We start from the raw sequence: 144,179 nt of genomic DNA, 5'->3' as shown, positions 1-144,179 counted from the left end.
TCCTTATGCTTCCAAAATGTATGGTCGCTCTCAAGGCTAACACACATATGTGGCAGCGTGTTCCCAGTTAAGAAAAGAAGTTAGAAGAAGGACGGACTCTAGGCTGCTTGGATACTCTGAGTTAAGTGCATGACACGGTGCTAATGCTTTCAAAACATATAAATGCTACTAAGGCGAATACTCATGAATGGCAAAGTTTTCCCAGTTGAGAATAGAAGTTAGAACAAAGACAGAAGCGAGGCTGGTTGGAAACTCTGAGATAAGTGATAACCAAGGCCCTTATGCTTCCAAAACTTATGGTGGCTCTCAAGGCTAACGGACATATGTGGCAGAGTGTTCCCAGTTCAGAAAAGAAGTGAGAAGAAGGAGGGACTCTAGGCTGCTTGGATACTCTGAGTTAAGTGCACGACAAGGCCCTAAGCTTCAAAAACCTATAAACGCTAGTAAGACGAATACTCATAAATGGCAATATTGTCCCAGTTGAGGAAAGAAGTTAGAACCAGGCCAAACGCCAGGCCGGTTGGATATTCTGAGTTAAGTGCTCACCAAGCCATTTATGCTTCCAAAACATATAAACGCTCTTAAGGCAAATACTCATAAATGGCAATCTTTTCCCAATTGAGGATAGAAGTTAGAACAAAAACAGCGAGGCCAGTTGGATACTCTGAGATAAGTGATAGCCAAGGCCCTTATGCTTCCAAAACGTATGGTCGCTCTCAAGGCTAACGGACATATGTGGCAGAGTGTTCCCAGTTCAGAAAAGAAGTGAGAGGAAGGACGGACTCTAGGCTGCTTGGTTACTCTGAGTTAAGTGCACGACAAGTCCCTTATGCTTCCAAACCGAATAAACGCTACTAAGACGAATACTCATAAATGGCAATGTTGTCCCAGTTGAGGAAAGAAGTTAGAACAAGGAAAGACGCTAGTCCGGTTGGATATTCTGAGTTAAGTGCTCACCAAGCCATTATGCTTCCAAAACGTATAAACGCTCTTAAGGAGAATATTCATCAATGGCAGTGTATTCGCAGTGGAGGAAAGAAGTTAGAACAAGGACTGACTCCAGGCTGGTTGGAAACTCTGAGTAGAGTGCACTCCAGGGCTCTTATGTTTCCCAAACATATAATCGCACTTAAGGTTAACACTCATATGTGGGAGAGTGTTCCCTGTTGAGGAAAGAAGTTAGAATCAGGATGGACTTAAGGCCGGTTGGATACTCTGAGTTAAGTTCAGGCCAAGGACCTTATGCTTCCAAAATGTATAAACGCTCTTAAGGCAAACACTCATAAATGGCACCGTTTTGCCTGTAAGGAAAGAAGTTAGAACAAGGACAGGCACTAGACAGGTTGGATACTCTCAGTTCAGTGCACTCCAAGGCCCTAATGCTTCCAAAACATATGGTCTCTCTCAAGGATAACACACATATGTGGCAGAGTGTTCCTAGTTAAGAAAGAAGTTAGAAGAAGGAGGGACTCTAGAGTGCTTGGCTACTCTGAGTTAAGTTCAGGCGAAAGCCCTAATGCTTCCAAAACGTATAAAGGCTATTTAGGCGAACACTCATAAATGGCAATGTTTTCCCAGTGAGGAAAGAAGTTAGAACAAGGACAGACGCTAGGCTGTTTGGATACTCTCAGTTCAGTGCACTCCAAGGCCCTAATGCTTCCAAAACATATACTTCCGCTTTATTCGAAAATCCGTCAATGGCAGTGTTTTCCCAGTGGAGGTAAGCAGTGAGAACGAGGAAGGAGGCTAGGCAGGTTGATATTCTGGTTAAGCGTTCACCAAGCACCTTATGCTTCCAATCCCTATAAAAGCTCTTAAGGCGAATGCTCATCAATGGCAGTGTTTTCACATTTGAAGAAAAAGTTAGAACAAGGACAGACTCCAGGCAGGTTGGAACTCTGAGTTAAGTGCACACCAAGGCCCTTATGCTTCCATAACGTATAAACGCTCTTAAGGCGAATACTCCTCAATGGCAGTGTTTTCCCAGTTGAGGAAAGAAGTTACAACAAGGACGGAACCTAGGCAGTTTGGATACTCTGAGTGAAGTGCAAACCTGGGACCCTATGCTTCCAAAACATAGAATCGCGCTTAAGGTGAACGCTCATATGTGGGAGACTGTTCCCAGTTGAGGAAAGAAGTTACAACCAGGACAGAACTTAGGCAGTTTGGATATTCTGAGTTAAGTGCACTCCTAGGCCCTTATCCTTCCAAAATATATAATCGCACTTAAGGTTAACAGTCATATGTGGGAGCGTGTTCCCAGTTGAGGAAAGAAGTTATAAAGAGGACAAACTTAAGGCACGTTGGATACTCTGAGTTAAGTGCAGGCCAAGGCCCTTAGGCTTCCAAAACTTATTAACGCTCTGAAGGCGAATATTCATCAATGGCAGTGTATTCGCACTGGAGGAAAGAAGTTAAAACAAGCACAGACTCTAGACAGGTTGGAAACTCTGAGTTAAGTGCACTCCTAGGCGCTTATGATTCCCACACATATAATCGCTCTTAAGGCTAACACTCATGTGGGAGAGTATTCCCAGTGGAGGAGAGAAGTTAGAACCAGGACGGTCTTAAGGCAGGTTGGATACTCTGAGTTACAGGCAGGCCAAGGCCCTTCTGATTCCAAAACCTATAAACGCTCTTCAGGCAAACACTCATAAATGGCACTGTTTTCCCAGTGAGGAAAGAAGTTAGAACAACGACAGACGTTAGGCAGGTTGAATACTCTGAGATAAGTGCATGCCTAGGCCCTTATGCTTCCAAAATGTAAAACGCTACTAAGGCGAATACTCATAAATGGCCCTGTTTTCCCAGTTCAGAAAAGAAGTGAAAAGAAGGACGTACTCTAGGCTGCTTGGATACTCTGAGTTAAGGGCAAACCAGTCCCTTATGCTTCCAAAACTTATAAACGCGACTAAGGCAAATACTCATAAATGGCAATGCTGTTCCAGTGGAGGAAAGAAGTTAGAACGAGGACGGACTTAAGACAGGTTGGATACTCTGAGTTACAGGCAAGCCAAGGCCCTTCTGCTTCCAAAACGTATAAACGCTCTTCAGGCAAACACTCATCCATGGCACTGTTTTCCCAGAGTGGAAAGAAGACAGAACTAGGACAGACGCGAGGCAGGTTGAAGACTCTGAGATAACTCTACACCTAGGTCCTTATGCTTCCAAAACGTAAAACGCTACTAAGGCGAATACGCATAAATGGCCCTGTTTTCCCAGTTCAGAAAAGAAGTGAGAAGAAGGACGAACTCTAGGCTGCTTGGATACTCTGAGTTATGTGTATGCCAAGTCCCATATGCTTCCAAAACCTGGGAACGCTACTAAGGCGAATACTCATAAATAGCAATGTTGTCCCAGTGGAGGAAAGAAGTTAGATCGAGGACACACTTAAGGTAGGTTGGAGACTCTGAGTTAAGTGCAGGCCAAGTCCCTTAGGCTTCCAAAACGTGTAAATGCGACTAAGGCAAATACTCATAAAGGGCAATGTTGTCCCATTGGAGGAAAGATGTTAGAACGAGGACGGACTTAAGGCAGGTTGGATACTCTGAGTTACAGGCAAGCCAAGGCCCTTCTGCTTCCAAAACGTATAAACGCTCTTCAGGCAAACACTCATCCATGGCACTGTTTTCCCAGAGTGGAAAGAAGATAGAACTAGGACAGACGCGAGGCAAGTTGAAGACTCTGAGATAACTCTACACCTAGGTCCTTATGCTTCCAAAACGTAAAACGCTACTAAGGCGAATACTCATAAATGGCCCTGTTTTCCCAGTTCAGAAAAGAAGTGAGAAGAAGGACGAACTCTAGGCTGCTTGGATACTCTGAGTTATGTGTATGCCAAGTCCCATATGCTTCCAAAACCTGGGAACGCTACTAAGGCGAATACTCATAAATAGCAATGTTGTCCAGTGGAGGAAAGAAGTTAGATCGAGGACACACTTAAGGTAGGTTGGAGACTCTGAGTTAAGTGCAGGCCAAGTCCCTTATGCTTCCAAAACATATCAACGCTCTTCAGGCAAACACTCATAAATGGCATTGTTTTCGCAGTGAGGAATGAAGTTAGAACAAGGAAAGACGCTAGGCCGGTTGAATACTCTCAGATATGTGGAAGCCTAGGCCCTTATGCTTCCTAAACTGAAAAACGCTACTAAGGCGAATCCTCATAAGAGGGAGAGTTTTCCTATTTCAGAAAATAATTGAGAAGAAGAACGGACTCTAGGCTGCTTGGACACTCTGAGTTAAGTGCACGTCAGTCCCTTATGCTTCCCAAACGTATAAACGCTACTAAGGCCAATACTCATAAATGGCAGTGTTGTCCCAGTGGAGGAAAGAAGTTAGAACGAGGACGGACGTAAGGCAGGTTGGATACTCTGAGTTACAGGCAGGCCCAGTCCCTTCTACTTCCAAAACGTATAAATGCTCTTCAGGCAAACACTCATAAATGACACTGTGATCCCAGGGAGGAAAGAAATTAGAACTCGGACAGAGGCTAGGCAGGTTGAATACTCTGAGATAACTGCACGCCTAGGCACTTATGCTTCCAAAACGTAAAACGCTATTAAGTTGAATACTCATAATAGGCAATGTTTTCCCAGTTCAGAAAAGAAGGGAAAAGAAGGACGTACTCTAGGCTGCTTGGATACTCTGAGTTAAGTGCATGCCAAGTCCCTTGTGCTTCCAAAACCTATAAACGCGACTAAGGCAAATACTCATAAATGGCAATGCTGTCCCAGTGGAGGAAAGAAGTTAGAACGAGGACGGACGTAAGGCAGGTTGGATACTCTGAGTTACAGGCAGGCCAAGTCCCTTCTACTTCCAAAACGTATAAACGCTCTTCAGGCAAACACTCATAAATGACACTGTTATCCCAGGGAGGAAAGAAATTAGAACTCGGACAGAGGCTAGGCAGGTTGAATAATCTGAGATAACTGCACGCCTAGGCACTTATGGCTCCAAAACGTAAAACGCTATTAAGTTGAATACTCATAGTAGGCAATGTTTTCCCAGTTCAGAAAAGAAGTGAAAAGAAGGACGTACTCTAGGCTGCTTGGATACTCTGAGTTAAGGGCAACCCAGTCCCTTATGCTTCGAAAACTTATAAACGCGACTAAGGCAAATACTCATAAATGGCAATGTTGTCCCATTGGAGGAAAGAAGTTAGAACGAGGACGGACTTAAGGCAGGTTGGATACTCTGAGTTACAGGCAAGCCAAGGCCCTTCTGCTTCCAAAACGTATAAACGCTCTTCAGGCAAACACTCATCCATGGCACTGTTTTCCCAGAGTGGAAAGAAGATAGAACTAGGACAGACGCGAGGCAAGTTGAAGACTCTGAGATAACTCTACACCTAGGTCCTTATGCTTCCAAAACGTAAAACGCTACTAAGGCGAATACTCATAAATGGCCCTGTTTTCCCAGTTCAGAAAAGAAGTGAGAAGAAGGACGAACTCTAGGCTGCTTGGATACTCTGAGTTATGTGTATGCCAAGTCCCATATGCTTCCAAAACCTGGGAACGCTACTAAGGCGAATACTCATAAAGAGCAATGTTGTCCCAGTGGAGGAAAGAAGTTAGATCGAGGACACACTTCAGGTAGGTTGGAGACTCTGAGTTAAGTGCAGGCCGAGTCCCTTATGCTTCCAAAACATATCAACGCTCTTCAGGCAAACACTCATAAATGGCATTGTTTTCGCAGTGAGGAATGAAGTTAGAACAAGGAAAGACGCTAGGCCGGTTGAATACTCTCAGATATGTGGAAGCCTAGGCCCGTATGCTTCCTGAACTGAAAAACGCTACTAAGGCGAATCCTCATAAGAGGGAGAGTTTTCCTATTTCAGAAAATAATTGAGAAGAAGAACGGACTCTAGGCTGCTTGGACATTCTGAGTTAAGTGCACGTCAGTCCCTTATGCTTCCCAAACGTATAAACGCTTCTAAGGCCAATACTCATTAATGGCCATGTTGTCTCAGTTGAGGAAAGAACTTAGAACTAGGACGGACTTAAGGAAGGTTGGATACTCTGAGTTATGTGTATGCCAAGTCCCATATGCTTCCAAAACCTGTGAATGCTCCTAAGGCAAATACTCATAAATGGCAATGTGGTCCCAGTGGAGGAAAGAAGTTAGATCGAGGATGCACTTAAGGCAGGTTGTAAACTCTGAGTTAAGTGCAGGCCAAGTCCCTTATGCTTCCAAAACATATCAACGCTCTTCAGGCAAACACTCATAAATGGCATTGTTTTCGCAGTGAGGAATGAAGTTAGAACAAGGAGAGATGCTAGGCCGGTTGAATACTCTGAGATAAGTGGAAGACTACGCCCTTATGCTTCCTAAACTGAAAAACGCTACTAAGGCGAATCCTCATAAATGCCAAAGTTTTCCTATTTCAGAAAATAATTGAGAAGAAGGACGGACTCTAGGCTGCTTGGACACTCTGAGTTAAGTGCACGTCAGTCCCTTATGCTTCCCAAACGTATAAACGCTACTAAGGCCAATACTCATAAATGGCAGTGTTGTCCCAGTGGAGGAAAGAAGTTAGAACGAGGACGGACGTAAGGCAGGTTGGATACTCTGAGTTACAGGCAGGCCCAGTCCCTTCTACTTCCAAAACGTATAAACGCTCTTCAGGCAAACACTCATAAATGACACTGTGATCCCAGGGAGGAAAGAAATTAGAACTCGGACAGAGGCTAGGCAGGTTGAATACTCTGAGATAACTGCACGCCTAGGCACTTATGCTTCCAAAACGTAAAACGCTATTAAGTTGAATACTCATAATAGGCAATGTTTTCCCAGTTCAGAAAAGAAGGGAAAAGAAGGACGTACTCTAGGCTGCTTGGATACTCTGAGTTAAGTGCATGCCAAGTCCCTTGTGCTTCCAAAACCTATAAACGCGACTAAGGCAAATACTCATAAATGGCAATGCTGTCCCAGTGGAGGAAAGAAGTTAGAACGAGGACGGACGTAAGGCAGGTTGGATACTCTGAGTTACAGGCAGGCCAAGTCCCTTCTACTTCCAAAACGTATAAACGCTCTTCAGGCAAACACTCATAAATGACACTGTTATCCCAGGGAGGAAAGAAATTAGAACTCGGACAGAGGCTAGGCAGGTTGAATAATCTGAGATAACTGCACGCCTAGGCACTTATGGCTCCAAAACGTAAAACGCTATTAAGTTGAATACTCATAGTAGGCAATGTTTTCCCAGTTCAGAAAAGAAGTGAAAAGAAGGACGTACTCTAGGCTGCTTGGATACTCTGAGTTAAGGGCAACCCAGTCCCTTATGCTTCGAAAACTTATAAACGCGACTAAGGCAAATACTCATAAATGGCAATGCTGTCCCAGTGGAGGAAAGAAGTTAGAATGAGGACGGACTTAAGGCAGGTTGGATACTCTGAGTTACAGGCAAGCCAAGGCCCTTCTGCTTCCAAAACGTATAAACGCTCTTCAGGCAAACACTCATCCATGGCACTGTTTTCCCAGAGTGGAAAGAAGACAGAACTAGGACAGACGCGAGGCAGGTTGAAGACTCTGAGATAACTCTACACCTAGGTCCTTATGCTTCCAAAACGTAAAACGCTACTAAGGCGAATACTCATAAATGGCCCTGTTTTCCCAGTTCAGAAAAGAAGTGAGAAGAAGGACGAACTCTAGGCTGCTTGGATACTCTGAGTTATGTGTATGCCAAGTCCCATATGCTTCTAAAACCTGGGAACGCTACTAAGGCGAATACTCATAAAGAGCAATGTTGTCCCAGTGGAGGAAAGAAGTTAGATCGAGGACACACTTCAGGTAGGTTGGAGACTCTGAGTTAAGTGCAGGCCGAGTCCCTTATGCTTCCAAAACATATCAACGCTCTTCAGGCAAACACTCATAAATGGCATTGTTTTCGCAGTGAGGAATGAAGTTAGAACAAGGAAAGACGCTAGGCCGGTTTAATACTCTCAGATATGTGGAAGCCTAGGCCCTTATGCTTCCTAAATTGAAAAACGCTACTAAGGCGAATCCTCATAAGAGGGAGAGTTTTCCTATTTCAGAAAATAATTGAGAAGATGAACGGAATCTAGGCTGCTTGGACACTCTGAGTTAAGTGCACGTCAGTCCCTTATGCTTCCCAAACGTATAAACGCTTCTAAGGCCAATACTCGTAAATGGCCATGTTGTCTCAGTTGAGGAAAGAAGTTAGAACTAGGACGGACTTAAGGAAGGTTGGATACTCTGAGTTACAGGCAGGCCAAGTCCCTTATGCTTCCAAAACCTGTGAATGCTCCTAAGGCGAATACTCATAAATGGCAATGTTGTCCCAGTGGAGGAAAGAAGTAAGATCGAAGACACACTTAGGGTCGGTTGGAAACTGAGTTAAGTGCAGGCCAAGTCCCTTATGCTTCCAAAAGGTGTAAATGGGACTAAGGCAAATACTCATAAATGGAAATGTTGTCCCAGTTGAGGAAAGAAGTTAGAACGAGGTCGGATTTAACGCAGGTTGGATAATCTGAGTTACAGGCAGGCCAAGTCCCTTATGCTTCCAAAACCTGTGAACGCTACTAAGGCGAATACTCATAAATGGCAATGTTTGCCCAGTTCAGAAAAGAAGTGAGAAGGAGGACAGACGCTAGGCAGGTTGAATACTCTGACATAAGTGCACGCCTAGGCCCTTATGCTTCCAAAACGTAAAAACGCTACGAAGGCGAATACTCATAAATGGCAATGTTTTCCCAGTTCAGAAAAGAAATGAGAAGAAGGACGGGTTCTAGGCTGCTTGGATACTCTGAGTTAGTGCAAGCCAAGTCCCTTATGCTTCCAAAACAAATAAATGCTACTAAGGCGAATACTCATAAATGGCAATGTTGTCCCAGTTGAGGAAAGAAGTTAGAATGAGGACGGACTTAAAGCAAGTTGGATACACTGAGTTAAGTGCACGCCAAGGCCCTTATGCTTCCAAAACCTGTAAACCCTCTTAAGGCAAACACTCATAAATGGCACTGTTTTCACAGGGAAGAATGAAGTTAGAACAAGGACAGACGTTAGGCAAGTTGAATACTCTGAGGTAAGTGCACGCCTAGGGCCTTATGCTTCAGAAACGTAAAAACGCTGCTAAGGCTTTTACGCATAAATGGCAATGATTTCCCAGTTCAGAAAAGAAGTGAGAAGAAGGAAGGACTCTGGGCTGCTTGGATAATCTGAGTTAAGTGCACGCCAAGTCCCTTATGCTTCCAAAACGTATAAACGCGACTAAGGAGAATACTCATAAATGGCAATGTTATCCCAGTTGAGGATAGAAGTAAGAACAGAGACTGACGCTAGGCCAGTTGGATTCTCTGAGTTAACTGCTTACAAAGCCCCTTATGCTTCCAAAACTTATGAACGCTCTTAAGGCCAATATTCATCAATGGCAGTGTAATCGCACCGGACGAAAGAAGTTAAAACAAGGACAGACTCTAGGCCGGTTGGAAACTCTGAGTTAAGTGCACTCCTAGGCTCTGATGATTCCCACACATATAATCGCTCTTAAGGTTAACACTCATATGTGCGAAAGTGTTCCCAGTGGAGGAAAAAAGTTAAAAAGAGTACGGACTTAAGGCAGGTTGGATACTCTGAGTTAGAGGCAGGCCAAGTCCCTTATAGTTCCAAAACTTATAAACGCTCTTCCAAAACTTATTAACGCTCTTAAGGCGAATACGCATCAATGGCAGTGTATTCGCACCGGACGAAAGAAGTTAAAACAAGGAGAGACTCTAGGCAGGTTGGAAACTCTGAGGTGCACTCCTAGGCTCTTATGATTCCCACACATAACTGAGACTGATAGTCTCAGTTAACTGCTTACCAAGACCCTTATGCTTCCAAAACATAGTCCAAAACATGTCCAAAAGAGGACAGACTCTAGGCAGGTTGGAAACTCTGAGTTAAGTGCACTCCTATGCTCTGATGATTCCCAAACATATAATCGCTCTTAAGGTCAACACTCATATGTGGGAGAGTGTTCCCATTGGAGGAAAGAAGTTAGACCGAGGACGGACTTAAGGCAGGTTGGATACTCTGTGTTACGTGCAGCCCAAGGCCCATATGCTTCCAAAACGTATAAACGCTCTTCAGGCAAACACTCATAAATGGCACTGTTTTCGCCTTGAGTAATGAAGTTAGAACAAGGACAGATGCTAGGCAGTTTGAATACTCTGAGATAAGTGTACGTCTAGGCACTTATGCTTCCACAACGTAAAAACGCTACTAAAGCGAATACTCATATACGGCAATGTTTTCCCAGTTCAGAAAAGAAGTGAGAATAAGGAAGAACTCTAAGCTGCTTGGATACTCTGATTTAAGTGCAGCCAAGTCCTTTATGCTACCAAAACTTTTAAACGCTATTAAGGCGAATACTCATAAATGGCAACGTTGTCCCAGTTGAGGAAAGAAGTTAGAACATGGACCCATGCTAGGCCGGTTGGGTATTCTGAGTTAACTGCTCACCAAGACCCTTATTCTTCCAAAACTTATTAATGCTCTTAAGGCGAATACTCATCAATGGCAGTGTATTCGCACCGGACGAAAGAAGTTAAAACAAGGACAGAATCTAGGCAGGTTTGAAACTCTGAGTTAGGTGCACTCCTAGGCTGTTATGATTCCCACACATATAATCCCTCTTAAGGTTATCACTCATGTGGGAGAGTGTTCCCAGTGGAGTAAAGAAGTTAGAATGAGGATGGACTTAAAGCAGGTTGGATACTCTGAGTTAAGTGCAGGACAAGGCCCTTATGCTTCCAAAACGTATAAACCCTCTTCAGGCAAACACTCATAAATGACACTGTTTTCCCAGTGAGGAAATAAGTTAGAACAAGGACAGATGCTAGGCAGGTTGAATACTCTGCGATAAGTACACGCCCAGGCCCTTATGCTTCCAAAACGTAAAAACGCTACTAAGGCGAATACTCATAAATGGCAATGTTTTCCCAGTTCAACAAAGAAGTGAGAAGAAGGACGAACTCTAGGCTGCTTGGATACTCTAAGTTAAGTGCATGCCAAGTCCCTTATGCTTCCAAAACCTATAAACGCTACGAAGGCGTATACTCATAAATGGTAATGTTGTCCCAGTTGAGGAAAGAAGTTCGAACGAGGGCGGACTTAAGGCAGGTTGGATACTCTGAGTTAAGTGCAGACCAAGGCCCTTATGCTTCCAAAACGTATAAACGCTCTTAAGGCAAACTCTCATAAATGACACTGTTTTCGCAGTGAGGAATGAAGTTAGAACAAGGACAGACCCTAGGCAGGTTGAAAACACCGAGATAAGTGCACGCCTAGGCCCTTATGCTTCCACAACGTAAAAACGCTACTAAGGCGAATAATCATAAATGGCAACGTTTTCCCAGTTGAGGATAGAAGTTAGAAGAAAGACAGACGCTAGGCCAGTTGGATATTCTGAGTTAACTGCTCACTAAGCCCCTTATGCTTCCAAAAGTTATTAACGCTCTTAAGGCGAATATTCATCAATGGCAGTGTATTCGCACCGGACGAAAGAAGTTAAAACAAGGACAGACTCTAGGCAGGTTGGAAACTCTGAGTTAAGTGCACTCCTAGGCTCTTATGATTCCCACACATATAATCGCTCTTAAGGTTAACACTCATATGTGGGAAAGTGTTCCCAGTGGAGGAAAGAAGTTAGAACGAGGACGGACTTAAGGCAGGGTGGATACTCTGAGTTAAGTGCAGCCCAAGGACCTTATGCTTCCAAAACGTATAAACGCTCTTCAGGCAAACACTCATAAATGGCACTGTTTTCCCAGTGAGGAAAGAAGTTAGAAGAAGGACAGACGCTAGGCAAGTTGAATACTCTGAGATAAATGCACGCCTAGGCCCTTATGCTTCCAAAACGTAAAAACACTACTAAGGTGCATACTCATAAATGGCAATGTTTTCCCAGTTCAGAAAAGAAGTGAGAAGAAGGACAAACTATAGGCTTCTTGGATACTCTGAGTTAAGTGCACGCCAAGTCCCTTATGATTCCAAAACTTATAAACGCTACCAATCCCTATAAAAGCTCTTAAGGCGAATACTCATCAATGGCAATGTTTTCGCATTTGAAGAAAAAGTTAGAACAAGGACAGACTCCAGGCTGGTTGGAACTCTGAGTTAAGTGCACACCAAGGCCCTTATGCTTCCATAACGTATAAACGCTCTTAAGGCGAATGTTCCTCAATGGCAGTGTTTTCCCAGTTGAAGAAAGAAGTTACAACAAGGACGGAACCTAGGCAGTTTGGATACTCTCAGTGAAGTGCATACCTGGGCCCCTATGCTTCCAAAACATAGAATCGGGCTTAAGGTGAACGCTCATATGTGGGAGAGTGTTCCCAGTTGAGGAAAGAAGTTAGAACGAGGACGGACTTAAGGCACGCTGGATACTCTGAATTAAGGTCATGCTAAGTCCCTTATGCCTCCAAAATGTATGGTCGCTCTCAAGGCTAACACACATATGGGCAGAGTGTTCCCAATTCAGAAAATAAGTTAGAAGATGGTGGACTCTAGGCTGCTTGGATACTCTGAGTTAAGTGCATGACAAAGCGCTAATGCTTCCAAAACATATAAACGCTACTAAGGCGAATACTCATGAATGGCAATGTTTTCCCAGTTGAGGATAGAAGGTAGAACAAAGACAGAAGAGAGGCCGGTTGGAAACTCTGACATAAGTGATACCCAAGGCCCTTATGCTTCCAAAACTTATGGTCGCTCTCAGGGCTAACGGACATATGTGGCAGAGTGTTCCCAGTTCAGAAAAGAAGTGAGAAGAAGGAGGGACTCTAGGCTGCTTGGATACTCTGAGTTAAGTGCGCGACAAGGCCCTATGCTTCAAAAACCTATAAACGCTACTAAGACGAATACTCATAAATGGCAATGTTGTCCCAGTTGAGGAAAGAAGTTACAACAAGGACAGACGCCAGGCCGGTTGGATATTCTGAGTTAAGTGCTCACCAAGCCATTTATGCTTCCAAAACATATAAACGCTCTTAAGGCAAATACTCATAAATGGCAATCTTTTCCCAGTTGAGGATAGAAGTTAGAACAAAAACAGCGAGGCCAGTTGGATACTCTGAGATAAGTGATAGCCAAGGCCCTTACGCTTCCAAAATGTATGGTCGCTCTCAAGGTTAACGGACATATGTGGCAGAGTGTTCCCAGTTCAGAAAAGAAGTGAGAAGAAGGACGGACTCTAGGCTGCTTGGTTACTCTGAGTTAAGTGCACGACAAGTCCCTTATGCTTCCAAACCGTATAAACACTACTAAGGCGAATACTCATAAATGGCAATGTTGTCCCAGTTGAGGAAAGAAGTTAGAACAAGGAAAGACACTAGTCCTGTTGGATATTCTGAGTTAAGTGCTCACCAAGCCCATTATGCTTCCAAAACGTATAAACGCTCTTAAGGCAAATATTCATCAATGGCAGTGTATTCGCATTTGAAGAAAAAGTTAGAACAAGAAAAAGTTAGAACAAGGACAGACTCCAGGCAGGTTGGAACTCTGAGTTAAGTGCACACCAAGGCCCTTATGCTTCCATAACGTATAAACGCTCTTAAGGTGAATACTCCTCAATGGCAGTGTTTTCCCAGTTGAGGAAAGAAGTTACAACAAGGACGGAACCTAGGCAGTTTGGATACTCTGAGTGAAGTGCACACCTGGGACCCTATGCTTCCAAAACATAGAATCGGGCTTAAGGTGAACGCTCATATGTGGGAGAGTGTTCCCAGTTGAGGAAAGAAGTTAGAACGAGGACGGACTTAAGGCACGCTGGATACTCTGAGGTAAGTGATAGCCAAGGTCCTTATGCTTCCAAAATGTATGGTCGCTCTCAAGGCTAACACACATATGTGGCAGCGTGTTCCCAGTTAAGAAAAGAAGTTAGAAGAAGGACGGACTCTAGGCTGCTTGGATACTCTGAGTTAAGTGCATGACACGGTGCTAATGCTTTCAAAACATATAAATGCTACTAAGGTGAATACTCATGAATGGCAAAGTTTTCCCAGTTGAGGATAGAAGTTAGAACAAAGACAGAAGCGAGGCTGGTTGGAAACTCTGAGATAAGTGATAGCCAAGGCCCTTATGCTTCCAAAACTTATGGTGGCTCTCAAGGCTAACGGACATATGTGGCAGAGTGTTCCCAGTTCAGAAAAGAAGTGAGAAGAAGGAGGGACTCTAGGCTGCTTGGATACTCTGAGTTAAGTGCACGACAAGGCCCTAAGCTTCAAAAACCTATAAACGCTACTAAGACGAATACTCATAAATGGCAATATTGTCCCAGTTGAGGAAAGAAGTTAGAACCAGGCCAAACGCCAGGCCGGTTGGATATTCTGAGTTAAGTGCTCACCAAGCCATTTATGCTTCCAAAACATATAAACGCTCTTAAGGCAAATACTCATAAATGGCAATCTTTTCCCAGTTGAGGATAGAAGTTAGAACAAAAACAGCGAGGCCAGTTGGATACTCTGAGATAAGTGATAGCCAAGGCCCTTATGCTTCCAAAACGTATGGTCGCTCTCAAGGCTAACGGACATATGTGGCAGAGTGTTCCCAGTTCAGAAAAGAAGTGAGAGGAAGGACGGACTCTAGGCTGCTTGGTTACTCTGAGTTAAGTGCACGACAAGTCCCTTATGCTTCCAAACCGAATAAACGCTACTAAGACGAATACTCATAAATGGCAATGTTGTCCCAGTTGAGGAAAGAAGTTAGAACAAGGAAAGACGCTAGTCCTGTTGGATATTCTGAGTTAAGTGCTCACCAAGCCCATTATGCTTCCAAAACGTATAAACGCTCTTAAGGAGAATATTCATCAATGGCAGTGTATTCGCAGTGGAGGAAAGAAGTTAGAACAAGGACTGACTCCAGGCTGGTTGGAAACTCTGAGTAGAGTGCACTCCAGGGCTCTTATGTTTCCCAAACATATAATCGCACTTAAGGTTAACACTCATATGTGGGAGAGTGTTCCCTGTTGAGGAAAGAAGTTAGAATCAGGATGGACTTAAGGCCGGTTGGATACTCTGAGTTAAGTTCAGGCCAAGGACCTTATGCTTCCAAAATGTATAAACGCTCTTAAGGCAAACACTCATAAATGGCACCGTTTTGCCTGTAAGGAAAGAAGTTAGAACAAGGACAGGCACTAGGCAGGTTGGATACTCTCAGTTCAGTGCACTCCAAGGCCCTAATGCTTCCAAAACATATGGTCTCTCTCAAGGATAACACACATATGTGGCAGAGTGTTCCTAGTTAAGAAAGAAGTTAGAAGAAGGAGGGACTCTAGAGTGCTTGGCTACTCTGAGTTAAGTTCAGGCGAAAGCCCTAATGCTTCCAAAACGTATAAAGGCTATTTAGGCGAACACTCATAAATGGCAATGTTTTCCCAGTGAGGAAAGAAGTTAGAACAAGGACAGACGCTAGGCTGTTTGGATACTCTCAGTTCAGTGCACTCCAAGGCCCTAATGCTTCCAAAACATATACTTCCGCTTTATTCGAAAATCCGTCAATGGCAGTGTTTTCCCAGTGGAGGTAAGCAGTGAGAACGGGGAAGGAGGCTAGGCAGGTTGATATTCTGGTTAAGCGTTCACCAAGCACCTTATGCTTCCAATCCCTATAAAAGCTCTTAAGGCGAATGCTCATCAATGGCAGTGTTTTCACATTTGAAGAAAAAGTTAGAACAAGGACAGACTCCAGGCAGGTTGGAACTCTGAGTTAAGTGCACACCAAGGCCCTTATGCTTCCATAACGTATAAACGCTCTTAAGGCGAATACTCCTCAATGGCAGTGTTTTCCCAGTTGAGGAAAGAAGTTACAACAAGGACGGAACCTAGGCAGTTTGGATACCCTGAGTGAAGTGCACACCTGGGACCCTATGCTTCCAAAACATAGAATCGCGCTTAAGGTGAACGCTCATATGTGGGAGACTGTTCCCAGTTGAGGAAAGAAGTTACAACCAGGACAGAACTTAGGCAGTTTGGATATTCTGAGTTAAGTGCACTCCTAGGCCCTTATCCTTCCAAAATATATAATCGCACTTAAGGTTAACAGTCATATGTGGGAGCGTGTTCCCAGTTGAGGAAAGAAGTTATAAAGAGGACAAACTTAAGGCACGTTGGATACTCTGAGTTAAGTGCAGGCCAAGGCCCTTAGGCTTCCAAAACTTATTAACGCTCTGAAGGCGAATATTCATCAATGGCAGTGTATTCGCACTGGAGGAAAGAAGTTAAAACAAGCACAGACTCTAGACAGGTTGGAAACTCTGAGTTAAGTGCACTCCTAGGCGCTTATGATTCCCACACATATAATCGCTCTTAAGGCTAACACTCATGTGGGAGAGTATTCCCAGTGGAGGAGAGAAGTTAGAACCAGGACGGTCTTAAGGCAGGTTGGATACTCTGAGTTACAGGCAGGCCAAGGCCCTTCTGATTCCAAAACCTATAAACGCTCTTCAGGCAAACACTCATAAATGGCACTGTTTTCCCAGTGAGGAAAGAAGTTAGAACAAGGACAGACGTTAGGCAGGTTGAATACTCTGAGATAAGTGCATGCCTAGGCCCTTATGCTTCCAAAATGTAAAACGCTACTAAGGCGAATACTCATAAATGGCAATGTTTTCCCAGTTCAGAAAATAAGTGAGAAGAAGGACGAACTCTAGGCTGCTTGGATACTCTAATTTAAGTGCATGCCAAGTCCCTTATGCTTCCAAAACGTATAAACACTACTAAGATGAATACTCATAAATGGCAATGTTGTCCCAGTTGAGGAAAGAAGTTAGAACGAGGACAGACTTAAGGCAGGTTGGATACTCTGAGTTACAGGCAGGCCAAGGCCCTTATGATTCCAAAACGTATAAACGTTCTTCAGGCAAACACTCATAAATTGCACTGTTTTCCCAGTGAGGAAAGAAGTTAGAACAAGGACAGACGTTAGGCAGGTTGAATACTCTGAGATAAGTGCATGCCTAGGCCCTTATGCTTCCAAAAGGTAAAATGCTACTAAGGCCAATACTCATAAATGGCAATGTTTTCCCAGTTCAGAAAAGATGTGAGAAGAAGTACGAACTCCAGGCTGCTTGGATACTCTGAGTTAAGTGCATGCCAAGTCCCTTATACTTCCAAAACTTATAAACGCTACTAAGGTGAATACTCATAAATGGCAATGTTGTCCCAGTTGAGGAAAGAAGTTAGAACGAGGACGGACTTAAGGCAGGTTGGATACTCTGAGTTACAGGCAGGCCAAGGCCCTTATGCTTTCAAAACTTCTAAACGCTCTTAAGGAGAATATTCATCAATGGCAATGTATCCGCACCGGAGAAAAGTAGTTAAAACAAGGACAGACTCTAGACAGGTTGGAAACTCTGAGTTAAGTTCACTCCTAGGCTCTTATGATTTCCACACATATAATCGCTCTTAAGGTTAACACTCATATGTGGGAGAGTGTTCCCAGTGGAGGAAAGAAGTTAGAATGAGGATGGACTTAAGGCAGGTTGGATACTCTGAGTTACAGGCAGGCCAAGGCCCTTATGCTTCCAAAACGTATAAACACTCTTCAGGCAAACACTCATAAATGGCACTGTTTTCCCAGTGAGGAAAGAAGTTAGAAGAAGGACGGACTCTAGGCTGGTTGGATATTCTGAGTTAAGTGCAGGCGAAGGCCCTTATGCTTCAAAAACGTATAGTTGCTTCAAGGCTAACACACATATGTGGCAGAGTGTTCCCAGTTAAGAAAATAAGTTAGAAGGATGGACTCTAGGCTGCTTGGATACTCTGAGTAAAGTGCACACCACAGTGCTTACGCTTTCACAACATGGAATGGCAATTCAGGCGGACAGCCATAAGAGACAGAGTGTTCCCAGTTGATGAAAGAAGGTAGTACAAAGACGGATCCTACTCCGGTTTGATTCTCTGAGTTAAGTGCAGGTATCGGTTCTTATGCTTCCAAAACTTGGAATAGCTCTTCAGGTGGACACCCATTTGTGAACATTGTGTTCCAAGTTTAGGATGGAAGTTAGATCGAGGACAGAACTCTAGGAAGTTTGGATACTCTGAGTTAAGTGCACGTCAGTCCCCTTATGCCTCCAAAGCATAAATGGCTCTTATGGCAGACACTCATAAGTGGTAGTGTGCTCCCTGTTGAGGAAAGAAGTTAGAACTAGGATGGTCTCTAGGCACGTTGCATACTCTGAGTTAAGTGCACGCCACGGCCCTTATGCTTCCACAACGTGGACTGGCAATTCAGATGGACACCCAAAATGGCAGTGTGTTCCCAGCTGAGGAAAGATGGTAGAACAAGGATGGACGCTAGACACGTTTGATACACTGAATTAAGTGCATGCCGCGGACCTTATGCTTCCAAAACATGGAATAGCTCTTCAGGCAGCCACCCATTCTCCAATGTGTGTTCCTGGTTGAGGAAAGGAGATAGAACAAGGACGGACTCTAGGCATTGTGTTTCCAGTTGAGTAAAGAAGGTAGAACAGGGAGGGAGACAAGATGGCGGGGAAGGAGGAGGACGCGCCGTTTCAACCTGTACCGTAAAGTGAGCTGATTACCTACCAAAGAACTCTGATCACCCATGAAATCAGCCTGAGATCAGAATTATACACGTCTGGATCTCTACAGGAGTAGAAGACGCCAGTGGGCAGGGAACATGGAGTGGGAACGTGGGATTGATATCAGAAGATAAACAAAAGGGGGAGGGAGCCACCAGAGGCGACCGAATGGAAAGTAATACCCCAATACGAGAGTGCCCTGCATCTGGGGGCCAGCATTAACTAGGAGTCTGTTTGAAAGCACTCAAAAAGAGCATAGGATCACAGAAGGGCATTGTGGGAATTGGGGTGGTTGGGGACAGGGGCTTAAGTCCCCGGACCCAGGACAGCCTCCCCTCGCGCTGAGCGAGAGAGAGTGCAGTGGAGGAACCAGGTCTTGGTCCCTGAGCTGCCAGCATGCCTTAGCCACCAGCACGCCTGAGAACGCATGGAATCCAGCTCTTGTTGAGGGGCTGGGAGTCTCACCAGAGGGCAGAACTCCAGGCCCCAACAGCAGAGCCTGAGACGCGAGCACCCCAACCCTCCCTTGAGAGAGGTATGGGCAGGCACCAGCCCGATGCTCACTCTTAGACCCTTGCCACACAATGCCATTAGAGCCTGAGAAGTGTGGGCTCCACGCCCTCACCTGAGAGAGGTGCAGGGAGGACCCCGCCCGGTGCTCGCTCTTAGACCCGCGCCACGCCGCGCCATTAGAGCCTGAGAAGCGGATGCTCCACACCCTCCCCTGAGAGAGTGCACACAGGCGCCAGCCCAGAGCTCTTGGACCTGGAAAGACCAGGATTCCCACCGGGCCAGCAGGAAAATCTCAGTGTGCGATCCCTGCTAGGAATCTCTCTGGCAATCTGGAGCTGCCCAGACAGCTGCTGCTGCCTTGGTTTTGGATACAAGTAGGAGATCCGCATCCCCAGGGACCTCAACTCAGAACCTTCTCTGAGGCTTCTCTCTGAGAGGGAGGTCTGGGTGCAGTTTGCTTTCCTCTAAACCTCCAAAAGCCATCAAAAGCTGTCAAGGCGAGAGAAAAACAAAAACAAAAATGAACAAACAAGCCTGAACGAGCCTGAAAAACTGCTTTCCTCAGAGCCCACCCCCTTTAGGGGGGCAGGAGGACTTAACTCAGGAAACATCATTGACTGAAAACCCACCTGGCAGGACCCTCCCCCAGAAAACCAACCAGGAAAGAAGAAAAAAAAAAAAAGACAACAAGAGAACAACCAGCACTACTTCATAGATACAACTTTTATTTTAACTTGTTCCCACTATTCTGGTTCATTTTTTTTCTTTAATATAGATCATTTTTTTAACCTATTTACCATCACAGTGAGATATCCAGTACATCAAATTCCTTAATAACCTTCTAACCTGAACTTTTTGATACATACACCTGTGTTTTTCTTTTGCTTTTCTATTTTTTAAACTTTTTTTTAATTTTTAGTTTAGTTTAGTCGTTTTTCTTTTTTTATTTTTATTTTCTAATATACATATAGAGTTAAACTTCAAGGTATTCCCCTTTCCTCAATCAACGCTACCCCTATAGGTAAACCAATTTTTAATCCCCCTTTATCTTAGGAAAGTTGAGTCCTTTAACAAAGATATCAAGATACATCCAGGAAGAATCAAAATAACCTTCCTCGCCCACACTGAGAACTTATAACCACTCTCCCATCTTTTTCTTCCGCCAGTGTTTCTGTGTATTTCTGTTTGTCCTGATAATATATAAATCTTACACTTGGGGTTCCTTTTGACGAGGCTCTACCCTTTTTTTTTTTCTTCTATATATGTACATATATATTTTTTTTCCTCTTCTCATATACTTTTATCAGTCTTTTTGTTTGTCTGTTTTTGTCTGTATACCTCATAAATCATACCTTGGGGCCCATTTGGTCTGAGCCTTCTCTTTTATCTTTCCTTTTTTTCCTGTCTCTCCTTCTCTCTCTCTCTCTCTCCTTTTTTTTTACCTTCTCTTCTTTTCTTTTTATTTTCTTTTTCTCTCATTTGGGTGGGGAATCATGTTTCTCAGAAGCGTTCCAGGGTGCACCTTGACTGCACCAAGGTCGATACATCCAACTACATCCGATCAGTCATCTCTCACCAAAATGACTAGGAGGAGGAATGCCCAACAGAAGAAAAATACAGAGGATGGGCCTTCTACAACAGAGCTATGGCTATTGACATAGACAATATGTTGGAAAGGGAATTCAGATTAACAATTATCCAGGCAATAGCTAGGTTGGAGAAAGCCATGGATGACCAAATGGAATTGATTAGGACAGAACTGAAAGCCACCAGGGATGATGTTCAAAATGCTCTCAATGAGTTCCATCTAATCTAAATTCTCTAAAAGCTAGGGTAACTGAGACAGAAGATAGAAGTAGTGATCTCAAGGACAAACAGATAGAGAGAAAGGATCAGGTGGAAGCCTGGAACAAACAACTCAGAAGCCACAAAAACAGAATCAGGGAAATAAATGATGCCACGAAACGTTCCAATGTCACAATTATTGGAATCCCTGAAGGGGAGTAGAAAGAAAGAAAGAAGTCTAGAAGATATAGTGGAAGAAGTCGTCTATGAAAATTTTCCCAATCTCACGAAAGGAAACAGCATTCATGTACTAGAGGCAGAATGGTTTCTCCCCAAGATTTTAGATTCTCAAATGTCCTTGGGACACCTGATAGTTAAAATGAGGAATTATAATTCTAGGCAGACCCTCGTGAAAGCAGCTAGGACAAAGAAGCTCCTTACCTACAGAGGAAAGCCCATTAGAATAACGTCAGACCTGTCCACAGAGACCTGGCAAGCCAGAAAGGTCTGGCAAAATATATTCAGAGTACTAAATGAGAAGAACATGCAGCCAAGAACACTTTATCCAGCAGGACTGACATTCAAAATGGATGGAAAGATAAAGAGTTTCCAAGACCGGCAAGGCTTAAAAGACTATGCAACCACCAAGCCCACACTGCAGGAAATATTAAGGGGGGTCCTATAAGAGAGAAAAAATCCTAAGAATATCATTGAACAGAAATATAGAGACAATCTACAGACAGAAAGACTTCAAAGGTAACACGATGTCAATCAAAACGTATCTATCAATAATCACTCTCAATGTGAATGGCCTAAATGCAGCCATAAAATGCCACAAGGTTGCAGATGGGATAAGAGGACAGGACCCATCCATATGTTGTCTACAAGAGACCCAATTTGAACCTAAAGATACACCCAGACTGAAAATGAAGGGATGGAGAAGCATCTTTCATGCCACTGGGCCTCAAAAGAAGGCTAGGGTAGAGATTCTCATATCAGATAAACTAGATTTTTTTTGTTTTTTTTTTATTTGTTTATTTACAGCATAACAGTGTTCATTGTTTTGGCATCACACCCAGTGCTCCAGGCAGTACGTGCCCTCCCTATTACCCACCACCTGGTTCCTCAACCTCCCACCCCCACCCCCGCCCCTTCAAAACCCTCTGGTTGTTTTTCAGAGTCCATAGTCTCTCATGGTTCATCTCCCCTTCCAGTTTCCCTCAACTCCCTCTCCTCTCCATCTCCCCATGTCCTCCATGTTCTTTGTTATGCTCCACAAATAAGTGAGACCATAAGATACTTGACTCTCTCTGCTTGACTTATTTCGCTCAGCATAATTTCTTCCAGTCCCGTCCATGTTGCTACAAAAGTTGGGTATTCATCCTTTCTGATGCAGGAATAATACTCCATTGTGTATATGTACCACATCTTCCTTATCCATTCATCCGTTGAAGGGCACCTTGGTTCTTTCCACAGTTTGGCGACCGAAGCCATTGCTGCAATAAACATTGGGGTACAGATGGCCCTTCTTTTCACTACATCTGTATCTTTGGGGTAAATACCCAGCAGTGCAATTGCAGGGTCATAGGGAAGCTCTATTCTTAATTTCTTCAGGAATCTCCACACTGTTCTCCAAAGTGGCTGCACTAACTTGCATTCCCACCAACAGTGTAAGAGGGTGATAAACCAGATTTTAAACTAAAGACTATAGTCAGAGATACAGAATGACACTACATAATTCTTAAAGGGACTATCCACCAAGATGATCTAACAATTGTAAATATCTATGCCCCCAATATGGGAGCACCAAATTATGTAAGAAAACTATTAAACAGATAATGAGTCATATTGATATGAATAAAATAATAGTAGGAGATATTAACATGCCTCTCTCAGTAATAGACAGATCATCCAAGCAGAAAATTAATAAAGAAACAAGAGCATTGGATGACACATTGGACGAGAAGGACCTCATATATATATACAGAACATTCCACCCTAAAAAACAAAATACTCATTCTTCTCAAGTGCACATGGAACCTTCTCCAGAATAGACCACATGCTGGGTCACAAAGCAGGACTCAACCGATACCAAAAGACTGACATCATTCCCTTCATATTCTCAGATCACAATGCTTTGAAACTGGAGCTCAATCAGAAAGAAAAGTTTGAAAGGAACTCAAACACCTGGAAGCTAAAGACCACCTTGCTTAAGAAGGTTTGAATCAACCAGGAGATCAAAGAGGAACTTAAACAATTCATGGAAACCAATGAGAATGAAGACACTTCAGTCCAAAACCTATGGGATACAGCAAAGGTGGTTCTAAGGGGGAAATACATAGCCATCCAAGCCTCCCTCAAAAACATTGAAAAATCCAGAATGCACCAGCTGTCTCTACACCTTAAAGAACTGGAGAATCAACAACAAATCAAACCAACTCCACATGCAAGAAGGGAAATAATCAAGATTAGAGCAGAGATCAATGAGGTAGAAACGAGAGATACAGTAGAACGTATCAAGGAAACTAGAAGCTCGTTTTTTGAAAGAAGCAAAAAGATCGATAAACCGTTGGCCACACTAATCCAAAAGAAAAGAGAGAAAGCCCAAATTAATAAAATTATGAATGAAAATGGAGAGATCACAACTAACACCAAGGAAGTAGAAACAATGATCAGAAATTATTACCAACAGTTATATGCCAATAGCTAAGCAACTTAGATGAAATGGATGCATCCCTGGAAAACTATAAACTCCCAAAACTGAACCAGGAAGAAATTGAAAACCTGAATAGACCGATATCCAGCAACGAGACTGAAGCAGTGATCAAAAACCTCCCAAAAAACAAGAGCCCAGTGGCGCCTGGGTTGCTCAGTGGGTTAAAGCCTCTGACTTCAGCTCAGGTCATGATCCCAGCGTCCTGGGATCGAGCCCCGCATCGGACTCTCTGCTCAGCAGGGAGCCTGATTCCTCCTCTCTCTCTGCCTGCCTCTCTGCCTACTTGTGATACCTGTCTATCAAATAAATAAATAAAATCTTTAAAAAAAAAAAAAAAGAGGGGAGTCAAGATGGCGGGGAAGTAGGAGGAGGCACCATTTCAACCTGTACCCTAAAGTGAGCTGATTACCTACCAAAGAACTCCGACCACCCATGAAATCAGCCTGAGATCAGAATTATACACGTCTGGATCTCTACAGGAGCAGAAGACGCCAGTGGCAGGTAAAGCAGACTGGGAACGTCCGACTGATATCGGAAGATAAACAAAAGGGGGAGGGAGCCACCAGAGGTGACTGATGGGAAAGTAACACCCCAACACCAGAGTGCTCTGCGTCTGGGGACCAGCATTAACTTGGAGTCTGGTTGAAAGCACTCAAAAAACAAACAGCAAAGGATCGCGGGGGGTAATAGTGGGAACCTGGGCAGTTAGGGTCAGGGACCTAAGTCCCCGGACCCAGGACAGCCTCCCCTGGCGCAGAGCCACAGAGAGTGCGGCGGAGAAATCGGGTCTCCGGCCCTGAGCCGCCAGTGCACCTGACCCGCCAGCACGCCCGAGAATGAGTGGGGTCTGGCTCCCGTGAGGGGCTGGGAGCCTGGCCAGATGGCAATCCTGAAACGCGCGCGTCCCACACCCTCCCTTGGGATAGGTGCTCATAGGCGCTAGCCTGGAGCTCTGGCAGCCGGAAAAACCAGACATTCCCAGCCCGGGACAGCGGGAAAATCTCAGTGTGCGATCTCTGCTCGGATCCTCTCTGGCGGTCTGGAGCTGCCTAGACAGCCACCGCTGCCCTGGTTTTGGGTACAACGAGGAGCTCCTACATCCCCAGGGACAGTGACTCAGAACCGACTCTGCCAGCAGCTTTTGCAAAACAGTCTGAGGCTTCTCTCTGAGAGGGAGGTTGGGGTGCTGTTTGCTCTCCTCTAAACCTCCAAAAACCATCAAAAGCTGTCAAGGCAAGAGAAAGCAGATGAAAGAACATAAAAACCCCCAGAGAACAAAAGGCTGAAAAAAACAGTTTCCTGAAAAAAAAAAAAAAAAAAGAGCTCACCCCCTTGAGGGGAGTGGGAGGACCTAACTCAGAGAACATCATTGTCTGAAAACCCACGTGGCAGGCCCCTCCCCCAGAAAACCAACCAGGAAGGAAGAAAAAAAAAAAAGACTACAAGAGAACAATCACCACTTCTTCATAAACACAACTTTTATTTTTAACTCTTTACCAATATTATGGTTCTTTTTTTTTATACATACAGATAATTTTTTAACCTATTTACCATCACACTGAGATGTCCAGTGCATCAAATTCTTTAATAACCTTCTAACCTGAACTTTTTGATACATACACCTGTGTTTTTCTTTTGTTTTTCTATTTTTTAATTCTTTTTTAATTTTAACTTAGTTTAGTCTAGTTTATTCTTTTTTAATTTTTATTTTCTACTATACATATAGAGTTAAACTTCAAGGTAATCCCCTTTCCCCAATCAATGCTACCCCTATAGGCAAACCAGTTTCTAATCCCCCTGTAACTTAGGAAAGTTGAGTCCCTTAACAAAAACAACAAGATACCTTCAGGAAGAATCAAAATAACTTTCCTCACCCACACTAAGAATATATAACCATTCTCCCAATTTTTCCTTCTGTCAGTGTTTCTGTGAATTTGTGTTTGTCCTGATAATATATAAACCTTCTACTTGGGGTTCTTTCTGATGAGGTTCTTCCCTTTTTTTTTTTTTGCTTATATATACATATTTTTTTCTCTTGTCGTATACTTTTATCACTCTTTTTGTTTGTCTGTTTTTGTTTGTATACTCCACAAATCTTACCTTGTGGCCCATTTGGGCTGAGCCTTCTCTTTTATCTTCCCTTTTTTTCCCTGTCTCTCTCTCTCTTTTTTTTTCCTTTTTTCATTCCCCTTTTTTTTTCTTTCTTCTTCTCTATTTCTTTTTCTTTTCGTTTTTCTCTCATTTGGGTGGGGAATCCTGATTGCACAGAAGCGTTCCAGGGTGCACATTGACTGCACCACAATCGATAAGTCCAGCTGCATCTGTTTAGTCATCTCTTACCAAAATGACTAGGAGGAGGAATACCCAACAGAAGAAAAATACAGAGGATGGGCCTTCTGCAACAGAGCTAATGGCTATCGACATAGACAATATGTCAGAAAAGGAATTCAGACTAACAATTATCCAGGCAATAGCTAGGTTGGAGAAAGCCATGGATGACCAAACAGAATTGATTAGGGCAGAACTGAAAGCCACCAGGGATGATGTTCACAATGTTAGGGCAGAACTGAAAGCCACCAGGGATGATGTTCAAAATGCTCTCAATGAGTTCCAATCCAATCTAAATTCTCTAACAGCTAGGGTAACTGAGACAGAAGATAGAATTAGTGATCTGGAGGACAAACAGATAGAGAGAAAGGATCAGGAGGAAGCCTGGAACAAACAGCTCAGAAGCCACGAAAACAGAATCAGGGAAATAAACGATGCCATGAAACGTTCCAACGTCAGAATTATTGGAATCCCTGAAGGGGAAGAAAAAGAAAGAAGTCTAGAAGATATAGTGGAAGAAGTTGTCTATGAAAATTTTCCCAATCTCACGAATGGAAACAACGTTCATGTACTAGAGGCAGAAAGATTTCCTCCCAAGATTTTAGATTCTCGAAAGTCCTCACGGCACCTTATCGTTAGAATGGGGAATTTTGTTTCAAGAGAGACCCTCTTAAAAGCAGCTAGGACAAAGAAGCTTCTTACATACAGAGGAAAGCCCATTAGAATAACGTCAGACCACCAGGTGGTGGGTAATAGGGAGGGCACGTACTGCATGGAGCACTGGGTGTGATGCCAAAATAATGAACACTGTTATGCTGTAAATAAACAAATAAAAATAAATATAAAAAAAAAGAATAACGTCAGACCTTTCCACAGAGACCTGGAAAGCCAGGAAGGGCTGGCAAAATATATTCAGAGTACTAAATGAGAAGAACATGCAACCAAGAATACTCTATCCAGCAAGACTGACATTTAAAATGGATGGAGAGATCAAGAGTTTCCAAGACCGGCAAGGCTTAAAAGACTATGCAACCACCAAGCCGACACTGCAGGAAATACTAAGGGGGGTCCTATAAAAGAGAAAAAATCCTAAGAATATCATTGAACAGAAATATAGAAACAATCTATAGACAGAAAGACTTCAAAGGCAACACGATGTCAATAAAAACCTATCTCTCAATAATCACTCTCAATGTGAATGGCCTAAATGCGCCCATAAAACGACACAGGGTTACAGATTGGATAAAACGACAGGACCCATCCATATGTTGTCTACAAGAGATCCATTTTGAAACTAAGGATACACCCAGACTGAAAGTGAAGGGATGGAGAAGAATCTTTCATGCCAATGGGCCTCAAAAGAAGGCTGGGGTAGCGATTCTCATATCAGATAAATTAGATTTTAAACTAAAGACTGTAGTCACAGATACAGAAGGACACTACATAATTCTTAAATGGACTATCCGCCAAGACGATCTAACAATTGTGAATATCTATGCCCCCAATATGGGAGCACCCAATTACATAAGAAAACTATTAATCAAGATAAAGAGTCATATTGATATGAATACAATAATAGTAGGAGATCTTAATACGCCTCTCTCAGAAATAGACAGATCATCGAAGCAGAAAATTAATAAAGAAATAAGAGCATTGAATGAAACATTGGACCAGATGGACCTCATCGACGTATACAGAACATTCCACCCTAAAACAACAGAATACTCATTCTTCTCAAGTGCACATGGAACCTTCTCCAGAATAGACCACATGCTGGGTCACAAAGCAGGACTCAACCAATACCAAAAGACTGACATCATTCCCTGCATATTCTCCGATCACAATGCTTTGAAACTGGAGCTCAATCACAAGGAAAAGTTCAGAAGGAACTCAAACACCTGAAAGCTAAAGACCACCTTGCTTAAGAATGCTTGGATCAACCAGGAGATCAAAGATGAACTTAAACAATTCATGGAAACCAATGAGAATGAAGACACCTCGGTCCAAAACCTATGGGATACAGCAAAGGTGGTTCTAAGGGGGAAATACATAGCCATCCAAGCCTCCCTCAAAAACATTGAAAAATCCAGACTACACCAGCTGTCTCTACACCTTAAAGAACTGGAGAATCAACAACAAATCAAACCAACTCCACATGCAAGAACCGAAATAATCAAGATTAGAGCAGAGATCAATGAGGTAGAAACGAGAGATAAAGTAGAACGTATCAAGGAAACTAGAAGCTGGTTTTTTGAAAGAATCAATAAGATCGATAAACAATTGGCCACATTAATCCAAAAGAAAAGAGAGAAAGCCCAAATTAATAAAATTATGAATGAAAAGGGAGAGATCACAACTAACACCAAGGAAATAGAAACAATCCTCAGAAATTACTACCAACAGTTATATGCCAATAAGCTAAGCAACCTAGATGAAATGGATGCATTCCTGGAAAGGTACAAACTCCCAAAATTGAACCAGGAAGAAATTGACAACCTGAATAGACCGATATCTAGTAATGAGATTGAAGCAGTGATGAAACACCTTGCAAAACACAAGAGCCCAGGACCTGACGGATTCCCTGGGGAATTCTACCAAACTTTCAAAGAAGAAATAACACCAATTCTCCTGAAGCTGTTCCAAAAAATTGAAGCACAATGAAAACTTCCAGACTGTTTTCATGAAGCCAGCATTACCCTGATCCCCAAACCAGGCAAAGACCCTACCCAAAAGGAGAATTTCAGACCAATATCACTGATGAATATGGATGCAAAGATTCTCAACAAGATCCTAGCAAACAGGATCCAGCAGCACATTCAAAAGATTATCCACCATGACCAGGTGGGATTCATCCCTGGGTTGCAAGGTTGGTTCAACATTCGCAAATCAATCAGTGTGATAGAACACATCAATAAGAGAAGAGAGAAGAACCACATGGTCCTCTCAAGTGATGCAGAAAAAGCATTTGACAAAACCCAGCATCCGTTCCTGATGAAAACGCTTCAAATTATAAGGATAGAGGGAACATTCCTGAACTTCATAAAATCTATCTATGAAAGACCCACAGCAAATATCATCCTCCATGGGAAAAAGCTTGCAGCCTTCCCGTTGAGATCAGGAACACGACAAGGATGCCCACTCTCACCACTCTTGTTCAACATAGTATTAGAAGTTCTAGCAATGGCAATCAGACAACAAAGAGAAATAAAAGGTATCCAAATTGGCAAGGAAGAAGTCAAACTCTCTCTCTTCGCAGATGACATGATTCTTTATATGGAAAACCCCAAAGACTCCACCCCCAAACTACTAGAACTCATACAGCAATTCAGTAACGTGGCAGGATACAAAGTCAATGTACAGAAATCAGTGGCTTTCTTATACACTAACAGTGAAAATACAGAAAGGGAAATTAGAGAATCGATTCCATTTACTATAGCACCAAGAACCATAAGATACCTGGGCATAAACCTAACCAAAGAAGTAAAGGACCTGTACTTGAGGAACTACAGAACACTCATGAAAGAAATTGAAGAAGACACAAAAAGATGGAAGACTGTTCCATGCTCTTGGATTGGAAGAATAAACATTGTTAAAATGTCTATACTGCCTAGAGCAATCTATACTTTAATGCCATTCCGATCAAAATTCCACCGATATTTTTCAAAGAGCTGGAGCAAATAATCCTAAAATTTGTATGGAGTCAGAAGAGACCCCGAATTGCTAAGGAAATGTTGAAAAACAAAAACAAAACTGGCGGCATCACGTTACCCAATTTCAAGCTTTACTACAAAGGTGTGATCACCAAGACAGCGTGGTACTGGCATAAAAACAGACACATAGACCAGTGGAACAGAGTGGAGAGCCCAGATATGGACCCTCAACTCTATGGCCAAATAATCTTCGACAAAACAGGAAAAAATATTCAATGGAAAAAAGACAGTCTCTTCAATAAATGGTGCTGGGAAAACTGGACAGCGATATGTAGAAGAATGAAACTCGACCATTCTCTTACACCATACACAAAGATAAACTCAAAATGGATAAAAGACCTCAACATGAGACAGGAATCTATCAGAATCCTAGAGGAGAACATAGGCAGTAACCTCTTCGATATCAGCTACAGCAACTTCTTTCAAGATATGTCTCCAAAGGCCAAGGAAACAAAAGCAAAAATGAACTTTTGGGACTTCATCAAGATCAAAAGCTTCTGCACAGCAAAGGAAACAGTCAACAAAACAAAGAGGCAACCCACGGAATGGGAGAAGATATTTGCAAATGACAGTACAGACAAAAGGTTGATATCCAGGATCTATAAAGAACTTCTCAAACTCAACATGCACAAAACAGATAATCATATCAAAAAATGGGCAGAAGATATGAACAGACACTTCTCCAACGAAGACATACAAATGGCTATCAGACACATGAAAAAATGTTCATCATCACTAGCCATCAGGGAGATTCAAATTAAAACAACATTGAGATACCACCTAACACCAGTTAGAATGGCAAAATTAGCAAGACAGGAAACAACGTGTGTTGGAGAGGATGTGGAGAAAGGGGAACCCTCTTACACTGTTTGTGGGAATGCAAGTTAGTGCAGCCACAAGAAATTAAGAATAGAGCTTCCCTATGACCCTGCAATTGCACTGCTGGGTATTTACCCCAAAGATACAGATGTAATGAAAAGAAGGGCCATTTGTACCCCAATGTTTATTGCAGCAATGGCTACGGTCGCCAAACTGTGGAAAGAACCAAGATGCCCTTCAACGGATGAATGGATAAGGAAGATGTGGTCCATATACACAATGGAGTATTATGCCTCCATCAGAAAGGACGAATACCCAACTTTTGTAGCAACATGGACGGGACTGGAAGAAATTATGCTGAGCGAAATAAGTCAAGCAGAGAGAGTCAAGTATCATATGGTCTCACTTATTTGTGGAGCATAACAAATAACATGGTGGACATGGGGAGATGGAGAGGAGAGGGAGTTGAGGGTAACTGGAAGGGGAGATGAACCATGAGAGACTATGGACTCTGAAAAACAACCAGAGGGTTATGAAGGGGTGGCGGGGGGGGTGGGAGGGTGGTGTGTGAGTTTGAGGAACCAGGTGATGGGTAATGGGGAGGGCACGTACTGCATGGAGCACTGGGTGTGATGCCAAAACAATGAACACTGTTATGCTGTAAATAAACAAATAAAAACAAACAAACAAATAAATAAATAAATAAATAAATAAATAAATAAAGACAGCATGGTACTGGCACAAAAACAGACACATAGATCAATGGAACAGAATAGTGAGCCCAGAAATAGACCCTCAACTCTATGGTCAACTAATCTTCGACAAAGCAGGGAAGAATGTCCAATGGAAAAAAGACAGCCTCTTCAATAAATGGTGCTGGGAAAATTGGACAGCCACATTCAGAAAAATGAAATTGGACCACTTCCTTACACCACACACGAAAATAGACTCCAAATGGATGAAGGACCTCAATGTGAGAAAGGAATCCATCAAAATCATTGAGGAGAACACAGGCAGAAACCTCTTCAACCTCAGCTGCAGCAACATCTTCCTAGGAACATAGCCAAAGACAAGGGAAGCAAGGGCAAAAATGAACTATTGGGATTCAATCAAGATCAAAAGCTTTTTCACAGTAAAGGAAACAGTTAACAAAACCAAAAGACAACTGACAGAATGGGAGAAGATATTGGCAAATGACATATCAGATAAAGGGCTAGTATCCAAAATCTATAAGGAACTTAGCAAACTCAACACCCAAAGAACAAACAATCCAATCAAGAAATGGGCAGAGGACATGAACAGACATTTCTGCAAAGAAGACATCTAGATGGCCAACAGACACATGAAAAAGTGCTCCACGTCACTCAGCATCAGGGAAATGCAAATTAAAACCACAATGAGATATCACCTCACACCAGTCAGAATGGCTAAAATTAACAAGTCAGGAAATGACAGATGCTGGCGAGGATGCAGAGAAAGGGGAACCCTCCTACACTGTTGGTGAGAATGCAAGCTGGTGCAACCACTCTGGAAAGCAGCATGGAGGTTCCTCAAAATGTTGAAAATAGAACGACCCTATGACCCAGCAATCTCACTACTGGGTATTTACCCTAAAGATACAAACATAGTGATCCGAAGGGGCACGTGTACCCGAATGTTTATAGCAGTAATGTCTACAATAGCCAAACTATGGAAAGAACCTAGATGTCCATCAAGAGATGGATGGATAAAGATGTGGTACATGTACACAATGGAATACTATGCAGCCATCAAAAGAAATGAAATCTTCCCATTTGCAACAATGTGGATGGAACTAGAAGATATCATACTTAGTGAAATAAGTCAATCGGAGAAAGACAACTATCATATGATCTCCCTGATATGAGGACATGGAGATGCAACATGGGGTGTTAGGGGGATAGGAGAAGAATAAATGAAACAAGATGGGATTGGGAGGGAGACAAACCATAAATGACTCTTAATCTCACAAAACAAACTCTGGGTTGCTGGGGGGAGGTGGGATTGGGAGAGGGGAAGGGGGTTATGGATATTGGGAGGGTATGTGCTATTGTGAGTGCTGTGAAATGTGTAAACCTGGCGATTCACAGACCTGTACCCCTGGGGATAAAAATACATTATATGTTTATTTAAAAAAAAATAAAACATTGTTGACCAAAAACAAAAAAAAAAAGAATTATGTAATGTCCTTCTGTATCTCTGACTACAGTCTTTAGTTTAAAATCTAATTTATCTGATATGAGAATCGCTACCCCCGGCCTTCTTTTGAGGCCCATTGGCATGAAAGATGCTTCTCCATCCCTTCACTTTCAGTCTGGGTGTATCTTTAGGTTCAAATTGGGTCTCTTGTAGACAACATATGGATGGGTCCTGTCCTCTTATCCCATCTGCAACCCTGTGCCGTTTTATGGCCGCATTTAGGCCATTCACATTGAGAGTGATTATTGACAGATACGTTTTGATTGACATCGTGTTACCTTTGAAGTCTTTCTGTCTGTAGATTGTCTCTATATTTCTGTTCAATGATATTCTTAGGATTTTTTCTCTCTTATAGGACCCCCCTTAATATTTCCTGCAGTGTGGGCTTGGTGGTTGCATAGTCTTTTAAGCCTTGCCGATCTTGGAAACTCTTTATCTCTCCATCCATTTTGAATGTCAGTCTTGCTGGATAGAGTATTCTTGGTTGCATGTTCTTCTCATTTAGTACTCTGAATATATTTTGCCAGACCTTCCTGGCTTGCCAGGTCTCTGTGGACAGGTCTGACGTTATTCTAATGGGCTTTCCTCTGTATTGTAAGGAGGTTCTTTGTCTTAGCTGCTTTTAAGAGGGTCTGTCTTGAAACATAATTCCTCATTATAACTATAAGGTGTCACAAGGACATTCAAGAATCTAAAATCTTGGAGGGAAACCCCTCTGCCTTCTAGTACATGAACGTTGTTTCCATTCGTGAGATTGGGAAATTTTTGATAGACAACATCTTCCACTATATCTTCTAGACTTCTTTCTTTCTCCTCCCCTTCAGGGATTCCAATAATTCTGATGTTGGAACGTTTCATGGCATCCTTTATTTCCCTGATTCTGTTTTCGTGGCTTCTGAGCTGTTTGTTCCAGGCTTCCTCCTGATCCTTCCTCTTTATCTGTTTGTCCTCCAGATCACTAATTCTATCTTCTGTCTCAGTTACCCTAGCTGTTAGAGAATTTAGATTAGATTGGAACTCATTGAGAGCATTTTGAACATCATCCCTGGTGGCTTTCAGTTCTGCCCTAACATTGTGAACATCATCCCTGGTGGCTTTCAGTTCTGTCCTAATCAATTCCATTTGGTCATCCATGACTTTCTCCAACCTAGCTATTGCCTGGATAATTGTTAGTCTGAATTCCTTTTCTGACATACTGTCTATGTCGATAGCCATTAGCTCTGTTGCAGAAGGTCCATCCTCTGTATTTTTCTTCTGTTGGGTATTCCTCCTCCTAGTCATTTTGGTAAGAGATGACTGAACGGATGCAGTTGGATGTATCGATTTTGGTGCAGTCAAGGTGCACCCTGGAATGCTTCTGTGCAATCAGGGTTCCCCACCCAAATGAGAGAAAAAGAAAAGAAAAAGAAATAGAGAAGAAGAAATAAAAAAAAGAAAAGAAAAGAAAAAAGGGAAAAAAAGAGAGAGAGAGACAGGGAAAAAAAGGGAAGATAAAAGAGAAGGCTAATCCCAAATGGGCCCCAAGGTAAGATTTAGGAAGTATACAAACAAAAACAGACAAACAAAAAGACTGATTAAAGTATATGACAAGAGAAAAATATATATATATAAGCATAAAAAGGAAGAACCTCATCAGAAAGAACCCCAAGTATAAGATTTATATATTATCAGGACAAACACAAATTCACAGAAAAACTGGCAGAAGAAAAAGTTGGGAAAGTGGTTATAAATTCTCAGTGTGGGCGAAGAAGGCTATTTTTTTATATTTATTTTTATTTGTTTATTTACAGCATAACAGTGTTCATTGTTTTGGCATCACACCCAGTGCTCCATGCAGTATGTACCCTCCCCATTACCCACCACCTGGTTCCTCAACCTCCCACCCCCCCCCCCACCCCCCTGCCGCCCGTTCATAACCCTCTGGTTGTTTTTCAGAGTCCATAGTCTCTCATGGTTCATCTCCCCTTCCAGTTTCCCTCAACTCCCTCTCCTCTCCATCTCCCCATGTCCTCCATGTTCTTTGTTATGCTCCACAAATAAGTGAGACCATATGATACTTGACTCTCTCTGCTTGACTTATTTCGCTCAGCATAATTTCTTCCAGTCCCGTCCATGTTGCTACAAAAGTTGGGTATTCGTCCTTTCTGATGGAGGCATAATACTCCATTGTGTATATGGACCACATCTTCCTTATCCATTCATCCGTTGAAGGGCATCTTGGTTCTTTCCACAGTTTGGCGACCGTAGCCATTGCTGCAATAAACATTGGGGTACAAATGGCCCCAAAGAAGGCTATTTTGATTCTTCCTGGATGTATCTTGATGTTTTTGTTAAGGGACTCAACTTTCCTGAGATACAGGGGGATTAAAAACTGGTTTGCCTATAGGGATAGCATTGATTGGGGAAAGGGGATTAACTTGACGTTTAACTCTATATGTATATTAGAAAATAAAAATTAAAAAAGAATAAACTAGACTAAACTAAGTTAAAATTTAAAAAATTAATAAAAATAGAAAAGCAAAAGAAAAACACGGGTGTATGTATCAAAAAGTTCAGGTTAGAAGGTTATTAAAGAATTTGATGTACTGGATCTCAGTGTGATGGTAAATAGGTTAAAAAATTATCTGTATGTATAAAAGAAAAAGAACCAGATTATTGGTAGAGTTAAAAATAAAAGTTGTATTTATGAAGTAGTAGTGGTTGTTCTCTTGTAGTCTTCTTTTTTTTTTTCTTCCTTCCTGGTTGGTTTTCTGGGGGAGGGACCTGCCACGTGGGTTTTCAGACAATGATGTTCCCTGAGTTAGGTCCTCCCACCCCCCTCAAGAGGGTGGGCTCTGAGGAAACCGTTTTATTTTTTCAAGCTTTTGTTCTCTGGAAGCTTTTATGTTCTTTCATCTGTTTTATCATGCCTTGACAGCTTTTGATGGTTTTTGGAGGTTTAGAGGAGAGCAAACTGCACCCCGACCTCCCTCTCAGAGAGAAGCCTCAGAATGCTCTGCAGAGCTGCTGGCAGAGTAGGTTCTGAGTCACAGTCCCTGGGGATGCAGGATCTCCTCATTGTACCCAATACCAGGGCAGTGGTGGCTGTCTGGGCAGTTCCAGACTGCCAGAGAGGTTCCAAGCAGAGATTGCACACTGAGATTTTCCCGCTGGGAATTCCAGGCTGGGAATGTCTGGTTTTTCTGGATGCCAGAGCTCCAGGCTTGCACCTATGAGCACCTCTCCCAGGGGAGGGTGTGGGACGTGCACGTTTCAGGATTGCCATCTGGCCAGGCTCCCAGCCCCTCACGGGAGCCGGACCCCACTTGTTCTCAGGCGCGCTGGCGGCCCAGGCGCTCTGGCAGCTCAGGGACCAAGACCTAATTTCTCTGCCACACTCTTTCTGTCTCAGCGCCAGGGGAGGCTGTCCTGGGTCCGGGGACTTAAGCCCCTGTCCCTAGCTGCCCGATTCCCACTATTTACCCCCGCGATCCTTTGCTCTTTTTTTTTTTTAAGTGCTTTCAACCAGACTCCAAGTTAATGCTGGTCCCCAGACGCAGGGCACTCTCGTGTTGGGGTATTACTTTCCAATCGGTCACCTCTGGTGGCTCCCTCGCCTTTTGTTTATCTTCCAATATCAGTCTGATGTTCCCACTCTGCTTTACCTGCCACTGGCATCTTCTGCTCCTGTAGAGATCCAGACGTGTATAATTCTGATCTCAGGCTGATTTCATGGGTTATCTGAGTTCTTTGGTAGGTAATCAGCTCACTTTAGGGTACAGGTTGAAAAGGCGCCTCCTCCTACTTCCCCGCCATCTTGATTCCCCAACACTACATAATTCTTTTTTTTTTAAATATTTATTTTTATTTGTTTATTTACAGCATAACAGTGTTCATTGTTTTGGCATCACACCCAGTGCTCCATGCAGTACGTGCCCTCCCTATTACCCACCACCTGGTTCCTCAACCTCCCACCACCCCCCACGCCCCTGCCACCCGTTCATAACCCTCTGGTTGTTTTTCAGAGTCCATAGTCTCTCATGGTTCATCTCCCCTTCCAGTTTCCCTCAACTCCCTCTCCTCTCCATCTCCCCATGTCCTCCATGTTCTTTGTTATGCTCCACAAATAAGTGAAACCATATGATACTTGACTCTCTCTGCTTGACTTATTTCGCTCAGCATAATTTCTTCCAGTCCCGTCCATGTTGCTACAAAAGTTGGGTATTCGTCCTTTCTGATGGAGGCATAATACTCCATTGTGTATATGGACCACATCTTCCTTATCCATTCGTCCGTTGAAGGGCATCTTGGTTCTTTCCACAGTTTGGCAACCGTAGCCATTGCTGCAATAAACATTGGGGTACAAATGGCCCTTCTTTTCACTACGTCTGTATCTTTGGGGTAAATACTCAGCAGTGCAATTGCAGGGTCATAGGGAAGCTCTATTTTTAATTTCTTCAGGAATCTCCACACTGCTCTCCAAAGTGGCTGCACTAACTTGCATTCCCACCAACAGCCAACACTACATAATTCTTAAAGGGACTATCCACCAAGATGATCTAACAATTGTAAATATCTATGCCCCCAATATGGGAACAGCCAATTACATAAGAAAACTATTAATCAAGATAAAGAGTCATATTGATATGAATACATTAATAGTAGGAGATATTACCACACCTCTCTCAGTAATAGACAGATCATTGAAGCAGAAAATCAATAAAGAAATAAGAGCATTGACATCAGGGAGATTCAGATTAAAACCACATTGAGATATCACCTTACACCAGTTAGAATGGCCAAAATTAGCAAGACAGGAAACAACGTGTGTTGGAGAGGATGTGGAGAAAGGGGAACCCTCTTACACTGTTGGTGGGAATGAAAGTTTGTGCAGCCATTTTGGAGAACAGTGTGGAGATTCATTAAGAAATTAAAAATAGAGGGGCGCCTGGGTGGCTCAGTGGGTTAAAACCTCTGCCTTTCGCTCAGGTCATGATCCCAGGGTCCTGGGATCGAGTCCCGCATCAGGCTATCTGCTTGGCAGGGAGCCTGCTTCCTCCTCTCTCTCTCTCTGCGTGCATCTCTCCCTACTTGTGATCTCTATCTGTCAAATAAATAAATAAAATATTTTAAAAAAAGAAATTAAAAATAGAGCTTCCCTATGACCCTGCAATTGCACTACTGGGTATTTAACCCAAAGATACAGATGTAGTGAAAAGAAGGGCCATCTGTACCCCAATGTTTATAGCATCAATGTGGTTTTGATTTGAAACTCCCTGTTGGCTAGTGGTGATGATCATTTTCTCATGTGTCTGTTATCCATTTGTATGTCTTCATTGGATAAGTGTCTGTCCATGTTTTCTGCCCATTGTTTGACATGATTATCTGTTTGTGTGTGTTGAATTTGAAGAGTTCTTTATAGATCCTGGATATCCCCCCAAGTTTTCATTGAAATTCCAGTTAACATACAATGTGGTATTAGTTTCAGGTGTAAAATCAAATGATTCATCACTTACATTCAACATTCAGTGCTCATTACAAGTTCCCTCCTTAATGCCAATCATCCATTTAACCCACTCCCCATCCCTGCCCCCATTTCCCCTCCAACAACCCTTGGTTTGTTCTTTATAGTTAAGAGTCTGTTTTCTGGTTTGCCCCTCTTTTTTCCCATATGTTCATCTGTTTGTTTTTTTCCTTAAAATCAGCACATGAGTGAAATAATATGATATTTGTCTTTCTTTGACTTATTTTACTTAGCATAATAATCTGTAGCTCCCGCCACATTGTTGCAAATGGCAAGATTTCATCCTTTTTTTAATGACAGAGTAAAAATTTTTTCTTTATATATACCCAAACTGCTTATCCATTCATTAGTTAATGGACATTTGGACTCTTTCTATAATTTGGATATTGTTGATAACATTGGGGTGCATGTATCCCTTTGAGTCAGTATTTTTGTAACCTTCGCATAAATATCTAGTAGTGCAATTGCTGGATTGAAGGTATTTTTTTTTAACTTTCAAGAAACCTCCACATTGCTTTCCAGGGTGGTTGCACCAGTTTGAATTCTCACCAACATTTCCTTACATCCTTGACAAACTATACTATTTCCTATGTTAGTTTTAGCATTCTGACAAATGGGAGGTGATACCTCATTGTAGTTTTTATTTGTGTTTCCCTGATGATGAGTGATGTTAATCATCTTTTCATGTGTCTGTTAGCCATCTGTATAACTTCTTTTAAAAAAAAATGTCTATGTCTTCTACCAATTTTCAAACTGGATTGTTTTTTTGGGTATTGAGTTTTACAACTTATTATTATAATTTTATTCCTTTCATACCTTTACTTTTTTTTCACCTTTTTTTTAAGATTCTATTTATTCACCTGACAGACAGAGGTCACAAGTAGGCAGAGAGGCAGGCAGAGAGAGAGGGAAAGCAGGCTCCCTGCTGAGCAGAGAGCCCGATGCGGGGCTCGATCCCAGGACCCTGAGATCATGACCTCAGCCGAAGGCAGAGGCTTAACCCACTGAACCACCCAGGCGCCCTCTTTTTTTTTTATTTGTTTATTTACAGCATAACAGTGTTCATTGTTTTGGGATCACACCCAGTGCTCCATGCAGTACGTACCCTCCCTATTACCCACTACCTGGTTCCTCAACCTCCCAACGCCGCGCCCCTTCAAAACCCTCTGGTTGTTTTTCAGAGTCCATAGTCTCTCATGGTTCATCTCCCCTTCCAGTTTCCCTCAACTCTCTCTCCTCTCCATCTCCCCATGTCCTCCATGTTATTTGTTATGCTCCACAAATAAGTGAGACCATAAGATACTTGACTCTCTCTTCTTGACTTATTTCGCTCAGCATAATTTCTTCCAGTCCCGTCCATGTTGCCACAAAAGTTGGGTATTCATCCTTTCTGATGGAGGCATAATACTCCATTGTGTATATGGACCACATCTTCCTTATCCATTCATCCGTTGAAGGGCATCTTGGTTCTTTCCACAGTTTGGAGACCATGGCCATTGCTGCTATAAACATTGGGGTACAGATGGCCCTTCTTTTCACTACATCTGTATCTTTGGGGTAAATACCCAGCAATGCAATTGCAGGGTCATAGAGAAGCTCTATTCTTAATTTCTTGAGGAATCTCCACACTGTTCTCCAGAGTGGCTGCACCAACTTGCATTCCCACCAACAGTGTAAGAGGATTCCCCTTTCTCCACATCCTCTCCAACACACATTGTTTCCTGTCTTGCTAATTTTGGCCATTCTAACTGGTGTCAGGTGGTATCTCAATGTGGTTTTAATTTGAATCTCCCTGATGGCTAGTGATGATGAGCATTTTTTCATGTGTCTGATAGCCATTTGTATGTCTTCGTTGGAGAAGTGTCTGTTCATATCTTCTGCCCATCTTTTGATATGATTATCTGTTTTGTGCATGTTGAGTTTGAGAAGTTCTTTATAGATCCTGGATATCAACCTTTTGTCTGTACTATCATTTGCAAATATCTTCTCCCTTTCCGTGGGTTGCCTTTTTGTTTTGTTGACTGTTTCCTTTGCTGTGCAGAAGCTTTTGATCTTCATGAAGTCCCAAAAGTTCATTTTTGCTTTTGTTTCCTTGGCCTTTGGAGACATATCTTGAAAGAAGTTGCTGTGGCTGATATCAAAGAGGTTACTGCCTATGTTCTCCTCTAGGATTCTGATACATTCCTGTCTCACGTTGAAGTCTTTTATCCATTTCGAGTTTATCTTTTTGTACGGTGTAAGAGAATGGTCGAGTTTCATTCTTCTACATATCGCTGTCCAATTTTCCCAGCACCATTTATTGAACAGACTGTCTTTTTTCACAGTTGCCAAACTGTGGAAAGAACCAAGATGCCCTTCAACAGACGAATGCATAGGAAGATGGGGTCCATATACACTATGGAGTAGTATGCCTCCATCAGAAAGGAAGAATAACCAACTTTTGTAGCAACATGGACGGAACTGGAAGAGATTATGCTGAGTGAAATAAGTCAAGCAGAGAGAGTCAATTGTCATATGGTTTCACTTATTTATGGAGCATAACGAATAACGTGGAGGTTGGGGAGATAGAGAGGAGAAGGGAGTTGGGGGAAATTGGAGGGGAAGATGAACCATGAGAGACTATGGACTCTGAAAAACAATCTGAGGGTTTTGGAGGGGCGGGGGGGGTAGGAGGTTGGGTGAGCCTGGTAGTGGGTATTATGGAGGGTACTTATTGCATTGCACACTGGGTGTGGTACATAAACAATGAATTCTGGTACACTGAAAAGAAATTTTTAAAACAAATAAAAAACAAAAAGAAAAAACTTGGGGGGAAAAGAAGCCTAGAGGCACCAGGTGGTTCAGTCTGTTAAGCATATAACTCAATCTCTGCTCAGGTCTAGATCTCAGAGTCATGAGTTCAAGCTCCATGGCGGGCTCCATTGCTGGGCATGGAGCCTACTTTAAAAAAAAAGCAGCAGTTTAACATAAGTTATTGGTGTTAATTTGAGTCAATTTATCAGTATCTAGTACTATTTTAGAAACCCATTCCTTGACCTAATTTTACTTCTCGGTACCTGCAGAAATATTTATACATGCACAAAAACATGTTTAAAGGTGGTCATTCATTCTGCATTTCTTAAATACTGAAGAAATTGAAATGCCCTTAACATTCACCAATATGGGAATCTAAAAAATATAGTATACCTATCTATGGAATTAAAAGCAACTTTTCCAAGAAGATTGTCTAGGACATTAAGCAAATAATTTATTATGTAAAAATTATGTATGAGATATATGTATGCAAATGCATAGAAAACAGCCTAGTGCCATACACACCTTTCACTGCATGGAATAGTGTCATACAAAAATTCATGTCTTTCTAGAACCCTAAAATGTAAACTTATTTGGAAATAGAGTCTTCACAGATATAAATAACCAAGTAAAAATGAGGGCACAGTGGATTAGGGTGGAACATAAATCCAATGACTGGTATATTTATATACTTATACTTATACAAATGTCATATGAAGACATACAGGGAAGAAGATCATGTGAAGACGGAGACAGAGAGTTGACATTAGCTACTGGTATTGACCAGTTCATTGAAAAAACAAGGACTGCAGGTAACCACAAGAAACTAGGAAAGAAGCCTGGAGCAGATTCTCCCTCAGAGACTCCAGAAGGAAATAACCATGTCAACACCTTACTTTGAACTTCTGGTCTCCTTGAACCATGAGAGAGAAAAATTTGTTGTCTAAAGCCACCCATTTTGTGATAATTTGCTGTGGCAGTGCCAGGAAGCTCATTTACACATGTTTAATAATGGTTAGGAATATGGAAGAGATTCTATATATTTCTATATTGCTTGAATATTTTACAGTGAGAATTTGTTATTGCATGGTTAATTATTTTGCCAATAAAAATAAATAACCAACATTTTATGTTGGAATTTTTGACTCTGCCATTTATCAAGTATGAAATCTTGAGTGAGTTATTAAACATATGAATGTCTCAACTGTTTCTCTTTTTTTTGTATTTTTATTTGTTTATTTACAGCATAACAGTGTTCATTGTTTTGGCATCACACCCAGTGCTCCATGCAGTATGTGCCCTCCCTATTACCCACCACCTGGTGTAAGAGAATGGTCGAGTTTCATTCTTCTACATATCGCTGTCCAGTTTTCCCAGCACCATTTATTGAAGAGACTTTTTTCCACTGTATATTTTTTCCTGTTTTGTCGAAGATTATTTCACCATAGAGTTGAGGGTCCATATCTGGGCTCTCCACTCTGTCCCACTGGTCTATGTATCAGTTTTTATGCCAGTACCACGCTGTCTTGGTGATCACAGCTTTGTAGTAAAGCTTGAAATCGGGTAACGTGATGCCGCCAGTTTTGTTTTTGTTTTTCAACATTTCCTTAGCAATTCGGAGTCTCTTCTGATTCCATACAAATTTTAGGATTATTTGCTCCAGCTCTTTGAAAAATATCGGTGGAATTTTGATCGGAATGGATTAAAAGAATAGATTGCTCTAGGCAGTATGGACATTTTAACAATGTTTATTCTTCCAATCCAAGAGCATGGAAAGGTCTTCCATCTTTTTGTGTCTTCTTCAATTTCTTTTTTTTTAAAGATTTTATTTATTTATTTGACAGAGAGAGATCACAAGTAGATAGAGAGGCAGGCAGAGACAGAGAGAGAGAGGGAAGCAGGCTCCCTGCTGAGCAGAGAGCCCGATGTGGGACTCGATCCCAGGACCCTGAGATCATGACCTGAGCCAAAGGCAGCGGCTTACCCACTGAGCCACCCAGGCTCCCCTCTTCTTCAATTTCTTTCATGAGTGCTCTGTAGTTCCTCGAGTACAGGTCCTTTACACTTTGGTTAGGTTTATTCCCAGGTATCTTATGGTTCTTGGTGCTATAGTAAATGGAATCGATTCTCTAATTTCCCTTTCCGTATTTTCATTGTTAGTGTATAAGAAAGCCACTGATTTCTGTACATTGACTTTGTATCCTGCCACGTTGCTGAATTGCTGTATGAGTTCTAGTAGTTTGGGGGTGGAGTCTTTGGGGTTTTCCATATAAAGAATCATGTCATCTGCGAAGAGAGAGAGTTTGCCTTCTTCCTTGCCAATTTGGATACCTTTTATTTCTCTTTGTTGTCTGATTGCCGTTGCTAGAACTTCTAATACTATGTTGAACAAGAGTGGTGAGAGTGGGCATCCTTGTCGTGTTCCTGATCTCAACGGGAAGGCTGCAAGCTTTTTCCCATTGAGGATGATATTTGCTGTGGGTCTTTCATAGATAGATTTTATGAAGTTCAGGAATGTTCCCTGTATCCCGATACTTTGATGCATTTTCATGAGAAACGGATGCTGGATTTTGTCAAATGCTTTTTCTGCATCAATTGAGAGGACCATGTGTTTCTTCTCTCTTCTCTTATTGATGTGTTCTATCACACTGATTGATTTGTGAATGTTGAACCAACCTTGCAACCCAGGGATGAATCCCACCTGGTCATGGTGGATAATCTTTTGTTTGTTTGTTTGTTTATTTACAGCATAACAGTGTTCATTGTTTTGGCATCACACCCAGTGCTCCATGCAGTATGTGCCCTCCCTATTACCCACCACCTGGTTCCACAACCTCCCACCCCCCCCACCCCCCGCCGCCCCTTCATAACCCTCTCGTTGTTTTTCAGAGTCCATAGTCTCTCATGGTTCATCTCCCCTTCCAGTTTCCCTCAACTCTCTCTCCTCTCCATCTCCCCATGTCCTCCATGTTATTTGTTATGCTCCACAAATAAGTGAGACCATATGATACTTGACTCTCTCTGCTTGACTTATTTCGCTCAGCATAATTTCTTCCAGTCCCGTCCATGTTGCTACAAAAGTTGCGTATTCATCCTTTCTGATGGAGGCATAATACTCCATTGTGTATATGGACCACATCTTCCTTATCCATTCATCCGTTGAAGGGCATCTTGGTTCTTTCCACAGTTTGGCGACCGTAGCCATTGCTGCTATAAACATTGGGGTACAGATGGCCCTTCTTTTCACTACATCTGTATCTCTGGGGTAAAAACCCAGCAATGCAATTGCAGGGTCATAGGGAAGCTCTATTTTTAATTTCTTGAGGAATCTCCACACTGTTCTCCAAAGTGGCTGCACTAACTTGCATTCCCACCAACAGTGTAAGAGGGTTCCCCTTTCTCCACATCCTCTCCAACACACGTTGTTTCCTGTCTTGCTAATTTTGGCCATTCTAACTGGTGTCAGGTGGTATCTCAATGTGGTTTTAATTTGAATCTCCCTGATGGCTAGTGATGATGAACATTTTTTCATGTGTCTGATAGCCATTTGTATGTCTTCGTTGGAGAAGTGTCTGTTCATATCTTCTGCCCATTTTTTGATATGATTATCTGTTTTGTGTGTGTTGAGTTTGAGAAGTTCTTTATAGATCCTGGATATCAACCTTTTGTCTGTACTGTCATTTGCAAATATCTTCTCCCATTCCATGGGTTGCCTCTTTGTTTTGTTGACTGTTTCCTTTGCTGTGCAGAAGCTTTTGATCTTGATGAAGTCCCAAAAGTTCATTTTTGCTTTTGTTTCCTTGGCCTTTGGAGACATATCTTGAAAGAAGTTGCTGTGGCTGATATCGAAGAGGTTACTGCCTATGTTCTCCTCTAGGATTCTGATAGATTCCTGTCTCACGTTGAGGTCTTTTATCCATTTCGAGTTTATCTTTTTGTACAGTGTAAGAGAATGGTCGAGTTTCATTCTTCTACATATCGCTGTCCAGTTTTCCCAGCACCATTTATTGAAGAGACTGTCTTTTTTCCATTGAATATTTTTTCCTGTTTTGTCGAAGATTATTTCACCATAGAGTTGAGAGTCCATATCTGGGCTCTCCACTCTGTTCCACTGGTCTATGTGTCTGTTTTTATGCCAGTACCACGCTGTCTTGGTGATCACCGCTTTGTAGTAAAGCGTGAAATCGGGTAACGTGATGCCGCCAGTTTTGTTTTTGTTTTTCAACATTTCCTTAGCAATTCGGAGTTTCTTCTGATTCCATACAAATTTTAGGATTATTTGCTCCAGCTCTTTGAAAAATATCGGTGGAATTTTGATCGAAACGGCATTAAAAGTATAGACTGCTCAAAGGTTGATATCTAGGATCTACAAAGAACTTCTCAAACTCAACACACACAAAACAGATAATCATATCAAAAAATGGGCAGAAGATATGAACAGACACTTCTCCAACGAAGACATACAAATGGCTATCAGACACATGAAAAAATGTTCATCATCACTAGCCATCAGGGAGATTCAAATTAAAACCACATTGAGATACCACCTGACACCAGTTAGAATGGCCAAAATTAGCAAGACAGGAAACAACGTGTGTTGGAGAGGATGTGGAGAAAGGGGAACCCTCTTACACTGTTGGTGGGAATGCAAGTTAGTGCAGCCACTCTGGAGAACAGTGTGGAGATTCCTCAAGAAATTAAGAATAGAGCTTCCCTATGACCCTGCAATTGCACTGCTGGGTATTTACCCCAAAGATACAGATGTAGTGAAAAGAAGGGCCATCTGTACCCCAATGTTTATTGCAGCAATGGCTACGGTCGCCAAACTGTGGAAAGAACCAAGATGCCCTTCAACGGATGAATGGATAAGGAAGATGTGGTCCATATACACGATGGAGTATTATGCCTCCATCAGAAAGGATGAATACCCAACTTTTGTAGCAACATGGACGGGACTGGATGAAATTATGCTGAGCGAAATAAGTCAAGCAGAGAGAGTCAAGTATCATATGGTTTCACTTATTTGTGGAGCATAACAAATAACATGGAGGACATGGGGAGATGGAGAGGAGAGGGAGTTGAGGGAAACTGGAAGGGGAGATGAACCATGAGAGACTATGGACTCTGAAAAACAACCAGAGGGTTATGAAGGGGCGGTGGGAGGGGGTGGGGTGGGGTGGGAGGTTGAGGAACCAGGTGGTGGGTAATAGGGAGGGCACGTACTGCATGGAGCACTGGGTGTGATGCCAAAACAATGAACACTGTTATGCTGTAAATAAGCAAATAAAAATAAATTAATTAATTAAATTAAAAAAAAAAAAGAAATTAAGAATAGAGCTTCCCTATGACCCTGCAATTGCACTGCTGGGTATTTACCCCAAAGATACAGATGTAGTGAAAAGAAGGGCCATCTGTACCCCAATGTTTATTGCAGCAATGGCTACGGTCGCCAAACTGTGGAAAGAACCAAGATGCCCTTCAACGGATGAATGGATAAGGAAGATGTGGTCCATATACACGATGGAGTATTATGCCTCCATCAGAAAGGATGAATACCCAACTTTTGTAGCAACATGGACGGGACTGGAAGAGATTATGCTGAGCGAAATAAGTCAAGCAGAGAGAGTCAAGTATCATATGGTCTCACTTATTTGTGGAGCATAACAAATAACATGGAGGACATGGGGAGATGGAGAGGAGAAGGGAGTTGAGGGAAACTGGAAGGGGAGATGAACCATGGGAGACTATGGACTCTGAAAAACAACCAGAGGGTTTTGAAGGGGCGGGGGGGGTGGGAGGTTGAGGAACCAGGTGGTGGTAATAGGGAGGGCACGTACTGCATGGAGCACTGGGTGTGATGCCAAAACAATGAACACTGTTATGCTGTAAATAAACAAATAAACGAATTTAAAAAAAATAAAATAAACAATTTTTAAAAAGTATATGACCAAAAAAAAATGTGTGTATATATATATATATATATATATATATATATATATATATAAAAGCAAAAAAGGGGAAGAACCTCATCAGAAAGAACCCCAAGTATAAGATTTACATACCATCAGGACAAACACTAATACACAGAAACATTGGCGGAAGGAAAACTTGGGAGAGTGGTTATAAATTTTCAGTGTGGGTGAGGAAGGTTATTTTGATTCCTCCTGAATGTATCTTGATGTTTTTGTTAAGGGACTCAACTTTCCTAAGTTACAGGGGGATTAGAAACTGGTTTGCCTATAGGGGTAGCATTGATTGGGGAAAGGGGATTACCTTGAAGTTTAACTCTATATGTATAGTAGAAAATAAAAATTAAAAAGAATAAACTAGACTAAACTAAGTTAAAATTAAAAAGAATTAAAAAAATAGAAAAGCAAAAGAAAAACACGGGTGTATGTATCAAAAAGTTCAGGCTAGAAGGTTATTAAAGAATTTGATGTACTGGACATCTCAGTGTGATCGTAAATAGGTTAAAAAATTATCTGTATGTATTAAAAAAAAAGAACCAGAATATTATTAAAGAGTTAAAAATAAAAGTTGTATTTATGAAGTAGTGTTGGTTGTTCTCTTGTAGTCTTTTTTTTTTCTTCCTTCCTGGTTGGTTTTCTGGGGGAGGGGCCTGCCACGTGGGTTTTCAGACAATGATGTTCCCTGAGTTAGGTCCTCCCGTTCCCCTCAAGGGGGTGGGCTCTGAGGAAACTGGTTTTTTCAGACTTTTGTTCTCTGGGGGGTTTTATGTTCTTTCATCTGTTTTCTCTCGCCTTGACAGCTTTTGATGGGTTTTGGAGTTTTAGAGGAGAGCAAACTTCACCCTGACCTCCCTCTCAGAGAGAAGCCTCAGAATGCTCTGCAGAGCTGCTGGCAGAGTCGGTTCTGAGTCTTGGTCCCTGGGGATGCAGGATCTCCTCATTGTACCCAATACCAGGGCAGCAGCAGCTGTCTAGGCAGCTCCAGACCGCCAGGGAGGTTCCGAGCAGAGATCACACACACTGTGATCTTCCCGCTCTGCCGGGCTGGGATGTCTGGTTTTTCTGGATGCCAGAGCTCCAGGCTAGCGCCTATGAGCACCTCTCCCAGAGGAGGGTGTGGGACATGCGCCTTTCAGGATTGCCGTCTGGTCAGTCTCCCAGCCCCTCATGGGAGCCAGACCCCACTCGTTCTCGGGCACGCTGGTGGGTCATGTGCGCTGGTGGCTCAGGGACAGAGACCTGATTTCTCGGCCACACACTCTCTGGCTCAGCGCCAGGGGAGGCTGACCTGTGTCCGCGGAATTAGGTCCCTGTCCCTAACCGCCCAGATTCCCACTATTTGCCCCCGTGATCCTTTGCTCTTTGTTTTTTGAGTGCTTTCAACCAGACTCCAAGTTAATGTTGGTCCCCAGATGCAGGGCACTCTCGTATTGGAGTATTACTTTGCAATCGGTCACCTCTGGTGGCTCCCTCCCCCTTTTGTTTATCTTCCGATATCAGTCCGACGCTCCCAGTCTGTTTTACCTGCCACTGGCATCCTCTGCTCCTGTAGCGATCCAGACGTGTATAATTCTGATTAGGCTGATTTCATGGGTGGTCGGAGTTCTTTGGTAGGTAATCAGCTCACTTTTGGGTACAGGTTGAAATGGGGCCTCCTCCTACATCCCCGCCATCTTGACTCCCCCCTCAACTGTTTCTTTTGTAAAATTCGGATAGTAACATCTACCCTCCTCACCTTCCAGGGTGGTACTGGAGTTTCCATGTTCCTTTTTGTCTCATTGTCCACATCCATTTCTCCCCCAAAATGGCTCTAGAGACTTTACCATTTACACTACCATCTCTGTCTCTAATTCATGTTGCCAGGCTCTAGCAGATTCATTTTTTTTTTTTAAAGATTTATCCATTTGACAGATAGAGATCACAAGTAGGTAAGTAGGCAGAAAGGCAGGCAGAGAGAGAGAGAGGAGGAAGCAGGCTCCCAGCCAAGCAGAGAGCCCGATGCGGGGCTCGATCCCAGGACCCTGGGATCATGACCTGAGCCGAAGGCAGAGGCTTTAACCCGCTGAGCCACCCAGGCGCCCCTCTAGCAGATTCATTTTACCAAAAACACCACTAAATATTCCTTTCCTTTTTGAAACCCTTCAATGGTTCATTACCTATTAAATTAAATCCAAACTTCTTAGTAGTTCAAGACCTACTATATTCTGAGCATCACCTACCACCTAAGCTTATCAATCTCCACTGCTTCCTTGGTAGAGGGAAGCCAGGTTTGTGAATACTCTTTGAACCTTGAGCCTTGCCTTTTTCAGCCATGCCATTGTGTATGCTTACCCATGTACATGAACTATCCTCCATCCTAACCCCCTTTCCAGTCTCATGGCTTCTCCCATGGCCCCACAATAGAAGTATTTCACTGTCTTTTAACTCCTGAAGTACAAACCCTCTGTATTTAATGTATAGTAATCACCCCCCCACCATTAAACTGCAAACTCCTTTTGAGAAAAAGAACTTTATTCACAATGGTGCCTAGCACGCTACTTTAAGGAGAGTAGGTGATCAATATGTATTTGTCACATAAATGAATAGCAATGACAAAACATTTGACTTTTATAGAATTTATATGTGTTCTAAAATAGTTTTAAATTATAAACAAAAATTATATTCTACCAATACATACCAGTACTGTCACAGTAGCTGTAAAATACTGAAATACCTCCCTAACATTGCCCCTTGCCCCCTGAATGCCTCCCACTGCCATTTTCGGCCTGGTTTCTCCTCCCCTAGGAGCATCTGGACTCCCACACTACCCTAACTAAAGAATTAATATCTTCCACAGCAAGGAGCACTCTTCCCCAGCCATATGGCCAGTGGTCTAGAGGTGGAAGTATCTATTCTAACTGATCAAGACCCCTGCAAAGTTACTGTTAAATTACCCCTTATTATAAACAGTTTACACAATTTGAAAATGAGGCTTCTTCTCCCTGCAAAATTTCATGGAAGAGTCAGAAGATCCAGGGATAGAGAGGAAATGAAATTCTGTCAGTCTCTGAAGTTTTAGGGTACATCCATTAGGACTCAATCTTCATGTAAACCAGAAGATAAGCAGTTTCTCTCCTAGAAGAAAAAAAAAATGCAACAGCATAACAGAAATGAAATATTCATAGTTAATTGACACATTACTAATTCATGATAGGACAAGCATCAGAAAAGTTTCTGGTTGTTGAATCAAGTCTTCATCCATCCATCACCACAGAGGGAAAAAAATGGGTAACCTGGTAAAATAGCCACTAAGCTTCTATTAGTTGATATCTGTATTGGGGGTTGACAAACTACCAGGCCACAAGCCAAATCTAACCCTGTTTTTGCAAGTAAATTTTTTTTAAGATTTTATTTATTTATTTATTTGACAGAGACAGAGAACACAAGTAGGCAGAGGCAGGCAGAGAGAGAGGGGGAAACAGACTCCCTGCCAAGCAGAGAGCCCTATGCGGGGCTCGATCCCAGGACCCTGAGATCATGACCTGAGCTGAAGGCAGAGGCCCAACCCACTGAGCCACCCAGGTGCCCCTTTTGCAAGTAAGTTTAAATAGAACACAGCCACACTCATTCATTCATGTATTTTCTGTGGCTGTTTTTGTGGTACAAGATCAGAGTTGAGTGGTCGCAACAGAGACTATATGGCTCACAAAGCCCAAAACGTTTACTCTCTTGTCCTTTACAGAAACAGTTTGCCAAACCCTGATCTAAATAATGAGAGAATCAGTGACAACCAGAAGGGGATAAAGAATGGGCACCAAAATGAGATGTTCAGAAGAAAGAAAAGACAAAGATAAAAAGTAGAAGACTGTGAGAAGATTTCAAACAAAAATTTCACCTAATTCATTATTTTTCAAGTGATAAGGTCCACTACTACAGCTGAAATCATTTCTAATACCACCTCTGGTATACAATGTCACCCCAAATCCAGAAACTCAATGGAAAAACTTACAAAGTCTCTCTGCTTTAACTTCATCTGGAGACAGGGGAGTAGGGGACCCTAATTTGATCTGGTCCTTGGAATTCAGCTAAAGAGCTATCAAGTCATTCTTCTTTTTATTTAACTTCAATTAGCAAAGGTATGGTACATCATTGGTTTTTGATAAAATGTTCAGGGATTCATCAGTTCAGTATGACACCCAGTGTTCATCACATCATTTGGAACACCTGTAAACTCAACTGGAGATCTAAGAAAAGAAGTGCTGCTATTCTGCAAATAGAAAAGTGACCACTTTTTTGCAAGGTAGGAGGTGCAGAGAAGTGAATCTGAGGCAATATATGGGAAGATAAACCTCAGGGGAAGGAAGCCTCCATAAGCTGGCTACCAGAAAGTTAAATAAGCAACAGTGTGTAAAATCAGAATTTTTAGAAGTCTGTTCCACCGGGAGATCTCCCTGCTGAAAGGTCCTCAGGAGGCAAAACCAGGCAGAATCCCAGAGTGGATGATACGGTCTCATGATCCCTAGGGTCACAGAAAGAACAGGGAGCCTCAGTGTGGCAGAGTTCCAAGCATTGCAGCAGGGAACCTGGCTTCAAATGGCAAGACCAGGAGTGGTTTTTCTGCTTGGTGTTGCCATAAACCTTGAACCACTGCATGGCTGGGGGACCATTCTCAAAGCAGGAGCCCAGAAAAAGGCAGAATTGCAGCAAGACACCCCCCCTCCCTGTCTTTGGAGGAGCAGCATAGGTGTGTACCACAGGAGTCTGTAAAGTTTGGAGACTCAAAAGGGGGAGGGGTCACATGTCTGAGATTAAAATTCTCCATCACAGGCTTTGTGAGCCCTGCAGACAGAAACCGAGTAGACAAGAGTGATTGCTTTTCCCTGATGGTGCACTGGGGAGTGGGGGGTACAAGCTTTCAGCTCCAAGGCTGGAGATCAGGTTGCTGTAATTTTCATTGTCATCCCCCCAATCAGCACTGAAGCCTTCAGAGGAAAAAACTACCACATAGAGCAATCCAGAACTATTTATCTGAGCCCAGCCCCCTTTGCAAGGGGCACAATACCACCCAAGCAAAGACACATGAGAATCAGTGCAAAATGTCCCTCCCCCAGAAGGGGCCGGCTCCCGGCAAGCGGCGGAGGAACGGAGCACAAAATCAGGACTTTTAAAAGCCTGTTCCACTGAGGGACATTGCTCCAGAGGCTAAACTAGGGTGAAGCCCACGCAGGGTCAGCGTGGCCTCAGGTCCCGCAGGGTCACAGAAGGATCGGGGGTGTCAGAGAGTCGGAGAGCTCGCAGGTATTAGAACAGAGAAGCCGGCTGCAGAGACAGAGCCGAGGACGGAACTCTCAGCTCGGGGTTACCTTGAACTGGTCACGGGCTGGGTGAGCTGGGAGCACGGCTAGAGGCTGGGGATACGGGAGTGATTGGGTGCTATCCTCTGGGGGCGCACTGAGGAGTGGGGCCCCAGGCTCTCGGCTCCTCCGGGCCGGAGACTAGAAGGCCGCCATTTTCATTCCCATCCTCCGGAACTCTACGGAAAGCGTTCAGGGAACAGAAGCTCCCAAAAGCGAACCCGAGCCGATTACTTAGTCCGGCCGCCGGTAAGGGCGGTGCAATCCCGCCTCGGGCAAAGACACTTGAGAGTCACTACAACAGGCCCCTCCCCCAGAAGATCAACAAAATATCCAGCCAGGACAAAGTTCATCTATCAAGGAAAGTAGGTTCATTTCCTAAGACAGCTGCGCAATTCCAGAGGAGGAGAAAGCAAAGCACAGAACTCATGGCTTTCTCCCCATGATTCTTTAGTCTTGCGGCTACTTCAATTTTTTTTTTCTCTTTTTTCAATTTTTTTTCTTTTTTTTTTCTTCTGCTAAATTTTTTAAAACTTTTACCCTTTTCTTTTTTAACATTTTTTGACTAGTTTATCTAAATATATATTTTTTTCTTTCTTTTTTATATTTTTTCTTTGTTTTATTTTTTAAATTTTTTTCTTTTTTTCTTTTTTTTTTTTTCAGAACCTGTTTTTATCCCCTTTCTCCCCCCCACAATTAGGGGTCTCTTCTGACTTGGTTTTTTCTGGGGTCTTTGCCACCCTTTTAGTAGTTTATTTGCTCCTTCATATCCTCTTATCTGGACAAAATGACAAGGCGGAAAAAATCACCACAAACAAAAGAACAAGAGACAGTACCGAAGGCTAGGGACCTAATCAACACAGACATTGGTAATATGTCAGATCAAGAGTTCAGAATGACGATTCTGAACATTCTAGCCGGGCTCGAAAAAGGCATGGAAGATATTAGAGAAACCCTCTCTGGAGATATTAAAGCCCTTTCTGGAGAAATTAAAGAACTAAAATCTAACCAAGTTGAAATCAAAAAAGCTATTAATGAGGTGCAATCAAAAATGGAGGCTCTCACTGCTAGGATAAATGAGGCAGAAGAAAGAATTAGTGATATAGAAGACGAAATGACAGAGAATAAAGAAGCCGAACAAAAGAGGGACAAACAGCTACTGGACCATGAAGGGAGAATTCGAGAGATAAGTGACACCATAAGATGAAACAACATTAGAATAATTGGGATTCCAGAAGAAGAAGAAACACAGAGGGGAGCAGAAGGTCTATTGGAGAGAATCATTGGAGAGAATTTCCCTAATATGGCAAAGGGAACAAGCATCAAAATCCAGGAGATGCAGAGAACCCCCCTCAAAGTCAACAAGAATAGGTCCACACCCCGTCACCTAATAGTAAAATTGACAAGTCTTAGTGACAAAGAGAAAATCCTGAAAGCAGCCCGAGAAAAGAAGTCTGTAACATACAATGGTAAAAATATTAGATTGGCAGCAGACTTATCCACAGAGACCTGGCAGGCCAGGAAGAGCTGGCATGATATATTCAGAGCACTCAATGAGAAAAACATGCAGCCAAGAATACTCTATCCAGCTAGGCTATCATTGAAAATAGAAGGAGAGATCAAAAGCTTCCAAGACAAACAAAAACTGAAAGAATTTGCAAACACCAAACCAGCTCTACAGGAAATATTGAAAGGGGTCCTCTAAGCAAAGAGAGAGCCTAAAAGTAGTAGATCAGAAAGGTACAGAGACAATATACAGGAACAGTCACCTTACAGGCTAATAATGGCACTAAATTCATATCTCTCAATAGTTACCCTGAATGTTAATGGGCTAAATGCTCCAATCAAAAGACACAGGGTATCAGAATGGATAAAAAAACAAAACCCATCAGTATGTTGCCTGCAAGAAACCCATTTTAGACGTGAAGACACCTCCAGATTTAAAGTGAGGGGATGGAAAACAATTTACCATGCTAATGGGCATCAGAAGAAAGCTGGGGTGGCAATCCTTATATCAGATCAATTAGATTTTAAGCCAAAGACTATAATAAGAGATGAGGAAGGACACTATATCCTACTCAAGGGGTCTGTCCAACAAGAAGATCTAACAATTTTAAATATCTATGCCCCTAACGTGGGAGCAGACAACTATATCAACCAATTAATAACAAAATCAAAGAAACACATCAATAATAATACAATAATAGTAGGGGACTTTAACACTCCCCTCACTGAAATGGACAGATCATCCAAGCAAAAGATCAACAAGGAAATAAAGGCCTTAAATGACACACTGGACGAGATGGACATCACAGATATATTCAGAACATTTCATCCCAAAGCAACAGAATACACATTCTTCTCTAGTGCACATGGAACCTTCTCCAGAATAGATCACATCCTGGGTCACAAATCAGGTCTCAACTGGTATCAAAAGATTAGGATCATTCCCTGCATATTTTCAGACCACAATGCTCTGAAGCTAGAACTCAATCACAAGAGGAAAGCTGGAAAGAACCCAAACACATGGAGACTAAACAGCATCCTTCTAAAGAATGAATGGGTCAACCAGGAAATTAAAGGAGAATTGAAAAAATTCATGGAAACAAATGATAATGAAAACACAACAGTTCAAAATCTGTGGGACACAGCAAAGGCAGTCCTGAGAGGAAAATATATAGCGGTACAAGCCTTTCTCAAGAAACAAGAAAGGTCTCAAGTACACAACCTAACCCTACACGTAAAGGAGCTGGAGAAAGAACAAGAAAGAAACCCTAAACCCAGCAGGAGAAGAGAAATCATAAAGATCAGAGCAGAAATCAATGAAATAGAAACCAAAAAAAACAATAGAAAAATATCAATGAAACTAGGAGCTGGTTCTTTGAAAGAATCAATAAGATTGATAAACCCCTGGCCAGACTTATCAAAAAGAAAAGAGAAAGGACCCAAATAAATAAAATCATGAATGAAAGAGGAGAGATCACAACTAACACCAAAGAAATACAGACAATTATAAGGACATACTATGAGCAACTCTACGCCAACAAATTGGACAATCTGGAAGAAATGGATGCATTCCTAGAGACTTATAAACTACCACAACTGAACCAGGAAGAAATAGAAAACCTGAACAGGCCCATAACCAGTAAGGAGATTGAAACAGTCATCAAAAATCTCCAAACAAACAAAAGCCCTGGGCCAGACGGCTTCCCAGGGGAATTCTACCAAACATTTAAAGAAGAACTAATTCCTATTCTCCTGAAACTGTTCCAAAAAATAGAAACGGAAGGAAAACTTCCAAACTCATTTTATGAGGCCAGCATCACCTTGATCCCCAAACCAGACAAGGATCCCACCAAAAAAGAGAACTACAGACCAATATCCTTGATGAACACAGACGCAAAAATTCTCGCCAAAATACTAGCCAATAGGATTCAACAGTACATTAAAAGGATTATTCACCACGATCAAGTGGGATTTATTCCAGGGCTGCAGGGTTGGTTCAACATCCGCAAATCAATCAATGTGATAGAACACATTAATAAAAGAAAGAACAAGAACCATATGATACTCTCAATAGATGCTGAAAAAGCATTTGACAAAGTACAGCATCCCTTCCTGATCAAAACTCTTCAAAGTGTAGGGATAGAGGGCACATACCTCAATATTATCAAAGCCATCTATGAAAAACCCACCGCAAATATCATTCTCAATGGAGAAAAACTGAAAGCTTTTCCGTTAAGGTCAGGAACACGGCAGGGATGTCCATTATCACTACTGTTATTCAACATAGTACTAGAAGTCCTACCCTCAGCAATCAGACAACAAAAAGAAATTAAAGGCATCCAAATTGGTAAAGAAGAAGTCAAACTATCACTCTTCGCAGATGATATGATACTATATGTGGAAAACCCAAAAGATTCCACTCCAAAACTGCTAGAACTTGTACAGGAATTCAGTAAAGTGTCAGGATATAAAATCAATGCACAGAAATCAGTTGCATTTCTGTACACCAACAAGACAGAAGAAAGAGAAATTAAGGAGTCAATCCCATTTACAATTGTACCCAAAACTATAAGATACCTAGGAATAAACCTAACCAAAGAGGCTAAGAATCTATACACAGAAAATTATAAAGTACTCATGAAAGAAATTGAGGAAGACACAAAGAAATGGAAAAATGTTCCATGCTCCTGGATTGGAAGATTAAATATTGTGAAAATGTCCATGCTACCTAAAGCAATCTACACATTTAATGCAATCCCTATCAAAATACCGTCCATTTTTTTCAAAGAAATGGAACAAATAATCCTCAAATTTATATGGAACCAGAAAAGACCTCGAATAGCCAAAGGAATATTGAAAAAGAAAGGCAAAGTTGGTGGCATCACAATTCCGGACTTCAAGCTCTATTACAAAGCTGTCATCATCAAGACAGCATGGTACTGGCACAAAAACAGACACATAGATCAGTGGAACAGAATAGAGAGCCCAGAAATCGACCCTCAACGCTATGGTCAACTAATCTTCGACAAAGCAGGAAAGAATGTCCAATGGAAAAAAGACAGCCTCTTCAATAAATGGTGCTGGGAAAATTGGACAGCCACATTCAGAAAAATGAAATTGGACCACTTCCTTACACCACACACGAAAATAGACTCCAAATGGATGAAGGACCTCAATGTGAGAAAGGAATCCATCAAAATCCTTGAGCAGAATGCAGGCAGCAACCTCTTCGACCTCAGCCGTAGCAACATCTTCCTAGGAACAACGGCAAAGGCAAGGGAAGCAAGGGCAAAAATGAACTATTGGGATTTCATCAAGATCAAAAGCTTTTGCACAGCAAAGGAAACAGTTAACAAAACCAAAAGACAACTGACAGAATGGGAGAAGATATTGGCAAACGACATATCAGATAAAGGGCTAGTATCCAAAATCTATAAGGAACTTAGCAAACTCAACACCCAAAGAACAAACAATCCAATCAAGAAATGGGCAGAGGACATGAACAGACATTTCTGCAAAGAAGACATCCAGATGGCCAACAGACACATGAAAAAGTGCTCTACGTCACTCGGCATCAGGGAAATACAAATCAAAACCACAATGAGATATCACCTCACACCAGTCAGAATGGCTAAAATTAACAAGTCAGGAAATGACAGATGCTGGCGAGGATGTGGAGAAAGGGGAACCCTCCTCCACTGTTGGTGGGAATGCAAGCTGGTGCAACCACTCTGGAAAACAGCATGGAGGTTCCTCAAAATGTTGAAAATAGAACTACCCTATGACCCAGCAATTGCACTACTGGGTATTTACCCTAAAGATACAAACATAGTGATCCGAAGGGGCACGTGTACCCGAATGTTTATAGCAGCAATGTCTACAATAGCCAAACTATGGAAAGATCCTAGATGTCCATCAACAGATGAATGGATAAAGAAGATGTGGTATATATACACAATGGAATACTATGCAGCCATCAAAAGAAATGAAATCTTGCCATTTGTGATGACGTGGATGGAACTAGAGCGTATCATGCTTAGTGAAATAAGTCAATCGGAGAAAGACAACTATCATATGATCTCCCTGATATGAGGACATGGAGAAGCAACATGGGGGGTTAGGGGGATAGGAGAAGAATAAATGAAACAAGATGGGATTGGGAGGGAGACAAACCATAAATGACTCTTAATCTCACAAAACAAACTGGGGGTTGCTGGGGGGAGGTGGGATTGGGAGAGGGGGAGGGGGCTATGGACATTGGGGAGGGTATGTGCTATCGTGAGTGCTGTGAAGTGTGTAAACCTGGCGATTCACAGACCTGTACCCCTGGGGATAAAAATACATTATATGTTTATTTAAAAAAAAATTTGGAAGGGGAGGCGAACCATAAGAGACTATGAACTCTGGAAAACAACCTGAGGGTTTTGAAGAGTCAGGGGTGGGAGGTTGGGGGAACAGGTGGTGGGTAATGGGGAGGGCACGTTTTGCATGGAGCACTGGGTGTTGTGCAAAAACAATGAATACTGTTCCACTAAAAAAATAAATAAAATGGGAAAAAAAAATGTCCCTCCCCCAGAATATCAGCAAGAACATCTGGCTAATACCAACTTTACTTATCATACAGAACTGCAAAACTCCAGTGCTAGGAGAAAACAGTATTTAGAATTCATGGGTTTTTCTCATGATTCTTTAGTTTTTCAGTTTTAAATTTTTTCCTTTTTACCTAATTTCTTATTTTATTAACTCTTTTTCTAGGTCTTTTTAATTGATATTTTTACAGTTACATCATATATAGTTATCACTTTTTATTACTTTCATTGTATTCAATTTTATTTGTGTGTGTATGTATTTTTTTTTCTTTCTTTACAATCTTGGGATCTAGTTTCTTCTGACAAACAGACCAAAATTCACCCAGGATCTAGTTTATTATTCTGTTCTGTTCACCTTCTGTTTAATTTTATTGTTTCTTTTATTATTTTTATTCATTTTATTTTTTCAGTGTTCCAAGATTCATTATTTATGCACCACACCCAGTGCTCTATGCAATATGTGCCCTCCTTAAGAGATCCCAGATATAGACCCACAATTCTATGGTCAAATAATCTTCGACAAAGCAGAAAAAAATAACCAGTGGAAAAAAGACAGTCTCTTCAATAAATGGTGCTGGGAAAATCTATAAAGAACTCCTCAAACTCAACACTCAAAAAACAGACAATCACGTCAAAAAATGGGCAGCAGACATGAACAGACACGTCTCCAAAAAAGACATACATATGGCTAACAGACACATGAAAAAACACTTCCTTTTTCTTTTCTCTTCTTTGGTTTCTAATTTCTTCTGATTTCTTTAATATATATCTTTCTGGAGTCACAGTTGCTATTTTTACCTTTTCTGGTCTCTTTCATCTATTCTCCTCTGGACATATGACAATGCAGAAGAACTTAACCAAAAAAGAGAACAATTGATAGTACTCACTACCAGGGATTTAATCAATGTGGATATAAGTAAGATGTCAGAACCAGAATCTGATAATAAAACAGAACTAGAAAAATAATAAAGATACTGTGGGTCTTGAAAAAAGCAAAGAAGATATCAGAAAATCTCTTTCTGGAGAAACAGAAGAATTAAAATCTAATCAGATTGAAATCAAGAAAGGTATTACTGAGATGCAATACAAAATGGAGGATCTAACTGCTAGGATAAATGAGGCAGAAGAGAGAGTCACTGATACAGAAGACAAAATTATGAAGAATAAAAAAGCTGAAAAAAAGAGATAAACAACTATTGGATCACAAGGGAAGAATTCAAGAGATAAGTGACACCACAGAGAAAAACAATATTATAATAATTGGGGTCCCAGAGGAAAAAGAGACAGAAAGGGGGCAGAAGATTTACTTGAGCGAAATACAGAGGAGAACTTCCCTAACTTGAAAGGAAACAGGCATTCAAGTCCGGGAAGCACAGAGAATTCCCCTCAAAAATCAACAAAAATAAGTCAACATCTTGATATATAATAATTAAGCTTGCAAATTTCAGACACAAACAAAAAACCCTGAATGCAGCTTAAGACAATAGATGCTTAATCTACAAGGGTAGAAACACAAGGCTGGCAGGAGACCTATCCACAGATCCAGCAGGGCAGAAAGGACTGGAATGATACATTCAACATGCTAAAGGGGAAAAATATGCAGCAAAGAATACTCTGTTCAGCAAGTCATTCAGAGTGGAAGAAGTGATAAAGAGTCAGGACAAAAAAGCAAAAGAGCCAGGACAAACAGAAACCAAAAGAATCATTAAACCAGCCCTGCAAGAAACATTAAAGGAGAAACATTAAAGGAACATTAAATTTAAGCAAAGAGAGAGCCCAAAAGTAACATACACCAAAAAGGAAAGATAATCTAGAGAAACAGCAACTTTATAGGTAATACAATGGCACTAACTTCAGATCTTTCAATAATTACTCCCAATGTAAATGGACTAAATGCTCCAGTCAAAAAACGAAGGGAATCAGAAAGAATAAAAACACAAGACCCATCAAAATTCTGTCTATCAAAGACAAATTTTAGACCCAAAGACGCCTCCAGATTAAAAGTGAGGAAGTGGAGGGGCACCGGGGTGGCTCAGTCATTAAGCATCTGCCTTTGGATCAGGTCATGATCCCAGGGTCCTGGGATCAAGCCCTACATCAGGCTTCCTGCTCAGTGGGAAGCCTGCTTCTCCCTCTCCCACTCCCCCAGTTTGTGTTCTTCTTACTCTCTCTCTCTGTCTGTGTCAAATAAATAAATAAAAATCCTTTTTTTTTTTAAATACCATCAGGGAAATTCAAATGAAAACCACACTGAGATACCACCTTACACCAATTAGAATGGCCAAAATTAACAAGACTGGAAACAACAAATGTTGGAGAGGATGTAGAGAAAGGGGAACCCTCTTACACTGTTGGTGGGGATGCAAGTTGGTGCAGCCACTTTGGAAAACAGTGCGGTGATTCCTCAAAAAATTAAAAATACATCTGCCCTATGAGCCAGCAATTGCACTACTGGCTATTTACCACAAAGATACAGATGTAGTGAAAAGAAAGGCCATCTGTACCCCAATGTTCAGAGTAGCAATGGACACAATTGCCAAACTGTGGAAAGAACCAAGATGCCCGAGGGAGTCAAGATGGCGGGGAAGTAGGAGGAGGCACCGTTTCAACCTGTACCCTAAAGTGAGCTGATTACCTACCAAAGAACTCCGATCACCCATGAAATCAGCCTGAGATCAGAATTATACACGTCTGGATCTCTACAGGAGCAGAAGACGCCAGTGGCAGGTAAAGCAGACTGGGAGCGTTGGACTGATATCAGAAGATAAACAAAAGGGGGAGGGAGCCACCAGAGGTGACCGATTGCAAAGTAATACCCCAATACGAGAGTGCTTTGCGTCTGGGGACCAGCATTAACTTGGAGTCTGGTTGAAAGCACTCAAAAAACAAAGAGCAAAGGATCGCGGGGGGTAATAGTGGGAACCTCGGCAGTTAGGGTCAGGGACCTAAGTCCCCGGACCCAGGACAGCCTCCCTGGTGCTGAGCCAGAGAGAGTGTGGCGGAGAAATCAGGTCTCCGTCCCTGAGCCGCCAGTGCGCCTAAACGCCAGCGCGCCCGAGAACAAGTGGGGTCTGGCTCCCGTGAGGGCTGGGAGCCTGGCCACACTGCAATCCTGAAAGGCGCATGTCCCACACCCTCCCTTGGGAGAGGTGCTCATAGGCGCTAGCCTGGAGCTCTGGCATCTGGAAAAACCAGACATTCCCAGACTTTCCCATTCACAGGGGGAAAATCTCAGTGTGCAATCTCTGCTCCAAAACTCTCCGGCGGTCTGGAGCTGCCCAGACAGCCACCGCTGCCCTGGTTTTGGGTACAACGAGGAGCTCCTGCATCCCCAGGGACAGTGACTCAGAACCGACTCTGCGAGCAGCTCTTGCAAAACATTCTGAGGCTTCTCTCTGAGAGGGAGGTCAGGGTGCAGTTTGCTCTCCTCTAAACCTCCAAAAACCATCAAAAGCTGTCAAGTCCAGCTGCATCTGTTTAGTCATCTCTTACCGAAATGAGTAGTAGGAGGAATACCCAACAGAAGAAAAATACAGAGGATGGGCCTTCTGCAACAGAGCTAATGGCTATCGACATAGACAATATGTCAGAAAAGGAATTCAGACTAACAATTATCCAGGCAATAGCTAGGTTGGAGAAAGCCATGGATGACCAAACAGAATTGATTAGGGCAGAACTGAAAGCCACCAGGGATGATGTTCACAATGTTAGGGCAGAACTGAAAGCCACCAGGGATGATGTTCAAAATGCTCTCAATGAGTTCCAATCTAATCTAAATTCTCTAAAAGCTAGGGTAACTGAGACAGAAGATAGAATTAGTGATCTGGAGGACAAACAGATAGAGAGAAAGGATCAGGAGGAAGCCTGGAACAAACAGCTCAGAAGCCACGAAAACAGAATCAGGGAAATAAACGATGCCATGAAACGTTCCAACGTCAGAATTATTGGAATCCCTGAAGTGGAGGAAAAAGAAAGAAATCTAGAAGATATAGTGGAAGAAGTTGTCTATGAAAATTTTCCCAATCTCACGAATGGAAGCAAACTTCATGTACTAGAGGCAGAGAGATTTCCTCCCAAGATGTTAGATTCTCGAAAGTCCTCACGACACCTTATAGTTAGAATGAGGAATTATGTTTCAAGAGAGACTCTCTTAAAAGCAGCTAGGACAAAGAAGCTCCTTACATACAGAGGAAAGCCCATTAGAATAATGTCAGACCTGTCCACAGAGACCTGGCAAGCCAGGAAGGGCTGGCAAAATATATTCAGAGTACTAAATGAGAAGAACATGCAACCAAGAATACTCTATCCAGCAAGACTGACATTCAAAATGGATGGAGAGATAAAGAGTTTCCAAGATCGGCAAGGCTTAAAAGACTATGCAACCACCAAGCCCACACTGCAGGGAATATTAAGGGGGGTCCTATAAAAGAGAAAAAATCCTAAGAATATCATTGAACAGAAATATAGAGACAATCTACAGACAGAAAGACTTCAAAGGTAACACGATGTCAATAAAAACGTATCTATCAATAATCACTCTCAATGTGAATGGCCTAAATGCGCCCATGAAACGACACAGGGTTGCAGATTGGATAAAACGACAGGACCCATCCATATGTTGTCTACAAGAGACCCATTTTGAACCTAAGGATACACCCAGACTGAAAGTGAAGGGATGGAGAAGCATCTTTCATGCCAATGGGCCTCAAAAGAAGGCCGGAGTAGCGATTCTCATATCAGATAAATTAGATTTTAAACTAAAGACTGTAGTCAGAGATACAGAAGGACACTACATAATTCTTAAAGGGACTATCTGCCAAGATGATCTAACAATTGTGAATATCTATGCCCCCAATATGGGAGCACCCAATTACATAAGAAAACTATTAATCAAGATAAAGAGTCATATTGATATGAATACAATAATAGTAGGAGATCTTAATACGCCTCTCTCAGAAATAGACAGATCATCGAAGCAGAAAATTAATAAAGAAATAAGAGCATGAATGAAACATTGGACCAGATGGACCTCATCGATGTATACAGAACATTCCACCCTAAAACAACAGAATACTCATTCTTCTCAAGTGCACATGGAACCTTCTCCAGAATAGACCACATGCTGGGTCACAAAGCAGGACTCAACCGATACCAAAAGACTGACATTATTCCCTGCATATTCTCAGATCACAATGCTTTGAAACTGGAACTCAATCACAAGGAAAAGTTCAAAAAGAACTCAAACACCTGATAGCTAAAGACCACCTTGCTTAAGAATGCTTGGATCAACCAGGATATCAAAGAAGAACTTAAACAACTCATGGAAACCAATGAGAATGAAGACACTTTGGTCCAAAACCTATGGGATACAGCAAAGGCGGTTCTAAGGGGGAAATACATAGCCATCCAAGCCTCCCTCAAAAACATTGAAAAATCCAGAATACACCAGCTGTCTCTACACCTTAAAGAACTGGAGAATCAACAACAAATCAAACCAACTCCACATGCAAGAAGGGAAATAATCAAGATTAGAGCAGAGAACAATGAGGTAGAAACGAGAATAACAGTAGAACGTATCAATGAAACTAGAAGCTGGTTTTTTGAAAGAATCAATATGATCGAAAAACCACTGGCCACACTAATCCAAAAGAAAAGAGAGAGTCTAAAATCTTGGGAGGAAATCTTTCTGCCTCTAGTACATGAATGTTGTTCCCATTCGTGAGATTGGGAAAATTTTCATAGACAACTTCTTCCACTATATCTTCTAGACTTCTTTCTTTTTCTTCCCCTTCAGGGATTCCAATAATTCTGACGTTGGAACGTTTCATGGCATCGTTTATTTCCCTGATTCTGTTTTCGTGGCTTCTGAGCTGTTTGTTCCAGGCTTCCTCCTGATCCTTTCTCTCTATCTGTTTGTCCTCCAGATCACTAATTCTATCTTCTGTCTCAGTTACCCTAGCTTTTAGAGAATTTAGATTGGATTGGAACTCATTGAGAGCATTTTGAACATCATCCCTGGTGGCTTTCAGTTCTGCCCTAACATTGTGAACATCATCCCTGGTGGCTTTCAGTTCTGCCCTAATCAATTCTGTTTGGTCATCCATGGCTTTCTCCAACCTAGCTATTGCCTGGATAATTGTTAGTCTGAATTCCTTTTCTGACATATTGTCTATGTCAATAGCCATTAGCTCTGTTGCAGAAGGCCCATCCTCTGTGTTTTTCTTCTGTTGGGTATTCCTCCTCCTAGTCATTTTGGTAAGAGATGACTAAACAGATGCAGCTGGACTTATCGATTGTGGTGCAGTCAATGTGCACCCTGGAATGCTTCTGTGCAATCAGGATTCCCCACCCAAATGAGAGAAAAAAGAAAAGAAAAAGAAATAGAGAAGCAGAAAGAAAAAAGGGGGGAAAGAAAAAAGGAAAAAAAAAGAGAGAAAGAGATAGGAAAAAAAGGGAAGATAAAAGATAAGGCTCAGCCCAAATGGGCCACAAGGTAAATTGTATGGAGTCAGATTGAGACCCCGAATTGCTAAGGAAATGTTGAAAAACAAAAACAAAACTGGCGGCATCACGTTACCCGATTTCAAGCTTTACTACAAAGCTGTGATCACCAAGACAGCGTGGTACTGGCATAAAAACAGACACATAGTCCAGTGTAACAGAGTGGAGAGCCCAGATATGGACCCTCAACTCTATGGTCAAATAATCTTCGACAAAACAGGAAAAAATATTCAATGGAAAAAAGACAGTCTCTTCAATAAATGGTGCTGGGAAAACTGGACAGCGATATGTAGAAGAATGAAACTCGACCATTCTCTTACACCGTACACAAAGATAAACTCGAAATGGATAAAAGACCTCAACGTGAGACAGGAATCTATCAGAATCCTAGAGGAGAACATAGGCAGTAACCTCTTCGATATCAGCCACAGCAACTTCTTTCAAGATATGTCTCCAAAGGCCAAGGAAACAAAAGCAAAAATGAACTTTTGGGACTTCATCAAGATCAAAAGCTTCTGCACAGCAAAGGAAACAGTCAACAAAACAAAGAGGCAACCCACGGAATGGGAGAAGATATTTGCAAATGACAGTACAGACAAAAGGTTGATATCCAGGATCTATAAAGAACTTCTCAAACTCAACACACACAAAACAGATAATCATATCAAAAAATGGGCAGAAGATATGAACAGACACTTCTCCAATGAAGACATACAAATGGCTATCAGACACATGAAAAAATGTTCATCATCACTAGCCATCAGGGAGATTCAAATTAAAACCACATTGAGATACCACCTGACACCAGTTAGAATGGCCAAAATTAGCAAGACAGGAAACAACGTGTGTTGGAGAGGATGTGGAGAAAGGGGAACCCTCTTACACTGTTGGTGGGAATGCAAGTTAGTGCAGCCACTCTGGAGAACAGTGTGGAGATTCCTCAAGAAATTAAGAATAGAGCTTCCCTATGACCCTGCAATTGCACTGCTAGGTATTTGCCCCAAAGATACAGATGTAGTGAAAAGAAGGGCCATCTGTACCCCAATGTTTATTGCAGCAATGGCTACGGTCGCCAAACTGTGGAAAGAACCAAGATGCCCTTCAACGGATGAATGGATAAGGAAGATGTGGTCCATATACACAATGGAGTATTATGCCTCCATCAGAAAGGACGAATACCCAACTTTTGTAGCAACATGGACGGGACTGGAAGAAATTATGCTGAGCGAAATAAGTCAAGCAGAGAGAGTCAAGTATCATATGGTCTCACTTATTTGTGGAGCATAACAAATAACATGGAGGACATGGGGAGATGGAGAGGAGAGGGAGCTGAGGGAAACTGGAAGAGGAGATGAACCATGAGAGACTATGGACTCTGAAAAACAACCAGAGGGTTATGAAGGGGCGGCGGGGGTGGGGGGGGAGGTTGAGGAACCAGGTGGTGGGTAATAGGGAGGGCACGTACTGCATGGAGCACTGGGTGTGATGCCAAAACAATGAACACTGTTATGCTGTAAATAAACAAATAAAAATAAATTTTAAAAAAAATACCAAAAAAAAAAGAGAGAAAGCCCAAATTAATAAAATTATGAATGAGAAGGGAGAGATCACAACTAACACCAAGGAAATAGAAACAATCATCAGAAATTATTACCAACATTTATATGGCAATAACCTAAGCAACCTATATGAAATGGATGCATTCCTGGAAAACTACAAACTCCCAAAGTTGAACCAGGAAGAAATTGACAACCTGAATAGACCGATATCTAGTAACGAGATTGAAGCAGTGATCAAAAACCTCCCAAAAAACAAGAGCCCAGGACCTGACGGATTCCCTGGGGAATTCTACCGAACATTCAAAGAAGAATAACACCAATTCTCCTGAAGCTGTTCCAAAAAATTGAAGCAGAAGGAAAACTTCCAGACTCTTTTTATGAAGCCAGCATTACCCTGATCCCCAAACCAGGCAAAGACCCTACCCAAAAGGAGAATTTCAGACCAATATCACTGATGAATATGGATGCAAAGATTCTCAACAAGATCCTAGCAAACAGGATCCAGCAGCACATTCAAAAGATTATCCACCATGACCAGGTGGGATTCATCCCTGGGCTGCAAGGTTGGTTCAACATTCGCAAATCAATCAATGTGATAGAACAAATCAATAAGAGAAGAGAGAAGAACCACATGGTCCTCTCAATTGATGCAGAAAAAGCATTTGACAAAATCCAGCATCCGTTCCTGATGAAAACGCTTCAAATTATAGAGATAGAGGGAACATTCCTGAACTTCATTAAAACCTATCTATGAAAGACCCACAGCAAATATCAGCCTCCATGGGAAAAAGCTTGCAGCCTTCCCGTTGAGATCAGGAACACGACAAGGATGCCCACTCTCACCACTCTTGTTCAACATAGTATTAGAAGTTCTAGCAATGGCAATCAGACAACAAAGAGAAATAAAAGGTATCCAAATTGGCAAGGAAGAAGTCAAACTCTCTCTCTTCGCAGATGACATGATTCTTTATATGGAAAACCCCAAAGACTCCACCCCCAAACTACTAGAACTCATACAGCAATTCAGTAACGTGGCAGGATACAAAGTCAATGTACAGAAATCAGTGGCTTTCTTATACACTAACAATGAAAATACAGAAAGGGAAATTAGAGAATCGATTCCATTTACTATAGCACCAAGAACCATAAGATACCTGGGCATAAACCTAACCAAAGAAGTAAAGGACCTGTACTTGAGGAACTACAGAACACTCATGAAAGAAAGTGAAGAAGACACAAAAAGATGGAAGACTGTTCCATGCTCTTGGATTGGAAGAATAAACATTGTTAAAATGTCTATACTGCCTAGAGCAATCTATACTTTTAATGCCATTCCGATCAAAATTCCACCGATATTTTTCAAAGAGCTGGAGCAAATAATCCTAAAATTTGTATGGAGTCAGAAGAGACCCCGAATTGCTAAGGAAATGTTGAAAAACAAAAACAAAACTGGCGGCATCACGTTACCCGATTTCAAGCTTTACTACAAAGCTGTGATCACCAAGACAGCGTGGTACTGGCATAAAAACAGACACATAGACCAGTGGGACAGAGTGGAGAGCCCAGATATGGACCCTCAACTCTATGGTCAAATAATCTTCGACAAAACAGGAAAAAATATTCAATGGAAAAAAGACAGTCTCTTCAATAAATGGTGCTGGGAAAACTGGACAGCAATATGTAGAAGAATGAAACTCGACCATTCTCTTACACCGTACACAAAGATAAACTCAAAATGGATAAAAGACCTCAACGTGAGACAGGAATCTATCAGAATCCTAGAGGAGAACATGGGCAGTAACCTCTTCGATATCAGCCACAGCAACTTCTTTCAAGATATGTCTGCAAAGGCCAAGGAAACAAAAGCAAAAATGAACTTTTGGGACTTCATCAAGATCAAAAGCTTCTGCACAGCAAAGGAAACAGTCAACAAAACAAAGAGGCAACCCACGGAATGGGAGAAGATATTTGCAAATGACAGTACAGACAAAAGGTTGATATCCAGGATCTATAAAGAACTTCTCAAACTCAACACACACAAAACAGATAATCATATCAAAAAATGGGCAGAAGATATGAACAGACACTTCTCCAACGAAGACATACAAATGGCTATCAGACACATGAAAAAATGTTCATCATCACTAGCCATCAGGGAGATTCAAATTAAAACAACATTGAGATACCACCTAACACCAGTTAGAATGGGCAAAATTAGCAAGACAGGAAACAACGTGTGTTGGAGAGGATGTGGAGAAAGGGGAACCCTCTTACACTGTTGGTGGGAATGCAAGTTAGTGCAGCCACTTTGGAGAACAGTGTGGAGATTCCTCAAGAAATTAAGAATAGAGCTTCCCTATGACCCTGCAATTGCACTGCTGGGTATTTACCCCAAAGATACAGATGTAGTGAAAAGAAGGGCCATCTGTACCCCAATGTTTATTGCAGCAATGGCTACGGTCGCCAAAGTGTGGAAAGAACCAAGATGCCCTTCAACGGATGAATGGATAAGGAAGATGTGGTCCATATACACAATGGAGTATTATGCCTCCATCAGAAAGGACGAATACCCAACTTTTGTAGCAACATGGACGGGACTGGAAGAGATTATGCTGAGCGAAATAAGTCAAGCAGAGAGAGTCAAGTATCATATGGTCTCACTTATTTGTGGAGCATAACAAATAACATGGAGGACATGGGGAGATGGAGAGGAGAGGGAGTTGAGGGAAACTGGAAGGGGAGATGAACCATGAGAGACTATGGACTCTGAAAAACAGCCAGAGGGTTATGAAGGGGTGGCGGGGGGGGGGGAGATGGGGTGAGAGCTTGAGGAACCAGGTGGTGGGTAATAGGGAGGACACGTACTGCATGGAGCACTGGGTGTGATGCCAAAACAATGAACACTGTTATGCTGTAAATAAGCAAATAAAAATAAATAAATAAATAAAGAAGAAAGAAAAGAAAAAAAAAGTAAAACACTAAAGAATACCAAAAAAAAAAGAAGATATGGTTCATATAAACCGTGGAATATTATTCAGCCATCAAAGAGGATGAACACCCACCACTTGTATTGACATGGATGCAACTGGAGGGGATTATGCTAAGTGAAATAAGTCAAGCAAAGAAGGTCAATTATATAATATATAAATAACATAAAATATAATATATATTATATATTATATGAATATATAAAAATAAATTATATTATAAAATATAGATATATAAATATATGGTTTCAGTCAGATGTTGAACATATGGAATAGCACTGAGGACCATAGGGAAAGGGAAGGAAAACTGAAGGGGAAGAGATCAGAGAGAGAGATAAACCATTAGAGACTCTGGACTCTGGGAAACAATCTGAGGGTTTCAGAGGGGAGGGGGGTAGGGTATGGGGCAGCTGGGTGATGGATATTAAGGAGGGTACATGTTGTGACGAGCAATGGGTGTTATATGCAACTAGTGAATCACTAAACACTACATCAAAAACTAATGAAGTACTATGTAGTGGCTAACTTAACATTATTTTTTAAAAGATGAAAAATAATAAAATCTTCATCCTGTGGCACCTTGGTGACTCAGTCAGTTAAGTGTCTGCCTTCAGCTCATTATCCCAGTGTCCTGGGATCAAGCCCTGTGTCAGGCTCCCTGCTCAGTGGAGAGTCTGCTTCTCCCTCTGCCAGCTACACCCCATGCTTGGGCTCTCTCTCTCAAATAAATTTTAAAAATCTGTAAAAAAAAAAAAAAAAAAAAAAAAAAAAAAAAAAAAAAAACCTTAACCCAGCTTCTTTTCTCTAGCTGCCCTTCTGTAGCCATTGATTTTTAAAAATACATTTATAGATATTTATTAAATGCAAGCCACTATATTGGCCAAAGAAAAAGAGAAGAATGATCCTTAATCCCAAATAGTTCTGGCCTGATATAAAATAAAATTATACATGCAAACAATTACAAACAGGGTGGTGGTCCTTGTTATAAAGGACATATGCTAAAAGTGCAGGGCAAGCATATGAGAAAACCCTACAAATCCAGCATCAATCAGTCAATGCTTTACAGAGTAGGAAAGCCATGAGCAGAGATATTAAAGCATAAGTGGGTGTTTGCCCCAATAATAAATTAGGAGAGGAAAAAACAGACCAGGAACTGCAAGTGCAAGCCATTGGAGGATATGATGCTGGGGAGCTAGTTATACTTTAGTATTATTGGCATCTAAATTGTGAAAAATGCATGGTACAGTGAGATGTAATGAGAGATGAGGCTGAACAGTCACTGGGGAGTTATCCAAATACAAGTGGAAGCTAAATCCATAAGTTTCATACAGTAAAAGAACCCTGTGTAAACTCATTAGGTTTCCATCACTCAAACACTTCTCTTACCAGCGGTAGTTATGATTTCCATAAGTACACTGAATGTCTTCCCAGGATACCTGGAAATACATAAATAGATGAAGTTAAGCATCCAGCTAGCATATGTTAAGCACCCAGAGAGTACGGGGTGCTACAATGTATCCTTCCTCACTCATCCAGACAAACCCACCCCTAAGTACCTCTCAAGGCCTGGATCATTCAGTGATAGGACGCCATGTTTACAAAGCCACTTTTAGTACCCTGTTCCCTCTATTTAAACTTGATTGTGCTTGGTTATAACTTACATATATCTAACTCTTCTCACTTTTCTTAAGTCTCCCACAAAGCATAAAGACACCAAAAACCTAGACACTGAGCTAAGTGAACTCTCAGAGGGCTATACACCGAATGGGTACTTCATGCAGAAAAGGACTTTAAGCAGAATCATACCTATAAATAGAACAAACCGATGGTTGCCAGAGGGGAGGCAGGGATGGGCAAGATAGGTAAAGGGGAGCAGAAGATACAGGCTTCCAGTTATGGAATGAGTAAGTCACAGGAATAAAAGGCACAGTATAGGGCACCTGTGTTGCTCAGTCAGTTAAGCATTTGACTCTTAATTTCAGCTCACGTCATATTCTCAGGGTCATGAGGTCAAGCCCCACATAAGGGCTCTGTGCAGAGCCTGCTTGGGATTCTCTCCCTATGCCTCACCCACTTGCTCTCTCTCTCTCTCTTCCTCTCTCTTTTCTTAAAACGAAAAAGGTACAGCATAAGAAATATCGTCAGTGATACTGTGATAACATTGTACAGTGGCAGATGGTAGCTACACTTGCAGTGAGCACAGCATAGTGTATGAACTTGTTGAATCACCGTATTGTACATCTAGAACTAAGGTAACATTGTGTCAACTGTACTTTAATTTTAAAAAGCTTTTTATAAAGAAAAGGACTGTTTAAAGACCCTACACAAAGAGAGAACTGGCCCACAATGTGTGTTGACCTTAAGGACCCATCTAGTCCTGTCAAAATTTATTACAGGTGGCTAATCCAGGACAAGAGGAAATGTTGGACAATGTTCTCACCCAAGAAACATTGGAATCATTGAAGCAGAACCATTTTCCATCCACAGAATTCTGGATATAGGCACAGTAATGACCAAAGTCAGCTGCCCCCACGTGGGCAATCACAGCAAAGAGTTCATACTGTCTTCCAAGCTGAAAGGACATAAGGTACAAAATTATTCACCCATCATGCCTCCTTTTCTAACTGTAGTCTAGAATAAAGAAACATTATTTCATCACATTCCAGGCACTAGTACTCAAGGGGGCTAGAAAATAGACTTTGAACTCAAAAATCTCATGATTAATTAAGGCACAATTATAATGCCATGCACCAAAAAAGGAGAAGAAATAATCATCTGAGAAAAGCTCCCCAGAGAAGACATGCTTGAATTGATCTTGAAGGATGAACAAGACTAGCAGACAAGTTCTAAGTAGGGGATATACTCAAATAGGCCCCAAAATTCCAAAGACTTGGCAGCACAGCACAACAGAACATGTTGAGGAAATGGGAGGCATGGAGGGTGCTGGGAAGTCACAAGGTGTGGTTACAAAGGTCAAGTCAAGAATTAGAACTTTAGGGGCGTCTAGGTGGCTCAGTTGGTTAAGTGTCTGTCTTTGGTTTGGGTCATGATCCAGGGGTCCTGGGATCAAGCCCTGTGTCAGGCTCCCTGCTCAGTGGGAAGTCGGCTTCTCTCTCTGCCCCTCCCCCTGCTCATGCTTTCTCTCTCTTGCTCATTTAAATAAATAAAATCTTTTTTAAAAAAAAGAATTAGAAATTTATTTATTTTTTTATACTTTCAGTTTTTATTTAAATTCCAGTTAGTCACACAGAAAGGATATGGTGAAGGAACAGTAAATAAAGCCTAAGCCAAGCAGGAGAAGAGAAATAATATAGAGCAGAAATCAGTGAAATAGGAACTAGAAGAGCAGAACAGATCAATGAAACTAGAAGCTGATTCTATGAAAGAATTAAGAAAATTGAAAAATGTCAGGCCATACTTAATCTAAAGAAAAGATAAAAGACCCAAATTAATAAAATCATGAATGAAAGGTGAGAAATAATGACCAATACCAAGGAAATAGAGAAAATTATTAGACTTATTATCAGCAGTTATATGCCAACAAACTAGGCAATCTAGAAGGAATGGATGAATTCCTGGAAGCTTATAAACTACCAAGACTGAAACAGGAAGAAATAGAAAATCCAAACAGACCAATAACCAGCAAGGAAATTGAAATAGTAACTCAAAAACCTCACCAAAAGTGAGAGCCCAGAGCCAAATGGATTCCCAGGGGAATTCTACCAAACATTTAAAGAAGAAATCATACCTTTTCTAGTGAAGCTGTTCCAATAGAAATGGGAAGAAAACTTCCAAACTTCCTCTATGAGGCCTGTATTATCCTGATCCCAAAACCAGACAAAGGCCCCATCAAAAAAGAGAATTATAGACCAATATCCCTGATGAACATGGATGAACAAATACTCAAGATCAAGCCAATAGGATCCAACAGCACATGAAGAGAATTATTCATCATGATCTGGTGGGATTTATTCCTGGGATGCAAGGGTGGTTCAACATTCACAAATCAATTAATGTGATAGATCATATTAACAAAAGAAGAGACAAGAACCATATTATCCTCTCGACTGATGCAGAAAATGTATTTCACAAAATACAGCATCCTTTCCCAATTAAACCTCTTAAAAATACAGGGATAGAGGGAACATACCTCAACATCATAAAGCCATCTATGAAAAGCCCACTGCACACATATTCTCAATGGGGAAAAACCTGAGACCTTTTTCCTTAAGGTCAGAAACACAACAGGGAGGGCCACTGTCACCACTTTTGTTCAACACTGTACTAGAAGTCCTAGCCTCAGCAATCAGACAATAAAAATAAATAAAAGGCACTCAAATTGGCAAAGAAGTCAAACTCTCTCTCTTCACAGATGACATGATACCTTTTATGGAAAATCCAAAAGACTCCACCCCCAAATTACTAGAACTAATACAGCAATTCAGCAATGTGGTAGTATACAAACCTAGTGTACAGAAATCAGTTGCATTTATATACACTAACAAAGTGACTGAACAAAAGAGGAATTAGGGAATTGATTCCATTTACAATAGCACCCAAAACCATAAGATACCTGGGGAATAAATCTAACCAAAGAGGTAAAGGATCTATATTCTAGAAACTACAGAATACTTATGAAAGAAATTGAAGAAGACACAAAGAGTTGGAAAAACAGTCCATGCTCATGGATTGGAAAAATAAACATTGTGAAAAGGTCTGTGCTACCTAGAGCAATCTACACTTTCAGGGCATTTCCTATTAAAATACTATTGAGGGCACCTGGATGGCTCAGTGGGTTAAGCCTCTGCTTTCGGCTCGGGTCATGGTCTCAGGGTCCTGTGATCAAGCCTCACATTGGGCTCTCTGCTCAGCAGGGAGCCTGCTCCCCCCTCTCTCTGCCTGCCTCTCTGCCTGCTTGTGATCTTTCTCTCTGTCAAATGAATAAATATAATCTTTAAAAAAAAAATACCATTGACATTTTTCACAGAGCAGGAACAAATAATCCTCAAATTTGTATGGAACCAGAAAAGACCCGAACACTCAGAGGAATGTTGAAAAAAGAAAGCCAAAGCTGGTGGCATCACAGTGATCGGCTTCAAGCTATCTTACAAAGCTGGTACACAAGACGGCATGATATGGGCACAAAAACAGACACATAGATCAATGGTACAGAATAGAGATCACAGAAATGGACCCTCATCTCTATAGCCAACTAATCTTCAACAAAGCAGGAAAGCATATCCAATGGAAAAAAAAAAAACCAGTCTCTTCCATAAATGGTGCTGGAAACATTGGACAGTGACATGCAGAAGAATGAAATTGGACCATTCTCTTACACCATACACAAAGATGAACTCAAGGTTGAAGGAAGACCTAATTCAAGACAGGAATCCATTAAAATCCTAGAGGAGAACACAGGCAGCAACCTCTTTGACCTTGGTTATAGCCAACTTCTTCTGCAACTTCTTGCAGACACATCCCCAGAGGCAAGGAAAACAAACGCAAAAATGAACTTTGGGGACTTCATCAAGATAAAAAGCTTCTGCAAAGTAAAGGAAACAGTCAACAAAACTAAGAGGCAATCCAGGAATGGGACAAGACATTTGAAAATGACATAAATATTTGCAAATGACATAAAGGGCTGGTATCCAAGATCTATAAAGAACTTCTCAAACTCACCCAAAAAACAAGTAATCCAGTCAAAAATAGAAGACATGAACATACGCTTCTCCAAAGAAGGCATACAAATGGCTAACAGAAACATGAAAAAGCATTCAACATCACTAGCCATTAGGGAAAAACAAATCTAAACTACACTGAGATATCACTTTACACCAGATAGAATGGCAAAAATCAACAAGACAGGAAACAAGTGTGGGCAAGGATGTGGAGAAAGGGGGACCCTTTTACACAGTTGAAGAGAATGCATGCTTAGTACAGTCACTCTGGAAAACAGTATAGAGATTCCTCAAGATGTTAAAAATAGAGCTACCCTATGATCCAGCAATTGAACTACTAGGTATTTACCCCAAAGATACAGACATAGTGAAAAGAAGGGGCACATGCACCCCAATGTTCATAGCAGCAATGTCCACAATAGCCAAACTGTGAAAGGAGCTGAGATGCCCTTCAACAGATGAATGGATAAAGATGATGCGTTTCATATATACAATGGAATATTACTCAGTCATCAGAAAGGATGAATACCCCCTATTTGCATCGACATGCATGGACCTGGAGGGGATTATGTTAAGTGAAATAAGTCAAGCAGAGAAAGAAAATTATCTTATGGTTTCACTCATAAGTGGAACATAAGGAATAGCATGGAGGACCACAGGGGAAGAAAGAGGAAACCGAATGGGAAGAAATCAGAGAGGGAGACAAACCATGAGAGACTCTGGATGCCAGGAACAAAACTGAGATTACAGAAGTGAAGGGCTTGGGGATTGGGTAATCCAGTGATGCGTATTAAGGAGGGCACATATTGCATGGGTCTTATATGTAAACAATGAATCTTGGAGCACTACATTAAAACTAATTACATACAGTACGGTGGATAACATAACATAATAAAAATAATAATGATGGAAGGGGAGTCAAGATGGCGGGGAAGTAAGAGGAGGCACCATTTCAACCTGTACCCTAAAGTGAGCTGATTACCTACCAAAGAACTCCGACCACCCATGAAATCAGCCTGAGATCAGAATTACACACGTCTGGATCTCTACTGGAGCAGAAGACGCCAGTGGCAGGTAAAGCAGACTGGAAGCATCGGACTGATATCAGAAGATAAACAAAAGGGGGAGGGAGCCACCAGAGGTGACCGATTGGAAAGTAACACCCCAACACGAGAGTGCTCTGCGTCTGGGGACCAGCATTAACTTGGAGTCTGGTTGAAAGCACTCAAAAAACAAAGAGCAAAGGATCGTGGGGGGGAATAGTGGGAACCCGGGCGGTTAAGGTCAGGGACCTAAGTCCCCGGACCCAGGACAGCCTCCCCTGGCACGGAGCCAGAGAGAGTGCGGCGGAGAAATCAGGTCTCCGTCCCTGAGCCGCCAGTGCACCTGAACCCCAGCGCGCCCGAGAATGAGTGGGGTCTGGCTCCTGTGAGGGGCTGGGAGCCTGGCCAGATGGCAATCCTGAAACGCGCGCGACCCACACCCTCCCTTGGGATAGGTGCTCATAGGCGTTAGCCTGGAGCTCTGGCAGCCGGAAAAACCAGACATCCCCAGCCCCGGACAGCGGGAAAATCTCAGTGTGCGATCTCTGCTCGGAACCTCTCTGGCGGTCGGTCTGGAGCTGCCTAGACAGCCACCACTGCCCTGGTTTTGGGTACAATGAGGAGCTCCTACATCCCCAGGGACAGTGACTCAGAACCGACTCTGCCAGCAGCTTTTGCAAAACAGTCTGAGGCTTCTCTCTGAGAGGGAGGTTGGGGTGCTGTTTGCTCTCCTCTAAACCTCCAAAAACCATCAAAAGCTGTCAAGGCGAGAGAAAGCAGATGAAAGAACATAAAAACCCCCAGAGAACAAAAGGATGAAAAAAACAGTTTCCTGAAAAAAAAAGAGCTCACCCCCTTGAGGGGAGCGGGAGGACCTAACTCAGGGAACATCATTGTCTGAAAACCCACGTGGCAGGCCCCGCCCCCAGAAAACCAACCAGGAAGGAAGAAAAAAAAAAAAAGACTACAAGAGAACAACCACCACTACTTCATAAATACAACTTTTATTTTTAACTCTTTACCGATATCCTGGTTATTTTTTTTATACATACAGATAATTTTTTAACCTATTTACCATCACACTGAGATGTCCAGTGCATCAAATTCTTTAATAACCTTCTAACCTGAACTTTTTGATACATACACCCGTGTTTTTCTTTTGTTTTTCTATTTTTTTAATTCTTTTTTAATTTTAACTTAGTTTAGTCTAGTTTATTCTTTTTTAATTCTTATTTTCTACTATACATATAGAGTTAAACTTCAAGGTAATCCCCTTTCCCCAATCAATGCTACCCCTATAGGCAAACCAGTTTCTAATCCCCCTGTAACTTAGGAAAGTTGAGTCCCTTAACAAAAACATCAAGAAACCTTCAGGAAGAATCAAAATAACCTTCCTCACCCACACTGAGAATCTATAACCACTCTCCCAATTTTTCCTTCTGTCAGTGTTTCTGTGAATTTGTGTTTGTCCTGATAATATATAAATCTTATACTTGGGGTTCTTTCTGATGAGGTTCTTCCCTTTTTTTTGCTTATATATACATATTTTTTTCTCTTGTCATATATTTTTATCACTCTTTTTGTCTGTCTGTTTTTGTTTGTATACTCCACAAATCTTACCTTGTGGCCCATTTGGGCTGAGCCTTCTCTTTTATCTTCCCTTGTTTTCCTATCTCTCTCTCTTTTTTTTTTCCTTTTTTCTTTCCCCTTTTTTTTCTTTCTTCTTCTCTATTTCTTTTTATTTTCTCTTTTTTCTCTCATTTGGGTGGGGAATCCTGATTGCACAGAAGCGTTCCAGGGTGCACATTGACTGCACCACAATCGATAAGTCCAGCTGCATCTGTTTAGTCACCTCTTACCAAAATGACTAGGAGGAGGAATACCCAACAGAAGAAAAACACAGAGGATGGGCCTTCTGCAACAGAGCTAATGGCTATCGACATAGACAATATGTCAGAAAAGGAATTCAGACTAACAATTATCCAGGCAATAGCTCGGTTGGAGAAAGCCATGGATGACCAAACAGAATTGATTAGGGCAGAACTGAAAGCCACCAGGGATGATGTTCACAATGTTAGGGCAGAACTGAAAGCCACCAGGGATGATGTTCAAAATGCTCTCAATGAGTTCCAATCCAATCTAAATTCTCTAACAGCTAGGGTAACTGAGACAGAAGATAGAATTAGTGATCTGGAGGACAAACAGATAGAGAGAAAGGATCAGGAGGAAGCCTGGAACAAACAGCTCAGAAGCCACGAAAACAGAATCAGGGAAATAAAGGATGCCATGAAACGTTCCAACGTCAGAATTATTGGAATCACAGAAGGGGAAGAAAAAGAAAGAAGTCTAGAAGATATAGTGGAAGAAGTTGTCTATGAAAATTTTCCCAATCTCACGAATGGAAACAACGTTCATGTACTAGAGGCAGAAAGATTTCCTCCCAAGATTTTAGATTCTCGAAAGTCCTCAAGGCACCTTATAGTTAGAATGGGGAATTATGTTTCAAGAGAGACCCTCTTAAAAGCAGCTAGGACAAAGAAGCTTCTTACATACAGAGGAAAGCCCATTAGAATAACGTCAGACCTTTCCACAGAGACCTGGAAAGCCAGGAAGGGCTGGCAAAATATATTCAGAGTACTAAATGAGAAGAACATGCAACCAAGAATACTCTATCCAGCAAGACTGACATTTAAAATGGATGGAGAGATCAAGAGTTTCCAAGACCGGCAAGGCTTAAAAGACTATGCAACCACCAAGCCGACACTGCAGGAAATATTAAGGGGGGTCCTATAAAAGAGAAAAAATCCTAAGAATATCATTGAACAGAAATATAGAAACAATCTACAGACAGAAAGACTTCAAAGGCAACACGATGTCAATAAAAACCTATCTCTCAATAATCACTCTCACTGTGAATGGCCTAAATGCGCCCATGAAACGACACAGGGTTGCAGATTAGATAGAACGACAGGACCCATCCATATGTTGTCTACAAGAGACCCATTTTGAACCTAAGGATACACCCAGACTGAAAGTGAAGGGATGGAGAAGCATCTTTCATGCCAATGGGCCTCAAAAGAAGGCCGGGGTAGCGATTCTCATATTAGATAAATTAGATTTTAAACTAAAGACTGTAGTCAGAGATACAGAAGGACACTACATAATTCTTAAAGGGACTATCCACCAAGACGATCTAACAATTGTGAATATCTATGCTCCCAATATGGGAGCACCCAATTACATAAGAAAACTATTAATCAAGATAGTCATATTGATATGAATACAATAATACTAGGAGATCTTAATACGCCTCTCTCAGAAATAGACAGATCATCGAAGCAGAAAATTAATAAAGAAATAAGAGCATTGAATGAAACATTGGACCAGATGGACCTCATAGACATATACAGAACATTCCACCCTACAACAACAGAATACTCATTCTTCTCAAGTGCACATGGAACCTTCTCCAGAATAGACCACATACTGGGTCACAAAGCAGGACTCAACCGATACCAAAAGACTGACATCATTCCCTGCATATTCTCCGATCACAGTGCTTTGAAACTGGAGCTCAATCAGAAAGAAAAGTTCAGAAGGAACTCAAACACCTGGAAGCTAAAGACCACCTTGCTAAAGAATGCTTGGATCAACCAGGAGATCAAAGATGAACTTAAACAATTCATGGAAACCAATGAGAATGAAGACACTTCGGTCCAAAACCTATGGGATACAGCAAAGGCGGTTCTAAGGGGGAAATACATAGCCATCCAAGCCTCCCTCAAAAACACTGAAAAATCCAGAATACACCAGCTCTCTCTACACCTTAAAGAACTGGAGAATCAACAACAAATCAAACCAACTCCACATGCAAGAAGGGAAATAATCAAGATTAGAGCAGAGATCAATGAGGTAGAAATGAGAGATACAGTAGAACATATCAATGAAACTAGAAGCTGGTTTTTTGAAAGAATCAATAAGATCGATAAACCATTGGCCACACTAATCCAAAAGAAAAGAGAGAAAGCCCAAATTAATAAAATTATGAATAAAAAGGGAGAGATCACAACTAACACCAAGGAAATAGAAACAATCATCAGAAATTATTACCAACAGTTATATGCCAATAAGCTAAGCAACCTAGATGAAACGGATGCATTCCTGGAAAGCTACAAACTCCCAAAATTGAACCAGGAAGAAATTGACAACCTGAATAGACTGATATATAGTAATGAGATTGAAACAGTGATCAAAAACCTCCCAAAAAACAAGAGCCCAAGACCTGACGGATTCCCTGGGGAATTCTACCAAACTTTCAAAGAAGAAATAACACCAATTCTCCTGAAGCTGTTCCAAAAAATTGAAGCAGAAGGAAAACTTCCAGACTCTTTTTATGAAGCCAGCATTACCCTGATCCCCAAACCAGGCAAAGACCCTACCCAAAAGGAGAATTTCAGACCAGTATCACTGATGAATATGGATGCAAAGATTCTCAACAAGATCCTAGCAAACAGGATCCAGCAGAACATTCAAAAGATTATCCACCATGACCAGGTGGGATTCATCCCTGGGTTGCAAGGTTGGTTCAACATTCGCAATCAATCAGTGTGATAGAACAAATCAATAAGAGAAGAGAGAAGAACCACATGGTCCTCTCAATTGATGCAGAAAAAGCATTTGACAAAATCCAGCATCCGTTCCTGATGAAAACGCTTCAAAGTATAGGGATAGAGGGAATATTCCTGAACTTCATAAAATCTATCTATGAAAGACCCACAGCAAATATCATCCTCCATGGGAAAAAGCTTGCAGCCTTCCCGTTGAGATCAGGAACACGACAAGGATGCCCACTCTCACCACTCTTGTTCAACATAGTATTAGAAGTTCTAGCAATGGCAATCAGACAACAAAGAGAAATAAAAGGTATCCAAATTGGCAAGGAAGAAGTCAAACTCTCTCTCTTCGCAGATGACATGATTCTTTATATGGAAAACCCCAAAGACTCCACCCCCAAACTACTAGAACTCATACAGCAATTCAGTAACGTGGCAGGATACAAAGTCAATGTACAGAAATCAGTGGCTTTCTTATACACTAACAATGAAAATACAGAAAGGGAAATTAGAGAATCGATTCCATTTACTATAGCACCAAGAACCATAAGATACCTGGGCATAAACCTAACCAAAGAAGTAAAGGACCTGTACTCGAGGAACTACAGAACACTCATGAAAGAAAGTGAAGAAGACACAAAAAGATGGAAGACTGTTCCATGCTCTTGGATTGGAAGAATAAACATTGTTAAAATGTCTATACTGCCTAGAGCAATCTATACTTTTAATGCCATTCCGATCAAAATTCCACCGATATTTTTCAAAGAGCTGGAGCAAATAATCCTAAAATTTGTATGGAGTCAGAAGAGACCCCGAATTGCTAAGGAAATGTTGAAAAACAAAAACAAAACTGGCGGCATCACGTTACCCGATTTCAAGCTTTACTACAAAGCTGTGATCACCAAGACAGCGTGGTACTGGCATAAAAACAGACACATAGACCAGTGGGACAGAGTGGAGAGCCCAGATATGGACCCTCAACTCTATGGTCAAATAATCTTCGACAAAACAGGAAAAAATATTCAATGGAAAAAAGACAGTCTCTTCAATAAATGGTGCTGGGAAAACTGGACAGCGATATGTAGAAGAATGAAACTCGACCATTCTCTTACACCGTACACAAAGATAAACTCAAAATGGATAAACCTCAACGTGAGACAGGAATCTATCAGAATCCTAGAGGAGAACATAGGCAGTAACCTCTTCGATATCAGCCACAGCAACTTCTTTCAAGATATGTCTCCAAAGGCCAAGGAAACAAAAGCAAAAATGAACTTTTGGGACTTCATCAAGATCAAAAGCTTCTGCACAGCAAAGGAAACAGTCAACAAAACAAAGAGGCAACCCACGGAATGGGAGAAGATATTTGCAAATGACAGTACAGACAAAAGGTTGATATCCAGGATCTACAAAGAACTTCTCAAACTCAACACACACAAAACAGATAATCATATCAAAAAATGGGCAGAAGATATGAACAGACACTTCTCCAACGAAGACATACAAATGGCTATCAGACACATGAAAAATGTTCATCATCACTAGCCATCAGGGAGATTCAAATTAAAACAACATTGAGATACCACCTGACACCAGTTAGAATGGCCAAAATTAGCAAGACAGGAAACAACGTGTGCTGGAGAGGATGTGGAGAAAGGGGAACCCTCTTACACTATTGGTGGGAATGCAAGTTAGTGCAGCCACTTTGGAGAACAGTGTGGAGATTCCTGAAGAAATTAAGAATAGAGCTTCCCTATGACCCTGCAATTGCACTGCTGGGTATTTACCCCAAAGATACAGATGTAGTGAAAAGAAGGGCCATCTGTACCCCAATGTTTATAGCAGCAATGGCCACGGTCGCCAAACTGAAGAAAGAACCAAGATACCCTTCAACGGATGAATGGATAAGGAAGATGTGGTCCATATACACAATGGAGTATTATGCCTCCATCAGAAAGGACGAATACCCAACTTTTGTAGCAACATGGACGGGACTGGAAGAAATTATGCTGAGCAAAATAAGTCAAGCAGAGAGAGTCAAGTATCATATGGTCTCACTTATTTGTGGAGCATAACAAATAACATGGAGGACATGGGGAGATGGAGAGGAGAGGGAGTTGAGGGAAACTGGAAGGGGAGATGAACCATGAGAGACTATGGACTCTGAAATACAACCAGAGGGTTATGAAGGGGCAGCAGGGGCGTGGGGGGGAGTGGGAGGTTGAGGAACCAGGTGGTGGGTAATAGGGAGGGCACGTACTGCATGGAGCACTGGGTGTGATGCCAAAACAATGAACACTGTTATGCTGTAAATAAACAAATAAAAAAAAATGGGCAGAAGATATGAACAGACACTTCTCCAAAGAATGCATACAAATGGCTATCAGACACATGAAAAAATGTTCATCATCACTAGCCATCAGGGAGATTCAAATTAAAACAACATTGAGATACCACCTAACACCAGTTAGAATGGCCAAAATTAGCAAGACAGGAAACAACGTGTGCTGGAGAGGATGTGGAGAAAGGGAACCCTCTTACACTGTTGGTGGGAATGCAAGTTAATGCAGCCACTTTGGAGAACAGTGTAGAGTTTCCTGAAGAAATTAAAAATAGAGCTTCCCTATGACCCTGCAATTGCACTGCTGGGTATTTACCCCAAAGATACAGATGTAGTGAAAAGAAGGGCCATCTGTACCCCAATGTTTATTGCAGCAATGGCTACAGTCGCCAAACTGTGGAAAGAACCAAGATGCCCTTCAACGGATGAATGGATAAGGAAGATGTGGTCCATATACACAATGGAGTATTATGCCTCCATCAGAAAGGACGAATACCCAACTTTTGTAGCAACATGGACGGGACTGGAAGAGATTATGCTGAGCGAAATAAGTCAAGCAGAGAGAGTCAAGTATCATATGGTCTCACTTATTTGTGGAGCATAACAAATAACATGGAGGACATGGGGAGATGGAGAGGAGAAGGGAGTCGAGGGAATCTGGAAGGGGATATGAACCATGAGAGACTATGGACTCTGAAAAACAACCAGAGGGTTATGAAGGGGCGGCAGGGGGGTGGGGGGGGTGGGAGGTTGAGGAACCAGGTGGTGGGTAATAGGGAGGGCACGTACTGCATGGAGCACTGGGTGTGATGCCAAAACAATGAACACTGTTATGCTGTAAATAAACAAATAAAAATAAATTTAAAAAAAATAAAAAAAATAATAATGATGAATTTAAAAATTAAAAAAAAAAGAAAAAAAAACCACCGTGAGTTTTGACACTGGGAAAAATTAATATTTTTCAAAAATAATTGGTTCTGAAGTGCCTGGGTGGCTCAGTTGGTTGAATGCCTGACTACTGATTTTGGCTCAGGTTATGATCTCAGGGTCTTGAAAGAGTCCCACATCTTGCTCTGTGCTCAGCAGGGAGTCTGCTTGAGATTCTCTCTCCCTCTTCCCTTCCCTCTGCATATGCTGTCTCTCTCACTCTATCTCTTCCTCCCTCAAATAAATGAATAAATAAAATTTTAAAAAACAAATCTAAGTATTGGCTGGGCATCAATGATATTATGAAATTATGAGATGCACTGTTGGTGGGAGTGAAAACTGTTACAGCCACTGTGGAAAACAATATGGAGATTCCCCCAGAAAGTTAAAAATGGAGCTACTCTACAATCTGATAATCACATTACTGGGTATTCATCCAAAAAAATACAAAACATTACTTCAAAGAGGTATATGCCCCCGATGATTATAACAACATTATTTATAATAGCCAAGATATAGAAATAGCCCAAGTATCCATCACTTGATGAATGGATAAAGATGTGATATACACACACATACACACACAATGGAATGTTACTCAGCCATTAAAAAAATGAAGCACTGTGTGTGGTACATAAACAATGAATTCTGGAACACTGAAAAAATAAAAATTAAATATAACAAAAATGATTTCACTCATATTTGGAATTTAAGAAACAAAACAAATGAACAAAGAAAAAAATAGGAGAGAGACAAACCAAGAAAAAATCTCTTAACCATGGAGAACAAACATATGGTTTGGGTAGATTGGTAGGTGGGTAGGTGGGAAATGGGTTGAAAGAGGTGATGGGGATTAAGAATACCCTTATCAAAAAAAAAAAATTTTTTAAGAGTACACTTGGGGCTCCTGGGTGCCTCAGTTGGTTAAGTGACTGCCTTCAGCTTGGGTTATGATCCCAAGGTTCTGGGATCGAGCCCCACGTTGGGCTCCCTGTTCAGTAGGGAGTCTGCTTCTCCCTCTCCCACTTCCCTGCTTGTGCTCTCTCTCTCTGTCAAATAAATAAATAAAACCTTTAAAAAAAGAGTACACTTATCACCATGAGCACTGAGTAATGTATAGAATTGTTAAATCACTACATCATACACCTGATTTTATATATATATATATTTATATATATATTTATATATATATTTAATATATATTATATATATATAATATATATATTATATATATTATATATATATTTATATATATATTTATATTTATATATTATATATTTATATATATAAAATATATATTTATATATATAATACATATATTGTGTAATTATATGTATAATATATAATATAATATTGTACGGTAACTATACTGGAATTAAAATTTAAAATTTAAAATGATAGAAATTATGAGATAGAATTGGTTACATCTAGAGAAAGAGAGCTTAGCCTTTAGAAAGACATAATGAAATACTTCAAATGAAAGGGCAGAGTCTGAGACTTGCTTCAGAATAATCCAGTAGGGGGGCTGGAGAAAGAAGAGGGTGAGGACGTTATGTTGGTAAAGCTAGATTGGTCATGGGTTTTGATACCGTTTAAACTGCTTGATGGACATGGGGATTCACTGTATAATTCTTTGCTATTTTGGTATATATTCAAGATTTTCAAACACAATGTCTTTCTAAGTGGAAAAAATTTTTATTTAAATTCAATTAGCTGGAGCACCTGGGCGGCTCACTCATTAAGCACTTGCCTTCAGCTCAGGTCATAGTCCCAGGTCCTGGGATTGACCCCTGCATCGGCCTGCCTGCTCAGTGGGAAGCCTGCTTCTCCCTCTCACTCTGCCTGCTTATGTTCCCTCTCTTTCTGTGTCTCTCTGTCAGATAAATGGATAAAATCTTTTAAAATTAACTAATTAATTCAATTACCCAGGGTGTAGTACATCATTAGTTTTTGATAGAACATTTGATGATTCATTAGTTGAAAATTTTAAGATGTTATTTCATCTGTTTTGTTTCTTATTAAATGCCACATACAAGTGAAATCATAAGGCATTGTCTTTCCCTGACTTATTTTGCTTAGCATAATACCCTCTAGTTCCTTCCAGATGAACACAGGGGAAGGGAAAGAAAAATAAAATAAGATGAAAATAGGGAGCCAACCATAAGAGACACTTAATTCCAGGAAACAAATGGAGGGTTGCTGGAGGGGAGGTGGGTTGGAGGAAAGGGTAATTGGGTGGTGGGCATTAAGGAGGGCACTTGATGTAATGCACACTGGGTGTTATATGCAACTTACCAATTACTAAATTCTACCCCTGAAACTATATGTAAACTACATTGTATTTAAATAATTTTTGGAAAGATATTTCATTATGATATACTTCATAGTATACAAGTAGAAATAAGGAAAACTCAAAGAACAGAAAATGAGATCTTATGAAACATATATGTACTGAATAAGGTAAAGAAACCATGTTATATAGGAGCTATTATATTATTAGCCCTCAGTTTTTATTTTTAATTTTTTCAATTTAAATTTCTCATTGTGTTCAGCTAGCCAATATATAGTACATCATTAGTTTCTGATATAGTGAAATTTTTTTAATTTAAATTGGTAGATATATCTCTCTCTCTTCCTTATCCACTCATCTGTCAATGGAATCTCAGCTCTTTCCATAGTTTGGCTATTGTGGACATTGTTGCTATAAACATTGGGGTGCAAGTGCCCCTTCAGATCATGATGCTTGTGTCCTTTGGGTAAATACCTATTAGTGCAATTGCTGGGCCATAGGGTGGCTCTGTTTTTAACTTTTTGGGGAACCTCCATACTGTTTTCCAGAGTGCCTGCACCAGCTTGCATTCCCACCAACCCTTCCTCCACATTCTCACTAACATCTGTTGTTTCTGACTTGTTCATTTTAGCCCTTCTGACTGGTGTGAGCTGGTATCTCATTGAGATTTTGATTTGTATTTCCCTGATGCTGAGTGATGTGGAACATTTTTTTCATGTGTCTGTTGTAGGCCTCATTTTTAAGATACCATGTTTCTACAGCATGAATAAATAGTAAAGAGCATGAAAAAACCAGTCCATATAAGTCATTTTTAAGATACCATGTTTCTACAGCATGAATAGTAAAGAGCATGAAAAAAACGGTGATCTATATATATACACTACATATATATGTAGCAATATAGAATTTACTAAATGCAACATTTCAAACCTAAAAAAAGATATTTATGTTAGATTTTTTTCTCAGAATTTCCCAGTAAGTTATTAACTCAGGAAAACTGAATTCAACTTTGATTAAATTTGGCCCAATAAACTGGCTCTTTTGTTACTATCCTCAAAGTGGATATAAGCTGTTTTAAAAAGAAAGGTTGGGGGCGCCTGGGTGGCTCAGTGGATTAAGCCGCTGCCTTCGGCTCAAGTCATGATCTCAGGGTCCTGGGATCGAGTCCTGCGTCGGGCTCTCTGCTAGGCAGGGAGCCTGCTTCCCTCTCTCTCTCTGCCTGCTTCTCTGCCTACTTGTGATCTCTCTCTGTCAAATAAATAAATAAAATCTTTTTAAAAAAATTATAAAAAGAAAGGTTGGTATTATGTTTAGAACCCAAGATCTTGTGTTTATGTATCTATGTATTATATACTTCATTTAAGAAGAAGGTCCTGAATTATGGGTTCCTCCCCTTCCTTAGTGCTGTGAGGGCTATGAACAAAGTCCAATACTTAGAAATAATCGGAGGGGGGAGATGAACCATGAGAGACTGTGGATTCTAAGAAACAAACTGAGGGTTTTGGGGGAGAGGGGCAGTGAGCCTGGTGGTGGATATTAAGGAGGGCACGTATTGCATGGAACACTGGGTGTGATGCATAAACAATGAATCTTGGAACACTGAGAAAATAAAATACAGTTAAAAAAAAAGAAATAATGTTTTGAATCTTTTTATTTAAATTCAATTAATTAACATATATTATTAGTTTCAGAGGTATTCAGTGATTCATCAGTTGTATATAACACCTAGTGCTCATTACATCACACGCCCTTTTTAATGCCCATCACCCTGTCACCTCATCCGTTCAAACACCCCCCACCCTGTGGGGTTTATTTCCTGTGATTAAGAGTCTTTTATGGTTTGTTTCCCTCTGATTATGCCTTGTTTTATTTTTCCCTCTTCCCTGTGTTCACCTGTTTTGTTTCTTAACTCCACATGTTAGTGAAATTATATAATTGTCTTTCTCTGACTTATTTCACTTAGTATAATACCCTCTAGTTCCATCCATATTGTTGCAAATGGTAAGATTTCATATCTTTTTATGGCTGAGTAACATAGCATTGTATATATGTACCACATCTTCTTTATCCATTCATCTGGCACCAGCACCCCAATGTTTATAGCAGACATGTCCACAATAGCCAAACTAGGGAAAGAACTCACATGTCCATTGACAGAAGTATTTTGAATCTTATAAGAAAAGCAACCACAGGGGCACCTGGCTGGCTCAGTGGGTTAAAGCCTCTGCTTTCGGCCCAGGTCATGATCCCAGGGTCCTGGGATCAGGCCGCACATCGGGCTCTCTGCTAAGCAGAGAGCCTGCCTCCCTCCTCTCTCTCTGCCTGCCTCTCTGTCTACTTGTGAGCTCTGTCAAATAAATAAATAAAATCTTAAAAAAAAAAAAAAGAAAAGAAAAGCAACCACATACAGCAAATGTTGGTGATTGTAGTATGGTAATAACAAGCCATCATTTTTTTATTTAAGAACACATAGGTTCCCATCATTAAAATACTGTTTTAAAAAAATAAATGTTTCTTAAATGGGCAGAAGATATGAACAGATACTTCTCCAATGAAGACATACACATGGCTATTAGACACATGAAAAAATGCTCATTATCACTAGCCATCAGGGAGATTCAAATTAAAACCACATTGAGATAACACCTTACGCAAGTTGGAATGGCCAAAATTAGCAAGACAGGAAACAACGTGTGTTGGAGAGGATGTGGAGAAAGGGGAACCCTCTTACACTGTTGGTGGGAATGCAAGTTGGTGAAGCCACTCTGGAGAACAGTGTGGAGATTCCTCAAGAAATTAAAAATAGAGCTTCCCTATGACCCTGCAATTGCACTGCTGGGTATTTACCCCAAAGATACAGATGTAGTGAAAAGAAGAGCCATCTGTACCCCCAATGTTTATTGCAGCAATGGCCACGGTCGCCAAACTGTGGAAAGAACCAAGATGCCCTTCAACGGATGAATGGATAAGGAAGACATGGTCCATAAACATGATGGAGTATTATGCCTCCATCAGAAAGGATGAATACCCAACTTTTGTAGCAACATGGACGGGACTGGAAGAGATTATGCTGAGTGAAATAAGTCAAGCAGAGAGAGTCAAGTATCATATGGTCTCACTTATTTGTGGAGCATAACAAAGAATACGGAGGACATGGGGAGATGGAGAGGAGGGAGTTGAGGGAAACTGGAAGGGGAGATGACCATGAGAGACTATGGACTCTGAAAAACAACCAGAGGGTTTTGAAGGGGCTGGAGGGTGGGAGGTTGAGGAACCAGGTGGTGGGTAATAGGGAGGGCACGTACTGCATGGAGCACTGGGTGTGGTGCAAAAACAATGAACACTGTTACGCTGAAAATAAACAAATAAAAAAAAATAATAATAATAATAAAATAAAAAAAGAAAGGATGAATACCCAACTTTTGTATCCACATGGACAGGACTGGAAGAGATTATGCTGAGTGAAATAAGTCAAGTAGAGAGAGTCAAGTATCATATGGTCTCACTTATTTGTGGAGCACAACAAAGAACATGGAGGACATGGGGAGATGGAGAGGAGAAGGGAGTTGAGGGAAACTGGAAGGGGAGATGAACCATGAGAGACTATGGACTCTGAAAAACAACCTGAGGGTTTTGAAGGGGGTGGGGGTGGGAGGTTGAGGAACCAGGTGGTGGGTAGTAGGGAGGGCACGTACTGCATGGAGCACTGGGTGTGATGCCAAAACAATGAACACTGTTATGCTGTAAATAAACAAATAAAAAAAATGGGAAAAAAGAGACATACAAATGGCTATCAGACACATGAAAAAAATGCTCATTATCACCAGCCATCAAGGAGATTCAAATTAAAACCACATTGAGATACCACCTGACACCAGTTAGAATGGCCAAAATTAGCAAGACAGGAAACAACGTGTGTTGGAGAGGATGTGGAGAAAGGGGAACCCTCTTACACTGTTGGTGGGAATGCAAGTTAGTGCAGCCACTTTGGAGAACAGTGTGGAGATTCCTTAAGAAATTAAGAATAGAGCTTCCCTATGACCCTGCAATTGCACTGCTGGATATTTACCCCAAAGATACAGATATAGTGAAAAGAAGGGCCATCTGTACCCCAATGTTTATAGCAGCAATGGCCACGGTCGCCAAACTGAGGAAAGAACCAAGATACCCTTCAACGGATGAATGGATAAGGAAGATGTGGTCCATAAACACAATGGAGTATTATGCTTCCATCAAAAGGGATGAATACCCAACTGTTGTAGCAACATGGACAGGACTGGAAGAGATTATGCTGAGTGAAATAAGTCAAGCAGAGAGAGTCAAGTATCATATGGTCTCACTTATTTGTGGAGCATAACAAATAACATGGAGGACATGGGGAGATGGAGAGGAGAGGGAGTTGAGGGAAACTGGAAGGGGAGATGAACCATGAGAGACTATGGACTCTGAAAAACAACTAGAGGGTTTTGAAGGGGCTGGAGGGTGGGAGGTTGAGGAACCGGGGGGTGGGAGGTTGAGGAACCAGGTGGTGGGTAATAGGGAGGGCACGTACTGCATGGAGCACTGGGTGTGGTGCAAAAACAATGAACACTGTTACGCTGAAAATAAACAAATAAAAATAATAATAATAATAATAAAATAAAATAAAAAAAGAAAGGATGAATACCCAACTTTTGTATCCACATGGACAGGACTGGAAGAGATTATGCTGAGTGAAATAAGTCAATCAGAGAGAGTCAAGTATCATATGGTCTCACTTATTTGTGGAGCATAACAAAGAACATGGAGGACATGGGGAGAGGGAGAGGAGAAGGGAGTTGAGGGAAACTGGAAGGGGAGATGAACCATGAGAGACTATGGACTCTGAAAAACAACCTGAGGGTTTTGAAGGGGGTGGGGGTGGGAGCTTGAGGAACCAGGTGGTGGGTAATAGGGAGGGCACATATTGCATGGAGCACTGGGTGTGGTGCAAAAACAATGAATACTGTTAGCCTGAAAATAAATAAATAAATAAGTAAATGTTTCTTGAACATATGAATGTGTTTCTATGAATCACACCAAGCAGCTGCTGGTGAGTTTTCCTCCCTTTGTGTGCCCCAAGCATGTCCAACACAGGCTGTGATTTATGAGATGACCAAAAGTGCTATCTCTGTTGAGTGCATGACTTTAAGCATCTTGGGGGAAGAGAGGCAAAATCAAGCAGACAAGGGGTCGGAAGAGATGGAGGATGGAAGGGAATTAGGAGCTTCTCACCTGTTCCTCAGCATTACAGAGGCCTTCTTCAATCACAAGGACCTGACTTAAATCCAAGGTCTGGGGGAAATACAGTGAGTGGCAAATCTTTTCTGTCTGAGAATTCCTGATGGAGAACCGCAAGAGGTGGATTGTCAAGGTCTGGGGCAAATGGGTCAGCTTCAAGACCTGAAAAAGCAAAATTACTATGGAGATGAAGTCCTAAGGCACTTGAAATAGGTAGATTTAGAGAAATACCAGGGCTGATGGTGTGTTCTTCTCCAAAATGGATCAGAATGATATAATACAGAATTAAGGGATCCCATCTGCTGAATCTGTTGAGCTCTTCTCAGAAATCATGAGCAGCCATAGGGTTCTGCACAAGAACCAGGAACCACAGGAACTAGAGTCTGCTCTAGAGAGCTAGTTTAACTCTGCATGGAAAACTGATTGCTGCTCTTGGATCTTCTCTTATCTTTTTTTTTAAAGATTTTATTTATTTATTTTTGTCAGAGAGAGAGAGTATGCACAAGTGGGGGAGCAGCAGACAAAGAGAGATCTGGGCAGGAGGCATGGCACACAAGGGAGAAGAAGACTCCCTGACAAGCAGGAAGCCCAAACCAGGACTCAATCCCTGAGCTGTGACCAGAGCTGAAGGCAGATGCTTAACCAGCTGAGCCACCCAGGCATCCCTTTTCTTATCTTTTAAAAGGCTCTGCCCCTCTCAGTGATGGGCCTCAGTAAATCAGGATCCCCAGGTACTACTAGCCAGAATATAGATTCCCTCCCTCAACCAACACATGGTACCCTCTATGAAGGCTCTATCAAGAAATCCACTAAAGGCAACCCCAAACTATGGCAGCGTCTGGTTTCAGACAGTGAGTACCTGTTTCCCACAAGTCTTTTTTCCACATTTCTCACAGAAACATTTGCTTTTCCCTGATAATTCCCTGGGTTGGAAGAAACATCGAAGGGCATCCTCCTGTGTCAGAAGATCAAAGAAAAATCAGAGTTAGTATTTACCACCCTACAGATGAGGATGTAAGGTTTTCTTCTGGTTCTCTCCGTGTCCTCCCCCCCGGCCCAGTGTGGTGCATGTGGCAGGATCTCCAAAAGGACCTAGTGACTGGATTGAAAAATAGGAGAGAGCACTTGTTAAGGTAACAGTGTGAGGAAAGAAAGTAAAAGGAAACAAAATTTTTTTCACCAAATCAAAGGAGAAACAGAACTGTGCAAAAGAAATAGAAATTACTTTTTAAAAGGCAATGGTGGATTAAAGAAGTAAGGGCACACTGGCAGCACCAGGTTTATGGGAACAGCAAATTCACCAAAAGAAATCCTTTACCAGTGTTTTCAGGGGTTTTGAGTCCATATCAAAAAGAGGAAGGGGGAGGGTCAACATGCTACTGTTTCTGCTCCTCTCCACAGTACATTCAACGCAAACCAAGGACTCCTTCAGCCGGATTGTATACAGGGCCTGCAGCCTCTCTACCTGTAAGAGAGAGAAGGTGAGAGGAAAGAATGGTACAAAGTCATAAACAAAACAAGTCAAGTCAATTTCCAGAAATTGTAGCCATCAGACAGAAGCTCCAAAAATGATAGTCACTGATGCTCTTTGCTCTTCAAAAAGGTGCAAAATAATAACAGTAACAATATTATGGAATTTTGATAAGCATCGTACATGGATTTCTCTTTTAATCCTCTCTATACATTATGTTAATGATTGCTGGATGAGCTAAATAAGCAGCATCTTAAGCTTCTGAGTTCTCTGGTTCTAGGATCTCACCAGGTCCACATCTGTGATTTGGTCCTTAATTAGGTTCCAGACTGTGAGGTAGAGTTGAGCAGCATCATGCTGGACAAACACTGGACAAAGAGAAAAGTAACAGCCCAATCAGTGAGGTCACCAAGGGACAATTCTCATGCATGCCCTTGTGCCCTAGCTACCTACATGTACATGAACATTCACCATTTTGTCCTCTCCCAGCCCTCAACATCACCACCAACCACCACTTTAGTTAGGCACTAAAAATGAAAAATAAGCTTGTTTATTTTTTTAGGAACTCAGTAAATATACTTTTTTTTTAATTTTTTATTTTTTTAATTTATTTTCAGTGTACCAGAATTCATTGTTTATGCACCACACCCAGTGCTCCATGCCATATGTGCCTTACATAATAACCACCACCAGGCTCAACCTCCCACCCCCCACCCCTCCAAAACACTCAGATTGTTTTTCAGAGTCCATAGTCTCTCATGGTTCATCTCGCCCTCCAATTTCCCCCAAGTCCCTTCTCTCCTCTCCATCTCCCCATGTCCTCCATGTTATTTCTTATGCTCCACAAATAAGTGAAACCATATGATAATTGACTCTCTCTCCTTGACTTATTTCACTCAGCATAATCTCTTCCAGTCCCATCCATGTTGATACAAATGTTGGGTATTCACAATTCCTCTTAAAATTCAAAATCCAATCTGACTGCATCACAGAAGTTTCCTTTTCTCTAACCAGCCATCCACACCTACTGGCCTCTACTGGGGGACCCAGCCAGATAAAACTAGTATTCCACAGTGGATTCTCTCCAATTTCCAAGTCAAGCCAACACCTTAATTGGACTCTAATGACCATTCATTTCTCTGTACTTTTATTTAATTTCTTTTTCATTCCCCATAAATTGAGCAGTTTCCCAATACTCATATCTGACCCAGGTCTTCCCCAAAGGTATCTGGGAGGACAAGAAAGGAAAGAACTGTCTCAGTGTTAGATAATGCTGGCTAGGAGGAAACAGGAATTCAACAGTAGATTTTCCATATATTATGAAAGAAGCCTAAAAGACAGATACAAATGAATTTCTATTGTTTAAAAGAAACCTAGGAATACAAAGAACATGAAAAACACACTGAGGACTATTTTACAAAAGAATATATGTCTGTCAACATGCAAAGACACTGCAAGAAAAGGTAGTTATTGTAAATGTGTTAAATATTCATATCAGCTATCTCAACACCTTTTTATTTCCTTCATTACACTTACCACAGTTTGTACTTAACATTTTTTATTTCATTTTGTTTTGTTTGACTTTTGTTTAGGCCTGTCTCTTCTCAAGATTATAAGCTCCATGGAAGCAAAGACCCTATCAGTCTTATTCCCTTATCTGCAACACTAGCACAATACCTGGCACATAATAGGTGAACAATATCTATGAGCTGAATGAATCAATTAATCCATATTTTAAGGTAATAACCCCAAAACTTAAAGACAAACAGAGTGGAACTAGGGTTGAACTATGCTGTCTCCAGGGAATTCATTACAGAAGACTGCCTGCCATGAAGCCAACACTGGACATAAAGATAGATCTTGTCATGTGAAGACATTTTGCCTCTTCTGATCATACCAGAGCCAAGAGTCCTGATTTGTCTAAAAAATACAAGGATATCTGCCCAACCCATAATTTAGTTAGCACCTGCTATGTAAAGGCCTTGCACATGCTAGAGAAAGTTACTATCCCGGGGGAGTCAAGATGGCGGGGAAGTAGAAGGAGGCGCCATTTCAACCTGTACCCGAAAATGAGCTGATTACCTACCAAAGAACTCCGACCACCCATGAAATCAGCCTGAGATCAGAATTATACACGTCTGGATCTCTACAGGAGCAGAAGACGCCAGTGGCAGGTAAAGCAGGCTGGGAGCGTCGGACTGATATCGGAAGATAAACAAAAGGGGGAGGGAGCCACCAGAGGTGACCGATTGCAAAGTAATACCCCAATACGAGAGTGCTTTGCGTCTGGGGACCAGCATTAACTTGGAGTCTGGTTGAAAGCACTCAAAAAACAAAGAGCAAAGGATCGCGGGGGGGAATAGTGGGAACCTGGGCGGTTAGGGTCAGGGACCTAAGTCCCCGGACCCAGGACAGCCTTCCTGGCACTGAGCCAGAGAGAGTGCGGCGGAGAAATCAGGTCTCCGTCCCTGAGCCGCCAGTGCACCTGAACCCCAGCGCGCCCGAGAACGAGTGGGGTCTGGCTCCCGTGAGGGGCTGGGAGCCTGGCCAGACTGCAATCCTGAAAGGCGCATGTCCCACACCCTCCCTTGGGAGAGGTGCTCATAGGCGCTAGCCTGGAGCTCTGGCATCTGGAAAAACCAGACATTCCCAGACTTTCCCATTCACAGGGGGAAAATCTCAGTGTGCGATCTCTGCTCCAAACCTCTCTGGCGGTCTGGAGCTGCCCAGACAGCCACCGCTGCCCTGGTTTTGGGTACAACAAGGAGCTCCTGCATCCCCAGGGACAGTGACTCAGAACCGACTCTGTGAGCAGCTCTTGCAAAACATTCTGAGGCTTCTCTCTGAGAGGGAGGTCGGCAGTTTGCTCTCCTCTAAACCTCCAAAAACCATCAAAAGCTGTCAAGGCGAGAGAAAATAGATGAAAGAACATAAAAACCCCCAGAGAACAAAAGCCTGAAAAAAACAGCTTCCTCAGAGCCCACCCCCTTGAGGGGAGCGGGAGGACCTAACTCAGGGAACATCATTGTCTGAAAACCCACGTGGCAGGCCCCTCCCCCAGAAAACCAACCAGAAAGGAAAAAAAAAAAAAAAGACTACAAGAGAACAACCACCACTACTTCAAAAATATAACTTTTATTTTTAACTCTTTACCAATATTCTGGTTCTTTTTTTTTTAATACATACAGATAATTTTTTAACCTATTTACCACCACACTGAGATGTCCAGTACATCAAATTCTTTAATAACCTTCTAACCTGAACTTTTTGATACATACACCCGTGTTTTTCTTTTGCTTTTCTATTTTTTTAATTCTTTTTTAATTTTAACTTAGTTTAGTCTAGTTTATTCTTTTTAATTTTTATTTTCTACTATACATATAGAGTTAAACTTCAAGGTAATCCCCTTTCCCCAATCAATGCTACCCCTATAGGCAAACTAGTTTCTATTCCCCTGTAACTTAGGAAAGTTGAGTCCCTTAACAAAAACATCAAGATACATTCAGGAAGAATCAAAATAACCTTCCTCACCCACACTGAGAATTTATAACCACTCTCCCAAGTTTTCCTTCCGCCATTGTTTCTGTGTATTTGTGTTTGTCCTAATGGTATGTAAATCTTATACTTGGGGTTCTTTCTGATGAGGTTCTTCCCTTTTTTTGCTTATTTATATATTTTTTTCTCTTGTCATATACTTTAATCAGTCTTTTTGTTTGTCTGTTTTTGTTTGTATACTTCATAAATCTTATCTTGGGGCCCATTTGGGATGAGCCTTCTCTTTTATCTTCCCTTTTTTCCTGTCTCTCTCTCTCTCTCTCTCTCACTCTCTCTCTTTTCTTTTCTTTTCTTTTCTTTTTCTTTCTTCTCTATTTCTTTTTCTTTTCTTTTTCTCTCTTTTGGGTGGGGAACGCTGATTGCACAGAAGCATTCCAGGTGCACCTTGACTGCACCAAAATCGATACATCCAGCTACATCCATTCGGTCATCTCTTACCAAAATGAGTAGGAGGAGGAATACCCAACAGAAGAAAAATACAGAGGATGGGCCTTCTGCAACAGAGCTAATGGCTATCGACATAGACAATATGTCAGAAAAGGAATTCAGGCTAACAATCAAAGACACTTCAGTCTAAAACCTATGGGATACAGCAAAGGCGGTTCTAAGGGGGAAATACATAGCCATCCAAGCCTCCCTCAAAAACATTGAAAAATCCAGAATACACCAGCTGTTTCTACACCTTAAAGAACTGGAGAATCAACAACAAATCAAACCAACTCCACATGCAAGAACCGAAATAATCAAGATTAGAGCAGAGATCAATGAGGTGGAAACGAGAGATACAGTAGAACGTATCAATGAAACTAGAAGCTGGTTTTTTGAAAGAATCAATAAGGTCGATAAACCATTGGCCACACTAATCCAAAAGAAAAGAGAGAAAGCCCAAATTCATAAAATTATGAATGAAAAGGGAGAGATCACAACTAACACCAAGGAAATAGAAACAATCATCAGAAATTATTACCAACAGTTATATGCCAATAAGCTAAGCAACCTAGATGAAACGGATGCATTCCTGGAAAGCTACAAACTCCCAAAATTAAACCAGGAAGAAATTGACAACCTGAATAGACCGATATCTAGTAATGAGATTGAAGCAGTGATCAAACACCTTGCAAAACACAAGAGCCCAGGACCTGACGGATTCCCTGGGGAATTCTACCAAACTTTTTTTTTAAAGATTTTATTTATTTATTTGACAGAGAGAGAGAGATCACAAGTAGGCAGAGAGAGAGGAGGAAGCAGGCTCCCTGCGGAGCAGAGAGCCCGATGTGGGGCTTGATCCCAGGACCCTGATCATGACCTGAGCCAAAGGCAGCGGCTTAATCCACTGAGCCACCCAGGCGCCCCTCTACCAAACTTTTAAAGAAGAAATAACACCAATTCTCCTGAAGCTGTTCCAAAAAATTGAAGCAGAAGGAAAACTTCCAGACTCTTTTTATGAAGCCAGCATTACCCTGATCCCCAAACCAGGCAAAGACCCTACCCAAAAGGAGAATTTCAGACCAATATCACTGATGAATATGGATGCAAAGATTCTCAACAAGATCCTAGCAAACAGGATCCAGCAGCACATTCAAAAGATTATCCACCATGACCAGGTGGGATTCATCCCTGGGTTTCAAGGTTGGTTCAACATTCCCAAATCAATCAGTGTGATAGAACACATCAATAAGAGAAGAGAGAAGAACCACATGGTCCTCTCAAGTGATGCAGAAAAAGCAGTTGACAAAATCCAGCATCCGTTCCTGATGAAAACGCTTCAAAGTATAGGGATAGAGGGAACATTCCTGAACTTCATAAAATCTATCTATGAAAGACCCACATCAAATATCATCCTCAATGGGAAAAAGCTTGCAGCCTTCCCGTTGAAATCAGGAACACGACAAGGATGCCCACTCTCACCACTCTTGTTCAACATAGTATTAGAAGTTCTAGCAACGGCAATCAGACAACAAAGAGAAATAAAAGGTATCCAAATTGGCAAGGAAGAAGTCAAACTCTCTCTCTTCGCAGATGACATGATTCTTTATATGGAAAACCCCAAAGACTCCACCCCCAAACTACTAGAACTCATACAGCAATTCAGTAACGTGGCAGGATACAAAGTCAATGTACAGAAATCAGTGGCTTTCTTATACACCAACAATGAAAATACAGAAAGGGAAATTAGAGAATCGATTCATTTACTATAGCACCAAGAACCATAAGATACCTGGGCATAAACCTAACCAAAGAAGTAAAGGACCTGTACTCGAGGAACTACAGAACACTCATGAAAGAAATTGAAGAAGACACAAAAAGATGGAAGACTGTTCCATGCTCTTGGATTGGAAGAATAAACATTGTTAAAATGTCTATACTGCCTAGAGCAATCTATACTTTTAATGCCATTCCGATCAAAATTCCACCGATATTTTTCAAAGAGCTGGAACAAATAATCCTAAAATTTGTATGGAGTCAGAAGAGACCCCGAATTGCTAAGGAAATGTTGAAAAACAAAAACAAAACTGGCGGCATCACGTTACCCGATTTCAAGCTTTACTACAAAGCTGTGATCACCGAGACAGCGTGGTACTGGCATAAAAACAGACACATAGACCAGTGGAACAGAGTGGAGAGCCCAGATATGGACCCTCAACTCTATGGTCAAATAATCTTCGACAAAACAGGAAAAAATATTCAATGGAAAAAAGACAGTCTCTTCAATAAATGGTGCTGGGAAAACTGGACAGCGATATGTAGAAGAATGAAACTCAACCATTCTCTTACACCATTCACAAAGATAAACTCGAAATGGATAAAAGACCTCAACGTGAGACAGGAATCTATCAGAATCCTAGAGGAGAACATAGGCAGTAACCTCTTCGATATCAGCCACAGCAACTTCTTTCAAGATATGTCTCCAAAGGCCAAGGAAACAAAAGCAAAAATGAACTTTTGGGACTTCATCAAGATCAAAAGCTTCTGCACAGCAAAGGAAACAGTCAACAAAACAAAGAGGCAACCCACGGAATGGGAGAAGATATTTGCAAATGACAGTACAGACAAAAGGTTGATATCCAGGATCTATAAAGAACTTCTCAAACTCAACACACACAAAACAGATAATCATATCCAAAAATGGGCAGAAGATATGAACAGACACTTCTCCAACGAAGACATACAAATGGCTATCAGACACATGAAAAAATGTTCATCATCACTAGCCATCAGGGAGATTCAAATTAAAACAACATTGAGATACCACCTAACACCAGTTAGAATGGCCAAAATTAGCGAGACAGGAAACAACGAGTGTTGGAGAGGATGTGGAGAAAGGGGAACCCTCTTACACTGTTGGTGGGAATGCAAGTTAGTGCAGCCACTTTGGAGAACAGTGTGGAGATTCCTGAAGAAATTAAAAATAGAGCTTCCCTATGACCCTGCAATTGCACTGCTGGGTATTTGCCCCAAAGATACAGATGTAGTGAAAAGAAGGGCCATCTGTACCCCAATGTTTATTGCAGCAATGGCTACGGTCGCCAAACTGTGGAAAGAACCAAGATGCCCTTCAACAGATGAATGGATAAGGAAGATGTGGTCCATATACACAATGGAGTATTATGCCTCCATCAGAAAGGACGAATACCCAACTTTTGTAGCAACATGGACGGGACTGGAAGAAATTATGCTGAGCGAAATAAGTCAAGCAGAGAGAGTCAAGTATCATACGGTCTCACTTATTTGTGGAGCATAACAAATAACATGGAGGACATGGGGAGATGGAGAGGAGAGGGAGTTGAGGGAAACTGGAAGGGGAGATGAACCATGAGAGACTATGGACTCTGAAATACAACGAGAGAGTTATGAAGGGGCGGCGGGGGGTGGGGGGGTGTGGTGGGAGGTTGAGGAACCAGGTGGTGGGTAATAGGGAGGGCACGTACTGCATGGAGCACTGGGTGTGATGCCAAAACAATGAACACTGTTATGCTGTAAATAAACAAATAAAAATAAATTTAAAAAAAAGCTTCTGCACAGCAAAGGAAACAGTCAACAAAACAAAAAGGCAACCCACAGAATGGAGAAGACATTTGCAAATGACAGTACACACAAAAAGCCGATATCCAGGATCTATAACGAACTCCTCAAACTCAACACACACAAAACAGATAATCATATCAAAAAATGGGCAGAAGATATGAACAGACACTTTTACAATGAAGACATACAAATGGCTATCAGACACATGAAAAAATGCTCATCATCACTAGCCATCAGGGAGATTCAAATTAAAACCACATTGAGATACCACCTGACACCAGTTAGAATGGCCAAAATTAGCAAGACAGGAAACAACGTGTGTTGGAGAGGATGTGGAGAAAGGGGAACCCTCTTACACTGTTGGTGGGAATGCAAGTTGGTGTAGCCACTTTGAAGAACAGTGTGGAGATTCCCCAAGAAATTAAGAATAGAGCTTCCCTATGACCCTGCAATTGCACTGCTGGGTATTTACCCCAAAGATACAGATGTAGTGAAAAGAAGGGCCATCTGTACCCCAATGTTTATAGCAGCAATGGCCACGGTCTCCAAACTTTGGAAAGAACCAAGATGCCCTTCAACAGACAAATGGATAAGGAAGATGGGGTCCATATACACGATGGAGTATTATGCCTCCATCAGAAAGGATGAATACCCAACTTTTGTAGCAACATGAACGGGACTGGAAGAGATTATGCTGAGCAAAATAAGTCAAGTAGAGAGAGTCAAGTATCATACGGTTTCAGTTATTTGTGGAGCATAACAAAGAACATGGAGGACATGGGGAGATGGAGAGGAGAAGGGAGTTGAGGGAAACTGGAAGGGGAGATGAACCATGAGAGACTATGGACTCTGTAAAACAACCAGAGGGTTTTGAAGGGGGTGGGGGTGGGGGTGGGAGGTTGAGGAACCAGGTGGTTGGTAATAGGGAGGCACGTACTGCATGGAGCACTGGGTGTGGTGCAAAAACAATGAATACTGTTACGCTGAAAATTAAAAAAAAAAGAAAAAAGAAAAAAGCTGAGAAAAAAAAACCCACCTTGATATATCACCCTTACACCAGTTAGAATGGCCAAAATTAGCAAGACAGGAAACAACGTGTGTTGGAGAGGATGTGGAGAAAGGGGAACCCTCTTACACTGTTGGTGGGAATACAAGTTAGTGCAGCCACTTTGGAGAACAGTGTGGAGATTCCTGAAGAAATTAAGAATAGAGCTTCCCTATGACCCTGCAATTGCACTGCTGGGTATTTACCCCAAAGATACAGATGTAGTGAAAAGAGGGGCCATCTGTACCCCAATGTTTATAGCAGCAATGGCCACGGTCGCCAAACTGTGGAAATATCCAAGATGCCCTTCAACGGATGAATGGATAAGGAAGATGTGGTCCATATATATGATAGAGAATTATGCCTCCATCAGAAAGGATGAATACCCAACTTTTGTAGCAACATGGGCGGGACTGGAAGAGATTATGCTGAGCGAAATAAGTCAAGCAGAGAGAGTCAAGTATCATATGGTCTCATTTATTTGTGAAGCATAACAAAGAGCATGGAGGACATGGGGAGATGAAGAGGAGAAGGGAGTTGAGGGAAATTGGAAGGGAAGATGAACCATGAGAGACTATGGACTCTGAAAAACAACCTGAAGGTTTTGAAGGGGTGGGGTGGGAGGCTGGGGAACCAGGTGGAGGGTAATAGAGAGGGCACGTATTGCATGGAGCACTGGGTGTGGTGCAAAAACAATGAGTACTGTTATGCTGAAAATAAATAAATAAATTTAAAAAAAATAAAAAATAAAACACACACCAAAAAAGAGAGAAATTGCATATTAAAATAATGAGATACTCTACAAACCTATCTGAATGGCCAAAATTTAAAACACCAACATAGTACTAAAAGTCCAAGCCTCATTTTTCAGACAACAGAAAGAAATAAAAAGCATTCAAATTGGCAAAGAAGAACTAAAACATATTCATCAGGAATATTGGTCTGAGATTCTCCTTTTCGACGGGGTCTTTGCCTGGGTGGGGATTGGGTAATGCTGGCTTCATAGAAAGAGTCTGGAAGTTTTCCTTCATGAAAAAAGTGTTCAACACCATTTGCCATCAGGGAAATTCAAATCAAAACCACACTGAGATACCACCTTACACCAAATTAACAAGACAAGAAACAACAAGTGCTGGAGAGGGTGCGGAGAAAGGGAAACCCTCTTACACTGTTGATGGGAATGCAAGTTGGTGCAACCACTTTTGAAAACAGTGTGGAGATTCCTTAAGAAATTAAAGATAGAGCTACCCTACGACCCAGAAATTACTCTACTTGGTATTTACCCCAAAGATACAGATGTAGTGAAAAGAAGGGCCATCCGTACCTCAATGTTCATAGCAGCAATGGCCACAATCGCCAAACTGTGGAAAGAGCCAAGATGCCCTTCAACAGACGAGTAGATAAAGAAGATTTGGTCCATATATACAAAGGAATATTACGCCTCCATCAGAAAGGATGAATACCCAACTTTTGTATCAACATGGACGGGACTGGAAGAGATTATGCTGAGTGAAAATAAGTCAAGCAGAGAAAGTCAATTATCATATGGTTTCACTTACTTGTGGAGCATAGATAATAACATGGAGGATATTAGGAGAAGGAAAGGAAAAGTGAACTGGGAGAAAAGAAAGGGGGAGACAAACCATGAGAGTACTGTGGACACTGAGAAACAAACTGAGGGTTTGGGAAGGGAGGGGGTGCTGGAATGGGTGAGCCAGGTTGTGGGTATTAAAGGAGGGCACATATTGCATGGAGCACTGGGTGCGGGGTATAAACAATGAATCTTGGAACACGAAAAAATAAAATAAACGTTTTTAAAAAGTGACAAAATCATAAAACACTTAAGAACAAAAAAAAGGAAATAAAATGGAGGAGTATAGAGGGAGGGAGGGGAAAACACAACAAGATTAAGTCAGAAAGGGAGATAAACCATAAGAGAGTCTTAACTAGAGGAAACACCTGAGGGTTGTTGGAAGAGAAGGGGTGGAAATGTCCAATATAATGAGCATTGGATGTTATATACAACTGATGAGTCTGCTCTGAAACTAATAACACACTATATGTTAATTAATTGAATGTAAATAAAATTTTAAAAAATAAAGAAATAGTGGCTGAGACTTCCCAAATCTAGGGAGAGATTTAGACATCAAAGTTCATGAAGCTCTTAGGTCCCCAGACACATTCAACTCAAATAGATATTCTCCAAGACACATCAACAGCAACACTTTTGAAAATCAGTGACAAGCAACTAATGAATTTTTGAACACTACATCAAAAATTAATGATGTACTTACTATATGTTGGCTAATTGAACTTAATAAAAAATCAATGACAAGGATTAAAATCATTATGAGAAAGGGACCTTATCACTTACAAGGGAATTTTTAGCACAAACCTTACATGTCAAGAGACAGTGGAATGACATATTCAAAGTGATAAAAGGAGAACACTGCCAGTCTAGAAAACTTTACTTTAGAAATGAGAGAGAGATAAAGACTTCCCTAAACAAAGGCTGAGGGAGTTCATTACCACTACACTTGCCTTACAAGAAATTGCTAAAGGGAGCTCAGTTTATTCCGAAGAAAGGACCCTAACTGTAAAAAGGAAAATGACTGAATCAGTCATTTTGAAACCTCTTACAAAGAAAAGTATAGGTCCAGAATTGGCTTGATTCTACCAAACACCTAAAGAACTGATACCTATCCCTTCACAAATGCTTCCAAAACAAAGAAGAGGAGGAAACAGCAGCTGACTCATTCATTGAGGCACTCCCCCTCCTTGCCCTTCCTAACTTCTTCCCCCTCCCTCTCTTTCAGAGCTGAGAAGACTATCTTACTTGGAACATTGTACTTCTGCAGACAGTAGGCAAGCTCCATAGGTTGCACTGCTTTCTGCCGGCTATCTTGCATCTTCTCCAGTAGTAAGAGCAACTGGAAGGGGACACTTCTCCTCTGATCTTCTGCTCCCCTTGGTACTGTTATCCTGCCAAATAAGAACATCCATGAACCTCCTTATCCCCACAGTTCCCAATGCTAGATGCATACTGGAATCACTTGGGGGAACTTCCAAAACTCTCCATGTCCAGGCCACTTGGAAGACTAACTAAATCAGAATTATTTTTAGTCAGAATTTCTGATGGTGGGGCCCAGTTATCAGAATTTTTGTTTCCCAGATGATTTAAATATATAAACAAGGTTGAGAAGCACCAAATTAGCTAACTGGCTATGGAGAGTATCTTTTCAAGGCACAGAGGGCGGGGGGGATAAGACAACTCTTGCCTTACCCCTCTCCCCACTCTGCCCAATAACCACACTTAAGTGAAGGTCAGATGAAGAGATTCCTGGATCCATATCAAGGTGGCAATACAGCACAATGTCCAGGCTGAAGTACTCCAAAGTGAAAAGGCAAATACCAATTTAGGTCCTGGCAATAAAGGACATGAAGGAATGTCAGGGGTTGTTTGTTTGTTTTTGTTTTTTAATTCTTACAGAAAAGTTGTCTTCAGGGGTTTTTTAAGATAACTTATTTAATTATAGGCATCTCTCATTGCCCAAGCCAATAGAAGGGGAACACAACTAGTCCCGGGAACACAAATAGATAACTATCAAGTAGACCTGAAGACAGAACAAACTCCACAACTAAAGGGAAAGAAGAGGCTACATCAAAGAATGTAGGAAGTGCAGAGATGTGGTTTAGGGGAGAAAAGGGATGCAGATGCTACAGAGGGAAGGGAGCCATGGTCATGGAGAAGGGGGAGAAAGAGAGGAGTACACAGGAGAACACACAAGGAGAACATTTCCCCAAAGCCATTGGTTTACAAAAGGATAGGGGTAAAATTTCATGAGTTCTTGCAATCAGCATCTGGAACCACAGCCAGAGATCAGAGGGCCAGAGTCAAGATCAGAGGGCTTGACTGGGCTAGAGCCTAGAGGTCACTGTGCTGTTCATGGAGAGAAGGCAGGAAACAGCCTGGGGGTGCAGAGAGCATGGAAATAGGGATTTAAAGCATGCCTGGGGCACACAGTGGGGAGATTATTTGCTCCTCTCAGAGCACATCCCTGAGAGGAAGCATGTACAGGGACATCACTCAGGAATAAAAGAGCCAGGTGGCACCATTTCCCTCCCCCACCCTTCAGCATGAACCCAGAGCCACCTGTGGGAAGCAGGTGTACTAACACTGGCTGCCTAACTTACCTACACCAAGACCCATACCTCTAAGCTCCAGTAAAACAACCCTTCTCGGTCATGCTTCCCTAAGTCCCAGTGTGGTGAGACCCTCCCCCAGAAGAACAGCACAAACCCCTACCCATAGCACACCTCCCAACCAGAGAGTCCTGCAGTACCTCAGCTGTGGAGGAGTTGGTGACAGGTCTCATTTCACAGGCAAACCAGGGCACACCTATTTAAAACTCACCAACTAGTTAAAATTCAGGCCAGAGATAAAATACTGATCACAGCAGGCAAGGAGAGCTTCTTTAAATGACTGGCTTGAAGGATAGGGCAACCAAAACAACAACAGAGCACATGCAGCACACACAGGAGACACTACCTGAAAGAGCAGGCCCTGGACACTATAGGACCTCTCTTTATTAGGTCATTCTTTCAGGAAGAGGAGACACAACTGGCTTTTCTAACACAGAGAAGCAGGCAGAGACTTAGACACAACAGGAAGACACAGGAATTTATCCCAAATGAAAGAACAAGATAAAGCCATAGCCAGAGATCTGAATGAAACAGATACAAGTAACATGCCTGAGGGAAAACTTAAAGTAATGATCATAAGGATACTCACTGGGCTTGAGAAAAGAATGAAAGACATCAGTGAGACCCTTATCACAGAGATAAAAGAGTTAAAGAAAAAAACAGAGATGAAGAGTGCAATAAATGAAATTAGAAACCTGCCTGACGCAATGAACAGCAGACTGGAAGAACAGAGGGATGAATTAATGACTTAGAAAACAAAGTAATGGAAAGCAATGAAGCTGAACAAAAGAAAGAAAAAAGAATTATGTAACATGAGAATAGACTTACAGAACTCAGGAACTGAGTTATCAAGTGTAATAACATTTGTTTTATAGGAGTCCCAGAAGAAGAGGGAGAACAGGGGACAGAAATTTTATTTAATAATAAAATAGCTGAAAGAGTTTACAGGACAAACAAAAACTAAAAGAATTTGTGAACATTAAACAGCCCTACAAGAATTATCAAATGGTATCCCTTGAGTGAACAGAGAGCCCAAAAGTAATAAAAACTGGAAAGGAACAGAGACAATCTACACGAACAGCAACTGTACAGGTAATACAATGGCACTCACTTCATATCTTTCAATAATTACTCTGAATATAAATGGATTAAATGCTCCAATCAAAATACAGGGTATCAGGAAGGATAAAAACACAAGACCCATCGATAAGCTGCTTACAAGACACTCACTTTAGGCCCAAAGACACCTCCAGATTGAAAGTGAAAGAGTGGAAAACAATCTATCGTGCCAATGGACATCCAAACAAAGCTGGAGTAGCCATTCTTGTAACAGACAAACTATTTTTTAAACCAAAGACTGTAATAAGAGATGAAGAAAGACAGTCTATCATAATAAAATATCAACCTCAATGGAGAAAACCTGAAAGCTTTTCCCCTAAGGTCATGAACAGGACAGAGACAGAACACTCTCACCACTGCAGTTCAACATAGTACCAGAAGTCCTAGCCTCAGCAATCAGGCAACAAAAAGAAGTAAAAGGCATCCAAATAGGAAAAGAAGTCAAACACTCACACTTCACAGATGACATGATACTCTATGTGGAAAATCCAAAAGATTCCACCAAAACACTGTGAGAAGGGATACGGGAACTCAGCAAAGTGGCAAGATATAAAATCAATGCACAAAAATCAGTTGTATTTCTATACACTGACAAGGAGGCAGAAGAAAGAGGAATGAAGGAATCAATCACCTTTACAATTGCACCAAAAACCATAAGATACCAAGGAATAAGCCTAACCAAAGAGGTGTGCGTATGTGTGTGATATAATGGAATATTATTTTGCCATAAAAAAGAATGAATTCGTTATGCTGTAAATAAACAAATAAAAATAAATAAATAAATTTTAAAAAAAAGAATGAATTCTTGCCATTTGCAACAACACAGATAGAGGAAGCAATAATACGCTAAATGAAAATAAGTCAGTCAGAGAAAGACAAATACCATATGATTGCACTAATTTACAGAATTTAAAAAACAAAAAAAATGAGCATGGGGTAAAAAAGAAAGAGGGGTCAACTAAAAAACAGACTCTTAACTACAGAGAACAAAATGCTGGTTACTAGAAGGGAGGTTGGTAGGGGGATGGGTGAAATATATGATGCAGATTAAGGAGGGCACTGGTGGTGGGCACCAAGTGATGTAGGGAAGTGTTGAATCACTATATTGTACCCCTGAAACTAATACTACATGGTGTGTTAACTAATTGGAATTTAAATTAAAAACTTAAAAAAATAATCTAGCAGCAAGAAAAAAACTTAATAAAAATAATTTGATCAATTAATAATAAACATTTTAAAAAGATTGTGTGATAAAGTATGTACATGTATATATATACACACATATATACACTGTGTGTGTGTGTGTGTGTGTGTATTCTGTTTGACAGAAATCAATGGAGAGATTCTGGGGCCTACTCATTGATTTATTCCTTCTCTGATACTTCTGATATTGATCTAGTCCCAACACTGTTTTAACCAAATCAGTGGCTGTCAATCCTGGCTGTAGTTTCAAATCACCTGGGGAGTCTTTAAAAGTACCAGTGCCCATATGTGGAATTTAAGAAACAAAATTGGGGCATCATGTTGCCTGATTTCAAGCTTTATTACAAAGCTGTGATCACCAAGACAGCATGGTACTGGCACAAAAACAAATACACAGACCAGTGGAATAGAGTAGAGAGTCTAGATATGGACCCGCAACTCTATGGTCAAATAATCTTTGACAAAGCAGGAAAAAATATCCAGTGGGGGGGGGAAAAAAGACAGTCTCTTCAATAAATGTGCTGGGAAAATTGGACAGCTACGTACAGAAGAATGAAAATCGACCATTCTCTTACACCTTAAACAAAAATGAACTCGAAATGGATAAAAGACCTCAACATGAGGCAGGATTCTATCAAAATCCTAGAGGAGAACATAGGCAGTAACCTCTTTGACATCGGACACAGCAACTTCTTTCAAGACACGTCTCCAAAGGCAAAAAAAACAAAAGCGAAAATGAACTTTTGGGACTTCAACAAGATAAAAAGCTTCTGCACAGCAAAGGAAACAGTCAGCAAAACAAAGAGGCAACCAATGGAATGGGAGAAGATACTCACAAATGACACTACAGACAAAGGGCTGATATCCAAAATCTATAAAGAAATTCTCAAACTCAACCTCCGAAAAACAGATAAACACATCAAAAAATGGGCAGAAGACATGAACAGACACGTCTCTAAAGAAGATATACAAATGGCTAACAGACACATGAAAAAATGTTCATCATCATTAGCCATCAGGGAGATTCAAATCAAAACCACATTGAGACACCACCTTACACCAGTTAGAATGGCCAAAATTAACAAGACAAGAAACAAGTGTTGGCAAAGATGTGGAGAAAGGGGAACATTCTTACAGTACTGATGGGAATGCAAGTTGGTGTAGCCACTGTGGAAAACAGTGTGAAGATTCTTTAAGAAAGTAAAAATAGAACTACCCTATTACCCTGCAATTGCACTACTAGGTATTTACCCCAAAATACAGATGCAGTGAAAAGAAGGGCCATATGTACCCCAATGTTCATAGCAGCAATGGCCACAATCACCAAACTGTGGAAAGAGCCAAGATGCCCTTCAACAGATGAATGGATGAAGATGTGGTTCATATATTCAATAGAATATTACACCTCCATCAGAAACAATGAATATTCAACTTTTGTATCAACATGGATGGAACTGGAGGAGATTATGCTGAGTGAAATAAGTCAAGCAGAGAAATCAATTATCATATGGTTTCACTTACTTGTGGAACATAAGGAATAACATGAACAACATTAGGAGAAGAATAGGAAGAGTGAATTGGGGGAGATAGGACGGGGAGATGAACCAGAAGAGACTGTGGACCCTGAGAAAAAAACTGAGGGTTTTGGAAGAGAGGGGGGTGGCAGGATGGATGAGTCTTGTGGTGGGTTTTAAGGAGGGCAGATATTTCATGGAGCACTGGGTGTGGTGCATAAACAATGAATCTTGGAACACTGAAAAAATAAAATGTAAAAAACAATAATAATGGCTAAAAGACACATGAAAAAATGTTCATCATCACTAGCCATCAGGGAGATTCAAATCAAAACCACATTGAGATACCACCTTATACCAGTTAGAGTGACTGAAATTAACAAGACAGTAAACAACATGTGTTGGAGAGGATGTGGAGAAAGGGGAACCCTCTTACACTATTGGTGGAATGCAAGTTGGTGCAGCCACTTTGGAGAACAGTGTGGAGATTCCTGAAGAAATTAAAAATAGAGCTTCCCTATGACCCTGCAATTGCACTATGGGGTATTTACCCCAAAGACACAGATGTAGTGAAAAGAAGGGCCATCTGTACCCCAATGTTCATAGCAGCAATGGCCACGGTCGCCAAACTGTGGAAAGAACCAAGATGCCCTTCAACAGACGAATGGATAAGGAAGATGTGGTGCATTTATACTATGGAGTATTATGCCTCCATCAGAAAGGATGAATATCCAACTTTTGTATCAACATGGACAGGACTGGAGGAGATTATGCTGAGTGAAATAAGTCAAGCAGAGAAAGTCAAGATGGAAAGCAGAGAAAGTCATATGGTTTCACTTATTTGTGAAGCATAAGGAATAACACGGAGGACATGGAAATGGAGAGGAGAAGGGAGTTGGGGGAAATTGGAGGGGGAGATGAACCATGAGAGAACTGTGGACTCTGAGAAACTAACTGAGCATTTTGGAGGGGAGGAGGGTGGGAAATTGCATGAGCCTGGTGGTGGGTATTGTGGAGGGCACATATTGCATGGAGCACTGGGTGTGGTGCATAAACAATGCATTCTGGAACATTGAAAAGAAATTTTAAAAAAATTTTAAAAAACAAGAGTAAATTACTCTTGTAAATAAAAAAACAATAATAATAAAAAATAAAAATAATTTTAAAAAATAAAAGAAGAAAAGCAGGTGAACATAGGGGGAGGGAAGGAAAAATAAAATAAGACAAAATTGGAGAGGGAGACAAACCATAAGAGACTCTTAACTACAGGAAACAAACAGGGTTGTTGGAGGGGAGGTGGATGGGGGAATGGGGTAACTGGGTGATGTGCATTAAAGGGGGCACTTGATGAAGTGAGCACTAGATGTTATATGCAACTGATGAACCACGAAATTCTACCTCAAACTAGTGATACACTATATGTTAATTAAATGGATTTTAAATTTAAAAACAAAACAAAAAATTAATTAATTAAAGTAAAAAATAAAAGTACCAGTACCTGAACCCCACCCTAGACCAACCGAAACCAAACATCTGGTGGTGGAAATAGGTATTCACATTTCTTTTTAAACTTCTTAGGTGGTTACAGAGTGTAGTCTAGATTGTTTAGAACAAGATCTTTTCTCTGGCAACCATTCAAAGAAGATTCAAGAAGAAGTGACAAAGTCACTGTGAAAAATTGAACATATGTAAATGTAGAATAATATACATGTTAGTCTTACCTCTTCAATATCTTGGTGAAGCCCACATTCATAATTAATACCTGAATCAGGGAGTTAAGACAGCAGGTCTGGCCAATGTTGTGCAAACCAACCAGGCCTATATGGAGAAGAGAAAAAAACATACTGAGGACAAGGGCAAGCTAAGGGACTTAACAAAAATCAGATGGTTTTCTAAGATCTACTAAGGTCATGAAATCCTGCAAAATACTCTCAGAGGTACAAAGACTTCACAAAAGAGCTTGCAAACTGGAGAGGAGAGAGAAAGCATGCAATTCTGAAAAACAAAATAGCAGTAAAAATTTTTTTAAAGAAAATCAAAATGCCACCTGCAGTGCCTCATTTGGATGTCTGTGGGGTCTTGGAAGTTTGACTACCTCATTTTTTCCTACAAACGGACCTGGAGAGCTTGTTTGGAGGTTCTAGAAGGGGAGCACAGTGACTTGTACACCCATGACAGAAGAACAGCCCTCCTGTATCGGGGAAAGTTGTCCTCTTTGGACTGATCATGCAGCTTCAGGAGGGATGCATGTGGAGTGGTTAAGGAGGAAGGGGACACCTGCCTTGACAGCCAGATCAGCCAAATCAACCCTGGCAATCAATGAGGCGACAGATGTCACAGCCAGATGACTCTCACATCCAGCAGTAAAACTTCTAATAATTCATTAGGAAAAGAGAGCTGTCGCAAGAAACAGTATTATAATTGACTTTCTCTGCTTGACTTATTTCACACAGCATAATCTTCTCCAGTCCCGTCCATGTTGATTGAAAAATTGGGCATTCATCCTTTCTGATGGCTAAGTAATATTCCATTGTATATATGGACCACATCTTTATCCATTTGCCTGTTGAAAGGCATCTTAGCTCTTTCCACAGTTTGGTGATTGTGGCCATTGCTACTATAAACATTGGGGTACATATGGGCCCTCTTTACACTGCATCTGTATCGTTGGGGTAAATACCCCATAGTGCAATTGCAGGGTCACAAGGTAGCTCTATTTTTAATTTTTGAGGAATCTCCACACTGTTTTCCAAAGTGGCTGCACCAACTTGCATTCCCAACAACAGTGTGGGACATAAGGAATTACATGGATGACATTAGGAAAAGGAAAGGAAAAGTGAGTTGGAGGAAATCGGAGGGGGAGACGAACCACGAGAGACTGGGGACTCTGAGAAACAAACTGAGTGTTTTAGAGGGGAGGAGGTGGGGGGATGGGCAAGCCAGGTGGTGGGTATTAAGGAGTTCACGTATTGCATGGAGCACTGGGAGTGGTGCATAAACAATGAATCTTGGAGCACTGAAAAAATAAAATAAAATTTAAAAGAAGAAACAGTATTATGCAATGTCAAATGAGTAGGACAAGCAATTGTTATAAGAGCAAAGACAAAGAAACAAATATTACAGAAAGCATAACAGGGAGCATTTTGAGTTCTTCCCACTCAAGTTGTTCCCTACAGAGTTCAGTCAGAATGGGCATCTATGATGAACAGACACTTCTCCAACAAAGACATACAAATGGCTATCAGACACATGAAAAAATGTTCATCATCACTAGCCATCAGGGAGATTCAAATTAAAACCACATTGAGATACCACCTGACACCACTTAGAATGGCCACAATTAGCAAGACAGGAAACAACGTGTGTTGGAGAGGATGTGGGGAAAGGGGAACCCTCTTACACTGTTGGTGGGAATGCAAGTTAGTGCAGCCACTTTGGAGAACAGTGTGGAGACTCCTGAAGAAATTAATAATAGAGCTTCCTTATGACCCTGCAATTGCACTGCTGGGTATTTACCCCAAAGATACAGATGTAGTGAAAAGAAGGGCCATCTGTACCCCAATGTTTATTGCAGCAATGGCTACAGTCGCCAAACTGTGGAAAGAACCAAGATGCCCTTCAACGGATGAATGGATGAGGAAGATGTGGTCCATATACACAATGGAGTATTATGCCTCCATCAGAAAGGATGAATACCCAACTTTTGTAGCAACATGGACGGGACTGGAAGAAATTATGCTGAGCGAAATAAGTCAAGCAGAGAGAGTCAAGTATCATATGGTCTCACTTATTTGTGGAGCATAACAAATAACATGGAGGACATGGGGAGATGGAGAGGAGAGGGAGTTGAGGGAAACTGGAAGGGGAGATGAACCATGAGAGACTATGGACTCTGAGAAACAACCAGAGGGTTTTGAAGGGGCGGGGGGGGTGGGAGGTTGAGGAACCAGGTGGTGGGTAATAGGGACTGCACGTACTGCATGGAGCACTGGGTGTGATGCCAAAACAATGAACACTGTTATGCTGTAAATAAACAAATAAAAAAAAAAAACAGAGATTGACAAAACAAATTAAAAAAAAAAAAAAAGAATGGGCATCTATGGAGCTCATAGATAAAAGTAATTTCCTAGCTAGTCTATTTCAGACTCCAGTGGGAAGGCTGAAAGAAATCAGGGGGAAATAAAGGGAAAAAAAAAAAAGCTCTGGCCTTCCCATTGAGATCAGGAACACGACAAGGATGCCCACTCTCACCACTCTTGTTCAACATAGTATTAGAAGTTCTAGCAACGGCAATCAGACAACAAAGAGAAATAAAAGGTATCCAAATTGGCAAGGAAGAAGTCAAACTCTCTCTCTTCGCAGATGACATGATTCTTTATATGGAAAACCCCAAAGACTCCACCCCCAAACTACTAGAACTCATACAGCAATTCAGTAACGTGGCAGGATACAAAGTCAATGTACAGAAATCAGTGGCTTTCTTATACACCAACAATGAAAATACAGAAAGGGAAATTAGAGAATCGATTCCATTTACTATAGCACCAAGAACCATAAGATACCTGGGAATAAACCTAACCAAAGAAGTAAAGGACCTGTACTCGAGGAACTACAGAACACTCATGAAAGAAATTGAAGAAGACACAAAAAGATGGAAGACTGTTCCATGCTCTTGGATTGGAAGAATAAACATTGTTAAAATGTCTATACTGCCTAGAGCAATCTATACTTTTAATGCCATTCCGATCAAAATTCCACCGGTATTTTTCAAAGAGCTGGAGCAAATAATCCTAAAATTTGTATGGAGCCAGAAGAGACCCCGAATTGCTAAGGAAATGTTGAAAAACAAAAACAAAACTGGCGGCATCACGTTACCCGATTTCAAGCTTTACTACAAAGCTGTGATCACCAAGACAGCGTGGTACTGGCATAAAAACAGACACATAGACCAGTGGAACAGAGTGAGAGCCCAGATATGGACCCTCAACTCTATGGTCAAATAATCTTCGACAAAACAGGAAAAAATATTCAATGGAAAAAAGACAGTCTCTTCAATAAATGGTGCTGGGAAAACTGGACAGCGATATGTAGAAGAATGAAACTCGACCATTCTCTTACACCGTACACAAAGATAAACTCGAAATGGATAAAAGACCTCAACGTGAGACAGGAATGTATCAGAATCCTAGAGAAGAACATAGGCAGTAACTTCGTCGATATCAGCCACAGCAACTTCTTTCAAGATATGTCTCCAAAGGCCAAGGAAACAAAAGCAAAAATGAACTTTTGGGACTTCATCAAGATCAAAAGCTTCTGCACAGCAAAGGAAACAGTCAACAAAACAAAGAGGCAACCCACAGAATGGGAGAAGATATTTGCAAATGACAGTACAGACAAAAGGTTGATATCCAGGATCTATAAAGAACTTCTCAAACTCAACACACACAAAACAGATAATCATATCAAAAAATGGGCAGAAGATATGAACAGACACTTCTCCAATGAAGACATACAAATGGCTATCAGACACATGAAAAAATGTTCATCATCACTAGCCATCAGGGAGATTCAAATTAAAACAACATCGAGATACCACCTAACACCAGTTAGAATGGCCAAAATTAGCAAGACAGGAAACAATGTGTGTTGGAGAGGATGTGGAGAAAGGGGAACCCTCTTACACTGTTGGTGGGAATGCAAGTTAGTGCAGCCACTTTGGAGAACAGTGTGGAGATTCCTGAAGAAATTAAAAATAGAGCTTCCCTATGACCCTGCAATTGCACTGCTGGGTATTTACCCCAAAGATACAGATGTAGTGAAAAGAAGGGCCATCTGTACCCCAATGTTTATTGCAGCAATGGCTACGGTCGCCAAACTGTGGAAAGAACCAAGATGCCCTTCAACAGACGAATGGATAAGGAAGATGTGGTCCATATACACAATGGAGTATTATGCCTCCATCAGAAAGGACGAATACCCAACTTTTGTAGCAACATGGACGGGACTGGAAGAAATTATGCTGAGCGAAATAAGTCAAGCAGAGAGAGTCAAGTATCATATGGTCTCACTTATTTGTGGAGCATAACAAATAACATGGAGGACATGGGGAGATGGAGAGGAGAGGGAGTTGAGGGAAACTGGAAGGGGAGATGAACCATGAGAGACTATGGACTCTGAAAAACAACCAGAGGGTTATGAAGGGGCGGCAGGGGGGTGGGGGGGGTGGGAGGTTGAGGAACCAGGTGGCGGGTAATAGGGAGGGCACATACTGCATGGAGCACTGGGTGTGATGCCAAAACAATAAACACTGTTATGCTGTAAATAAACAAATAAATATAAATATAAAAAAATAAATAAATAAATAAATAAATAAATAAAAACAAGAAAAAAAAAAAGATATGTCTCCAAAGGCCAAGGAAACAAAAGCAAAAATGAACTTTTGGGACCTTCATCAAGATCAAAAGCTTCTGCACAGCAAAGGAAACAGTCAACAAAACAAAGAGGAAACCCACAGAATGGGAGAAGATATTTGCAAATGACAGTACAGACAAAAGGTTGATATCCAGGATCTATAAAGAACTTCTCAAACTCAACACACACAAAACAGATAATCATATCAAAAAATGGGCAGAAGATATGAACAGACACTTCTCCAATGAAGACATACAAATGGCTATCAGACACATGAAAAAATGTTCATCATCACTAGCCATCAGGGAGATTCAAATTAAAACAACATCGAGATACCACTTAACACCAGTTAGAATGGCCAAAATTAGCAAGACAGGAAACAACGTGTGTTGGAGAGGGTGTGGAGAAAGGGGAACCCTCTTACACTGTTGGTGGGAATGCAAGTTAGTGCAGCCACTTTGGAGAACAGTGTGGAGATTCCTGAAGAAATTAAAAATAGAGCTTCCCTATGACCCTGCAATTGCACTGCTGGGTATTTACCCCAAAGATACAGATGTAGTGAAAAGAAGGGCCATCTGTACCCCAATGTTTATTGCAGCAATGGCTACGGTCGCCAAACTGTGGAAAGAACCAAGATGCCCTTCAACAGACGAATGGATAAGGAAGATGTGGTCCATATACACAATGGAGTATTATGCCTCCATCAGAAAGGACGAATACCCAACTTTTGTAGCAACATGGACGGGACTGGAAGAAATTATGCTGAGCGAAATAAGTCAAGCAGAGAGAGTCAAGTATCATATGGTCTCACTTATTTGTGGAGCATAACAAATAACATGGAGGACATGGGGAGATGGAGAGGAGAGGGAGTTGAGGGAAACTGGAAGGGGAGATGAACCATGAGAGACTATGGACTCTGAAAAACAACCAGAGGGTTATGAAGGGGCGGCAGGGGGGTGGGGGGGGTGGGAGGTTGAGGAACCAGGTGGTGGGTAATAGGGAGGGCACATACTGCATGGAGCACTGGGTGTGATGCCAAAACAATGAACACTGTTATGCTGTAAATAAACAAATAAAAATAAATATTAAAAAAAAAAAAAAGCTCTGGGGGAAATTCACTAATCTAAGCTCACTTCCAGGGCCAGATGCCAAAAGGAACTTATGAAGATGTGAGAAAACCAAAAGACAGCATTTCTCTGATGTACTAGGAACCAACCTCTCTTTTCCCATCTCAACTTGGACACAGCAGTAATTTAAGAGGGAGGGAATACCACTAATCTCCGAGTTCCTGGAGAAGTAGTTTTGAGTGTGTGATTAAGATGAAAAAAATCCAGGGATGGCAAGTAATCACAGATTTTGGCTCCTGAATCAGAAGAAAGAAGCACCTTGCCTCTAGATATCCTAGCACACAGGTGTAACAGTAAAGGCAAGAACTAATGCTGGCTGCTGTTATATGCCAAGCTATAACTCAAAGCACTTTCCACAGATTATCTCACTTACCGCTCCCAACAACCCTATGTGCTCAGTACTATGATTATTCCCATTTTACAGATGCAGAAATGGAGGCATAAGAAATCAGGAGTCTTTAACCACAAAGATCCACTACTTCAGAGTATAGTGGGTCAGCAAAGGATTTCTATGCAATCGAAAAGAGAAAAATATGAGGAATCTAATGACCATGGGGAGAGTCCCAGCCACTTAGGCGCTCCTTTAGCTGCTCCTTCTTCCTCTTCATGTTGATCTCTTCCTTCTTCTCAATGAGTTCTGCTGAGAAATGCTGAGACTCAGCCAGGATGCACTGGCAAATTTCCTCAGGGACTCCAGCACCTGACTCATTAGCGATCACTCCAAAATCCCCAGGCCACTGGCTGCCCAGCCTGTCTTCAGGACTGCACACTTCCAGGAAGAGTTCACATAAGTCAGCTTTGGTGGGAGTTCTGTGAAAACACACCACAAGTAAGTAAGGATAAGGGAAGAGGGAAAGCATATTCACGTGATCAGTTCTAATTCCAAAGAGACAGTCAGATGTGGATGGAACTCTAGTGTATTATGCTAAGTGAAATAAGTCAGAGAAGGACAAATACCATATGATCTCACTCATATGTGGAATTTAAGAAAAAAAATAGAAGAACATATGGGAAGGGGGAAAAGAGAAAAAGGAGAGAGGAAAACAAGCCATAAGTGACTCTTAAGGGTAGAGAACAAAATGAGGGTTGATGGAGGGAGGTTTGGGGGAGATGGGCTAGATGGGTGATGGGTGTTAAAGAAGGCACTTATCTGCAATGACATGGATGGAACTAGAGGGTATTATGATAACTAAAATAAGTCAATCAGAGAAAGAAATACCATATGTTTTCACTTATTTGTTTAAGAAACAAAACAGATGAATATAAGGGAAGGAAAAATAAAATAAGATAGAAACAGAGAGAGAGAGAGATCGCTTCTCGGCCTTTTGGCTAAGATCAAGTGAAACAGAGAGAGAGGGGTGCCTGGGTGGCTCAGTCAGTTGAGTGTCTGCCTTCAGCTCAGGTCATGATCCCAAAGGAGCCTGCTTCTTCCTCTCCCTCTGCTGCTCCCCCTGATTGTTCTCTCTCTGCAAAATAACTAAATAAAATCTTAAATTAAAAAAAAAAACAGAGAGGGAGGCAAACCTTAAGAGACTCTTAGCTATAGGAAACAAACAAGGTTGCTAGAGGGGAGGTGGGTGGGGTGATGAGGTAACTGGGTGATGGACATTAAGAAGGGCACTTGATGTAATGAGCACTGGGTGTTATACGCAATTGATGAATCACTACATTCTACCCCTGAACTAATAATACACTATATGTTAAACTAAATGGAATTTAAATTAAAATTTTAGAAAGGGAGGGAAGGTGGGAGAGAGGAAAGAAGGGCTGACTTGTGATGAGCACTGGGTTATATGTAAGTGAAGAATCACTGAATTCTACTCCAAAAACCAATACTGCACTATCTGGGTTTTTTTTTTTTTTTTTGAAACAGAGTGAGAGAGAGATCACAAGAGTGGGGTGAGGGGTAGAAGGAGAAGCAGGCCCCCCACGAGGAGGGAGCCTGATGAGGGTCTCAATCCCAGGACTCTGGAATCATGACCTGAGCTGAAGGCAGACACTTAACCAACTGAGTCACTGAGATGCCCCTACTGCACTGTATGTTAACTAACAAAATAAAACATAAAAACAAAAACAAAAACAGACAAGTCTTGGAAAGAAATGTTTGACTTAAAAGCTCTAGGGCTAGAAATGACAACTAGGCTAGACACTACTTACCTTTCTCTCACATGTTTCCATTTTTTTCTTCTTCAAAACAGACTGCCATATAACTCTTTCCCACAGGTTCTCTATTCTTGCAAAGAGCACAGCATGAACCAAGAGGGTCCAGATCAGAAACTTGGGTGTCTCCTTTCTCCTCACTCCCTGGCCCAATCATTGAAGACTGTCAACTCCACCACCTAAAGGCTGCTCACAAGCACTCTCCTTGCAATCCGTACCCTTGACTTCCTGGGAAGCCTGTCCTGACTCCTCACATGAAGCCTACATGTTGTCTGTATGTCCACACACCTTGTACTCAGAGCTAATCAATAATTGGTTCACTACATTCTATTGTTGGGGATAGCTACCTCTCCACTTGTACTGGACAGTGATGCACCACTCACACTCTTCCTGCAGGACCAACATGATTTCTTAGGCTGAGGGGAACACAGCTTGACAGCTCCCCACTCAGTCCCTGTCCAGTAATCTACCCTTGAAAAGAAATTTATCCCTATACAATGACTGGACAATAGCAAGTATAAAATCTTACCACCTTGCCTCAAGATGAAATAGCTTTGAAGGGTCAGCCAGCCCCAGAGTTCCCCTTAAGATCAACTGAGGCCTCTACTGCAACTATCTGGCAGCCCTTCCCTCTGGCTGTCCCTGCTTTGCTCACTTCTCCCAAATGTTGTTGCCAAGGGTGCTCCCCAGTAATCTCCTGCATACCCATCTCAGAGTTTCAGCATCTGACCTGAGACCCTAAACTGTGAGCATCTGGAAGGCACGGAGTGTGTATCTTCAACTCCTTCCTTTACACTTTGCACAGAGTTTTGTGGGCATTCAGTAAATAACCACTGAATGAATGAATGAATGAATGAACACATGAAAGAATAAGGACTTGTATGGAACAAAGAAATGTTTTCAAATACTTAAAAGGCTATCATGTGGAAGTGATATAATTAGACTTAGATTTCTTGTCTTTGGGGCATGAGGATGGAGGAGGTCAAACTACCTAAAATGTGAAAACTACGAAGAAATAGATTTAATTTCAAAATAAAGAAAGTCAACTCCAGCAGCAGTAATTTGTCAGTAAGCAGAAGCTGGGCTAGCCCTTGAAAGAAAGAGTGCAGACAGGAATTGAAGGTTGGTTGGAGGGTGAGATCTCGTTTGCCTTCCAAACCCGAAGCCTGTGATTCTTTCTAGTTATTCTTTTTAATTCAAGTGGAAGCATACAAATATATCCCACTACACAACAAGGATGCCCACTCTCACCACTCTTATTCAACATAGTATTAGAAGTCCTAGCAACAGCAATCAGACAACAAAGAGAAATAAAAGGTATCCAAATTGGCAAGGAAGAAGTCAAACTCTCTCTCTTCGCAGATGACATGATTCTTTATATGGAAAACCCCAAAGACTCCACCCACAAACTGCTAGAACTCATACAGCAATTCAGTAACGTGGCAGGATACAAAGTCAATATACAGAAATCAGTGACTTTCTTATACACTAACAATGAAAATACAGAAAGGGAAAATAAAGAATCGATTCCATTTACTATAGCACTAAGAACCATAAGATACCTGGGAATAAACCTAACCAAAGAGGTAAAGGAACTGTACTCGAGGAACTACAGAACACTCATGAAAGAAATTGAAGAAGACACAAAAAGATGGAAGACCGTTCCATGCTCTTGGATCGGAAGAATAAACATTGTTAAAATGTCTATACTGCCTAGAGCAATCTATACTTTAATGCCATTCTAATCAAAATTCCACCAGTATTTTTCAAAGAGCTGGAGCAAATAATCCTAAAATTTGTATGGAGTCAGAAGAGACCCCGAATTGCTAAGGAAATGTTGAAAAACAAAAACAAAACTGGCGGCATCACGTTACCCGATTTCAAGCTTTACTACTAAGCTGTGATCACCAAGAGAGCATAGTACTGGCATAAAAACAGACACATAGACCAGTGGAACAGAGTGGAGAGCCCAGATATGGACCCTCAACTCTATGGTCAAATAATCTTCGACAAGACAGGAAAAAATATACAATGGAAAAAAGACAGTCTCTTCAATAAATGGTGCTGGGAAAACTGGACAGTGATATGTAGAAGAATGAAACTCGACCATTCTCTTACACCGTACACAAAGATAAACTCGAAATGGATAAAAGACCTCAACATGAGACAGGAATCCATCAGAATCCTAGAGGAGAACATAGGCAGTAACCTCTTCAATATCAGCCACAGCAACTTCTTTCAAGATATGTCTCCAAAGGCCAAGGAAACAAAAGCAAAAATGAACTTTTGGGACCTTCATCAAGATCAAAAGCTTCTGCACAGCAAAGGAAACAGTCAACAAAACAAAGAGGCAACCCACGGAATGGGAGAAGATATTTGCAAATGACAGTACAGACAAAAGGTTGATATCCAGGATCTATAAAGAACTTCTCAAACTCAACACACACAAAACAGATAATCATATCCAAAAATGGGCAGAAGATATGAACAGACACTTCTCCAATGAAGACATACAAATGGCTATCAGACACATGAAAAAATGTTCATCATCACTAGCCATCAGGGAGATTCAAATTAAAACCACATTGAGATACCACCTGACACCAGTTAGAATGGCCAAAATTAGCAAGACAGGAAACAACGTGTGTTGGAGAGGATGTGGAGAAAGGGGAACCCTCTTACACTGTTGGTGGGACTGCAAGTTGGTGCAGCCACTCTGGAGAACAGTGTGGAGATTTCCCAAGAAATTAAGAATAGAGCTTCCCTATGACCCTGCAATTGCACTGCTGGGTATTTACCCCAAAGATACAGATGTAGTGAAGAGAAGAGCCATCTGTACCCCAATGTTTATTGCAGCAATGGCCACGGTCGCCAAACTGTGGAAAGAACCAAGATGCCCTTCAACAGACGAATGGATAAGGAAGATGGGTCCATATACACGATGGAGTATTATGCCTCCATCAGAAAGGATGAATACCCAACTTTTGTAGCAACATGGACGGGACTGGAAGAGATTATGCTGAGCGAAATAAGTCAAGCAGAGAGAGTCAAGTATCATATGGTTTCACTTATTTGTGGAGCATAACAAAGAACATGGAGGACATGGGGAGATGAAGAGGAGAGGGAGTTGAGGGAAACTGGAAGGGGAGATGAACCATGAGAGACTATGGACTCTGAAAAACAACCTGAGGGTTTTAAAGGGGCGGGGGGTGGGAGGTTGGGGAACCAGGTGGAGGGTAATAGAGAGGGCAATATTGCATGGAGCACTGGGTGTGATGCAAAAAAAATGAATACGGTTATGCTGAAAATAAATAAATAAATAAATTTTTTAAAGTGGTGTATATATACAATGGACTACTACTCACCCATCAAAAAATGAATACTTACACTTACATCGACATGTTGGAATGAGACGGTATTAAACCAAGCAAAATAAATCAGTCAGAGAAAGAGAAACACCATATGATTTCCCTAATATGCGGTATTTAAGAAACAGAACAGATGAACACAGGGGAAGGGAAGGAAAAATAAAATAAGATAAAAACAGAGAGGAAGGCAAACCATAAGAGACTGTTAACTCCAGGACACAAACTGAGGGTTGCTGGAGAGAGGGGAAGATGGGGTGATTGGGTGATAAGCATTAAGGAGGGCACTTGATGTAATGAGCACCAGGTATTATATGCAACTGATGAATCACTATATTCTACCCCAAAACTAATAATATATTATATGTTAACTAAATAGAATTTAAATTAAAAATTAAAAAAAAGAAAAGCAGGTCTCTGGACCAGCAGCACCAGCATCACCTGGAAGTCTATTTTAAAAACAGAGTATTAGGCTGCACAACAGACCTACTAAATTGATTCCGCATGTTGACAGATTCCTGGCTCTCTATATATGCAATAAAGTTTGAGAAGATGTTTTAGACAACAGGTACTAAAGAAGCTTAGGATGTCAAGAGCGGACCAGTGACATGCAGGTTTCCTTTTTTTTTTTTTTAAGTTATATTAGTCACCATACAGTACACCATTAGTTTTTTTCCTTATTATTATTTTTATTATGTTATGTTAGTTACCATATAGTAGGTGGTTAGTTTTTGATGTAGTGTTCCATGATTCATTGTTTACATGTAACACCCAGTGCTCCATCCGATACATGTCCTCCTGAATACCCATCACTGAACCAAGGCAAGAAACAACAAACGTTGGAGGGGATGTGGAGAAAGGGGAACACTCTTACACTGTTGGTGGGAATGTAAGTTGGTGCAGAAACTTTGGAAAACAGGGTGGAGGTTCTTCAAAAAATTAAAAATAGACATCATTAATTTTTGATGTAGTATTCCATGATTCATTGTTTGCATATAATACCCAGTGCTCCATGAAACATACAGATTTCAACACAAGACAAAAATCTTTAATTAGTTTCATGAAGAATCTTCTGTATTAGTTTCCCTAAAAGTGCATGATTTCCTGGTTGTTTCATTTGCATTTAAGGAAGTCATTAATGAAAACCTCATGCTGCTTATTTATGGAGATATGGAAGACAAAACACTCTTGGTCCAGGTCTAGCAGCCCCAAACAGCTTTCCTAACTTACCCACTGCACAAGCATTCCACACTCTGCCACTGGGACTGCAAGCTACTAAAGCCAGCCTTGACACAAATTTGGCAACATTTATCACAACCTTAACAATGACAACAGTGAGGGGCGCCTAGGTGGCTCAGTGGGTTAAAGCCTCTGCCTTCAGCTCAGGTCATGATCCCAGGGTCCTCGGATCGAACCCCACGTGGGGCTCTCTGCTCAGAAGGGAGCCTGCTTCCTCCTCTCTCTCTCTCTCTCTCTCTCTCTCTCTCTCTCTCTGCCTCTCTGCCTACTTCTGCTGTCTGTCAAATAAATAAATAAAATCTTAAAAAAAAAATGACGATAGTGAACATCTGTCATTTCTGCCAGGCCATTGCCCCTTCTTTTGGTAGCAAAATCACCTCTTCCTTTTAAAAACTAATGAATTGTTGGACACTACATCAAAAACCAATGATGTACTCTATGTTGGCTAATTGAACAGAACTTTAAAAAAAAAAACCTGTTTCCATTCTCATACTCTGATACTATTCCAAGATCCTGAGACCATGACCTGAGCTGAAGGCAGATGCTTAACTGGCAGAGCCACCCAGGTGCCCCTCCTCTGCTGTTTTTAAAATTAGTTTGAAAAGGCTTTCTGTCCTTGTAGCTGAAAGAGTACCAATTAATACTGATTAAGAAAATAATCAATGGGTGAAATAAGTGATGGGGATTTAAGGAGTGCACTTGTCATGATGAGCACTGGATGATGTATGGAATTGTTGAATCACTATATTGTACAACTGAAATTAATATAAAACACTGTATGTTATCTATACTGGACTTAAAATAAAAACTTAATAAATAAAAATAATCAAAGATATATATAAAGATCTATGTAAGTGATTCATTTTTATGGTCTATTTTCCTTATGTGTTTTACAAATAAAATGAAATACTGATGAGAAAAAGTGAAGCATTTAGGAAAATGGGGTGCAATAATTCCATTAATATTTTGTCTATCCTTTTAAATATCTTTTTGTTCCTCATTAACACTAGAATTTTTCAAAGGGAGATTTTTGTTGTTGTTGTCAATTGCCAAAAAGTAAAAAGAGGTTTCAAATTCAAGAGCAGAAGCATTATTTACAATAGTCAAAAAAGAAAAAAAAAGGAAATGCAACAATAAAAGTTAAGTAAATTACAACACTCTCATAAAATGAAATACTATGGTGACATTACAATCATTTTAGACTAAGAAAGATGGGGAAATGACTATAACACTTCATTGAATAAAAAAAGAAATTATTTAAAAATCATATGGTATGAACCTAATTTTTTTTTATTCATTTGACAGAGAGAAATCACAACTAGGCAGAAAGGCAGGCAGAGAGAGAGGAGGAAGGAGGCTCCCTGCGGAGCAGAGAGCCCGATGCGGGGCTCGATCCCTGGGATCCTGACCTGAGCCGAAGGCAGAGGCTTTAACCCACTGAGCCACCCAGGCGCCCCTGAACCTAATTTTTTTTAAAGATTTTATTTATTTATTTGACAGAGAGAGACAGCAAGAGAGGGAACACAAGCAGGGGGAGGAGATAGAGAAGCATACTCCCCAATGAGCAGGGAGTCCCATGTGGGGCTTGATCCCAGGACCCGAGCCCAAGGCAGACACTTAACAACTGAGCCATCCAGGCCCCCCAAACCTAATTTTTTAAAAACATAAATATAACTACAGAGGGAGACAGGAAAGACTGGGATGAAATATACCAAAAATGTCATTAAATAGTAGATTTCATTGGTGGGTTTAGAAATCAATTTTTTCATTTTTTTATTATTTCTCTTCATTTCCAAATTTCTTATAATTAATTAATATGCAATTTTTAAATAAGCAATAATTCATTTAGGGGATAGATTTACCATTTCTCAAGGGAAGCTTTGTTGGCAATACTGTTCCTATTTCAAGATCCAAAAAATTAACAAATTAGGGACGAGAAGAACTGTTAGAATTTCTTTTTCTTAATTCTTTTACAAAATGTGAAGCAAAGGTGAAAATCAGAAGTTGGGAAAAACCAGGGCGCCTGGGTGGCTCAGTGGGTTAAAGCCTCTGCCTTCGGCTCAGGTCATGATCCCGGGGTCCTGGAATCGAGCCCCACATCGGGCTCTCTGCCCGACAGGGAGCCTGCTTCCTCCTCTCTCTCTGCCTGCCTCTCTGCCTACTTGTGATCTCTGTCTGTCAAATAGATAAATAAAATCTTAAAAAAAAAAAAAAAAGAAGTTGGGAAAAACCTAAATATAAAGGTGGCATATATTAATAAATCATGTTAAATGACTCAGATAATAACCTCTTTTACTTAGTATTTCTTTTCAGTAGTCATAAACAGTCTTAATAAATAGTCTCATAATAAATTAAATAAATAAATAAATAAAAACAATCTCATAATCTTAGGAGGCTCGACCTGAAGGGTTAAAACTAAGAAAGAAATGATGGCAGTTAGCAATTCCATGAGCAAGAAATAGGATTCTAAGACCACACTGAGAGAAATCTGATGAAACAGAATAGAAAAGAACCAGCCTGTGTTTTCCAGAGACATTGTTCTGTACTTTGTCAAGACCTCAAAACTGGGATGTTTGGGTGGCTCAGTCCATTGAGCATCTGCCTTCAGCTCAGGTCATGATCTCAGGGTTCTGGTATTGAGTCCCACATGGGGCTCCTCCTCAGTGGGGGGCCAGCTCCTCCCTCTGCCTGCAGCTCCCCCTTCTTGTACTCTCATGCTTTCTCGCTCTCTCTGTCTGGCAAATAAATAAATAAGTCTTTAAAAAAAAAACTCAAAATGCTTTATGTCAGCCAAATATAGCAGTAAACCCCAGTGGAGAGTATCATTTGGGCAGGGTGGCATGCCAGATTCCAAAAAGAAAATCTTCAGAGCTGATCAGAGGGGAAATAAGTAGGTGTGGCTACAAGGAAGGAAAATGAAACCTAGAGATCTAAGAAGGATGAAGAAAGGCGGAGTTGGCAGAGAATATGCTGTTGAGCTAAGTTGGTGGTGATAAGCACATACCAGAGAAAAAAGGATGGTTTTATTCCAACGAAGCTGAATTTTCAAACTCAAGCCCTGTCTCAAAAAATTGACTCCAACAGAGCATTTTTAGGGCAGTGAAATTATTCCATATGATACTATAATGGTGGATACATATCATTACACATTTGTTAAAACTCATACAATGCACAACACCAAGAGTGAACCCTATTGTAAAGCATGAACTTTTGATGATAATCATGTGTCACTGTTGGCTCATCAGTTGCAGCAAATGTACCACTTTGGTGTCAGATGATGATAATGGTTAAGATGAGGGTCAGGAGAGGGGTACGGTATATAGGAACTCTGTACATCCCACCCAAATTTGCTGTGAACCTAAAACTGCTCTGGAAAATAGTCTATTATTTGTTAAATGCTTATTGGTTCCAAAGAACTAAACTAACCTGGCCCCCAATCTTCCCCAAATTTTTACTCTTAAAATAAGTAGATGACGTGAATGATAGAAGCAGGTCTAAGTCCACCATCATTGTAGCCACAGAATCAATCAGGGACTTCCAAGAAAGAGCAAAAAATGTGATGCAGGAAAACTGGCTGGTCTGTGTCTTTAACTGGGCTCTTCACCCACAACTAGACTCTCTCTCCATAAGGAAAACTGACTGTTTTGTCCTGAGAGGAACAAAATTAACATGCCTAGAACGTGATACAAACCACCTCGCAGTCTCCCAAATCCAAGCCATCATGGCAACAACAAATGTAGACCTCATCCTTAATCATTTGTTGTATGTTTCTTAAGTAATGGTAATATGCTGTGTCCATGAATTAGAACTATACCAGATGAAACCCCAGATAAGAGGGAATGAATCTTGGGACTACTCTCTCTGAAAGAATCAGCCCACGTGGAAGGCATTAGGACTTACCTTCCTTTAGGCTCTGTACATGTTAAGTATTTCCCCTTTGCAGGCCCATCTTTGTGTAAAAGTGCCAAAAGCACATGTTGTGATGACCACTGGGTGTTATACGCAATGGAAGACTCCTTGAACACTACATCAAAAACTAATGACGTACTATGTGTTGGCTAATCAAACATAATAATAAAAAATTAAAAATTTTAAGTTTAAAAAATAAAAGTGCCAAAAGCACAGCACATTTTTAATAGTGAAAAAGGAAAAACAAAACAAAAAGTGTTGTTGTTTTTTTTAAGTTCTTTTTTTTTTTTTTTTACCTATGCGTCACCTTTTTTTTTTTTTCCATTTTATTAGTTTTTCAGCGTAACAGTATTCATTCTTTTTGCACAACACCCAGTGCTCCATGCAAAACGTGCCCTCCCCATTACCCACCACCTGTTCCCCCAACCTCCCACCCCTGACCCTTCAAAACCCTCAGGTTGTTTTTCAGAGTCCATAGTCTCTTATGGTTCGCCTCCCCTCCCCAATGTCCATAGCCCGCTCCCCCTCTCCCAATCCCACCTCCCCCCAGCAACCCCCAGTTTGTTTTGTGAGATTAAGAGTCATTTATGGTTTGTCTCCCTCCCAATCCCATCTTGTTTCATTTATTCTTGATAGTGCTCCATAAATCAAGATAGCACTGTGTACATACATTACTCTCCTACCCATTTTGTTCCTATAAACTAGGATATCAGATAGCCTAGATACCTAGATTTAAACACCCTCCCCTGACCTCCCTCTGCCACTATATAACACTATAAAGGAAAGTTTCCAAATGTTTTAAAGCATTTGCTTTGTTTAAAGGGCGCCTGGGTGACTCAGTTGTTTACGTGTTTGACTCGATTTTGGCTGAGGCTGCGACTTCAGGGTCCTGAGATTGAGCCCAGGGTGGGACTCTGTGCTGAGCATGTAGCCTGCTTAAGATTTTCTCTCTCTCACAACCTGAGGGTTTTGAAGGGTCAGGGATGGGAGGTTGGGGGAACAGGTGGTGGGTAATGGGGAGGGCACGTTTTGCATGGAGCACTGGGTGTTGTGCAAAAACAATGAATACTGTTACGCTGAAAAAATAAATAAAATGGAAAAAAAAAAAAAAAGATTTTCTCTCTCTCTCCGGGTGCCTGAGTGGCTCAGTGGGTTAAGTCGCTGCCTTCGGCTCAGGTCATGGTCTCAGGGTCCTGGGATCGAACCCCGCATCCGGCTCTCTGCTCCATGGGGAGCCTACTTCCCCCTCTCTCTCTGCCTGCTGCTCTACTTGTGATCTCTCTCTCTGTGTCAAATAAATAAATAAAAGAAAAAAAGAAAAAAAAGATTTTCTCTCTCCCTCTCTTTTTCTCTTCCTGTGCCCCTCTCCCTCCTCCAAAAATAAAAATAATAAAATAGGGCGCCTGGGTGGCTCAGTGGGTTAAGCTGCTGCCTTCGGCTCAGGTCATGATCTCAGGGTCCTGGGATCGAGTCCCGCATCGGGCTCTCTGCTCAGCAGCGAGCCTGCTTCCCTCTCTCTCTCTCTGCCTGCCTCTCTGTCTGCTTGTGATCTCTCTCTGTCAAGTAAATAAATAAAATCTTTAAAAAATAATAATAAAAAAATAATAATAATAAAATAAAATATAAATAATTTGCCTGTTTTCTAGAACAATTTCAAAGAATAACTACCTCAAAGCTATAAAATAATGCAACTAAAGCCACTGTTTTCATTTTCAAACACTTTGAACCCAGATTTTCAAAAGTCATAGAATGAAGTTTTATGTTTAAACATCTAAATTTAGCTTTCTTCCAGGAAAAAAAGGTGAGGAAGTTGGAGGGGGACTAAGACTAAAATACTCCTATTTGCACAATTTGACAAAATCTTTCAAATTTCTCAGTATAGATGCCCACTGACCCAGCAATTCCACTTCTAGGAATTTGTCACAAATATATTTGTATATTCACATGAATGTGTACATAAATGTGTACTGCTGCATCATCTATACCAGATAAACTAGAAACAGCATAAATGCCTATGAATTGTTTAAATAAACGATGCACCCACCATATTATGCACCAATTTTTTTTAAATGAGCATGACCTAGCTATACATCTTGCCGTGAAAAGTGATCCATCTGTGGGAAAAGGCAAATTACAAAACAATATTAATAACTTGTATGGATGAAAATTTCTGGTAAAGTATACAGAAAAATGATACAGAGTTGTAGAGTAAGAGAAATTGCTGTTTCTACTTTACTCACCTGTCTGCATTTTTTCCAATTTTTTTACAAGGTTACACCATTTTTGGAATTTCTTTTTAAATTAAACACAAAACGCAAGAAATCCAAATAAATATACAGCTTGTAAAAAAAATTCATTGGTCCAATATATTTATGTAATAAATATAGCCCATTATTACAATTTGCAAAAATCCAAATAAATCCCTTGATTGCCCTGGTGGCATCTGAGTAAAGCCCCGTTGGATGTCAGTCCCTGGAAAGAAAGCTTTGAAAATGAATACCAAACTTGCCTGGACTTCCAGGGAAGCGTCAAACCTCCACTGCGAAGATGGATGCTCGGGAAACAGGAAAAGCTTCTGTAGCCTTGCTGGCAGCCGGGTCGGCGGAGAATGCACATGCACAGCAGAGCTGGTCTGCCTCGTCCAGTCATCTAGCCTAGAGTTTAGATTGTGGGACGCCCCTCCAAGGTTTGCTCAGGCCCCGCCCACCAGCGGCCGCCCAGCTTTCGTTTCCCACTGAATGGAAAGTGAAACTCAGCCAGAGTCGGCTGTGCCCAGCGCCTCCGCGTGGGGAGCGAGAGCGATGCACTGCCCACACCTAGCTGCTGGGAGACCCAGCGATCCCTGGGGTTTCGCTTTTCAACAGGTATGCTGTGCTTCCGGGGCTTGCCCTTTGCCTGCTAGGCCAAGCATACATGGACCTTTTTATCCGGCATTTTATGGTCCTTGAGAGGGCACTTAATGTGAGGAGCACTGGGTATTACAGAAACTGATCAATTATTCAACACGACCTGTGAAACTAATGATGTATTTGTTGTACAAATAGCTTTTCTCTAAAAGTTATCTGGCTAATTGAAAAAATTAGCCAACTAACTAAACTAAAAATTAGTTGGCTAATTGAATTTAAGTTTAAAGAAAAAAGGATGTGTCTTACGGTCGTTTGGTGTTTCACAGTATACATTTTGCCTTTCGTAATATAATTTCTGAAATTGTGTATCTTAAAATCGATGGCTTGTCGATTCAGTGAAATGTGGCACATGGGTATAATGTCCTTATTCCTGGGTTCTGCTGCTGTTCCATGGAGCCAGCAGAGGACAGCCGTGGTGAATGGTGAAGCACAGAGGGGAGAGGAAGTAAATTGTTTATTCCTCAGAACTTACAATGAGAAGATCTAACAAGATTGTGTTCTTTGAAAGCATTGGCTGACATTTCTCAAAAACAGGCAAGAAAGAGTTTAAATTGAAACTGGCTGATAGTTCCCTCAAAAGAAAGTTGGGTGGCGGGGCGCCTGGGTGGCTCAGTCCCTAAAGCATCTGCCTTTGGCTGGAGTCCTGATCCTGGGGTTCTGGGATCAAGCCCTGTTCAGCGGGGACCCTGCTTCTCCCTCTCACTCTGCACCTCCCCCGCTTGTGCTCTCGCTCACTCTTTCTCAAATAAAGGAAATATTTAAAAAGGAGAAGAAGAAAGGAAGAAAAAGAGAGAAGGAAGAAAGAAAAAGAAAGAAGAAAGAGGAGAGAAGGAAGGAAAGAAAGAGAGAAATGGAAAGAAAAGAAAGAAAGAGAGAGAGAGAAGGAGGGAAAGAGAGAAAGAAAGTTTGTGCCCTAAGAAGCATTTTCTATAACTTGCACAGTTTCACTGAAAATCGCAGGTGGATTTCCTTCTCTTTTTCCTTTTTGATTCCAAGTGCAAGACAAGAAGCCACACCTAACTACCTCACTTGAAAACTGCCTAAATTTGGTCACAGAAAAACCCTTGACTGACTTTATGTGATTATCCAGTTCTCCTTTGCTGTGGAAAGCTACTTTTAGAGAAAAGCTATTTGTACAAGATGAGGAAAAATTTATAGAATCTGATGCTAATTTTCATTCTAGGAAAAGGACAGGCTAAGGGAAGTGGTGTTTTAAGAAAAGGGGGGAAAAATCAATGACTAATAAAGTACATATTAGTACTTCTTTACATAGTTCATTTCTCCACAAACACTTCTGGTTTCATGTGACTTGTTTGCTCATTCTCCTCCACAACTCTTTCCCTTGTCTGTTTTCTTCTGCATTTTATCAAGACATGCTTTTTGTATTTTAAATCTTGTTTTATTTTGCATGGTTCCAAAAATAAATTATAAGTTTGATTTTCAGGTGCGTAGATTGAATCTCTGTCATAGAACTCCTTTGGGTAAACACAATCTGTTAAGGAGTGAGTGGAGATAAACTGAAGCAGTCAAACAGAACTCTTAAGTTTTAATTTCCTGCATGAATTTCAGGGTAGAACTAAAACAGATTATGATTTGGCCTCTATTACCTTTCCTAAATTAATCTCTATTCTCTGGCAATTTGTTGCCTTTTTTTAATTAAATATTTTATTTTTTGGAAAGTAATTTTAAACATACAGAGAAGTTACAAAAATATAACAATGATCCCATATACTCTTCACTTATTATTAACTTTGTGGCACAGTTCCTTTATTACTTTTTTCTCTTGTGTACACACACGCACACACACACACCCTATATTATATATTTTAAATCAGTGTTCTTTTGTTTGCTGAACTATTTGAAAGGAAATTGCATATCAAGACTGACCACCCATAATAATCCAATGTATCTCCTAAGACCAAAGAAATTTTCTTACATTAAGTGAGAGCAATTGTCAAAATCAGAAAATTTAATATTGATAAAATACAATTTTCCAACACATACAGTAAATATTTAAATGTTGCCAATTATCCCAATTTGTCCTTTATATTAACTCTTTTTTTATTAACACAAAATCCAAGCTATAATATTATTCATTTGGGGGTTTTTTTAAAGATTTTATTTATTTATTTGACAGACAGAGATTGCAAGTAGGCAGAGAGGCAGGCCGAGAGAAAGGAGGAAGCAGACTCCCTACTGAACAGGGAGCCCAACGTGGGCTCGATCCCAGGACCCTGAGACCATGACCTGAGCTGAAAGACAGAGGCTTTAACCCACTGAGCCACCCAGGCACCCCTCATTTGGGTTTTTATTATTAAATGTTTTATTTTGAGAAAATTGTGGAGTCACATGCGGCTATAACAAATACAACAGAGAAATTCCGGTTTCCCCAAACTTTAAAACGATAGTGCACATCACAACTAAGATATTGATACCGATGCAGTCATTGTCAATACAGAACATTTCCCATCACCACAAGAATCCCTCATGTTGCACTATTATACCCACGCCTACTTCCTTCCAGCACTGGCCTCTCCTCATCTGACATTACTCATCTGTTCTCCTTTTTAATAATTTGTCATTTCAAAAATTTTATGTATTTGGAATCAAACAACATGTAAACATTTGGAAAAAGTTTTTTTTTCCCCACACAATATAATTCTCTTGAGATTTATCCAGATTTTTGAGTATATCATTAGTTTGTTCCTTTTATTACTCAGTAGGATTACATGACACCACAGTTGAACAATTCATACATTGAAGAATATCTGGATAATTTCCAGTTTTCTTTTTTATAGGATTCAGAGGTAGAATTCAGTGATTCCTCAGTTGTATATAACACCAGTGCTCATTACTTCAAGTGTGCACCTTAATGTCCATCACCGAGTTATCCCATCCCCCTATGCACCTCCCCTCCAACAACTCTCAGTTTGTTCCCTAGAGTTAAGAATCCTGTTCATGTGAATATCATTCTCAATAGGAAAAAACTGAGAGCCATCCCAATGAGATCAGAAACACGAAAATGATGCCCATTCTCACCATGCTATGCAACATAGTACTAGAATTTCTAGCAACAGCAATCAGAAAACAAAAGGAAATAAAAGGTATTCAAAGTGGCAATGAAGAAGTAAAACTCTCTCTCTTCACAGATGATATGATGCTTTATATGTAAAACCCAAAATACTCCACTTCCAAACTACTAGAACTCATATAACAATTCAGCAATGTGGCAGAATACAAAATCAAAACACAGAAATCAGTTGCTTTCTTATACACTAACAATAAAAAAGTTGAAAGGGAAATTAGAGAATACATTCCATTTACCATTGTAAACGGTGTTACCATTATAACACCAAGAACCATAAGATACCTTGGAATAAGTCTGTGAACACTCATGAAAGAAGTTGAAGAAGACACAAGAAGATGGAAAAGCATTCCATGCTCATGGATCAGAAGAATAAACATTGTTAAAACATCCATAAGGCCCAGAGCAATCTAAACTTTCAATGCCAATGCCATCTTGATCAAAATTCCACCAGCATTTTTCAAAGTACTAGAACAAACAATCCTAAAATTTGAATGGAACCAGAAAAGACCCCAGATTGTTAAGGAAATGTTGAAAAAGAAAAACAAAGCTGGGAACATCACGTTGCCTGACTTCAAGCTTTACTACAAAGCTATGATCACTGAGACAGCATGATACTGACACAAAAAACAGATACATAGAACAGTGGAACAGAGTAGAGAGTCCAGATATGGACCTGCAAGTCTAGGGTCAAATAATCTTCGACAAACCAGGAAAAAATATCCAGTGGGAAAAAAAGTCCCTTCAATAAATGGTGCTGGGAAAATTGGACAGCTATGTATAGATGAATGAAACTTGACCATTTTCTTACACTATACACAAAGATAAACTCAAAATGGATGAAAGGAATGAGGCAGGAGTCTATCAAATTCCTAGAGGAGAACATAGGCAGTAACCTCTTCAACATCAGTCACAGCTTCTTTCAAGAACTTCTTTCAAGTCATGTCTTTAAAGGCAAGAGAAATAAAAGCAAAAATGAGCTTTTGGAATGGCCAAAATTAATAAAACAAGAAACAATAAGTGTTAGAGAGGATGTAGAGAAAGAGGAACCCTCTTACAGTATTGGTGGGAATGCAAGTTGGTGCAGCCAGCCACTTTGGAAAACAGTGTGGAGATTCCTCAAAAAATTAAAAATAGAGCTACCCTATGACCCTGCAATTGCACTACTGGGTATTTGCCCCAAGATACAGATGGAGTGAAAAGAAGGGCCATATGTACCCCAGTGTTCATAGCAGCAATGGCCACAATTGCCAAACCATGGAAAGAGCTAAGATGGCCTTCAGCAGACAAATGGATAAAGAAAATATGGTCCATGTGTACAATGAAGTATTATGCCTCCATTAGAAAGGAGGAATACCCAATTTTTGAAACATGGACAGGACTGGAAGAGATTATGCTGAGTGAAACAAGTCAGACAGAGTAATCCATTTATCATATAGTTTCACTTACGTGTGGAACATAAAGAATAACACGGAGGACATTAGGAGAAGGAAAGGAAAAGTGAATTGTTGGAAATCGGAGGGGGAGATGAAGCATGAGAGACTATGGATTCTGAGAAACAAATTGAGGGGTTTAGAGGGGAGGGGAGTGGGGGGAAAACTGAGCCTGGTAGTGGGTATTAAGGAGGGCAATACTGCATGGAGCACTGGGTGTGGTGTATAAATGATGAATCTTGAACACTGAAAAAAATAAAATTAAATTAAGATATTTAAAAAAAAAAAAAGAGTCCTGTTCATGACCTTAGGGAAAAGCTCTCGGTTTTTCCCCACTGAGACTGATATTCACTGTCGATTTTCCTTATATCACCTTAATGGCATTTCAGTATGTTCCCTCTATCCCTGTACAACAGAGAGATTTTTTTATTTTTTTTTATTTTCAGTGTAACAGTATTCATTGTTTTTGCACCACACCCAGTGCTCCATGCAATACATGCCCTCTCTATTACACAACACCTGGTTCCCAAACATCCCACCCCCTGCCCCTTCAAAACCCTCAGGTGGTTTTTCAGAGTCCATAGTCTCTCATGGTTCATCTCCCCTTCCAGTTTCCCTCAACTCCCTTCTCCTCTTCATCTCCCCATATCCTCCATGTTCTTTATTATGCTCCACAAATAACTGAAACCATATGATATTTGACTCTCTCTGCTTGACTTATTTCGCTCAGCATAATCTCTTCCAGTCCCGTTCATGTTGCTACAAAAGTTGGGTATTCATCCTTTCTGATGGAGGCATAATACACCATTGTGTAAATGTACCACATCTTCCTTATCCATTCATCTGTTGAAGGGCATCTTGGTTCTTTCCACAGTTTGGCGACCGTGGCCATTGCTGCAATAAACATTGGGGTACAGATGGCTCTTCTTTTCACTACATCTGTATCTTTGGAGTAAATACCCAGCAGTGCAATTGCAGGGTCATAGGAAAGCTCTATTTTTAATTTTGTGAGGAATCTCCACACACTGTTTGGACACATATCTTGAAAGAAGTTGCTGTGGCTGATATCGAAGAGGTTACTGCCTATGTTCTCCTCTAGGATTCTGATGGATTCCTGTCTCACGTTGAGGTCTTTTATCCATTTTGAGTTTATCTTTGTGTACGGTGTAAGAGAATGGTCAACTTTCATTCTTCTACATATCGCTGTCCAGTTTTCCCAGCACCATTTATTGAAGAGACTGTCTTTTTTCCACTGTATCTTTTTTCCTGTCTTGTCGAAGATTATTTGACCATAGAGTTGAGGGTCCATATCTGGGCTCTCCACTCTGTTCCACTGGTCTATGTGTCTGTTTTTATGCCAGTACCATGCTGTCTTTGTGATCACAGCTTTGTAGTAAAGCTTGAAATTGGGTAACGTGATGCCGCCAGTTTTGTTTTGTTTTTCAACATTTCCTTAGCAATTCGGGGTCTCTTCTGACTCCATACAAATTTTAGGATTATTTGCTCCAGCTCTTTGAAAAATACTGGTGGAATTTTGATTGGAATGGCATTAAAAGTATAGATTGCTCTAGGCAGTATAGACATTTTAACAATGTTTATCCTTCCAATCCAAGAGCATGGAACGGTCTTCCATCTTTTTGTGTCTTCTTCAATTTCTTTCATGAGTGTTCTGTAGTTCCTCGAGTACAGGTCCTTTACCTCTTTGGTTAGGTTTATTCCCAAGTATCTTATGGTTCTTGGTGCTATAGTAAATGGAATCGATTCTCTAATTTCCCTTTCTGTATTTTCATTGTTAGTGTATAAGAAAGCCACTGATTTCTGTACATTGACTTTGTATCCTGCCACGTTACTGAATTGCTGTATGAGTTCTAGTAGTTTGGGGGTGGAGTCTTTGGGGTTTTCCATATAAAGAATCATGTCATCTGCGAAGAGAAAGAGTTTGACTTCTTCCTTGCCAATTTGGATACCTTTTATTTCTCTTTGTTGTCTGATTGCCGTTGCTAGGACTTCTAATACTATGTTGAACAAGAGTGGTGAGAGTGGGCATCCTTGTCTTGTTCTTGATCTCAACAGGAAGGCTGCAAGTTTTTTCCCATTGAGGATAATATTTGCTGTGGGTCTTTCATAGATAGATTTTATGAAGTTCAGGAATGTTCCCTCTATCCCTATACTTTGAAGCAATTTAATCAGGAATGGATGCTGGATTTTGTCAAATGCTTTTTCTGCATCAATTGAGAGGACCATGTGGTTCTTCTCTCTTCTCTTATTGATTTGTTCTATCACATTGATTGATTTGTGAATGTTGAACCATCCTTGCAACCCAGGGATGAATCCCACCTGGGCATGGTGGATAATCTTTTTTTTTTTTAAGATTTTATTTATTCACTTGATAGAGAGTAATCACAACTAGGCAGAGAGGCAGGCAGAGAGAGAGAGAGAGAGGGAAGCAGGCTCCCCGCTGAGCAGAGAGCCTGATGCGGGACTCGATCCCAGGACCCTGAGATCATGACCTGAGCCGAGGCAGCGGCCTAACCCACTAAGCCACCCAGGCGCCCATGGTGGATAATCTTTTTAATGTGCTTCTGGATCCTGCTTGCTAGGATCTTGTTGAGAATCTTAGCATCCATATTCATCAGTGATATTGGTCTGAAATTCTCCTTTTGGGTAGGGTCTTTGCCTGGTTTGGGGATCAGGGTAATGCTGGCTTCATAAAAAGAGTCTGGAAGTTTTCCTTCTGCTTCAATTTTTTGGAACAGCTTCAGGAGAATTGGTGTTATTTCTTCTTTGAAAGTTTGGTAGAATTCCTCAGGGAATCCATCAGGTCCTGGGCTCTTGTTTTCTGGGAGGTTTCTGATCACTGCTTCCATCTCATTACTAGATATCAGTCTATTCAGGTTGTCAATTTCTTCCTGGTTCAATTTTGGGAATTTATAGTTTTCCAGGAATGCATCCATTTCATCTAGTTGCTTAGCTTATTGGCATATAACTGTTGGTAACAATTTCTGGTGATTGTTTCTATTTCCTTGGTGTTAGTTGTGATCTCTCCCTTTTCATTTATAATTTTATTAATTTGGGCTTTCTCACTTTTCTTTTGGATTAGTGTGGCCAATGGTTTATTGATCTTATTGATTCTTTCAAAAAACCAAAATGGCCCCAAGGTAAGATTTATGAAGTATACAAACAAAAACAGACAAACAAAAAGACTGATAAAAGTATATGACTAGAAAATATATATATATATATATATGTATATAAAAGCAAAAAAAGGAAGAACCTCATCAGAAAGAACCCCAAGTATAAGATTTATATACTATCAGGACAAACACAATTACACAGAAACAATGGCGGAAGGAAAAGTTGGGAGAGTGGTTAAAAATTCTCAGTGTGGACAAGGAAGGTTATTTTGATTTTTCCTGGATGTATCTTGATGTTTTTGTTAGGGGACTCAACTTTCCTAAGATAACGGGGGATTAAAAATTGGTTTGCCTATAGGGGTAGCATTGATTGGGGAAAGGGGATTACCTTGAAGTTTTACTCTATATGCATATTAGAAAATAAAAATTAAAAAAGAATAAACTTGACTAAACTAAATTAAAATTTTAAAAAATTTTAAAAATAGAAAAGCAAAAGGAAAACATGGGTGTATGTATCAAAAAGTTCAGGTTAGAAGGTTATTAAGGAATTTGATGTACTGGACATCTCAGTGTGATCATAAATAGGTTAAAAAATTATCTATATGTATAAAAAAAAAAAGAAGAAGAAGAAGGACCAGAATAGTGGTAAAGAGTTTAAAATAAAAGTTGTATTTATGAAGTAGTGATGGTTGTTCTCTTGTCTTCTTTTTTTGTTTGTTTTTCCTTCCTTCCTGGTTGGTTTTCTGGGGGAGGGGCCTGCCACGTGGGTTTTCAGACAATGATGTTCCCTGAGTTAGGTCCTCCCGGCCCCCTCAAGGGGGTGGGCTCTGAGGAAACTGTTTTTTTCAGGCTTTTGTTCTCTGGAGGTTTTTATGTTCTTTCATCTGTTTTCTCTTGCCCTGACAGCTTTTGATGGTTTTTGGAGGTTTAGAGGAGAGCAAACTGCACCCGACCTCCCTCTCAGAGAGAAGCCTCAGAATGCTCTGCAGAGCTGCTGGCAGAGTCGGTTCTGAGTCACGGTCCCTGGGGATGCATGATCTCCTCCTTGTACCCAATACCACAGCAGTGGCGGCTGTCTAGGCAGCTCCAGACCGCCAGAGAGGTTCCAAGCAGCAATTGCACACTGAGATTTTCCCTCTGGCCTGGGCTGGGAATGCCTGGTTTTTCAGGATGCCAGAGCTCCAGGCTAGCACCTGTGAGCCTCTCCCACAGGAGGGTGTGGGACCCTCGCATTTCAGGATTGCTGCCTGGCTAGGCTCCCAGCCCCTCATCGGAGCCGGACCCCACACGTTCTCAGGCGCCCTGGCGCTCTGAGACCAAGCATGCTGGCTGCTCAGGCATGCTGGCTGCTCAGGCGCACTGGCGGCTCAGAGACCAAGAACTGGTTTCTCCGCTGCACTCTCTCTGGCTCAGCACCACAGGAGGCTGTCCTGGGTCCGTGGACTTAAGCCCCTGTCCCTAACCGTCCCGATTCCCACAATTTACCCCCGTGATCCTTTGCTTTTTTTTGAGTGCTTTCAACCAGACTCCAAGTTAATGCTGGCCCCCAGTCACAGGGCACTCCCCTATTGGGGTATTACTTTCCAATTGGTCACCTCTGGTAACTCCTTCTACCTTTTGTTTATCTTTTGATATCAGTCCGATGTTCCCACTCTGCGTTCCCTGCCCACTGGCGTCTTCTGCTCCTGTAGAGATCCAGACGTGTATAATTCTGATCTCAGGCTGATTTCATGGATGATTGGAGTTCTGTGGTAGATAATCAGCTCACTTTAGGCTACAGGTTGAAACGGTGCCTCCTGCTACTTCCCCGCCATCTTGACTCCCTTTATCCCTGTACTACAGAGAGTTTTTATCAAGAACAGATGCTGTACTCTGTCAAATGCTTTTTCTGCAACCATTTGAGAGGATCATATGGTTCTTGTTCTTTCTTTTATTAATGTGGTGTATCACATTGATTGATTTGTGGATACTGAACCACCCTTGCAGCCTAGGAATGAATCCCACTTGGTCCTGGTGAATAATCCTTTGAATGTACTCTTGGATCCTATTAACTAGTATCTTGGTGAGAATTTTTGCATCTGTGTTCTTCAGGGATATTGGTCTGTAATTCTCCTTTTTGGTGGGGTCTTTGGTTTGGAAATAAGGGTAATGCTGGCCTCATAGAATGAGTTTGAAAGTTTTCCTTCCATTTCTATTTTTTTGAAACAGCTTCAGAAAAATGGGTATTAATTCTTCTTCAATGTTTAGTAGAATTCCACTAGGAGGTCATCCAACCCTAGACTCTTTGGGGGGAGATTTTTTTATTACTGTGTCAATTTCCTTGCTGGTTATGGGTCTGTTCAGGTTTTCTATTTCTTCCTGGTTCAGTTGATAGTTGATATGTTTCTCAGAATGCATCCATTTCATCCAGATTGCTTAATTTGTTGGCATATAGTTGCTTATGATATTCTCTTATAGTTGTATTTCTTTGACATTGATTGTGATCTCTCCCATTTCATTCATGATTTATTAATCTGGGGTCTTTCTCTTTTCTTTTTGATAAGTCTGGCTATGGGTTTATTGATCTTATTAATTCTTTCAAAGAACCCGCTCCTAGTCTCATTGATCTGTTCTACCGTATTTCTATTATTTTTATGTCAATGATTTCTGCGCTCATCTTTATTAATTCTCTTCTCCTGCTGGAATTAGGCTTATTTGCTATTCTTTTTCTAGCTCCTTTAAGTGCGAGGTGAGGTTGTGTATGAATTTTCTCTTGTTTCTTGAGGAAGACCTGTATTGCTATATACTTCCCTTCTAGGACCACCTTTGCTCTATCCCAAAGGTTCTGAACTATCATGTTTTCATTTTCATTTGGTTCCATGTATTTTTTTAATTCTTCTTTAATTTCCTGGTTGACTCATTCATTCTTTAGTAGGATGCTCTTTAATCTCCTTGTATTTGTGGTCCTTCCATAAGTTTTCTTCTGGTTGACTTCAAGTTTTAAAGCACTGGTGAGTTTATCCATCTCCTCATTTTGTCCAGAAAAAAAAAAATAGAAGAAAGAAAGAGAAAAGACAACAATAACAACCACAACAACAGAAAAAGAACAAAACAAACCAGAAAAAAGAAAAACAAAACAAGTAAGAAAAACATCAAACAAGAAACAAAGCAGAAAAAAATCTAGAACAAAGCAGAACAGAAAACTAGATCCTGGGTGTGTTTGGTCTGCTTGTTAAAAGAAAACTTGATCTCAAAATAGGAAAGAAAGAAAAACATATATATATATATATATATATATATATGGGAAATAAATATATATACATATATATAAATTTTAAAAATAAAGAATTTACAAAATAAGAAAATAGCTGAAAAATAATACTGAAAGACTAAAGAATTTTTTAAAAACACGAATGCTGTATACTGTTTTCCCCAAGAGCTGAAGCTTTACAGTTCTAATTGGTAAACTTGGTGCTAAGCAGTTGTTCCTGCTGGTCTTCTGGAGGAGGAGTCCTTGCGCTGCTTCCCATGTATGCTTGCCCGGGTGGAAATGGGTCTCCTTTGCCAAGGGTCTCACTCAGTGTAAGCAGCTCCAGATTGCACTATATGGCACTATTTTGCTCCCTTAAGGCTTTCAGCACCAATGGGTGGGATGAAAATGGCAGTGCATCTAGCCCTGGAGCTGAAAGTTTGCACTCACACACCCCTCCCCCAACTTTTCAGTGAGCCCTCACAGAATAGCAGTCAGTCCACATAAAAAAATGTTCATCATCACTAGCCATCAGGGAGATTCAAATTAAAACAACATTGAGATACCACCTAACACCAGTTAGAATGGCCAAAATTAGCAAGACAGGAAACAACGTGTGTTGGAGAGGATGTGGAGAAAGGGGAACCCTCTTACACTGTTGGTGGGAATGCAAGTTAGTGCAGCCACTTTGGAGAACAGTGTGGAGATTCCTGAAGAAATTAAAAATAGAGCTTCCCTATGACCCTGCAATTGCACTGCTGGGTATTTACCCCAAAGATACAGATGTAGTGAAAAGAAGGGCCATTTGTACCCCAATGTTTATAGCAGCAATGGCTACGGTCGCCAAACTGTGGAAAGAACCAAGATGCCCTTCAACGGATGAATGGATAAGGAAGATGTGGTCCATATACACAATGGAGTATTATGCCTCCATCAGAAAGGACGAATACCCAACTTTTGTAGCAACATGGACAGGACTGGAAGAAATGATGCTGAGCGAAATAAGTCAAGCAGAGAGAGTCAAGTATCATATGGTCTCACTTATTTGTGGAGCATAACAAATAACATGGAGGACATGGGGAGATGGAGAGGAGAGGGAGTTGAGGGAAACTGGAAGGGGAGATGAACCATGAGAGACTATGGACTCTGAAAAACAACCAGAGGGTTATGAAGGGGCGGTGGGAGGGGGTGGGGTGGGGTGGGAGGTTGAGGAACCAGGTGGTGGGTAATAGGGAGGGCACGTACTGCATGGAGCACTGGGTGTGATGCCAAAACAATGAACACTGTTATGCTGTAAATAAGCAAATAAAAATAAATTAATTAATTAAATTTAAAAAAAAAAAAAAAAAAAGAATAGCAGTCAGTCACTCTTGTCTTCCTGCTTTTCATCCTAATTCTGTGTTCACGAGCCTGTGGCTGTTTTTATCTCAGACACATGACTGGGTTTCAAGATTCCAAATTTTCTGGAGATCTGCTGCATGGACCCACACTATTCCTCCCAGGGAAATAACGGGTGTTTCACCCTGCTTCCACTATTTGCGGGACCCCTCCCAGAAAGCAATTACCTAACCATGCAGCCATTCACTATAGCAACACTGAGCAGCAAACCACCACCTAGACTTATTGTTTTCAGCCAGCTTCCCTGCTCCAATGCTTGGGAATTCTGCTGCACTCAGGCACGCCCCTTCTTTTAATGACCCCAGGGATCCTGAGACCATGCTCTCCCACTTAGGATTCTGCCCCACCTCACCACCTGAGCACCTTTAAACCAGTGACATCCCCAACTACAGGAGACTTCTAAATAAAAGTTCCAATTTTGTGCTCTGCTGCTTATAATCTTTCCAGTAGCCTGCTTAAGAGCTCCCTCCCCTCTATGGTTTATTTCCCAATATATCACCCTGGATTCGTCTTCTCCCTTGCAAAAAGTGATCACTTTTCTATTTGTAGAACTGAAGTTATTATTTTCTCAGTTCACCCATTGATTTCACAGGTGATAAGTGTGATTTGATAACTATCTAACTGAATTCCAGATACAGGATGAACTTAGGGTTTCCTATTATTCTGCCATCTTTCTTCCTCCCTGAATCTGTAGGTTTATGTTTTTGCCATATGTGGGCAGTTTCAGCCATCTGATCTTTAAATATATTTTGGCCTCACATTTTCTGCTCTTTTTTGGAACTTCATAATGTCTGGACAAATGTTAGATCTTTCGTACAGTACCACAGGTCATTGAGGCGCTGTTAAACTTTTTAGTCTGTTTTCTCTCTGCTGTTAATATGGTAATTTCTAATGCTCAGTCTATGAGGCCAACATCACCCTGATCCCAAAACCGAAGACCTCATCAAAAAGGAGAATTACAGGGGCACCTGGGTGGCTCAGTGGATTAAGCTGCTGCCTTCGGCTTAGGTCATGATCTCAGGGTCCTGGGATCGAGTCCCGCATCAGGCTCTCTGCTCCGCGGGGAGCCTGGTTCCTCCTCTCTCTCTGCCTGCCTCTCTGCCTACTTGTGATCTCTCTCTCTGTCA

At 41.1% G+C, this 144,179-nt stretch overlaps 1 protein-coding gene across 2 annotated transcripts; it reads right to left on the bottom strand.

Moving 5' to 3' along the window:
- Positions 1 to 49,421: 49,421 nt before the first annotated feature.
- On the bottom strand, positions 49,422 to 130,533 carry USP18 (ubiquitin specific peptidase 18). 2 transcript variants are annotated; one of them, XM_046010820.1, is made up of 11 exons: positions 130,377 to 130,533; positions 117,745 to 118,004; positions 111,378 to 111,474; positions 104,454 to 104,599; positions 93,280 to 93,359; positions 92,839 to 92,985; positions 92,380 to 92,475; positions 91,515 to 91,682; positions 71,810 to 71,941; positions 70,756 to 70,805; positions 49,422 to 50,008 (listed from the first exon to the last, which is right to left on the bottom strand). In XM_046010820.1, exons 1-11 carry the CDS (start codon positions 130,514 to 130,516, stop codon positions 49,963 to 49,965), a joined length of 1,362 nt encoding a protein of 453 aa, XP_045866776.1. In that variant the 5' UTR covers positions 130,517 to 130,533; the 3' UTR covers positions 49,422 to 49,962. The 2 variants fall into 2 exon arrangements, with proteins under 2 accessions (XP_045866776.1, XP_045866777.1); XM_046010821.1 differs by lacking the exon at positions 91,515 to 91,682.
- Positions 130,534 to 144,179: the final 13,646 nt, after the last annotated feature.

The sequence above is a fragment of the Meles meles genome, chromosome 7 (assembly GCF_922984935.1).
Source record: "Meles meles chromosome 7, mMelMel3.1 paternal haplotype, whole genome shotgun sequence".
Lineage (NCBI taxonomy): Eukaryota > Metazoa > Chordata > Mammalia > Carnivora > Mustelidae > Meles > Meles meles.
The sequence above is the reverse complement of the archived record's forward strand: the minus strand, read 5'-3'. Positions and strand labels throughout refer to the sequence as shown.

Excerpts from the sequence above, each read along its gene's own strand:
- USP18 (XM_046010820.1), bottom strand. The coding sequence starts at position 130,516 with ATGACTGGACGAGGCAGACCAGCTCTGCTGTGCATGTGCATTCTCCGC. Across the intron at positions 93,360-104,453 it reads GCAGAAGTACAATGTTCCAA|TGTTTGTCCAGCATGATGCT; the intron begins GTAAGATAGTCT and ends CTCTTTGTCCAG. Across the intron at positions 92,986-93,279 it reads AAATCACAGATGTGGACCTG|GTAGAGAGGCTGCAGGCCCT; the intron begins GTGAGATCCTAG and ends TCTCTCTTACAG.